The sequence below is a fragment of the Aedes aegypti genome, chromosome 3 (genome assembly GCF_002204515.2).
Source record: "Aedes aegypti strain LVP_AGWG chromosome 3, AaegL5.0 Primary Assembly, whole genome shotgun sequence".
NCBI lineage: Eukaryota > Metazoa > Arthropoda > Insecta > Diptera > Culicidae > Aedes > Aedes aegypti.
In genome coordinates this window covers 299,435,845-299,580,023 of record NC_035109.1, presented here as the reverse complement: position 1 = coordinate 299,580,023, position 144,179 = coordinate 299,435,845, and positions in this window count along the sequence as shown.

Genomic DNA, 144,179 nt, shown 5'->3' with positions numbered 1-144,179 from the left:
AAATTCCCGGATAAATTCTGTGAAAATATGCCCGAAGGAATTTCTGGAGAAAATGCCTGGAAGAATTTCATAATTAAATCCCCGGAGGAATTACTGGTGAAAATCTCCAAAAAAATTCCTGGAAAAAATCCCCGGAGGAATACATGGAAAACACCGAACAAAATCTTGGAGCAAATCCCCAAAGGAATTACTGGACGAAAACGACGAAGAAATTTGTGATGGAAATACCAGCAGGGTTTCCGGGAGGGATTCCTGGAGAAAATATCATCGGAACAATTTCTGCAGCAAATCCCAGGATGAATTCCTGCAAGAAATCCTCGGAGGAATTCCTGGAGGAAATCCAAGCAGCAATTGTTGGTGGAAATCATGTTAGACACACCTGGAAAACTTTTGAACCCTTACTTCCGAGACTACCAAGCTCAGGGAGAAAAATCCGAATTGGTAAACAAACAAAGCTCAAATCTTGTTCCAAATCCGACCAAAAATGGACCAGGCAGTTAGCTCGTTCCAAAAGAAAGGTTTATGGACAAAAGATCGAAAGACAAAAAGTCGAAAGGACAAAAGGTCGAAAGACAAATGTCGAAAATGATTTGCTTGGTGGGAATTTTTCCCTTCTCTGAAAAAAGATATTCGACCTTTTGTCCCTCCTTTGGGGCTGTCCATTAATTATGTAAGGGTTTATGGGGGAGGGGGGTTTGAGATTTCTTACGCGCCATACAATTTATTTTTTATTTTCATACAAAAAATCTTACCATGGGGGGAGGGGGGGTTGAAAAACCCCGAAAATTATCTAACGTAATTAATGGATCGCCCCTTTTTTGTTCTTCGACCTTTTGTCCTTTCGACCTTTTGTTCTTTCGACCTTTTGTCTTTCGACCCTTTGCCATAGATTCAACATAGTCCAACAATTTAAAACCAACCAGTGCATTGGGCCACCGGTGAATTTGCCCTTATACAGTCATCTCTCCATAACTCGATATTGAAGGGACCATCGAGTTAGGGAGGTATTGAGATACAGAACACAAATTTTTCAATTTTGGGAATTTTGATTATTTCGACAAAGTACATTCAAAATAGTAAATTAAATGTGAAAAATAGTAAATTTGTAGTACATTTAAAAACGTGGCAGTTTTTGCATAGTCTTCAAAAATTCAATTTTTTGTCACCCTGAAATGACTTGTCAACCTTCATTTAACTATCACTATAATCATAATTATCAAATTTATGAAATTTATTAACATTTGAAGAATATTTGAAAATTTTCATGGAAATATCGAGTTAGAGAGATAAACTTGCATAGGAAACTGAAACAAATCGCATCGAGTTAGAGAGGTATCGACTTACAGAGGGATCAAAGAATGCTAGATTGAAGGGACCGCGCATTCCATCGAGTTAGGGGAAATATTATGATAAAGAATATCGAGTAAGGGAGAGTTAACTGTATTGTAAAAGTGTAGTTCAGCATATGAAGTGTAGGAGTGTATTTACAATGTGTTGTGTATCAAGAAATTTCATTTTTAATTTGCGTAGTTTTGAACAGCTCTTTTAACTCAAAAAAGTTCGTCGATTAAAAGTTCGGCCTGCTAAAAAAATTAATCTTTCGGGAAACAAATTCGGTGCAGAGATGCTTGAGATGCATGGATTTCAGCCACCAAGCAATAAACTACAACTTGGCAGGGACTGTCTGAAGACACCTAGGTGCATGCTGTGTAAAGCGGAGGATGGTAAGGTGTGGTCCATTAATTACGTAAGACAATTTTGGCGGTTTTTCGAACCCCCCTCCCTCCATGGTAAGATTTTTTATATGAAAATTACAAATAATTTGTATGGCGCGTAAGAAATCTCAAATCCCCCCTCCCCCTATAACCACTTACGTAATTAATGGACCGCCCCTAACGCCCTTACGATGGAAGCCTTCAAATGCCCCAAATGTCAGAAGGCGAAGGCAGGGCGGTAATGATGATGGAGATAACGCAGGTGAACCTCAATTTTTGCGCGGCGCACAACAACTGATGTGGCAGTCAAAAACTGAAACAAAGTGTGACGTTGCGATCATTGCAGAATCGTATCGGGAAGAAACAAGAGCAGAGACGACGACAATCCAAGTAATGGGCCGATTCCCTATCCAAGAAGTAGTCGAATGCTCATACGAGGGTTTCGTGATGGTTAAAATTAATGTAATCTCCGTGTGCAGCTGTTACGCTGATATGAACACCAATATGAACTGAAGAGTTAACGAAGAATACACCCACAGTGACCATCACAGGATCCACTACAGCCTTGGCCAGAGAAGTTGTGCAGTATAGCAGAGGAGCGATGGAGAACGTAGGAGGAAGACGAAGAATTTCGACAAGGATCTTTTCGTCGAAGCACTCCGAGCAGTAAGCGACGCTCCAAGTATGGATGCAGGAGAGCTGACAGAAGCGTTTGAGAGAGCATGTGACGCAACTATGCCGAGAAAATTGGCGGCGTCCTGCACACTGGTGGAACGACAGATTCAGCACCCTCCGTGCAGTCTGCTCTCTTGAGCCAGAAGACGCGTGCAGAAAGCTAAATCGGAAGCCAGCATAGAAGAGCGTAAGTTGACTTACCAGCTGGCCAGAGCCGCGTTCACCGGGAGATAGCGATGAGTAAATCAAACTGCTACAAGGAGTTGTGCCGGGAAGCTGACGCAAGTCCCTGGGGCAACGCCTATCGAGTTATGATTGCGAAGGCTAAGGGCCTTGTAACACCAGCTGAAATGTGCTCCGACAAACTGAAGTTGATAGTGAACGGTCTCTTCCCTAGACATGCCCCCACAGCGTGGCCATTCACACCGTAGACAGACGTAGATGAATAAAATGCCGGTTTATAAGTTTCTAGCGCCGAGCTGATATCGGATGCTATAAAGATTGAAGCTGAACAAAGGTCCCGGTCCAGATGGTATCCCCAACGTAGCGCTAAAGGCAGCAATCTTGGCGTTCCCGAATATGTTTAGGACAGCGTTGCAGAAGTGTTTAGCAGAAGGCTGCTTCCCAGACAGATGGAAGTAGCAGAGGCTGGTGTTGCTGCCAAAACCGAGAAAACCACCAGGAGATCCTGCTTCATGTAGACCAATATGCTTGCTGGATACTCTTGGTAAACTTCTGGAGAAGGTCATCCGCGGCAGGCTGACGATCTACATGGAAGGCGAGAACGGTTTGTCAAAAAGGCAGTTTGGATTCCGTAAAAAGACTTCTACGGTGGATGCTATTCGGACAGTCATCGCGTGCGCGGAGAAAGCGCCTAAGCTGAAGAGGAGAGGCAATCGATACTGCGCAGTGGTAACGATAGACGATAAGAACGCGTTCAACAGTGCCAGTTGGAAGGCTATCGCCGCAGCGCTACACAGAATGTGGGTCCCCGAATATCTGTGTAAAGTTCTGCAAAGCTACTTTCAAAACCGAATACTGGTTTACGACACAAACTAGGGACGGATGCCAACCGAAGTAACGGCGGGAGTTCCACAGGGATCCATACTTGGTCCAACACTGTGGAATATGATGTACGATGCTACCTTGACACTGCCGAATGGTGTCGAGATCGTCGGGTTCGCAGATGATGTCGTTCTTGCGATAACTGGCGATACTGCGGAGGAGGTGGAGGTGCTGACGGCAAAATCGCTAGACACCATTGAATCGTGGATGACTGAAGTCAAGCTGCAGTTGACGCATCATAAAACGGAGGTGGTGCTGGGCAGCAACTGCAAGGCGATTCAGCAGTTCGAGAACAACTTCTGAGGACACGCAATCTCAACGAAGCGCTCTCTAAAGTACCTTGGAGTAATGTTCGACGACAGGTTAAACTTAAACAGCCACGTAGACTATGCCTGCGAAAAGGCAGCGAAAGTAGCTAGGATCATGCCCTACATTGGAGGAACAAGAAGCAGTACGAGGCGTTTTCTGGCAATTGTTCACACTAAGAAACGGATTCCCGGCTTGGGCTGCAGCGTTGACAACCAAACGCAATCGTAGCGTTGACAACCAAATGGGCGTAGCGTAGTATAGGTAATAAGTAGCCGGGGTGCCTGCATACCGGAAGTCATCCTCCAACCGGAATCGTAGAACTGACCCTGGTACTTGGCCGAACAATGTCGAATCGGAGTAGGCTGAGTCCACCGCCAACGGTCTAGCTGAGTAATTCGCGAAACAGCACCGGCAAATGGTCGTCGGGGCGCCTGTGAACCAGAAGTTTCCCTCCACCGGAATCGCAGGACCGACCTTGGCATCAGCTCGAATAGCATCGGTTCGGAATATCTACCGCCGCCGGGGAAATCTTCGTCGGAGTAGGATAGATCCACCGCAGGGAAGTACGTAGCGTATCATCGGTTTGAGTCGTCGAAGCGCCATCCTCCAATCGGAATTGCTGGACCGACTTCGGTACTTCACCGGCCAGCATCGAAGCAAGAAGAAGTGCGTAGCCGGAGTAGGCTAGCTCCACCGTCGGAGAATAGGCCGAGTGGCATCGATTGTCATAAACCAATTTTGACTCGTTGGGGCGCCAGTGAACCGGAAGTCATCCTTCAACCGGAATCGCTAGACCGACCTCGGCATCCAACTGGTCAACCAGGACAGGAGAGCTCGAAAAGCATCAGCAGAGAACGAATCGTAGTAAAGCAACGAAATGTACTTGAGCGTCCAATAGAAGTTCAACAGGGCTCTGACGCGAGACCAGCCCAAGGGAAGTATGCGTCGTCGCACAGAAAGCTGTCCAAAGCCCCGGTGAAATTTTCGTTTCCTTTCAATTTCCTCCTTTCTGATGTTCTGTCCTTTCAACGTTTTGGTTTTGGTAATTGAAGTTTTGGAATTTGACATTTTCTTTTTCGACCCAACAGTAGTGAGGAATCCAAGATACTTACAATATATGCATTGTCCAGTGCACTGATGCCAGTGAAATTACATTAAAAAACATGTGCCAGTCTACTCCGCATCGCTTACACACACGTGTGCACGCCAGAATGAACAGTTTTTCTCCAACTCCCAACAAGCTCAAACCTCAGTCAAGTAATTCTCGGATTACGTCCCAAAGCTTTGCTCCGTCGTCGAATGGAGATCACTATGCTATGATGCCGCACTCTCAAGAGAGTCAATTGAAACTAATTTCCCCAAGCTGGCCCCGGATCGTTTCTGGCTTTGCTCGGTTTGGGTGGGAACGACCTGAGTTATCGGAAAAGAGCTAGGAGAAGCACAACTCCTGGCACATGAGACGGTGGTCGGCATAAATCTAAGCATCCTAAAACCCAATTTCTGTCCATATCCATTTGCCGGTAGAAGTTGGTAGTTGCTTGGTTACAGCAGTGAGCCCGAGCAAAGTGGAATAATAACCGCGTAACATATTGTTATTTTCGGTTATCAATGGGAAGACCTTGCAGAGAGGCCTTCGTCATCCATAAACCAAGAGTTTTGACACCAATTTTGATGAGTCGATGTCAATGCCCGAATCCGAACTGTTCATAGACAAAAAATTGAATTTTCGTTGTTGTGAACCATCATTCTGTTCAAAATGACTTATTCAAACAGTTTACTGATAGAGGAAAGCAAGCTGATTAGATGTCCCCCAGGAATATTCGAAAACGTTATCTTGATTGAGAATGCTTTCGAAATCCGGAGTTACTTGATTCTCAATTGAGCTAATTGAGTAGAACGTTTTGATTTTTTTTTTTGCAGATCCTGCCATATTTTTTTATAGCAGGATCGCGTTTTAAGACGAATCAAGACTTAATTCATCGTCTATAAGGCTGATACAAATATTAATTTTCTTTTATGTCCGAGACCACTTGGAAGGTACGAGGGGGGGGGGGGGATAAAAATAAATAAGGAACAAACAAATAGAATTGAAAAAAAAAGTTATTTATTCGAATTTTTATTTTTAACGATGATTGTTAAACTTTTTCCAATCGTCATTGGATCATTATTTTACCTGGTTTTTACTCTAAAAATTAAAAAAAAACTAACTGATGTCAAAAAATGATGAATCTTTTTTTTTTCTCCCATAAAAGACATAAAAGAAAATTAATATTTGTATCAGCCTAATCACAGATTCTAATTTTGCTTCGCATTTTGTATTGCAATGCTCCTTGCTTCAACAATGAAATTTGTTAATGTTTCGAGAGCATTGCCAATGTTGAGTTTTGTTTGTAAAAAATTGTTAACATAAAGCATTTTTTGTTACTTTTCCTGGTTGTTCAACCAAAATGAGTTATAAAATGCTTGTTATCGGATAACTTAATGTTTTTTTATTCAACTTCGCTCGGGAAGTCCAGGATCCGTGTTGAGAGTGTTTTCCACAGTTGCCGCTCGGGTGGACATGAATCGGCTCGAGGTCCAGGCTTCGGGCGCGGGTCGCCGAGAGGGGAAAACTGTGGAAATCTAAACACTGTGCACCCGGTGGCGACAAAAGTTTAATGAAAATGTAAATAGAAAATCTTGTTGTTTGCTCTGTGCTCGGTGTGGTGGAGAGTGATGCTGCTGTTGTTCTGTTGGTGAAGTTGTCTGCGTTATTCTGTACCCTCTCTGGGCTACTTCCCTACTTGGGTTCCCTGGTAAGCTGTGGACATAAACAACAAGCTCACTCGGTGCACTATTGTGCAATGGCTTTTGAACGGGTCATGGGGAGTAAGTTGGTGTAGTTCGTAGTCGTTGGGATGGTCAAATTTGAACTATTACTTCGAGATCTTACTGATTACAGAGCTTCGTTTTTATAAAAGTACACAGTAAAAAATCAAAACGTTCGATTCAATGTAGTGAACTCTTCAATTCAAAATACAATCATCATGTTTTGCCATTCAATTCGCTCTACTGGTTTTAACAAGATATGAAGATATGAAGATATGGAACTTGTACTCTCAAGAGAAGGTTCGAATCTGAGCCCAGGCGGCAACGTTTGTTTTGTTTTTTATTGTTATTATTATTATTATTATTATTACCAAATGCAACGTTGAACTCAAGAACTGTACCTTTCATATCATCAAGAATATACAGCAGTGCAAATCCAACGGCAGAACTATTGATATCAACGTTCTGGTTTTTACCGTGCAGAATATTTAACTACAATTCTTACAGATCATAATGTTCTCTATATTCGCATCTATGAGAAAAGAGTTTTCCCTTGTTTTATCTGTGCCCTTTGGTGCTTTTGACCTATCGCTATCATCTTTCGTTCTTCTGTCCTTTTAACGTTTCGTCTTCCGACCTAAATTAAAAGGAGGACAACTCATTAGGCAGCATCCATTTATTACGTAACGCTAAAATTGAGAACTTTCGACCCCCTCCCCATCTTAATGCTTTTTGTATGAAAAAAAAAAATATGTTTTTGCTTGAGCCTACTTCCCACTCTCCCTAGAGCGTTACGTAATTTATGGACAGCGCCATATATTAATATGAAAACGTATCACTTCTTCAGTATGAGATGAAAAGAACATCTTCAATAAAATTCATCTAAAATGTCACCATTCACTCGGCAACTGTGTCCTGAAATCAGAAAGCTTCTACACATTGCTGAGTTCGATTTTTTTCACAACGGTCAAACCTATTTGGCTAAAATGGAAAGTGTGCAATTGACAGAATAGATCGCGGAACACGCTTTGTACTTTGAGTTACATAGGAAATCGACATCCATAACAAAGAAACATAATTATGAAATCAATATATCTTGAAAGGATAGTACCGTAAAATGGGGTGAAGTTGATCACTTTCGTGCGATTCTGTTCTATAACTCCTAGTAGAATTCATGTATTATTATCCAAATATTTTTAAAACATGTACTGGTTGGATATCTATCGAATTATACAAACGAAATTTTGACGAAATGTTCAGTTAATTACAAAAACATTTATTTTAAATCAAAAAGTGAAGTTTTTGATTCCGGGGTGAAGTTGATCAATTATTGCGATAAGTTTCCTAAAATAAAGAGATATGCTATTCACTAAATTTGGGGTCACTGAATCTGGAACAAGTCCCAAAAATCTTACAACTTAATGATATATCGGTCAATTTAAATTTGAATGTTGGAAATTTCAGAGCACATCACAGCTCAAATCATCGACCAATACCGGGCCAGACGGAATTCCGTCTGTTTTTGTTAAAAAGTATATCGAAAATCTTTTAGTCCCTCTCCGTCACGTATTTAATCTGTCCATGTCAAGCGGAGACTTCCCATCCGTATGGAAAACCGCCGTCATGTTTCCTGTTTATAAGAAGGGTGAGCGGAGGGATGTGAACAACTACCGTGGAGTCACGTCTCTGGGCGCAATTTCCAAGTTGTTCGAACTCGTCGTTATGGACCCATTGCTCTCGCATTGCAAACAGTACCTTAGCGACGCCCAGCATGGGTTCATCTCCGGAAGATCGACCGCTTCGAATCTTCTTTGTCTGACGTCACATATCACCGAAAGTCTAGCGGAAAGAACCCAAACCGACGTCATATATACTGACTTGTCTGCGGCATTCGATAGAGTAAACCACGCAATAACGATTGCCAAACTGGAAAAGCTCGGAATCTGTGGCAGTGTATTAAGATGGCTTCATTCATATCTCACCGGCCGCAAGCTAACCGTAACTGTTGAAGACATTATCTCGGATGAGTTTTTAGCCACTTCCGGCATACCGCAGGGTAGTCATCTAGGCCCGTTGATTTTTCTGCTGTATTTTAACGACGTCAATTACGTACTCAAAGGCCCTCGTTTAATCTACGCAGACGACCTGAAGATCTATCGTAGGATTCGCTCCGAGTCCGATGCAAGAATCCTTCAGCAGGAGATCGACACCTTCACGAACTGGTGTACCTTGAATTGCATGACAGTGAATCCAAGCAAGTGCTCCACAATTACGTTTGCTCGGATTCGACAGCCAATTGTTTTCAACTATAACCTTCGAGGCAACGAAATTGAACGTGTAGACCATGTTAAAGATCTTGGCGTGATCCTTGACCCCCAGCTAACTTTCAAGCGACATGTGGCTTATACAGTGGAAAAGGCCTCCAGAACCTTGGGATTTATTTTTCGTATCGCCAAGGACTTCACCAATATGAATTGCCTCAAGTCGCTGTACTGTTCGCTCGTTCGTTCGACGCTAGAGTACTGCTCTGTCGTTTGGAATCCGTATTACCAAAATGGTACTGAAAGGATCGAATCCGTTCAGCGGCGTTTTATACGTTTTGCTCTTCGTCGACTTCCATGGCGAGACCCGTTCCGGTTACCGAGTTATGAAAGTAGGTGCCAGTTGATTCACATGGAAACTCTCCAGGTGCGCCGTAACATCGCCAGAGCAATGTTTGTAACCGACACGCTACAAGGAAGGATCGACTGTTCGACTATTTTGAGGACGATTGATCTAAACGTTCGTCCCAGAGCGCTACGTAACAACTCACTGCTGAGATTGCAATTTCGACGCACAAACTATGGCCGGCATAGCGCCCTAAATGGAGCGCTACGAGTCTTCAATAGATCAGCTTCTTGTTTCGATTTTAATTTGTCCCGTGCTACAATCCGTCGTAACCTTTCTGTATTCTTTTCAAGAAGAATGGACGAATAACGATTTAATTTTATTTTTGTGTTGCGCAGCATGACTTGTTAAATTTAAGATAGTTTAATCACCATTGGGACACAAATCGTCTGTTGGTGTAAGATAATAATAAATAATAAATAATAAACGCCTAAAGGTATGCAATTTTCCTTGAAATTAGCAACTCGCGCACAAAAAAATACATTTTAACTCAGAAAATGATTGTTTATCCACAATGCAAATTTAAAACTGGATTTACAAAACATATCTGCAATGTAAGAAATAGTTTATTTAAATAGTGTCTTTATATAGCCTTGTCAATAGTCGATTGTTTGGAGAAGAACCCTTCAACAGTTCATCAAACATTTCATAAATTAATCTGTTTTTCTATGGTATAATTATCTTGAATGTCAAACCGAACTTAGGAACATCAAGAGCAATCATCAGGTAATACGACGTCACAGGAATTGTGCTAATTGAAATCAAATCTTAACTCTATTGACAGTTTATACATGTGGGTACGTGAATGATCAACTTCTCCCCACTGATCAACTACACCCCGAATTACGGTATATGATTAAATGAAGGATAATTCTCATGAAATTAACAACATCTATAGGGTACTAGTATTCGCTACTCTATGGAAAAATATTGTTTATAAATCAATCAAAAGACATTTTTCAATTGTCTTTATGATAAACGAAAGTTTTCTATCCATGCTAAGCTGAAAAAATATGAAAACTGATCACACACTTTGTTTTGCTGTTGCAAATTTGGGTGACAAATATCGGATCACATGCTACATTTTTAATTTCAGTCCCTGAATTCGCAACCTATGTTTGTTTAGAAACACCGTGGCGAAATAGGGAGCAAAGGATCAACAATTTTAAAGAAATTTGTTTTTTTCCTAGGATATTTTCAGCAAATTTCGAAGTTTATGAGATGTTTGTTCCGTTATTATAATGTTATTCGATGATCAATAAAAAAGTTATACACATTTGTGTCGTCAAACGGTATATAATGCGGGATGGCGAATATCGGTACATCTACCCTACCGCAAATACTGATCATAATCATATTTATAAGTACTCTTGAGTATCATACAATATCTCATAATTCGGCCAAATGGTCGGACACCGAATGAAATATTGAATATGTTAATAATAACACGTTTTACTCAAAAACTGTACGTGCTACGAGATTTTAGCAAAAAACAGTTGGCCAAAATCTATTGAATCCATTGCAAATGGTCGTAAAGAGCGTTAAACATTGTTGTCTAGTGCTATGTCTATATGTCCTTTCTAACTGCATAAAGCTTATTGAACGAAAATCCCTTAATTCATAACCCAACTCCTCTACCCTTCATAATTAATTATTTGACGAACAAAGTTCCATAATTGATCAATTTGATTTTAAATATATAACATTTATAACTGCCTTTTTTTCGTTTCAGGTATGCTATGTTATCATTATGATGTCGAGCAGATAAGAACTCGAAGGTTTGGTAAGTTTTATAACTATTTTAGAGCTTGGGGACATACCATATTCCAAGGAAAAATAGATCAGTTCGGAATCGAGTTGCAATTCCTTTCATAGAACCAGGACCCCTAAAAAAATATAACTCTTATGCTAAGTTTGCATGTTGCTTAAGGGATTTTTTGATCGAATGTTTCAAGCCCCCCCTAGATTGAAGTTCAAGTTAAGCTAATATTGATTCAAAATAGTGCTACACTATCCGCTAGGGCAGAGTTTTTTTTTTGTGCAATATTGAAGTACAGTCACCTCATAATTATGGATCAACTTATGGTCAATTTTAATAATGAAATTCGATTAAAAATCCTGAAGACGCTGTACAAAAAAATACCTTCCTGGCACCGCAGAGTTTAGTTGTTTCGAGAATAGACCTCAATATTCTATCACATAGATGTGATTCAGTGGAAGAAGAGTGTCCTTATAATGGATCAAATCAACTCATATTATGTATCAGAAAACTATAACAGCAATTTGTCTGTGAGGTAAACGAATGGTGTGTTAATGAAAGGATACGTTTTGGTATTTCTTTCCGAATCATCTTTGAATCATAACTTTGCAATGGTTTTCAATGTCCCAAAGTTATCAATCAACGGTTCTAGGCATGTGGTTGACGTTTCATTTCCTACGGACGGAAAAAATGTGCTTAAGGCCGCACGGGACGTCATCATAATCTTCCTATACGTTTGAAGAAGCAAATCTCAAGAACCACTCTATATATCGATACGAAAAATTTATCACTATAATTCTATAACGTATTGTACAACCCATTAAATTTTCAGCTTCATCGGTTCATTGAAACCCGAGATTTGCTTCTGCAAAGTTTCGATGATAATTGTTAGAGTGAGACAAAAGATAGGGATAATAGCACGGTCTCCCGTGTCACCTTAAGGCTGTTATAATTGATTGTGCTGCTGTGTAGATTTATGGTTCACGTAGGTAAAATGTGTTCTGCACAGTTGCAACTCTATTTGATGAGATATTCTCCGTTCAATCCAACTCTGATCCATATCTGTGTGTTACTGTGTTATCTGTAACTGTGGGGTGGCTGTATTTGAAATATTGTGTAATCAAAGTGTGGACTAAGTGACTCATATTTAAATTCATACAGCATGTTTTACGATTATAAAATTTCTCACAATCCAATTTCATATTTCAACGAAAAATTGCCTACATCGCAATGAAATGGTTCGGTTTTGCTACATAGTTATAAGACAGAGGATTCCAAAGCACTTTTGTAAATTGAATTATTGCACACAGCATGCCCTTTTCCCGTTTGTTTTTTTAAACTTGGTTAAATGGATACTACCTAAGTAAAATCAATAAAGTTACAAACGACAAAATTGAAGTCTTTTATAGAGTTTAAGCGAGGGTTTGTGGCGAGGTATAGTACACACTTAAATTATTTTACGGATTCCTGTGAAATCTCAACAGCTGAACAGTTCGGTAAAATAAATTAACGGAGTACGGTAAATTTTTACAGTATTCCGTAAAAAATCACCGGATGTTTTATTTCACCGAACTGTTCAGCTGTTGAGATTACGGTGAAATTCACCGTAAGAGCTTAGTGTGTACTAAATTCGGTTTTTCATCTACTTATATTCCACTAAACAGAGTTCTGTTTGATACTTCGAACTTGACGCTTGCTCCTGTGCGGGCGGGCGGTGTGGTCAGGATCAAACCTTTTCGCGCGTCGTTCGCGTAGTACGGTGGAATAGTATCCGATCCCGTTAGTAGTGTTTAATCCTTTGATCTTGTCGCTTGCTCCTGTAGGGCAAGCGACAAACACTTGTTCGGCGTTCAATTCTTTTATCGAGTAATATCGCGAACCCGGTTAGGTGCATTAATTTGAAATTACATATTTATCGTTTGCCAAAACGAATCCTTTACCCAAACCTTTCCCATATCCAAACTCCCAGTGTCTATTTATGGAAGTGCAGAGGACTCCTCGGTTTCCATAAAGCAAGTAACACGTCAATATTTCCCTCCCATCCCTAAACTGACTTGCATTCGGATGCAGCCGGCGCCATTATTGTTTGTTATAATAATGAGAGCACATTGAGGATGCTACTGATCCCGAGTAGTGTCTGTTGGTTCCCTGTGTAAGTACACGCTCACGCTCTACTTATAGGTATTACTCCACTAAACAACTCGTAGATTTATTATCGAGATATTCCTTATTACCATTCGCATTAAAAATTGTGATTGTAAAAGTACGCATTTCTAATATATTTTCCACAAAAAAAAACAATTCATTCGAGAAATGATTGCACATAAGACACCAACGTAATCAACGGTATACGCGCTTTTCTTTAGACAAGAAGTCTACGTTTTTCTAGTTGTGACCAATCAATTACATTTTCATATCGCGAAGTATCTGCTAAGCTTTCGCGAGGCACCAAGTATACGATCTGAAAACCGCTGTAAGAGCTCCGACATTTTTTTAAGATCCAGGGTACTCAAATTTTGTGAATAGAACTTACTATATACCTATGTGTTATCACATGGTGATCAATTTCGCTCTAAAGTGCCAATTTGAATTTAACGTTTACAGTTTGTTATATGATATTAGACAAACCGATTTCAAACGATAGATAAAAAGAGCAGTAGTTTGGAGTGTATTAGATTATTGTATTAGATTATTGTATTGTATTGTATGTGTATTAGATTAGAAGTGTAATACAGAAGTGTTTGGATTTTGAAGGCTAATATATATATTGCGGGAAGAAAGCTGTAAATGGCGCGTAAGTAAGGTATAATCTGTAGACATTAATTTCATGAAATATATCTAATTTCAATTTAGGCTGGTCGACCGAAATATAACGTTTTTTTGCTGTTTAAATTAGTTCATTGATTAGATTATTGCAAGATTTCAGCATATTGGTGTAGAAAAGAAAATAGTTCTTGATTTAAAGAATAGCTCCTTCTCAACAACTGTGAAATCGTACTATATTTTATGTAAGTCATCATCACACAAGTTAGCATAATTTAAGGATTTTAATAAAATTATACTATTTACAATAAACATTGCGAAACTATTGACTTTACTATGACAGAATTTTAACTTAATAAGCAAATTATATAAAATCGTAGTTTGAACTAGAATAAGAGAAGAACGTTTGAAATTGTTTAATGTTAAGCTAACAATTGTAGCAAATAAAAAGTTTCTAAAATCAGGATTGTAGGAGTCATTTGTTATTTTTTATAAATACTTCTGATAACTGCACGATTATAAGGTATGCAAGATATGGCTGCCACAAATGTGCAACAGTTCGAACAGTTTTGCTTCGGAAGCAGGTTTGGATGTCCTGGAGAAAGTTACTATATAGAGTAATTTGGGGCAAAAGTTCGCACGGGGCAATAGTTCACAGTGGGTCATTTTCAGTACCAGAGACAGAAATCTAGCAACACTGCATGTGTTTGACACTTTATTAGGTCAGCTGTTCACAGATATTAATTTTAAAAAATGATCAAAGTATTACGAAGTTATAAATGAAGTTGTGTTTTGAGTCATTATGACCTAATATTTGAAAATTTGTGTGATGATAACTTTTGTATGTAGGAAAAAAAAAATCTAAAGTGCTATATTATGATTGATTGTAGGGTTGATTTGATGATAATTTAAAGTAATTTTAGTAGAAGACAGTTTTGTTGATTTCTCAGCTTTGGAAAAAAGTTCACAGCCCACGGTGGGGTAAAAAGTTTGCACTAGATTTTCAAAGTAAAACGTGTTCGTATAAAAATATAGTTTGAGAAAAAGTAGAAAAGCAATATACCAAGGAAAAGTATTTTTTTAAATTAAAAAGCTGTTTTTAGTAAGTATTCTGAACTCGCTCTCCTCTTTTTCATTATGGGACCTAGTTGATAAATAAGAGCCGAGGCTTAACCCGTATAGGCCCGAGTGAAAACAAAAATACTAAAACCCTCACTGCTCAGCGAATACATAACGGACTCACATATTTTTTTTGTCAGTATACTGGCACACATATCTAGTTTCCAGAAATGGTCGGAGCAACTCGAGAATCTCCTGTAGCCGGAGTTATTGCGGTGGGTCAAGTCGGGTAATAAAAGCGATTTTTTTGGGACCTGCCAAGTTATCTTTATTTATTTCCAATGGCAATCATTTTAATTTGCATAAATCATTGAGATCTGATATTCAAAATTTAAAATGAATAGTTTTGCGGATGCGGCCACTCGGCTACTAAACTGTTTTAATTCTTAAAAAGTAGAGATCGAACATATTAGTTCACTAAAATGCTTTTCCATAAGGTTGACACAGATGTTAAGATACAAATGGTCCACTTTATCATAAATTTGTGGCATTCCGGGGACCTGAAAATGGTCATTTGTTGGATCGATCTAATGCAGGAGACATGGTTATCCAATTTAATCGTTTATCAGAAGGTTTACGCAGATGCGTTTTTCTTAAAACTACTCGATATAGTGGCCACATTATAGCTGATTCTGGAAATTGGGTCCTACAATTTTTAATGAAATCTTGTTTTTATTTAATAACACGAAAGAGCAATTTTTTCCGCTCAAATAACGGCTATATTATGTTTAACCTTAAATTTAATAATTGGGTCAATAAATGAACCTTGACACTTTTGATCATTTTTACTCTATGCACATAATCCAAATCCTAACACATTAACTGTTGTTATACATTAGAATAATATCGCTACTCCATGTAAAATTGGCCTAAAATGACCCCAATGCGTTAGGAGAGAATTTTCGATAAATTGACAGATAGTGGACAAGTTTTTAGCCACGAAAGCTCTCATGATAACTCTGAGAGTTAGTATAATCAGACGCTGTAACGTAACACGGAAACGAAAAAAAAGTACAAGCAAAAGTTTCACTCAATTACTGTTATGAGTAGAATCTGTGACTGCTTGTCGCGTTCTTCTCCGAGGTTAGTTAATTTCTTGGAGTTCGCAACAAGAACAAAAAATGATCAACCCCAACGCGTCGTCGTCGGTCGTCGCGTCCTTGTGACACACAAGACAAATACAGGGCGCTTGGCGCCTCAGGGTTACCTCTTCTCATATGTGTCTTGTTGAACTTTCTTTCGTCCTCATGGCCCAATCGCACTCCTCTACCCGTCCGTAAACCAGTCATTTCGCTCGGTACCATAAACATTCCTTCACTACCATGGGACCGATGAGGACGGCGACGACGTTGGGTGAGATGTTTATGCTACTGAAAGCTAGAACACTGTTGGATGGCAGTTCAGAAGCACCATAAAACAGACACTCGCTAGGGTAGGTATACAGAATCTTTCTAGTCCGGGTACGGGGACAGGTCGTGATGCAAATTGCGCTTCGTCATCTCCAGCAGACTATTATTGTGCCCTGGAAATGGAGGACGCGTCTTTTGAGAATGGGTACCACACACCTCTCGCCGGTGCAATGGGTGAATGAAAAGCGACCAAACAGAGAAGCTGAGACGGAAAGAAAGGACGAAAACAATCGCTGCATCATTTCCTGGTTCCCAGAAAGTCGAAGGAGGGGAATTAAGAGCAAAGCACACTCTGAATTTTCCAACATATATTGTTAGAAAATCCAAAGTTATCTATTAATTCGTACACTTCAGATTAACTATCAGAACTCCAAGTCTGAAAGACTTTCTGTACCAGCTGGTGTTCCTCAAAGCAGTATTTTGGGACCCATATTGTACAATATGGGCACATCTGACTTACTTGGGTTACCTCAACGATGTCAAAAATATTTTTTTGCGGATGACACAGGCCTCTCCGCCTAAGGACGAAGCCTGCGTGTCATCTGTAGTTGATTGCATAAAAGCTTGGATATTGTTCACTGTCTTGCAAAAATGGAAGATTTCTTTTAATGCTTTCAAGACTTAACTCATAAAATTCCCACATATGCCGAAAACTCTTTATTTGATAGTTTCTTTTATAAGGATGTGAATGTAATTAACCTGTAAAAATTATGAATTGCTACGACAAAAGAAATGAAATATGTTTTTAACAAAATGGTAATAAAAGCCTAGACATAAGAAATGACTCCAAGTGGTGCATTTTGAACCACCTTCCCCCACTTGGCCGTCTGTGTCCCCACATTGGAAGTTATGGTTAACGTACGTTCAAGTCCCATATTCTAAGTCGTGCACCACTGGGAAACGGTTCGTTATTTCTAAGCTAAATCATATATCGGCGACGGTGGCTTCGTCGAGCTGGGTGGGGAAGCTGGGGACAACGAACAATCTCCGGAGAAAAGTGGCTTGCGGTGAAGCTGCAACTCTTGGGCTAGAGAGTGTGTGGGTAGGTGCATTTGATAGCATAAACCAGTGCACACTGAAAAACAGCTTGATTCTTCTCTGCTTTGGGTGCAAAAGGGGGTCTCTATATGTGTTCTTGATTCAACCGGTATTGCTTCATTTTTGTTCCAGCAGGAAAAGCACGATGATAACGATGACAACACAGGAACAGCTAAAAGAAAGCGGGAAAATGAACTCAAGAATTTGTTTCTACAAACAAGCTCTTTTGTTTTGCCAACATTGTTTCAAGAGCCATATTGGATGTACTAAAAGAAGATTTTTTTGCAACTCCTCAAGCGGGATGAGAGCTCTTTAAATTGCACGCGGAATATGTTTGCGATTCAGGGAACCGTTGCAGATGGAACTGAACAAGTCATAAAAATTGTTTAACGTAATGGTCATTAATCATCGTGCTGCTGGCCTCATCATCAAAACTCATCTGTTTGTACGTATTAAAAGAGGACGTAGACCAAAGTCAAAGTAATCATGATAACACTTGAATGAAGACAAAAAATCATGTAGATTGAAATCAGTTGCTTCTGTATTCAGCATTCGATAAACTGTATATGATGTTTCAGTATATTGTAATATTTGGAGGGATTGTTCCTTATTAGAAATAACGAAACAAGTATTTGTTTTGAATTCGCCATTAAAGTTTTTTTTCACGTCATAATAATTTGAATAGTATTGGATTCTGGATTCATCGAAAAATTAATTCAAATTTAATAAATTGTAATTATTTAAATTTGATTTCTTCTTCTTCTTTTTCTTCTTGGCATTACGTTTTCACTTGACATAGCCTGCTTCTCAGATTAGTGTTCAATGAGTACTTCCACAGTTATTAACTGATAGCTTTCTTTGCCAAATTTGCCTTTTTCTCATTCGTATATCGTGTAGAAAGTATGATGATATTCTATGCCCAGAGAAATCAATGAAATTTGCATTAAGAAAAGATCCTGGACCGACCGGGAATCGAACCCGTGTAGCCGTGGACTCTAATAACTAAGAAAGGCCTTCGATACCTTCAAAGACATTAATTTAGGAAAATCAGTGATTGAGATATATCATGATAGGAAATGATTTCGCTTACCTTCATAAATTCGTTTCTATTAGATATGAACATAACTGGTATTGAAAAATTGAAGAAATTTAGAACTGTGATGATAGACTCTTACTTAAATAAATCTCAATCATTGAGTTATCCCACGAGATCAATTATTGAAAATAATCTCGCATAATGAGTGACACAACATATCACCCAAACTCGATTGATATCTTCAATGGTGTGAAAATGGAAAAAAGTTAAGAAACAAAACGTCCAAGAGAAAAAAAAAGTTTGAAGCTAGAAAATGACGAAGGGTCAAAAGTCAGATGAACTGAGGGTTAAAAGTTCAAAAGGTCGAAAATACTTAAGATAAAAAACAAAAGTTTGATCTAACGGGTGTTCAATTGAAAATGAGAATTTTCGCAGTCATATGGTAGAAAAAAAAAAAACATTTTTTTTAACGAATTCAGTATTTTAAATCAAAAACATCATGTTTAATCTTCATAAAGAAAAACGTCAATGAATATTCGAGCAGGGGCCAGCTGTAAGCCGCAACTTAGTTGTGGTGTTCTCACAAGAGCGCTGGACGGCACTGACGTCCATCTTCCGGATACAATTCCGTATCCTCGTGGTTAAGTGCTTCGTATCCTTGGCCCGCCAATTATTTGTGCACTTTAGGATGCTGAGGGAGCCTAGGAGGATACATTGATACTAAAATCAATTGAATTGAAGGAGCATCGCAATCAAGCATTCCATGTTTTCAAATCATTGATAACTGTTGCGAAAAAAGTGAGTTGAAAGGTCTGGTGATTACCTATTTGGTTGTAGAGCTAAGTATGCTGTTTCGCTCAAGAAAAGTAAAGAAATTCCTTGACTAAATGGGTCAAGAAATTTCCTACAGAGAGCTTTGAAATACTTTGAAATGACATTTCTTCTCAACTGCGTACTACGATCAGAAAAATGTGATTTTGTGGACCATTTCTGGGAAGAAATTTTCCACGCATCGAGATAGGTGATTCCTTTTCTTGTCAGTAGCAAACCAGCCTTAAAAAAACTACTAAACTTTAATTGTGTAATCAACTTGTGATTAATAAAAACTCATAAACTTCTTTGAAATTGTGTAGGCTTCCAGATCTAAAGACTCGTAATGTTTCTGCATATAAGATAGATAATAATATTGAGTAAATCAAGCAAAAAGTCTTATAAACACTCAAAGAGGGATTCAACAGTCCAACTATTAGTTTACAGCACATAAACCGGAAGCAATCGCTTCAAATTAGTTAAAGATAATAAATTTGATTTTGAATAAATTTCCCGATAGTTTGTAAGGCGCTGTTCACACGTTCCGTAATGTTTGAAGGGAAAGAGGTAGACTCAAGCGTTACGACTCATACAACAATTTAACCCGTATAGGCCTGAGTAAAAGCAAAAATTCTGAAACCCTCACCGCTCAGCGAGTTCTTAACGGATTCAAATGATTTTTTGTCAGTTCACTGGCCCACATATTTAGTTTCTGGAAGTGACCAGGGGAACTCGGAAATATTCCTGTGGCCGGAGTTATTCCGGTGGGTCACTGGGTCAAGTCGAGTAAAAAAGGGCTATGTTTTGGGACATACCAAGTTACCTTTATTTATTTGCAATGACAATCATTTTATTTTGCATAAATCATTAAGATCTGATATTCAACATTATAAATGAAGAGTTTTGCACAGTTTAAAATATACCTGATGTGTCTATTCGGACGTAATGTCCGGAAGAAGCGGCTGTAGATTTGTTGGATACTAAACCGTTTCAATTCTCGAAAAGTAGAAACCAAACATAATTGTGCACTAAAATGCGTTCCCATAAGCTTGGCACAGGTGTTCAGATACAAATTTGCCACTTTATCATAAGTTTGAGGCGTCTCGGGACCCGAAAATGGTCATTTGCATGATTTATCAAATGCAAAACTCATAGTTATCCAACTCAATCGTTTCTCAAAAGGTTTACGCTGATGCAATTTTCTTAAAATTCCATCATGTAGTGGCCACATTATAGCCGACTCCGGAAATAATCTGTGACTTGAAATTTTCCTACCTTCAGGGGCACAAACGCACAGTACCCTTCTTACCCGACCTGACCCAGTGATCGACCGGAATAACTCCGGCCACAAGAATATTTCCGCGTTCCTCTGTCCACTTCTAGAAACTAGATATGTGTGCCAGTTTACTGACAAAAAAATATTTGAATCCATTAAAGATTCGCTGAGCGTTGAGGGTTTTAGAATTTTTGCTTTCACTCAGGCCTATACGGGTTAAAAATTATCATATATGTACAAAGCGTTACTGGGAGAGGTCAGAAGTTTTAAATTTTAGTGTAACCTTTTTTTTAAGACACCTTCACGTTAATGCTTCCAGTGGCCATTTTGCCCTTTGAAGGAAGCACCACACTAGACAACGGACTAGCATGCAACGCCCAGTGGTACAGTCGGAGAACATTCCTCACGAAAAGTTTTCCGGCCTGCAGCGGGAATCGAACCCACACACCTTAGCACGATGCGGCTAAATGCCTGGTGACACTAACCGCACGGCTACGAAGCCCACCTAATAAATGGATGCTGCCTAATGTACAGTGATACTGTAGCGACGCTTAATATTTTGTTTACGGTTTTAATTCTCACCGCAATTTTTTTTATTACCTTACTATTATCAGTATTAGCATTGATTAGATTGAACGGGTTCAAGTTTCTTGCTCTAATCTATTGTGCCAGAAGTGTCTCGTATACTTTTACCCTTTTTTTTCTCAATGAACTTACAAAATCATGCAGCAACCAATACTTAAGGTTAAGATGAGTCGAAGCCAAAGCTCAAATTTTCAAGAACACAAATCTAGAGAACCAAATATCCGTTTAAGCTGAAAACTTAATCGATTGGTCACTAGCTGGTGGTGACCAATCGATTAAGTTTTCCGCTCAAAAGGGTGTTCGGTTCTCCAGATTTGCGCTCTTGAAAATTTGAAGTTTGGCTTCGATTCATCTTCACCTTAAAGGCTCTCCAAGCGGTTCAACGTATATATTTGTTGAAAGAACCTTTGCATCATTTTTATCTGCATTCTGTTTTGCCAGCTAAAATGGAAGATTGGATTGACTAATTGACACATAATTCCTATTCAAAAAGAGACAAAAGAAACTTTCTGTTTCAGTAACAGATCCCGACACAAATACCCTAACGAGGTCGTTAATAAATAATGATAATAAAGTGACAGAGGCAAATTTCTGTGAAGTCATGCCATACTGCAACAAATTTGCATCGAGTTTTGGTCAGTATTAGCAACTTAATATTTATTAGGCCGTTTTAATAGGCGTATAAGGCAGTGTCTTGTCCCTAGAAGGGAGACTAAAAAAATCCACAATGGGGCTCTGCACAAAAATATTTCTGTTTTTCTCACTCTACCTTTAATTTGTAAACAACAAGGCCAGTAAATGTCAAAATCCCACACAACATCAGAATAGTGCAGTGGCCTTTAAGACGGCACTGAGGCAAGTCAGGTTGGGTGGAGGTGACATTTTGGTGGTAATTTTATGTGTTGTTTACGTCCAACAGTAAAAATAACATAATTCGTTGAAGATTGACTTCTTTTTTAGACTTCTATACTACTTTTTTTATAGAATTAAATACTGCCGCAAAAATTGCAAAGTCTATTTTCTCAAAACTAGGTTTTTGTCACTTACACCTTTTGCTTCAAATCTCAATTCAAATTCTTCCATTAGAAAATGCAATTAGTCCCACCAAACTTTTCAATATAATCGTTAGCACCTACATATTCAACAAAAATAAATCAGGCCATGCGATAATTGACAGCACTACACATTTAAATTATTTCATAGGAATCCGTGAATTTCATCGTGATCTTAGCAGCTGAAAAGTTTGGTAAAAAAAATTAACGGAGTATGGTAATTTTTTATAGTTTTCAGTAAAATTTCACCGGAATCCGTAAAATATATATTACCGAACTGTTCAGCTGTTGAGATTACGGTGAAATTCACGGATTCCGGTAAGATAATTTTTGTGTTTACACAGTCAGTTTTGTTTATCGAAATCGACTGTGAAAATTTTGGTTTTAGCTAACTTACGGAATTTTACATAGTTTCAGTTGCAAAAGGCTTAACATCGATACTTGATTTACTTATACGTGGCATATATTTACTGAAATCACATTAAATTTACTCGCCGATTACTACGCAGTGCAAATCTCGATTAAAATTAACTGAGATTTGGAATTCTGAGAGTGAGTACAGCATTTCAGGCCTCTAAATATAATCTACTGTGGAAATCGACCAATGTGTACTTTGTTCAATTGTGCACTGTATTTAAATATGTTTAACATATTATTCTCAATGTATTAGTGCGATTTTTTATTTCATGTTACAAGAGGAGGAAATGATTCTACTGAAACATAACAATCCATACAAAAATCATGATATGTCCTTACGGAAACATTACAATTTAGCATGAAAATAAGCAAGTACTGTGTGGTAACGTTATTCAAAAACTTTGCCCACTTATTCTCAAGTCAAATAAGCATTTGTTATTATAATTTATCTTTCCTTCTGTCACAACTGCAAGATACGTCCATATGACTTACACGCTAAAACATAATTGCACAGAATTTAGTATGACTCAATCAACAAAATCGAGGTCTTCTGAATCAAACCATACTAGGTGTATTTTTAACATATCAATCAACACTGCTCTTCTTCTTCTACTCACATTTAATAGCATGGGGAGATGATTGACAATATTGAGCACTCCAGTGTGTCGTAAAATTGAGGATGAGGAAACAGAAAAAAAATCTGTTCAAGAGTAAATTATGTAATGGTGCAGAAGAGCCTAATTTTGTGAAAGACGTTTTCAATTCCGTATAACATTGTCTAAGCGTGTTACGGTCCGACTGTATTTTTTATGAATGACCTGTCAGTTATTCATCTTTTCGTCGTTTCTCATACCAACTCTCTTTACCTTTACCCAGTTTGTTCCCTTGGCGTTTTGTTAATTTGTCCACTTCGATTTTTTTGTGGTTCGACATTAAGAGGCTACTAAAAGGCTAGAAAGAAAGGAAAATTCAGACAATGAACAAATTTCTAGGCTTATGAGCCTCGAAAAACATTCGAAAATGACCGAAAATTGAAAATTATATCATAATTTTGTATTAAAATCGCTGTATCTTTAAAACGGTAAAAGTTAGCCTGATTTTCCCGTATACCTTTTTTGTTGTAAATTTTGCGTACTTTCATAAAATCGAGTTGAAAAACATTTAAAAAGTTATGGTTATAAATTTTTTTCTTCTATTTTACAAAATCATAACTTTTTTGTCCATGATTTCTCCATCTTGACCCACTGTGCAAAATACTTCATTTTTTGTCTACTATAACATATAAAAAATAAAAAATATGATTTTTGAGAAAATTGATTTTTAAGCTTTATTTTCGAAATATAAAAAAATACAACATTTTTTTTTACAGTGTTTAGTTTTTCCAGATAGTCCCAACAATAACCTAAAACTTTGCGGAAGACACCAAACTGATCGGACAAACCGTTTCTAAGTTATAATTTTTTGAAAATTATTAAGGAATTTTTTCTTAGGCCCTTCTCAAAAGTAAGGCTAGAGTCAAAATGGCGAACCGATGATGCAAAAAGGCATTTTCGGGCATAAAGAAAGCATGAGCAAAATTTCATCCAAATCAAAAAAATATAAAAATGAAATTTGGGAAAAAAATTCGTAATTTTCTGTGGAACCGCTCAATAGAATTGTTTACTATGGAATGATGTACAAGGAAAACTTATCAGAACAAGGCATTTTCGGCAACCTGATCGCCCATAGTGCGATGGCAGGAAGATAATAAGATACACAGTTCGAACGAAACGTGTTAATTTCTGAGACATATAATGCACATAATTGGAGCGTGGAATATCATGGATATTTACATGATATGTCATGTAAACTTCAATTATATGTCATGTAATCTAGCTTGGTCCTATGTGGTTACATGACATATACCACTTTTTACATGATTTCAGAATTAAATTTACATGACGCCGTGTTTACATGGCATAAATGAGGTTTACATGACGTGTAATCTTCACTATTTTTAACTGTGTAGGATTACAAAATAATATGAGGGTCCTTCCTTAGCCTAGTGGTAAAGTCCGTGTCTACAAAGCAAATCTATGCTGAAAGTGTGCGGGTTTAATTACCAAAAAGTGGAAGTGGTGGAAGTGGTCATTGAACACGTCTGAAAAGCATTCTCTGTCCCAGTGGATACGCAATGCCGAGAAGAGGAAGAAGCATTAATAGAAGAAGAATGAGAATAAAGAAGATGAATAAGAAAAAAAAGAAGAGTAAGAAAATAAGAAGAGAAATAATAAGAAGACTAAGAAGAATAAGAAGAGGAAGAGCAGTAAGAGTACGAAAACAAGAATAAAAAGACGAAGAAAAAGATTATGAACCATAAAGACGATTTATTTCTTTTTATCTAGGGTAGGTGTACCAGTTATGGACATAGTGGTTCTCTTTTTCGCCATACGTGATTACTCTAATGTCTTCAAATTTTGAAAACTTTTGTGTGTTGTAGTAGTGAGATTTAAGAAATATCTTGATTTTAAAACATAAAAAAATAAAATGTGAAAGTTATCAAAATTTCACATATGGCCAAATAGAAAACCACTATGGCCATAACTGGTACACTTTCCCTACCTATCTTTACATTTTCTCATCTTCCTATCTTCTTGTAATCCTGTTTATTTAGTTACTTATTTTTCTACGTGAAGAAAATGAAAAGATAGGAAAATAAAAAGAGATAAGTGATGGAAGCCAAGAAGATATATACAGTGACGAACTCGTCAAGGGCGAAAATTCACTACGATAAAGTAACTACCGTCGTTGGGGGTGACAATGGGTCAAAAAGGAATGTGTACGAATTATTTATTGAATAACTATCGCAATTTAACTCCAATAAACTTCAAATTTGGTGTGTATGTACTTTAATGGTACATTAACAACTGTTCAAAACATATAAGAAAAATATTTATTCACAGCGGCACCACAAGTGAATGAAAAATGACCCAATCTCACCCCATAGAGGGGGTGACATTGGGTCACTGTAATTGAAATAACTTGTTTTTGATAATATGGTTGCAAAACCATTCACAGCAGAAGAATATTGATTAAATACGATGCAAACAAGATGAAAAGATATCTAAGATGTTTCACAAGTATGATAAACCCACTTAAAAGAACGATTATACCAAAAAATTGAAGAGCTTTGAGAAAAAATATGTGAACACAATATTCATCGTCAAGTTTACATAAATTTTCTATTTTTTTTTCCCTCAAATTGTCTTCAAAGTCTCATCCCCATTGCCATGAAGCCTATTCAGTTTCCCCAAAGGTGTACTGAAACAGTGATTATTTTAATTCTTCACAAATAGTTAAATTTCGGAGCGACATTCCACGATCAATACATTTCAGGCAGATGTTGACGTCGTAATCACGATATTTCAGTGTTCCAACTCATTTGTACTTCCAGGAGATGTTTCTATAATATGAAAACACTGATAAATAGGGTAGGTGTACCAATTATGGATGCAATATGTCAACAGTAGTGATAAAAATCAAGTTGTAACCGCGTTTCTAAAACACAAGCATGACTTGTTGGTGTCAATTACTAGTTCAAAGCCTTGCGAATCTGTTGATTTAAACAGTTTTAGTACTAAATTGACTTTAAGCTTCTAAAAATGGATTTTAAATAGCGTTGTCTTTGTACCAATTATGGCAATAACGTTCCTAGCATTCGACATAAAAGTGTACCAATTATGGACTATCGAATATTTGCACGAAATGAACTCAAACGCCATGAAGAGCGAATGATAATGCAACGCTAATATGTAATGAAGATATCGTTCATAAAATTTTCCAAACAATTTGGGTTAAATAGATGTTAAATCAATTTTTTGCAATGGGTTCATTAGAGAAAATTAATTTTCGAAAAAGAAGTCAAAATGTAGTGTAAATGCAAATTATGATACAAAACAGCATTAATGATCTCACATTACCTTTCCAGTGCCAATTTTTTACGAAAAAAGAGGGAAAATTCAAAAATCGAGTGTCGCTGAAAACCCCTCTCTAACATATGAAATTAGCATCTTCCGCTCGCGAACGTTTTCGAACGTGTGATTGAAAAATCTTAGTAATTGAGTACAAAACATGAAGATAATGCCTTACCGAACCGTCCCGTCGTGGAAGTCACCCGTAAAATAGCTTTACTTCTTTTATTTCACTGATCGAAAAATGTAAACAATCCGCCTCCAGAGTATTGCCATAATTGGGCTCTCATACACTCTTTGTACCAGTTATCGACATAGTGGAAATAACACGATTTCCAGCTTAAAACAGTAGAATTGATTGCATACCTGCTAAATTTATTCATTTGTTCTCACTAGGCAACATACATTCATCGGTTGAAACAGTTTATCCGGATCAAAACATACATTTCGTAACGGAGGTCCCTTAGCCAACTGCTAAGAAGGTGACATATATGTGAGGCAAAATTTTCAAATGTTCATTTTTCGAAGCTTATTGGACGAATGTTCTTTTCAAGGTTTAGTTACCATTAAAAACAAATAGTTTAAACATTCCTGTGAATGTAAGCCATTATAGTCTAGTGAAACAATAAGAAAAATCTCTTTTTGTTCCCACTATTGCCATGATTGGTACTTCTACCCTAATCAAATTAAAAAAAAAAAACAATCCATTTGATAAAATTTTACGATGTTGCTGCGCACGAAACACAGTTGCTGGATTGAGAAGTTGTCAAAATGCGTTGCATTGTTATTCAATGTACGGAATCCTCAAGTAGACTAGTTTGATGTTTCAGAGATGCTGTATTTAGAAAGAATAAACACATCTTAATGAAAAAGAGAACTACCGGCACCGTAAAATGTCAAAAATGTGGACTTGCAATTTCATTTACTGTCGTTCTTGCTTGACCCAATCTCACCCCCATTTTTGATATTTTTGACACCGTACCGAAAAAAAAATTTTGTTGAAAAATCAAATAGATTCCGGAAAATACGTGTGAAGTGTAATGAAAAGACTTTAAACCTTCTACTAATATAACGGTAGAGGTTAAAGTACATGCGTGATACTTTGCACAGGAGAAATTTAATGTTGTAAATTTTATATAATTTCAACATACAAGTTTATTGATATAGTAAACAAAAACTACTATTTATAAAAATGTATATTGTGATGAATTATGTGTAATAATATGCTCCCTGACATATGAATTATTAATTTTAGTAATATCACCGTTATTAGCTTAAATATTTCATAAATCATATTTTTCCGTTATGACCCAATCTCACCCCCCAGACCCATTGTCACCCCCATCGACGGTATTAATAGAATAGAATATATGAAGACAGATATACCGAAATAAGAATATGAGTACACAGAGTAGGAAAGTAAGAAGAAGACTAGGTATAAAGGTAGTTTGATGGAATGATAATAAGACAACTATTTAGGAATATAATAATAGGGCGATGTGTATGGAATGATAGGATGATAGGAAAATGGAAACAGAAAGATAGGAATATATGAAGAAATAGGGAATTCTTTTTCTTGTGAGACAAGCTTAAAGCTATTTTACTCGTGATTTGTTGATCACTGTTATAGAATGTACTTTGTATGCTACATTTCTAGGAGATTTTCCTTGGAAATATTGCCATGCATTCACATTCAAACGTGCAAAAGTGGCGACATGGACACCGATGCCGGAACTTCCATAGAAGTATTTCACACAGCGGGTGGGCTACCACCAAGTACCAGTATCTCTGCTGTGGTTTGGAACCGACATTGTCGAGTTGCTCCCGCTGCTGTTCAAGAGCTTCCTAAATGTTGCCGCATGTTGTACGTGACTCATCATATTGGGCAGAAATTATCGGTGTGATGTATGTATGCTGTTCCGAGAACCTGGAAGATACTATCTGTGGATACATGTAAAAGCAGAACCGCAGGTCGGAACGTCTGTAAGTACTGTGCCCGTCGCCAGAGGAGGAATAATGTGACCCAGTGAGCTACTCAGTGGGGTATAAAGAATCATTGGAACGTGATAAAGGATGCTTGAGGGAATTTTTTCATTATTTGAAGCTCAAATAAAATTTTATAATACAAAGTTACAGCTACGAAAGCGTTGATTTTTGTGCATTATCATGGCTGCCATGAGAGTGGAAGTAATTGCAGTAAAATTTCCTGAGCAGAGTTTTTTCCAGTCGCAGCCCTTGGTGATTGAGTATCCCCGAATGATACTCCAGAAAAAGACGGGAATACGTCTTGGTTTATTTACTGTTTGATTGGTAACGAGATTCCAGCTCGTTTAAGTTAGCATCATCAGTCCAGTTGTGCTGAAGGCTTTCTAGTTTTGTGGGAAACCATACCGGGTTTCCATCATCATATCTGTTCTCATGCATATTCCATTGGCCTCTGTCATTGAATTGAGTCGGTATCCTCGAGGTATCCATCCCGTACTTCTTCTGTAACTATACATACTACTGGATGTAGGGGATGCGTAGGACTGGCTCCAGCTATCATCCTTCCTTGCATCATTGCATAACCATGCAAAGCTTCGAGTTGAAATGGATGACGAGAAATAATTTATTCAATTTCCATCATGCGCTCAGTTGGTCGGAAGGAACTTTTCTGTACGTGGTTTTTGTGTGAGGTGGTTTTTTCGAGGTCACTGGTGGTAGAAATGCTCAAAAAGAGTGCTTTCGATTATTCCGCTTATATTCTGGAGTGCTATTGGGATCAAGTCCAGTGAAACATTTAATGCCTTATTGTATTTTTATTTGTTTTGTTTCGAAAGTTACATAAATATCTTATTCTGTGTTAGCATTCTTATTTGGTGGAATAGAATTTGAGGTTTATAGAATTTTATTATTAATTTCCTTTTTCAGGTCCTGCCATATGGTTTTCATAGTAGGATCGGGAATACGTAAAATTTGTCATCTCCTTACGTTCGTAAGACAGATTAAGTTCAAATTTAAGGTGATACATCAACTTTTCATCGGTTTTCAAACATATTTACTTTTTCAAAAAGTCGTTCAAATTTCAAAGATATGTTCTACGCAAACAGTGTTTTCATACTAGCTTCATTTTATTCTAATACACCATCTTGATAGGACCATGATTTCTCGATTTTTTTGACGATGTCCGTTATTGGGTGCTGTCCGGTACTGGGGGATTTCCCCCTATGTACAAGACTACCCTAACTTTCACTTATCCCTTCTTTTTATGTGCTGCATTGAAAAGTGACCTGCAAACTTCCGAAACAAGAACCTCAAACACCTATAGTTAGTGTTGAAATTTTACAGTTCATTCCCCACCGTCCCTAGCAACTTGATTGCAAACTCGGGGAAAAGTTTTTAAGCTCGCATTTTTACCGACAAATTTTATTTTTTTTTTCGGCATGAATAGTACGCAATAGAAAAGCAAACCCTCGAACGATTGCCACTTTGTTCACTGGCTGCCTGCTGCCAACCTATTCAACAGACGCAACTCGTTCAAAAGACCACTTCAAAATTTTTGTTCGGTATATTCCTCGCTGCCTTTGCGGGAGCTTTCATACTGTAAAACAAACAAAAGCCTACTGTTTTACCAGCTGAAGTGGCGTTTCTGCCACACATAGTGTGCCATGAACGTAAATTCTAACGCAAAATGATGGGTGATGTTGTGGATGTTGACTATGTGCGTAATAAGCGAAGTGAGACTCGTTTAAATACACTTAATAGTTGTAAGTTGCAACAAATGGGTGTCAGTTTGTTGATTAAAAAAAATTAAGTTTCAAACATTATTTTTTTTTTTCAATAATTTTCTATTTATTATTCATGTATGGACCCATTTTCGAAATTAAAGTCGTTACACGGATAAAAATCTGATCCCCACACCATGATTTACAAATCATGAAATTCATAAATTGGTTAGGTCATAATATCAGGATCACAAATCATGGTTCCTGGAGTCATAATCATGATTCCTCATAAGCGTAACATCGGCGCACTTTGCTTCATCTCATTCGTATCGATCACTCTCAATTCAAGATGACGAAGTGGTTGAGTGGTAGAGTACGTGACTCACAATCGGAAGGTTCTTGGCTCGAATCTCAATGTATGCTATTTTTACCTTTTTTATTTTGTCGATCATAAACGGATGCGCGACTCAGCATTTTTGGCATTTGAATCATGATTCCGAGCAATCAGCTAAAAAACCTAACGCGTGTGTTCCGTTACGGCAATCTGACTCATGATATCATGAGTCCAAATCATGGTGTATTTTCATAAGACGAAAACACGCTGGAATCATGATATCATGAGTCATAATCTTGTTTTTGGATTCTGATTTCTACCCGTGTATAGCCGTTACATTAAGAAAAAGTTGCTAAAGTAACACTGCGGAACACGTTTTTGTCTCCAGCATAAAAATACCTCTATTTACTTAATTACCGGTTGCTGAATCCATCGCTGTTTACAGAAATATCATAGCACTTCTAGTTTTTGAGATATTGATAGTTGAAAATGCAAAAATTTACTATTTCAGCCAACTTCCATGCAAGTATGGCAATTTATTTACTTAATTTGCCACAGAATTCAAACTTTATGTGTATAACAATACTTATCATCAAAGTTTATGGCATTTTTGATACGGAAAAGTTATTTTTTGATTGTTCAGAAAAGTATTGTATTTTGCCATATAAGAGAAACGAAGAAATTTGTATGAAGACTGCAAGCATGTTCAAAAAGATCGGTTTAATCTCAATTTAGTCGTGAAATTTCAACCAAAATATATCTAAAACGAAAGTTTAAGTCCTCTTGGTGTATAAGATCACAAGAAAGTTTGATAAAATATACTTCAAATTTTAGGTAAACATCAATAAGAACGGCATCAGATTCAGCAATCCCAAATCTACTAGAGACACATAATTTAATCCTTGAAACACGCAAAAATGTCATTTTTGTTGCGCTGTGTAGTTATAGTTTTATGGTTTCTCATGGTTTTAAATAGTCGGCGTTAAGTCAGAGCGGACCAAGTGACATTTTTCATATTTTGAGAAAAATAGACTTAAAGTCTAATGCTTTGCCATTTTTTAATAAGTGTAAAATTTTGGTTAAATTTTTGGACACATCATTGTAGATGGAGTACCGTGTACCTTTTAATTCCGCTCCTAAATGCTTATCTTTGACAGATAAGTACCTACACAATCAAACTACCTAGGAAAAATTTCGACAGGAGTATACCTGTCATGTCTTGGTTAAAAATTGAAAAGGGGGATAATAATAATTATACAAATCCCTACCTATGTATTCAAGCTCTTCATGAGTAAATTTAATATCTTTGTGGATACTGTTAATTGCTTCTAAAATTTTTGGCAAATAATAATATGTAGATGATGTGTTTAGCATTATCAAAAAGGACAAACAAAAGCCTTCACTACTTCTTAATAGGGATCAAGGAAACGGACAATCAAGGCTGTTTAAGTTTGTACCTAAGAAATATAAACGAGCTTGAATACATAGGTGGATAGTTAGGGATTTGTATAATTATTATTATCCCCCTTTTCAATTTTTGACCAAGACATGACAGGTATACTCCTGTCGAAATTTTTCCTAGGTAGTTTGATTGTGTAGGTACTTATCTGGTGTTAGTATTTAAGGTAGAGAGAGGCGACGATTTCTTCAGGGGATAAGTAACTGACACTGAAGAAGACTGCAAGTTTCTCTATTTGAGATTCTGCTCAGAGGATTCGAACATTCATTGAAGAGTCACATCATTTTGTTTCTACCAAACAATATGATGTGAAGTGGTAGTCATGGAAAAACATAATCCAAACTACTAACAGAACGATTTTTTGATGGACAAGGTATTCTTGGTCCACTTTCCCTGAGCTAAAGTACACCGTTCAATGATTTGGTTCACTCTGACTGAACAACTGCTTGGAAAATAACAAACATTTATGTGTTGTTTTTTCATAAGGTCTTATCTGCATTCATCGCTTTCACATCATTGTTGCTCTCTTTGCGTTATTGCAGAAAAGTAGTTTTCTTTTCGTAACATTTTTTTGTGCTGTAGGATGAAGAAATTCCTGTTTTGAAGTTGTTTTGAAAATGAAAGAAACTTATGAAGATGTTCTTTGAAATCAACAGAAGAAACACTAGAAGAATTTCTTAAAGAATACTGAAATATCCCCTGGAGGATAATCTGCAGAATTTATTTATTTATCCTGCAAGAACTTTCGAAGAAATTATTGAAGAGAAATTTCGGAGATTTTTTTAAGAATGGCTTGACAAATGTTCTGAAGGCTCTGAAAAATGTCTAGAAATAGCTTCTGGAAGGATTCAGAAAGATCTTTGACTAATCTTGAGAAATCCTTGCAGGAACATTCAACAAAATTTCACGCAATTCTGAAGAAATTCAAGGAGAACCAGTGAAAATAATCCAGAGAAATATATGGAAAAGTCCCATAAAGACTTCATTGGAAGAAATTTTGGAGAAATTCTTGTGAAAATCCATCCAAGAAGAAGTTCCATGTGAGCTTTACTGTATGATGTGCAGTGTACATATAACTGAAGGAGTTCTGGCATAAACCCTAAGGGAATTTTTTGCCGGCATCCCAGAAGATGTTTTAAATAATCTTTGGAAGAATGCATAGAAGAATCTCTTGCAGAATTCCTGAGAGAAATCTATTGAAAACTCCTGAAAAATCGTTGAAAACCCACTTGAGAAAATCCTGGAGTGACTCTTGAGTAAGTATCTAATTTATTGAGAAATCTCCTGGGGAATCCTTCAAGGAATACTAAGAAAACCTTTGGAGAAATACCTAGTTGTTTGAGGCTTCTTTGGAAGAGTGGAAAAATACGTTGTTGTCATTTTGGCAAATTTTATATGATTTAGAATATGCGATGTTTCTATTTTGAATAAGGAAGGTGAAGGGATCTCAAGAGAATTTCTTTAAGGAGTCTTGGAAACAATTCTGAAGGAGGAATTCTTGCAAGAATTCATAAATAAATTCTCTGAGGAGGAACCTCTGATGAAACTCCTTTAGAAATCTGTTGGCGGGTGCTGGAGAAAATCGTTGAAGAGTCAAGTAATTTATAAATCAATCTCTTGAGAAACTGCTGGATGAATCCATTGAAAATTTGTTCATGATTCCTAGAGGAATCCCTAAAAGATTTCACTTTATGGATTTTTAAGGAGGATTTTTCCTGGATGAAACCGAGGATAAATTGCTGACAGTAAATTTCTGAATGAATCAATGAAAAAATCTCTGAAAGAATTCTTAAATAAATGTGTAGAAAAAATCTTCCAAAAATTTTCAAAGAATTTACATTTGAAATTTAAGAAGGATATTTTTAGATTTTTGAGAGGATTCAATTTCAGCAATTTCGCTGGAGAAAGTCCTGACAAATCTCTTGAATTATTAATTATATTTGACAAAAAAATCTCGTGAAAATTCCGGCAAAACTCTGCCGGTAATCATGGAAGCAGTCATAGCAAAATATGTTCATTGTCCCGTAGGAAAACCTTAAAGGAATTCCTGACAAAAAACTCAAAGAAATTCGCAGAAATATCTTTGAAGCAATTCACAATAAATTCACTGGAGATAAAGGAAATCCCCGAAAAGAGTGTCTGAAAAAAAAATTGGTACACTTAATAGAAGTTTTTAAGTTTTTTTTTGCACGGAACACGTTATGTCTCAAGAACCAAAATAACGTTATTTACTTAATTAAAGGTTGCTGAAAACATTGCAGATTGCACAAATGAGATATGAGATACTGGCGGTTGAAAATGCAAATTTTGACTTTTTCAGCCAACTTACATGCAAGTTTGGCAGCTTGTTTTACAATTTATTTGCTTGATTTGCCACAGAATTCAATCTTCGTGTGTAAAAATCAATACTTATCAACAAAGTTTATAATACTTGCTATTAAAAGTTATATTTTGACGATTTAGAAGATTATTGTATTTTTTCCATATAAGATATGTTAAAAAATCAATTTAATCAAAATTTAATCGTACTATTTCAATCAAATTCTATCTTACTGTTACAGTCCTGTTTTGCCTACTTAGTGGATTTGATCACAAAAAAGTTGAATCATAGTTCAAATTTTATGCAAACATCAATAAAACAAATGATTTTTACAACTTTGGCGACCTGTAGCTAAACATTGTGACGTGCTGAAACATTTCTGAGAACGGCATCAGATTCGACAGCCCTAAGTTTACTAAAGACAAGCCAAAAAGTCATTTTTATCACGCTGTGTATTTGCTTTAATAAATCACTCCGAAAATTTATGTTACAATTCACTCAAGGCTTCCTCAACAGATTCCTTCTAGAATTAACGTAAGTAATTCGCAAAGCTTTTTTCCGGTATTGCTCCAATAATTTCTACCAATTATAACCAATTCTTATGAAATTGCTCTACAGATTCATCGAAACATTTCTCCTGAAGCTGAATTAGGAATCACTTCAGAAATGTCTTATTGAATAACTTCGCTGATTACTTCACGAATTCTTCAATATTCTCCACTGAAAATTCCTGCAAAATTATCTCAGGAAGTTAAATGTTATAAATTAATTCGGTTATCACTTTGTATTGGATTTTTGTAAGATTTCTTGCAGGATTTTTTTCAGTTGTTACTATTGACATTCCTCCAAGCATGCTTCGAAGGGTCTCAATAAAGCTAAAGATCTTTCTAATGGAAATTTGTAAATCCCTTTAAAATCTTCTATTGAAAATTACTTTCAGTTATACCTTTTAAATTTTACTATGAAATGATATTCCCCTAAAACGTGTTTCAGGTTTTTTAAGCTAAGGACTTTTCTAAAACTCCTTCAACAGAAACCTCCGCCGAGAATTTACCATGACCCCACAGTTATGGATCAAATAGTGTGGAGTCCAACCTATAAAATAACAAGGAAAACGTAAAATGGTAATTTAAAAGCACGAATTGAATCGTTTCAAATTGGAACTTCGGTTAGTAAACTATTTTGAGTATAATATTTACATAGGATTGCATAAAAAATAAAAATTGTTTCGGTTTCTGAAAACCATATTATGGATCAATGTTCATATTATGGATCAAATTGTGACATTTTACGGATCAGTGCGCAAAATCATGAGATTTCCAACTCAATGCATCTGTATTGCATGATTTGGCGAAAGTTAATAATGCGTCACATATTACTGCAAAAAAATAGAAGTGTTCGAGCTGGAAACAATGGTAAAATGCTCTTTTTTCGTGATGCTGCATTGTAGTAACTGAGACATGAACTGTTTTCGCTCCACATCAAGTTTTCCACCCATTTTTGTCGGCTAAAAAATGAAATTTACAAACTTTGATGTTTAATGAGTTTTATCCTTAGTGCTATTGTCTAAAAATGTCGAATCCAATGCTTAAAATATAAGAAACCTACATTCTTTGTGAGTGATCCATAACCGTGGTAAACAATAATTTCCTGGCCCATATTATGGATCACTAGTTAGAAGTGCTAATATTCGGTATTTAAAATCAACAATCAAGAAAAATGTTTTCCAAAGATGAATTCATACTAAATCGAAGCGAACAAGCATGTTTTATGCTATAACATTTGAATTTTACCACCTGTGGGAGCCTATGAATGCTGACGGCCCTTCTTACAGAAAACGACCATATAATGATAGCTGTGTGATACCAACTGAACATTTGTCAAATACACCGCTATTTAGCGGTTGAACGTTGTGCTAAATATTACAAATGGTAGAAGACAAATAGTATAACATGGGAAAAATATGTTTTACGGCAACTTTTATGTTTTATGCGAGTTATCCGATGTTGAACACCAAAGTGATCCGTCACTGTAGGTGATCCGTAACTGTGTGGGCATGGTATGTACATTTTTTTTTCGAGAATTTGTCAATGTTTTTCTTCCCACATCCCTTTGTCAGTTTTGAAGTTTATTTCTGCAAAATTTCCGGTAGGGAATAGGCAATCCAGAATTGTCTGAGGATTCCTCAAGGATTTCGTATCAAGATTTTGATAACATTTTTTTCAGATTTGTTTTGCTCATGAGTATTTGCAATGGTTTATTTTGGAATTTATTTACGATTCTTCCAGGAATTCCATCAAAAATCTGTAATTTTAATTCTTACAGGAGTTCTCTGGAACTCCACCTGTGATTGCCCCTTGGATTCTACCGGTATTCATTCAGGCAGTTATCCAGAAATTCTTCTAATAATTCTTCAATATAACCTTTCACAGATCCTTACATATATTCTTCCAGAACGTTGAAAATATGTTTTAGGCAATGCTACAAGAATTGAACTTCAAATTTCACTTTAGAGAGTTCTAAAGAAATTGTTGGTAAAATTTATCTTAGGTATTATTTCTAAATTTCTTCAACTAACTCTCCTATGAAATTGACCAGATGTTTATCCAGAAATATTTACACATACTCATCTAGAACTTCATTTGAGAACTATTCTGTGTTTATCTTGGAATTTCTTCAAACAATTTTCCAGGAATTTTTGAAGAAATTTCCTCAAAAATAGTTTTTTTTTAGTTTTTTCCTTTTCTAAGAATTACTTCAGCCTTTTTTCTTAAAATATCACATTCTTATTTCACACTTAAAATAAATCGCAGTATCCTGCGAAATAAATCGCCGAAATTGAACTGTAAACAACATAAATACATAATTTACAGTGAAATCTACTATTTTACCGACAAAATCCGTGTAATCAACTATTTCACCGGAGAAAATCCGTGAAATCTATGATTTTACCGGAAAAAATCCGCGAAACTAACAATTTTACAGTAACCCTGTGAAATACTAACGAACAGTTCGGTAACAGTATTATTTTCACCGAACTTCTGTGAAATCGTGTGACAGTCGCTCTAGCAGGCATGAACTTCCTTTTGTTTCAGTTTTGCACATGAAAGCTGGCTTAGTGGTAGCATGCCTACGTCCTGATCGGTAGGTCGGGAATTCGATCCCCGGTCTGAACCATTTTCTTATTTTTCTTTATGATTTTATTCTAAGATTTTACAAATAGTCCTTTGATTTTTCACCAAAGCATCAGCTGTTGAGATTACGGTGAAATTTTACCGTAATCCGTTTTTTTTTAAGTGTGTTGTTTCAAAAATTACTGCAAGAAATTATGCTTGGATTATTTTATCATTTTCTTAAAATATTTTTTAAGGATTCTAATAGGAATTTCTCATGGGATGCTTGTTAAGGCGCCGCATTGCCTGAAACAGGAATTTGTTTTCTCTCGAGAAAGAAAACACGGATAGGTTTAATTTTCACTAAACACACTTTATTTTACGTCACTTTGAGAGCTTTCGCCATCTCCTCAACTTCCCAGAAACTCTTCATGGTATCGGAAGCGTGCTAGCAGTTGTGATGCAACACTGTTGATCGCTGAGCTGCTCCTCGACGTCTCCAGCAACGACCCATCCGAAATGCGTTTCCTGTAGATCTGGCAAGTCCTCTCGCAGTTGAATCCTTTCTGTTTTGAGCAGCCGTAGAAAGTGTGATACGGCAAGCAGCATGTCAACATGACCAGGCGTATTGAACTCAGGATCAGTCAGGAACACGTTAACTGGGAGTGGCCACTTCGATACATCCAGCTTGGTCGTTGGTATGGCTCCTGTCACCTTAGGAATCACAAGGCACTTGACCATCGTAGCAAAATCGGAGTATCTGGATTCCATTGCTACGGTGATTTTCTCTCGAGCACATGTCTTTGTTGCACCAACTCCACTGACTGGAACAAGCGTTAGAACTCTATGCACGGACAATCGATCATCCATAGCCTTCGCCTGGAAACCAGAATCCAGCAGCAATCGGCAGGGAATCTTCCTGTTGCAAAGGTCCCTTAGGTTAACTACAGCTGTCATGTGCATCGCTGTTTTCTGCTCCAACGGTCTATTGTTCGGAACGGTTGTGTTCGACGACGACCGAGCAGATTCTTCTTCTTCTTCTTGGCATTAACGTCCCTACTGGGACAGAGCCGGCCACTCAGCGTAGTGTTCTAAGAGCACTTCCACAGTTATTAACTGAGAGCTTTCTTTGCAAAATTTGCCATTTTCGCATTCGTATAGCGTGTGGCAGGTACGATGATACTCTATGCCCAGGGAAGTCAAGGAAATTTCCATTACGAAAAGATCTTGGACCGACCGGGATTCGAACCCAGACACCTTCAGCATGGCTTTGCTTTGTAGCCGCGGACTCTAACTACTCGGCTAAGGAAGGCCCCGAGCAGATTCTCGTGCTTTCGAATCTGTTGGATTCACCGGAGTTCTTACCTGCTGCACTGGTTGAGCGGTTCTCTCCTGGTGGGTGCTTCGGTTCCTCATGCAGAAGCGTGTTGTGTCCTGAACCAAGGCAGTTGTAGCACAGATTCAACTCCTTAGTCTTCGCGATGCGTTGCAAAGTGGGACACTAGAAGTGGCGATGATCCCCACTGCATATTAGACAGGAGTGCGGTTTTGCCGCTGGAGTTGCAGCATGTGCCTTCTGGTTTGTAAATTATACTCTGGAAGAATTGGAATTTCCTTCCTTGACGGTAGGTGCTTGGTGCCGATTCTGGAACCTCTCCAACACTTGGCATTCGCTCTGCACGAACTTATCGTTTGCTCGAAGTCGGGCAACTTACCATGCTCCTGCGTTCGTTCCCACAGCTGAAGCGTCTGGTCATCCAGCCGTGCCGTTATTATCTGTGTCAGTAGAAGACCAGACATCGCGTCGACGTTGATGCCTTGATACTCCAGACTTTCAACGTGCCGATTGATTGTCTTCACCATATCCAACAGATCCTTGTAGGTCCTCTTTGGTAAGGGTTTGAGACCAGCCAGATATGTGTCAACAATGACACGAGGGTTCTCGAACTGATCTTTCAGCTGCTTCCAAGTCTGCTGAAAGTTGTTGTCCTGGATCATCTTGGCAGTTATCCATCCGGAGGCATCACCGACGAGAGCCTTATCTAGATGGTGCAGCTTCATGGCTCCCGATTCATTGCTGCGCACGACGAGGTCCTCGAACATCGTACGAAACTTTGGCCAATTCTCCACCTTCCCATCGAAGCTGGGAGTTGGAGCTCGCAGTGGTTCGAATCCAGAAATGTCGGGACTCTGGGTGCACTGCCACTCACGCTGTCCTATCCGTTGCACGCGATGACGGTGATGATGGTGATGAGGACTGTGAGCTCTCTCGTTGGTGGTTGCGTGCGTGCGCGTCACTCATGAGTGGTTGTTCATATCAGTGAGTGACCGCGCAATACTGCTGGCTTCGGGTAGATTAACTGCTGCTGATTGCTATAGGGGTCAGTGGGGCAATATTGCCACCAGAGCGTACTTGTCGGTAGCGAACAATGCTTGTGAGATTTTGTTTCTTGTATGCATCAAGGAATTCTTGGAGTAGTGTTCGGTCCATTGATTGTGTCGATTGTTCCAGAGGGAGTGAGTGATGGGACTAAAGCACACGTGTTTAACTTACAATGCGTTAATGAGATATACCGGGAATCTGGTTAGGCGTGAATATATCATGGATCGCATCACCAAACAAAGGTGACTCCCAGATCCTTACCTTTTCCTACTAACCCAATATCCTCAGTGGCGTAGCTAGGGTTTTTGGGGCCCGGTGCGGAGTTCGATTTTGGGGTCCTCAAAATTAAGGTGAACGCCGTATAAATGTAAGATGCTAATTTGAAACCGACTGTTAAAATAAACATTGAACGAAAAACTTATGTAGTAATATGACTAAAGCAGGCTTTACAATCTCATCTGATCAAAGAGATCATCCTCACATGGTGGAAAGATCAATCCAAGAGCGTGTTGGAAAGATTTAATTTTCGATCATCTTGAGATCATTGATAACTTGAGATTGAGTGATGATTTTCTAACGCAATTAGATATAAGCATTTTTTTCTGACTAACTTTACTAATGACGAAATGAAGATTCGTGAATGCTGGTGAATTTCAAAGCCAACAATAGTGAAAAAAGAGGTGAAGTTTCGCTTAATTACTTTAATATAAACTTCTCTATGGTGGCGATAATGACTGGTTCCTATAAAACAGGTCAAACGAAAACTCTTACTTCATGGGGTTTTTGTTAAGGCAATAATCTTGATCACGTAAGGCAGCGTTGTATCTTATGAGTATTGCAAATTGAGAAATTCAGCGGAATCTGTGAAATTTTGCGGATCAATGATAATTTGGACTACCAAACTGTTCATATGTTGAGATTGTAGTGAAAATTCATCGGAATTCGTAATATAAGCTTAGTGAGTAGAATTGCCAAAGGGTGCTTGAAATATTCCTCCACAATGCGTTCATCTCAATAAAAGCCTTTCCTAGAGTCTTACATGCTTACCGATACAAACAAATAATTCATTGCAGTTTTTGCTTAAAAATAAACATTTTATTGGGGCATGGTTAAAATCCATCTCAAATTAAACGTCCTGCATGTCCAAGGATGTGTGCCCATTTTTTTTAAATAAGATGAACACGTAACTTTTGGGTAGAACGCACATCGAACCATATTTTCTCTGCTGTAACGTGCTGGAACTCCTGTAAAAAAATGAAATGAAGGACTTCTTTTCTTATCAATCTATTCCGTTTACTTACTTCCGTTGATTGTTTTCCTATTAATGTTATCCTCTTTGTTAGATATTAGAATATTCCGACCTCCATGTTTGCACTTTAAATTCATTGACATTCAGTGACGTCATCCAAACTTCTTCCCATAACCATACTGATTACTGTGTTAGGATGATTTCAACTAGCATCAAATGAGTCAAAGATATTGATCATAGATCAATCGAATAGCTCTTAGATGGTATTATAGATCCTTATCTTTCTCAAATGATCAGAGTTTCACGTATGTAGGATTTTTGCTAAGAGTAATCATAGAAGTTTCCTCAGAGTTTCCACCATGAATTCTTTCAAAGATCCTTTCAGAATTTTTTCAAGATAATATTAAGTCATTAAGGAATATATCCAATGATTTTACAATCTTTTTCATAAAACTTCCATCAAGCTTTTCGTTTACAACATCTTTGAGATTTCAACTATTATTTTCTCCAGGAATTTTCTATAACTTCCTTCTAAATTATCGTTCAGATTTCAACTATAGGATTCCTTCAAGAATTACTCCAGTGATTGTCGTTAAGATTTTTTCAGGAATTAGTCTAGAAATTATAAAGAAATTTCTCAAAGATGTCTTCAAAGAATTTCCTCAGGAATATCTCCGGAAACAAATCAAGGATTGTTTTTCAGAAATTATTGGTAAAAATGGTGAAATCTCACAGTAACATCTGATGAAACTTGATTTAGTTTGAAAGTAACTCTTGATGAACTCCCACAAAGTTCTCTTAAAGAACTCTTGAGAACATCTCGAAGGATTTCGTAAGTGAATTGCTAAGATGATTGTAATTACTTGAATATTTACTGTAGTACTGGTCGAACTCGATTATCCGGGATTCAAATATCCATAATTTTGGGCTAGATTACCGAAGTATGTTTTTTGATATTCTTGTTTTTCAGTTTTTATGCATTAATAATTTAGTTAAGATAATTTAGTATTGCAATCTATAATTATATGAATGGTTTAACAGTTTTGGATGCAGGTGAGAAAGGAAGGGGGGTTGAAAAAGAGGTTTTTTGTGTATGCTGGTCAATTTTTTTCTTCTCGTGACACCTTATGCTCCTAGAAATAATTTCCAGCTACCGCATCATATAAATAAAACAACGAAAAAAGATAATATTTAAGTTCTTTTATCGCAATTTTTATTTTAGTGAATCGATTACCCGGAGTGAAAAAAATCGATACTCCGGATAATCCTGTCCGACTTGTGTTAGCTGTAGTGTGGAACCTCAGATGAACTTTTGAAGAAGCCGTGAAGATTTTACTTGAAAAAATACACGAGAAATTATCTGAAAGAACTGCAGGAGTAATTTTGCATGAAATATGGGAGAAATCTTTAGATATAAAATTTTTGAAGGAGCTTCATAAGGAATCCTAGGTAAAATTTGAACGGAAATTATGGAATGGTATGAATTATATATCCTCGGATAATCTCAGGAGTAATTTTAGAATCAACTCCTAGGGCAAATGTGGATGAATGCTTGAAGTAATCCATATAATACCTGAAAGGATAACTGGATGAACTGGCATAGGAATTCTCGTAGATCTTCCTGGAAAAATCCAAAATAAATTTCTTTAAGGACTGTAGAGTTTTTTTTTTCTTTCTTGAGATAACTCCTGTAGGAAACTTCTAAAGATCTGTTAATGGTTACAACTGGGGAAATCAAAATAGTCAAAAAAGCGTTGGATTTTCTGGAGCAAATTACGAAAAAAAATCCTTTCACCATCCCTTGAAACAACGCTGGAATATTTTTCTGAAGGCTAGTTGGTGGAATCAATAGAGACATTTTTGAAGGAGATCCCAGAAGTATACACGCAGAGATCTTTGAATTAATCTGAAGATTCACTGGAAGCAAGATAAAGAAAAAAGTTACTTAGAGTCAACTTTGCCTAAAAAGAGACTTTCAAGACCTTCCGTTAAATATAGAGACTTGCATTAAAATAGAGACTAAACTTCTAAAACGAGATCCACTGCCAGTCCTTACTGTGTGCAAACCATGTCCTAAAGATGGGAACTATTTTATTTTTCCAACAATAATTCAAATAAAAATCAGCTAGTTTAAGAACATGGTCTGTAACATACCTCCAAATCAGTTCCATATACAATTATGAGCCCCGTACTTTTTGGTAGATCCGTCAAAATTACAAAATTAAACCGAGTTATCGAGAATTAATTCTGAATAGGTATTTAGGCTAGTCTAATAACTAATAATATTGATCATGGGGCCCCTAGACATTGTCGATCAAGGTCACTTTCAAACTGAATTTGTATTTGCTTGTTTTCGTGTTAGTTCTCTGGGAATCAGTATCATAACGTTAAATGAAATTCTTGCCACAATTTGGGGGCCCCTATGAACTTGGGGCCCGGTGCGGAGCGCACCCACCGCACCCCCCTAGCTACGCTACTGAATATCCTTTAGGTATACTCGGTTTCTAGTAACGATGGTTGTCTGGCTAACATTCCTTCCCTTCTCACATTAAAGTAAGGACATGACCGGCCCCGTTATTCACTTTTAATTTTTGAGCTCTCGATTTGTGTACATTGAGAATGCTAAGCTATTCTCAAGCTCCATTCATTGAATCACTGTGCAACTTAGCTTGTTCTGGCAAATCATGGAAGAGCAACTCCGAATTGTACGGTCATCTATGCTGATGCTCATGTATGCTTCAAGGATTACATTTATATTGATTTCTCCAATAATTATTTAAGCACACATGTCAAAACGGCTCTGCCTCTGTTTAAACAATCCGTTTGCCGCTTATTTTGTTAAAAATTACAAACAATTGTAAAAAATGTTTTCATTAGCTGTTTGGAATTTTTGTTATTTTAATAATTTCATATAAATAAAACACATACTGTTATAATATTGCTGCTGTAACCACAAATTAGCACATTGACCTGGTTGCCACGATCGTAGCGAGAACCTATCATATGAACCACAAAAGGTTTAATTTGTCAGCAATTCGTTATTTGGAGTCCTGCTGATGTTGCAATCATATGAGGACTAGTAATGCACGTGCACAGATATGTACATAGATATATGTACAGACAAGCACATCGAGCTCATATTCCACAAAAATAACGACTTGGAAGCTCATTCAAGCAAATTGTATACTTTCCAGATAAGCTTCTTTCTCGGGTGCCTGCCGTTCAATGAGGGGAAAGTCGGTCGCGAAGGCACTTGCCAACATTTTGTAGGATAGCGCGGCGCCCATCATATCCAGCAGCAATCGGCTTCGAAGGCTTTTACCATTTTAATTTCCCCGGGGAGCATGTTTCAGACAAACAAGCGTCATCATCATCATCATCATTATGATTACATTCATCGAGCATTGGATCCCTGGTGCAATCATATTTTTTCTCTATACGACAAAGCCCAGAAGCTCGCATGATGACGCCATCGTCTATTTTTACAGACTGCTGCAGTTAGTTTCTCTCCGAATGAATCTTTTGATGGTTTCTTATTATTGTTTCCAATTGTTTGTATCGGAATTAATCGATAAGATAAAACAACTCCACTTTGGGGCCCAAATAGCCGTAGCGGTAAACGCGCAGCTATTCAGCAAGACCAAGCTGAGGGTCGTGGGTTCGAATCCCACCGGTCGAGGATCTTTTCGGGTTGGAAATTTTCTCGACTTCCCAGGGCATAGAGTATGTTCGTACCTGCCACACGATATACGCATGCAAAAATGGTCATTGGCATAGTAAGCTCTCAGTTAATAACTGTGGAAGTGCTCATAAGAACACTAAGCTGAGAAGCAGGCTCTGTCCCAGTGGGGACGTAACGCCAGAAAAAGAAGAAGAAAACAACTCCAGCGACTGATGGAACGAAAGGCAATAAACGTTGCGATGGTGAACATAAGCCGAATTCAATAATGAGGTTTAAAGGTATGATACAAACTCCCTTAAGAAAAAACGACACTATCGTAAAAGCAAATGCATTAGTTCTATAGTTTTTACGCCAAGATATTGTTTATTTAGTTGGTCATTTTCTGAAGCAAATTCCTCTTCTGCTTCTATTTTTTTTTTGTTGCAAACAGTCTAAATCTTGACATTTCAAAACAACCTGGTTAATATGCTCCTCCATAAAGAAAATTCCACCACTGCTAAGTTAAACAATATTCATTAGCAATCGTATTCTGGTATTTTTGTAATAAGTACAGTAATTTATCGAAAACATCTCTTTTATGATGCATCTCTAGAGTACTGTAGGCCTATAAAAACAACGATCTGCTTTTAGTGTACAACATTTGATAGGCTGACACGTTGTGTAAACAACTGCAGCTAAACATACAATTTCTAAATCATTCACTTTCTATTCGTCACATTCCAGATAACAAATTTTTACAAATACTGCTTCCCTTTTTGTAAAATTATAATGAACGACCATCGTTTCGCATCCAGTTAGCAGTAATGATTAATCAACATCATTTATCCGTCCCGACATTCCCCCGATGGGTGTTCACTTCAGCAACACTTCTCGCTAAACGAACAGCCAACTGTACCTAATTAGCCCCTTCTTCTCTTGGTCCTTTACAAAGGAAACGAGCGAAATTAAATTATTCGCTCATTACTCCTCCCAGAAGTCTGCTCCACTTGGTCTGATGAACGGAAGCACTTCACCAGAAAGCATTGCACCTTAATTTTTCATTTCCCAGCAAGGATTATAGCACGTTCCGGGAAGTACCCATACACTCGCAACACATGCTTGATCGTATCACATTCGCTTCGTAGAACACCCATCGAATTGCGCTTCAATCGGCATCGTTTTCAATTGTTTCGCGAAATATTGTTAACGAATTTTCTCCACCACTTGGGAAGTCCTCGAGTCGACACACATCCACGACAAGTTCAACGAGGTGGAAAAGAGCTTTTCACTTTTTCCCCTGCATATTGGCATTTGATTCCACACCTTTCGAGGTAAATCCCCCGTGAGTCTCAGATCACACGATAAAATCCCCTTCCATAATTAATTATAATACCATCTTGGGGGCAATTTGATCTCGATTACGAACCGTTTACTACCAGGCATGTTCTTATGGTGCAGGGATGCTTGACAGACGCGACATTGCGATTCGTGTGCTTTTCCTGGCATCATCACCGGCGCCGTTTGTTGATTGCACGATAAGCCGAACGATTACTCAAAACTCAATTGCTTTTCGCATGACCAACCATGGGCGTAGCCAGAGGCGGGCAGTGGCCCTTATCGAGGGAGACAATTATTAGAACCAACTGGTTGAACCATTCTACAATTGATTTTATCTTAACCGACTTGAGCTTGAGCTTGAGCTTGATTGGCCGCCTGTGGTTGCTACTCCAGTATCGCCAGATCAGCTGCACTTACACAAGGAACCAACCAGATGACGGCTTGGGACTAACAGACACCCTCAGTGTATAAGTCCTGGTGATCTTTAGGCGATTATGGCGCCTGCCACGTCAGAATGCAGACCAATGAGGGGAAGGGGGAGGAATTGATGATGCATTAAACTGGCTCCCACGGTAGTCCGTATATACCACTGCGTCTACGCCAGTTTATGCGGGAAGGGTGAAAGGGTGGGGTAATTTTTAAGGCAGAGAGGCTTGCTGGTTTGGTTAGTAGACTGCCTATGTATCAGGCGTAAGGAAAGGCATGCTATAATGATGAAGGAATGGAAGCGTAGGGAAACGGTTTATTTCTGTCTGTCTCGGGTTCCAGCAAATGCTATGAACTGTGATAGATATATTAAGAGTGGTAGATAGAAGCAAGTTAAAGATACAACTACAAAGTACGAGGAAAGGGACGGGCCTGGGATTGAACCCATGACCTTCTGATTATGAAGCAGAAGCGGTAGCCGTTAGACCACCAGCCCCGTCCTTATCTTAACCGACTCTAGTCAATTTTGTACCCAACTGGTTAAGTACTCACGCTTCAATTCTGATCGTGTCCCTATAGCATTTCAAATACATATCTCATGAAAAGCTTCTCTATCATATAAGCCTCACTTTCAATTATCTGAGAGCCGAGTGGAATATTAACTCGAAATTTTAATAAATTCCGTTGTAATTTTGTATGGTCCTGCTATGAAAATTATATTTCAATACCTGCAAAAAGAAATTAAAAAACGTTTTTCTCAATTAGAAAATAACAATTTTTAAAATAAAATTTCTCAATTGAACCCTGGTTCTAAGCCCTTTTGGAAATTATCTAAAATTTTGAATAAACCTCAGTAGCCAATTCTAGCATTGAAAGAGGAAAACAAGTCATTACTAACTAATTGCGAAAAAGCTCAAATACTTGCTATGCAGTTTGAAAGCGTACACAATTTTGATTCAGGACTCACTAGTCCAATACAAAATCAAGTTACTCAAGATTTCGAAAGTGTTCTCAATTAAGAGAACGTTTTCGAAAATTCCTGGGGGATTCATTTGAAGTGAGAACTATTATTAAAAAATTAAGAAATATGAAAACCTCTGACTATGATGGAATTTTTGACATTCTCATCAAGAAACTTCCGAGAGTAGCTTATCATTCTTGGATGATATATATAACAAATGTTTTCAATTAGCATACTTTTCTGACAAATGGAAAAATGCCAAGGTTAGAACCAGACAAAAATCCTGCAGAAGCTTCTAGCTATTGTCCAATCAGTTTGCTTTCCTCCACCAGTAAAAAGGTCATTTTGAACAGAATGATGGTCAACACTAACGAAAATTCAATTTTTGCCAATGACTAGTTCGGATTCCGCCATGGACATTTGACCACTCACCAACTTTTACGTGTGACAAATATCAATATGGACTATCTGTTGTAATACCAGGAAGAAAGCTCTGCAGTGAATTCAAAATTAAATTTTAAAACTGCTACGGCATATGAATTGTTGAACGAAATGTCAATAAAACCCTAATTTGGTTTTACCAAATTAGCACGATAGTGTTTTCTTACACAGAGCATCTATATATAAGAAATGAACGTAATGTTTGAAATGATAATAAAATAATAAAAAAAAGTTTATTCCAGAAGTAACCGACTATTCATTGTTTGTTGAACATATATACAAACTTAATATCCCCTTTGCTGTCTCGATAATAATTTGATTCGTCATATATTACTCATTATAAACAAAAGCATGAAACGAGCTCACCATTCGATATTCCATTCTCGAATGTGCAACAAGAGACTGCCCAGTAAAACGCGAATAAAGAACCAAACTTTCACTTTGGCAATGCCCGGCAAAACGAAGCACACTGCGGGCAGAACGCGAAGACGAAAAAAAACCTTCTAAACCGCCGACGCAAAAAAAACGATTCCGCTTGCTTGGAATTTACGAAGCGCACTCAGTCATTGACAAAATGTTAACTAAGCTTAACTTGATGACTTTGTCAGGTATTTTCCACGATTCACTCTATGCATATTTCCAGATCATCTTTATTGAAATTCTTAGAGAAATTTCAAATTTGTTTGCCCTAATTTCTCAAAAAAAAAAAAAAAAAATGTCATGAGATTCCTCTGTAAATTCAGCCTTACATTTACAGCTGAGTTTGAAAAACAGCAAAAAATATTTTGCATGAATCGTTGCAGAAAGATTTTAAAATTTTTGCAAAGATTTGTTCCAATTAAATTAAGTCTTTTTTTATGTTTTTTTGCAAGTATACGTATAGGAAATTTCCTGAAAGCATCTCTTACCATTTAAAAATTTTAATATTTTTTAAGGTTTTCAAATGTTTAAAATAAAAAAAAATCAAAATAGTTCAAGCACAGGAACGATCATTAAAAATTTGGGTTCGTGATGATTTTTAACAACGAATATCAATATGTCAAACATACAACAAATATTAAAATGTATTACATACCGTCGAGGAAGTTTATATTGGCATCCCTTCACGAAAACGTCAAGGATTTATAGTCAGAATTCTTGAACCAACTTTTTTTGGTAATCATTTTTATAAATTTTCCTCAATTTCTAGAAGTAATAATCGCTTTTTATTACACTTTCAATAATTCCTTGAGATATTGTTTTTGAATTGCTCATGATAATTATTTTGAAATTGTTCCCTGAATTAATTCCTTGTGGACCCTCTCCAAAGAATCTTTTTTCGAAAAATCCTTTAAAATATTTATGAAATTAAGCCTATAATATATAAAAAAGTCGGATGTCGGACAGCAATGTTCGGATAATAAATAAATAAATAAATAAATAAATAAATAAATAAATAAAAAATATATGGATAAACTTACAATTTTAGTTTGTTTTCCTTAATTAGGCTTTCCTTCCTTCCAAGCAACTTTGTTCATAAAGGTTCCTAACAAGTATGCAATTATGTGTATGCTACTCAATTATGTTTACTTTTCCTAAATTCCTACAACTTACGGTTTTCCTGGCGAACCGGTTGGCTACCTAAATCTAAAATAACTGGATTCCACAAAATCTACATTTTACCTGTGCTCCGTCTGGTCTACGTATTGCCTGTCCCGTCGTAACCGTGTTGTCCGAATTGTCCGGTTTATTTTCGTCGAACCGCTTATTTCGTCCCAAATGCTACCGACACAGAATGGATTCTGTTCTTGAAATTCTGTCTTGAATGTGAATGAATGACTTACTATGCGGGTTTGGTTAATTTCTCGATAAACACAGCGCTACTAGGCCTTTGCGCACTATTATGTACCTCAAATAAACAGCTAATTATTGACACTCAATTAAAATAATCTAAACTACTTTGCGCACATTTTCTATCTTCTTGTTTTTGTTTTTATTTATTGCTATCGAGTCCTACCATCCGTCATCTCTCCTTCTCATAGTATCTCACTTCTGGCTATCATCTATCACTCACGGCTCACGTCTCACCAGGGCACCAGACCAGGGCTGCCAGACAAGCAACTACTCGAAATTATTCGAAGATTTTTTTAAAATTTAGTCTAGAAATTCTACTTGTTTTAAGTTTTCTCTAAAGCTTTCTGGTAATTTCACCACGAGACGTATTTATGCCAAATCGCTCATTAACAGAACTCGACCATCTTCGATTTACAATAAATTTGACACATGTTTTCGGAATATGTGTATCTATAGATAAATCGATAATTTTGACACAAGAACAACTTTTGAAAATGGCCTATGAGTTTTTGCATTCAATTTATTTGAAAAATTTCAGTTCCAGAACTGTTGATTTTACAGAAAAAGTAGTAAACCGTTTGGGCTACAAGAAAAAAAAAAACAAAAAAAAACAATATTCAATTTTTATTTTCACCGTAGAATTTTGATAGGCAATATATGTTTGGGATAAAGTTTAATGATGGAGATTTTTTTTTATAGAAAGGGTTTTTCTAAAAACAACTTTTGGTTGACTTTCAGAATTTTGCTTTTTCAAAAAAATAAGTTTTGATGGTGAAATAAAAATTTGAAACTATTCTGAAGCATAATGATTATCTTTATCACCTCTCTGGAAGAAGCCATTTCCGGGTTATTTCAAGTTTGATGGAAATATGTTTAGATTATACAATAAAATATGCCATTTTCATTAGTTATTGGCGATTCTCCATCAAACACAATAGGTTTTTGATGATGTATGCCATATTTCTCTCTATTGACCTACATTTCTTGATGGAGAACCGCGAATAACTAATGAAAATGACCTTTTAAATATTTTTTTTTTGCATAAGACTTGAAATAACTCGAAAATAAATACTTTTAGAGAAGTGATCGTAATAATCATCATGGTTGAGAATAATTTTAAGATCCTTTTTGTATCATCAAACCGTATTTATTTCGACAAAAAAATAAAAATCAATTAAAAGGTCTACTTAGAGAAACTTTGTATTAAACATGTTTCCATTATGAAACTTTGGCTCGAAGAAAAAAAAATAAAATCAATAGTTGAATTTTGTACTTTCAAAAACATTTATAATTTTTCAGTTTTTTTTTCTTCTTGTATTCCAGACGGTTCACTACGACTTCTCCATGAAACATCACAGTTTAAGAACTAGAATTTTTCAAAAAGACGCATGCTAAAACTTAGAGATGGTCGGGTCTCGGGTTTTCAAACCCGAAACCCGACCCGAACCCGAACCCGACGGGTTCGGGTCGGGTTCGGGTTTGAAAATTTTTATTTTTTCGGGTTCGGGTTCGGGTTCGGGTCGGGTTTGAAGGCTAAACAATTATCGGGTACGGGTCGGGTTCGGGCTTGAAAAAATACGGGTTTTCTCGGGTATGGGTCGGGTTTGGTGAGAATTGTTCATAAAGTAACAAACAGAAAGCTTCCCTATGCATCAGAAAAGATGAATTTATCATCTTTTCGAACTCGGGTTCCATTCGGGGTTTTCTTAGAAAACTTTATCGGGTTTCGGGTCGCGTTCGGATTTGAACAACGAAAATTTTTCGGGTTCGGGTCGGGTCCGGGTTTGCTTCTAAATTATTGTCTCGGGTTCGGGTCGGGTCCGGGTTCGAAGGAATAAAATAAGTCGGGTACGGGTCGGGTTCGGGTTTGAAAAATGTGAAACCCGACCATCTCTACTAAAACTCATAGGCCATTTTCAAAAGTTGTTCTTGAGTCAATCGATTTATCTATGGAAAACATTTTCTCTACCATGCTGAGAATATGTGTGTAATTCAATCCAGATCGAAGCACGATTCCTAAATGTTTCCACTGATTTTGGATGAAATTCGTCAGGAATTTTCACCAGGAATTGTTCAACGGCCTTGGCAAAAAAAAATCACAACATATAATAAAGTTAAATATTGGCTTATAGCAGTTAACTTTGAATCTGCTATGTTTCCCCGAATGCCAATTCCTCTAATAACCCGTTTTCCCGAAAGAGCCGTTTCCCCGAAAAAATATCAGGCGAATAAACACATGTATTGCCAAAAATGCCCAGATCGGTGAAACTCGAAAGAACCGCTAATCAAACAAAGAGGGGTGCTTTTCAGATGACCGATTTGCTCACCTCCTTGAAATATATTAAGTAATGACAATTATTAGTGCCAAAAACTTTTCGAGGAAATGGGTTATTCGGAGAGACTTCGCGGAAGAATGATTCTCTTCGGAAAGAATAAATAATTCATTATGAGCCAAACATTTTTCATAGCATATTTAATTGACCCCGATGTGAAAATAAAATAAGTCTGGCAAACAATGTTGAAAACTCGCCGCTTTCGACTTTTTGTCCTTTTGACGTTTTGGTGTTCGACGTTTTGGAATTCGACATTTTGGCTTTCGATGTTTTGTCTTTCGACATTTTGTCCCTAAACCATTTGGAGAAAAGTAGCACAACCGTTCGTTTTAGAACAACTCTTGAATTTGTCTAGGCAATTCCTTAAAAAAAAAACTATAGATATTCCAATTATGCAATAAAAAATCCATCAGGAATTCGATGACAGAATTTTCAAATGATTCAATAGTAATCTGCTATAGATTCGAATAGTCGCCAATGCGTACGCGCAGCATCTTGAGGCAGCGTTGCCGGATGAGGGCGAGCTCAATAGGGCCCCTCTTGAGGACTGCTGGAGGACAGTCAAAGCAGCCATTAACGACGCTGCCGAAAGCGTTGTCGGATATGTGGAACGGAGCTCAAGAAACGATTGGTTCGACGAGGAGTGCCAGGAGGTTTTAGAGGAGAAGAATGCAGCGCGGGCTGCAATGCTGCAGCATGGTACGCGGCAAAACGTGGAACGATACAGACTGAAGCGGAAACAGCAAACCCGCCTATTCCGGGACAAAAAGCGCCGCCTGGAAGAGGTGGAATGCCAAAAGATGGAGTTGCTGTACCGTTCTCAAGAAACGCGGAAGTTCTATCAGAAGCTCAACACATCCCGCAAAGGCTTCGTGCCGCGAGCTGAGATGTGCCGGGATAAGGATGGGAGCATCTTGACGGACGGACGCGAGGTGATCGAAAGGTGGAAGCAGCACTACGATGAACACCTGAATGGCGCAGAGAACACAGGCACAGAAGGTCAGGACAGCGAAGGCGATGGCTACGTCAGCACAGCGGACAGCGGAAATCAACCAGCTCCCACGATGGGGGAAGTTAAGGATGCCATTCAACAGCTCAAGAACAACAAAGCCGCTGGCAAGGATGGTATCGGAGCCGAACTCATCAAGATGGGCCCGGACAGGTTGGCCGCTTGTCTGCATCGGCTGATAGTCAGAATCTGGGAAACGGAACAGCTACCGGAGGAGTGGAAGCAAGGCGTTATATGCCCTATCTACAAAAAGGGCGACAAACTGGAGTGTGAAAATTATCGTGCAATCACCATCCTAAACGCCGCCTATAAAGTGCTATCCCAGATTCTCTTCCGTCGTCTATCACCTATAGCAAACGAGTTCGTGGGAAGTTATCAAGCAGGTTTCATCGACGGCCGCTCGACAACGGACCAGATCTTTTCCGTGCGGCAAATCCTCCAGAAATGCCGTGAGTACCAGGTCTCTACGCACCATTTGTTCATCGATTTCAAGGCGGCATACGATAGTATCGACCGCATAGAGCTATGGAAAATCATGGACGAGAACAGCTTTCCCGGGAAGCTCACAAGATTGATCAGAGCAACGATGGACGGTGTGCAAAACTGCGTGAAGATCTCGGGCGAACACTCCAGTTCGTTCGAGTCTCGGCGGGGACTACGACAGGGCGACGGACTTTCGTGCCTGTTGTTCAATATTGCGCTTGAAGGTGTCATGCGGAGAGCCGGACTTAACAGTCGAGGCACGATTTTCACGAGATCCGGACAATTTGTTTGCTTCGCGGACGACATGGATATTATTGGGAGAAAATTTGAAACGGTGGCAGATTTGTTCACCCGCCTGAAACGCGAAGCAACAAGAGTCGGGCTAATGGTGAATGCGTCGAAAACAAAGTACATGCTGGTTGGCGGAACTGAGCGCGACAGGGCCCGCCTAGGAAGCAGTGTTACGATAGACGGGGATACCTTCGAGGTGGTGGACGAGTTCGTCTACCTCGGATCCTTGTTGACGGCTGACAACAATGTTAGTCGGGAAATACGAAGGCGCATCATCAGCGGAAGTCGTGCCTACTATGGGCTCCAGAAGAAACTGCGGTCAAGAAAGATTCACCCCCGCACCAAATGCACGATGTACAAAACGCTCATAAGACCGGTAGTCCTCTATGGGCATGAGGCGTGGACTATGCTCGAGGAGGACTTGCAAGCTCTTGGGGTTTTCGAACGCCGAGTGCTAAGGACGATCTTCGGCGGCGTGCAGGAGAACGGCGTGTGGCGGCGAAGGATGAACCACGAGCTCGCTCAACTCTACGGCGAACCCAGTATCGTGAAGGTAGCTAAAGCTGGAAGGATACGCTGGGCAGGGCATGTTGCAAGAATGCCGGACAACAACCCTGTAAAGATGGTGCTCGCCACGAATCCGGTCGGAACAAGAAGGCGTGGGGCGCAGCGAGCTAGGTGGATTGACCAGGTACACCAGGACCTGGAGAGCGTGGGTCACAGTCGAGGATGGAGAGAAGCGGCCATGAACCGAGGGAATTGGCGAAATATTGTTGGCGAGGCTTTATCAAGATAATTGATGTAAAGCCAAATAAGTAAGTAAGTAGATTCGAATAGGAGTTTACTAAGGAAGCTTCTATGCATTGCTCTAGATAATTTCAAGAAATACCAACAGGGTTTTCTCTAGGAGGAACACCTTGATTTCCTTCATGAACTATTTCAAGGATTCTTCTAGTAATTTGTTTACAATAAGCAATTCTCGCTGAAACCAGGCCGCCATCGGCACCCATCATTAGAATTACAATTTTATGTCATTTTGCGTTAAATATTCGATAAAACTTAAGGGTGATCCTTTCGGTTTTCTCAAATTGGTGGCCCCCTCGTACGCTAGCTAGCTGAACAGTTTGCAAAAAAAGCCCATTTTTTTAATAAATCCTGGGTATTTCTTTACGTTATATGTATTATACTTCCCTTGGAACAAATAGCAAACTTAGTGGAACTTAGTTTGAAACTTAGACTTTTCTCCAATTCTTAAGAAATTAATTTTAGTCCTTTTATTTATTTTTCTAAAGTATTTCTTGAGAGTCTAGTTTAGTGCTACTGGAGTAAATGCTTAAATTGATTCTTGAAAAAATCTAAGTAGGATACCCTAATTGAACTAATAAAGGTTTTTTCAATATGGATCTTTTTGAGAAACCGTTAGGACAAAATAGCTAGTCAATGAGATCGCTTCCAAAAAAATATTCAGGCTTGTTCCGATCTGTTCAAAACCGTCAACTAGACTAGTTAACTATTCGAAAAAATAAATTACGATTTAGGTAGGTGTCAACAATTGACCTCTCTAGATGGAAATCCTACTGACGCCCATGTCGCCATCCGTCGTCACCATCCGAAAAAACAAACGACAAGCACCGACACGTGTTTCCACGTGTCGAGTTTTAGGCAATTCGAAAAAAAGCTACCCCATCATCAATAAGCTTCAGCAGAAGGGATCCCATTTCGTGATCCACCGTGTTACAAACTCGAGCGAAAATGACGGAAAATGAGAGCAAATTTAAAAGTTGATTCCGTACGCAATCTCATCAAATTGATTTGGTTTTCCGTGTCTCTACTCGTTTCTCGTTTCCCAGGAAAACAGGTCCCTCGTTTTTCATTGAAGTTACAGTTTGGTCCATAAAAATGCGATAATTGTACAAAATAGAATTTGGCATACACTAGCGTTATTTTTATTGTTTTCGAAGATGAATTGTACCTTCTGGTTACTGTAGTATATTTTGACATAACTTTGCCATATAATACAATGCTTTGACATATATGTTTTACTACCCTAGTAAATGTAGGTACTGAAGCAAAAAAGTTCGGAAGTTTTGATCTGAGGTCAATACGATTATTTTTTAAGAAAAGTATGAAGTTATATGAACACCGGTTCACCGGCAAGACGGAGCAATTTATAGTCCTTCAGAATGAGCAGATTAAGCTAAAAAAAGTTCAACCCTCCAGTGTCCCAGATATAAATCTTTCCTATCATTTGACATGGACAAATGTTTGAAACAAGGCTTGCGAAGAGTCTCACACCACCGTCGACGTTTTAGAAACTTTCATCACAAGGATTCAAAACATACATCGATTGTAATCTTGATGTTAACATTTCTTTGCAAACAAAACTTGATATTGACATTCGAAACTTTAACAAATTCCATTGTTGAAGCTAGGGCATTGCAATACCAAAATGTGAAGTGAAATTTGAATCCGTGATTTTAAACGATGATCTCAATCTCTTGATCCGTCGTAAAAACGGCAATTCCAACGCACTCGCGATTGTTCTATGAAGGTTATATGGCAGGATCTGTAAAGTAAATTTTTAAATTTTTAACATTTTTCTTGATTGAGAAACAAAAGCTTTGAAAATAAAATTTCTCAATTGTACCCTGGCTCTAAGCCTTTTTCAAAATGAACTAAAATGTTGAAAAAAATCTTAAGTGTCTAGCATTGAAAGAGGAAACAAATTATTACTAATTAATTGCGGAAAAGTTTGAAAGCGCGCAGAAAAAGTATTCGATAGTGTTCGGCATGGAGGAAGGATTGTGAAATTAGAAAAAAAAATTGTTTCATTTTCATTTTTAATATAAAAACTAAAAATATATAAAAACATAAAAATATATAAAAATATATAAAAAATATAATAACATAAAATATGCTACGATGATTTTCACAGTTTTTCTGGGCCATACAGTACACAATTCACTTCAGCAGAACACGTATCCCATATAACACTGAAGAGAATCACCTGGCTGTCTGCAATTCAGTCCACTGGCGAAAGTGTTTCAGTTTTGGCTGGCGGTCGGAAGTCCGTTGCAATTGATAATGTGGCAGAGTTCTGTACCGTGTTGGTTTCCCGGGAGTTTCGCTTCTCTGCCGAATGTACGGCTCTTCCGTTGTTGGCTGTTTTCATTATCTAATGAGTTTCTTAATCCGACGCCCGAGAGAAAGCCAGTGAGCAATCTTGCATTTCGGGCCGGTAGAACGAAGGAAACTATCGGGATGTTTGTTCAGCTTTCGATGGAACATTGGGGTGTATGGCGATATGTGTTGTATAGGCAAATGCCTAAATTTGACAAGCGAAATTGTACGAACAATCATAATGCATTGGGGAATACTTTAGATTTCGCGTTTTCAACAAGAGGATTTTTCTTGCTTATTTACCATAAACCATTTTACGAGACGTTCGAATGACGTTGTCTATTGTTAAACAAAAACCAAAAATATATGATTCGAAACGTTTCATAAAATGGCTTATTGGGGGTAGGTGTTTCCGAGCAGGTGAACAAAACATATTATTAGCAAATTTTGATATTGGCATCTAAAATTGATATTAACTTGGTAGATATATGAGTTAAAAGATCTGAAAATGATGTCTTAAATATACCCCTGGAATTTCATTAACATATCATATCTAGCTTTTGTAAGATTTAACCCATATTAGCGAGCAATTCATTAGATCTGCAAACATCAAATTTTGCTATGGCTCAGAAGTTTCAGCAATAAAAATTAGATATTGCCTTCAGATCTTTTATCACTTATGTCAATCAATTCAATGTCTAGACCTGCTCGGGGTTTACTTTACTGACATAATTAACCGTACCCGAACATTATATAGCAATAGTGCCCCCCAGGATTGGAGCTTGTTCAGATGGGTTTTATCATGCATTATTATCCCCGATATAATCATAGCTGTAGCAGTGGACGATAAACAGACTCTCATGATGTGCAGCGGATCATGATTGTTACCGAAAACAATTAGTGAGGGGTATTTTCGATTTTCTCAGAATTCAACCCCTGAACTGGAATACATCTGAGAAATTCATCAAAGATTTGTTCTACATTTACATCAGTGATTCATACTCAGAGTTTGTTGAGCGTGTTTCGGCTGTTGTTGAGAGGGACTTTAACCCGAAAGGTCGCTTAAAATAGTGTTTCGGCAATTCTGTTAGGATTCTTCTGAAAATTCAATACAGTTCCGAAAATTCTTCTGGGATTTATACGAGTTTTGTTTTCACATGTTCGTCTGGAAAATCCTTTACGGATTATTCCAAGCATTTCTCTAGGAAAAAATTTGGAAAGCCTTCAGCTGTTTCAGCTTCAGTAGTCTATGAATCACGAAATATATATAACAAATAAAGAATTCTATAAGAAACTTTTTAAAAACACATCCATGAATTCTTTTAAATTCGATTACTCATGTTTCCTTTTTTTCTAGAGATTTTTTCGGTTTAATTAGGCGAATGGTTTAGAAGTTACATCTGTGTTTATTCTAGAAATTTCCGTAAGGGCTATTCAGATAGTTCTCCTACTGATTTATTTGTTATCAATTGTAAAACAAACCTCTTTATTTCCTCTTGATAAATTCCAAATATCCTGGAAAAATGACAGCAAAATTCAAGGTGAAATCCCAGAAATAATTTCTAGTAGATTCGAAGAGCTATTCCACTAGTGAGTTCACCGAAGAAGCTTTGAGTAATTTTCACTTAAAATCCTTCGAGCGTTTCAGGAGGAACTCCCGAAGCAATTCCACAACGAAGTTCTCTGCTCCTGATGAGATTGTATGAGGAACTACTGGAGGACTGACAGAGTGTTCAGAAAAGAATCCAGAAAAACATATTTTCTTACAGTTATTCTTAGAGAGGCTCTTTCGATACCAGAAAGATCTCCTAAAGTAATTCCAGGAAGAAAATCTGGAGAACTTAAGAACAATGTTGAAAATTTCCAGGGAAAACTGCGGACAGAATTCAGGAAAAGCTGCTGAAGAAATGCGATACAATCTTAGACAATTTATTGAATGAACCCTTGGAAGGAAGAAGAGTTATTGTGAGAAAAATAATTCTGATATCATGTTTTCTGATGAATGCTAAGAGGAACTTCTGAAGGAAGAAATTATAAGACGAACTTCTGGAGAAAGAGGATATTCTGAAGTAGTTCAAGAAAACTACTGGAGGAATTCCAGAAATATATTCTGGACATATCTCTTCTAAAATAAATTTTTGGTTCACCAGATGAAAATAATTTTGTGAAAATTCTTTGATTTCTGCTAGAAAATGCTTTTAGAAGAATTATTAGATAAATCTCTGGTATTCAGTGTCGTGTACTAGACTCGACTTGAGCATTATGTTTTGACTGTTGAGTAGCGTGAGCTACAACTCAAGCATGAAAAATCTCAAGCTTGAGATATGAGAATTTGAAATTTCCCTACACTGTTTTCTGGAGAAAATCATATGAGAATATCGAGAGTAATGTTATTTTAACCAAGATTCAGCAAACAAGTTGTTAGGATAAATATTAACGCAGCACGAATCAGCACAATCCTAGCCTTTATTTCCTGAGATCCCATAAAATTTGTTTGCCGACTATCTCGCTGTGCAAGTCTCTATTTACCTACCATGGTACCATGATGGTTACTGCGTAGCGTTACGCCAATATCGGACGTTTTGTGAAGCTCCATCTTTGTCGGTCTTGGGAGATATTTGTCCAGTTGCCACAACGTTTAAGGGCGCCAGGTACAGCCAGCATATTCGTGGTCTTCCAAGAAGTCGCCGATCTCAACCTGGTTCTCTGTCGAACCATTCTTTCTTCCGACATTTGCACTATGTGACCAGCCCACTGAAATCTGCCGTATTTCATCCGCTGGGTAGTATTCGCATCTTAGTACACTTGGTACAACTCGTGATTCATGCGTCTGTGCCACACACCAGGTTTAAGTTTCCCATCGAGTATTGTCCGCAGCACATTACGCTCGAAAACTCCGAAGGCTTTTCGGTCTGCCTCTTTCAACGTCCACGCTTCGTGACGGTTACGTAATTTTAAAAGGCCCTATACGCAGTCGCAACACGTCTTTTCACTTCGCGGGAAACGTTGTTTTCACATTTCAACTTCAAACACATCTCCATCAAACATTATCGCAGCTACACAACCAAGCCTGCCTCTATCTCTACCAGCAATCATGTACTTCGTTTTGGTAGAATCCATGGTCAGTCCTGTTATCCTCGCTGTCTTCCTCTTCAGAGGCACGAAGGCCTCCTCCACAGACCGGTAATCGATTCCAATAAGTTCGATATCGTCCGAAAAAGCCAAGGAGCATGTGCGACCGTGTGATAATAGTGCTGTTTCCCGTAACGACAGATTTTCTAATAGCACCATCGAGTAAATTAAACAGTAAATTCGAAAGTGCGTCTCCCTGATTTCCGTTTAACCTTACGAACGAGGAATTGTTCATTATGACTCAGGTATAACTTTTGAAAATGGCCTATAATTTTTTGCATGCAACTTATTTGAAAAATTCTAACTCTGGAACTGTTGATTTTAGAGAAAAATGTTCTATGAAGAAGTTGTAGTGAACCGTTTGGACTATAAGAAAAAAATATACACTTAATTTTTTTTTTCATTTTCATAGAAAATTTCACAATAAAACTTGAAGTTTAAATTACACAAAAACACCATTTTTAATATTTTTTAAATTCTTACCATAGAATCTGGATAGTAAAATGATGTTAGGGACAAAGTTTCACGATGGAGAAATTTTTAATAAAAAAGTTTTTCTAAGAAAAATTCTTGGTCGATTTTCAAAATTTTGATTTTTTGTCCAAATAAGTTCGTTCTGATGATACAGTAAGCATTTTGAAATGATTCTAAGCCATAATGATTATATAAAGAATTTATCTAGAAGTAGCCATTTTCGAATTATATCGAGTTTTATGCAAAAAAAATATCAAAATACCCAAGTAACCAGTAAGCACGACAATGCGGCACGGTAACAGCATTATATGCGCATATAGGGTCATCATTTGATGCATGTCAGTTTTATATACGCATATAATGCTGTTATAATGCCAGAAAAGGCGAAATAGCGTGCCATTATAATGCACAGATATAACCGTGCTTCTCTGCACCACTAATGCTAATATAAGACCACGTGAGAAAAGTCAGTTGTTTTCGCCAGGTTTTTAGGGCGAATATCTTGTACTTTCGCGTACGCAGCCAGAGAGCTTTCGCGTATGCGGCCAAGTACCAGCTACGAGGTAAATAAATGAATGAATGAAAATGGATACCTCGAGTAGTATGCAAAAATATAATAATATGATTCAGATAGTATTTCTATGTATCAGACTTATTCATTTTGGTGGTTTTTATCCTTTTGAGGGTTTGCCATTGCCACATTTTGATCCTTGTTTTATGATGATGAAAATTGCATCTCGAACCTGCGACACCCGTATTGTTGAGTTGTTGAAGTCCTGCTACTTTGCTCATTCGGCCACATAAGATGAATATTATTTGGAAGAAAAGTGACCAATTTAAACCATCACTTTTCCCCGCCATAAAACCTGCGATTGTAGTAGTGAGAAGTTTTATTTTTGGCTCAATTTTACCGCTATATGCAAACACAAAGCACGTGGTATATCTGTCGAAACACTGGAGGACATTTAAACATGCCCTATATGCGAATATAGAGTCAATATACTGCTTATTAAATGCCTGTATGCATCAGGATTAGAAGCAGTAATGATGCAGTAATTTGTAGTGCTATTATAATGCATGTATGCATCTATGATGCTAATTAAGGGCTTATTATTAGTGCTTATGGTTACTTGGGTAGGCCATTTTCATAAGTTATTCGCGTTTCTCCATTAATAATAATACGTTTTCGAGAGTAAAAACCATATTTCTTTCCACTTACTTATCTTCCTTGATGGAGAATCGCGAATAACTAATGAAAATGGCCTAATTTAATATTTAAATAATATTTTTTGCATTAAACTCAATATAATTCGAAAATGGCTACGTCTAGAGAAATTGTTAGTACAGTCATCATGGCTTAGAATCATTTCAAGATGCTTTCTGTAACATCAGAACGTATTTATTTTGACAAAAAAAAACAAATTTTTGAAAATCGACCAAAAGTAGTTCTTAGAAAAAAAATTTATCAAAAATTTCTCCATCATGAAACTTTGTCTCAAACATCTGTTTACGATCAAGATTCTATTTTGAAAATTTAAAAAAATATTAAAAATGGTGTTTTTGTGTAATTTAAAATTGAAGTTTTATTATTTATTTTTTTTATGAAAATAAATAAAATATTTTTTTAGTGTATATTTTTTTTCTTATAGTCCAAATGGTTTACTACAACTTCTTCATAGAACATTATTCTCTAAAATCAACAGTTTCAGAGTTAGAATTTTTAAAATAAGTTGCATGCAAAAATTTATAGGCCATTTTCAAAAGTTACACTTCAGTCAAAACGATCAATTTTTCTACGGAAAAAACTTTTTCTACCATACCAAAAACATGTGCAAAATTTAATCCAAATCGAAGACTGTCGAGCACGATTTTTATTTTTTTCGACTCATTCTGGATGGAATTCGTTACAAGTCAAAGTACAAAAATGAAACCAATTGTCTGTCAAAAAAAAAACACTTCTTATTGGCCATTTTGGTAAAGGCCTACTTTTACATCGTTGAGTTGGATTGCAACCGGGCACTTTGTTGCTAGCCCGACCGTGTTGCTAGTTCGTACATCAGAATTTTTATCAAAAGTTTGGAAATTTGTCATGGCATCTTTTAAATCTATTTATATGCAATGTTAAGTATACCCCAAGTGCTGAAATGGTAAAATGTGACATGTGAGCTTAGATGTTTGAATTTGTTCACAAGATTTGCTTAAAAAAGATCCTGGTGGCACTGGCTTTTCGTCAAGGTCATCGACTGAAAAACAACGAGGCAGTCTTAGATGAGCAGTCACGTCCTGTCCTAGCACTAACTGACATCTAAATCTATCAGAATCGTAAAATTTTTTTTATTATAAATCAGTACAGATTTCATTTTATTGTTCATCATTAGTTTCTTAATGGGAACAATAAGTAGAATATTCAAGTAGGGGTAGTCGGGGCGGTTTTGCCAATGGGGTGCTCATTCCCCTTGAAAACTGCATACATTCGTGAAATTTCATCTGAAATAACAGAGTATACCCCATTAGGCATAAAGTCGTTAAGCATAAGGACATCAGACATAAGTATGTTAGGCATAAATACATTAGGCATAATGAATTTTAGGCTTGAAATACGTTAGGCATAATGGACGTTTGGCATAACATAACTTGGGTGTGCTTAAGATGTAACAGCTCATAAAAAATAGTGGAAAATTCATACAAAAAGCATTACGAGGGGGTGGGTTAATTGGTAGGTTATAAATAACTACTTTTTGTGTTATGAAATGACAATGAATCCATTATCGCAAGTTCCATATCTTGATTGTCCATGATTGTTATCATGATTATTGTTATCATTCTAAATTCTAAATTCAATCCAGCAATCCAGCAAGAATCCACAGAACAACATATTATTGGAAGAAGGTTTTTCTTACAGTCATTAAAATTACCGTATAAGTATTAAGAATAGCCTATGATACAAAGAAGGTAAAATGTTTGATAACAGTATTAATAGCAATAGTGACCTTAATTTTTGAATAATTATGTCTTGAATGAACAGTTTAATTATAAAAGAAGAATTTTTTTTTATTAAAACATCAGCATCACTAACTCCAACAATTTTTTGACAGTATAACTATAAAGAACAGCCTTCAAATTAAAGAAGGGATAACCTTTTATGAAAAAAAAAAAATGCCAATAATATGTGTACAACTCTGGGGCCCAGATAGCCGTAGCGGTAAACTCGCAGCTATTCAGCAAGACCAAGCTGAGGGTCGTGGGTTCGAATCCCACCGGTCGAGGATCTTTTCGGGTTGGAAATTTTCTCGACTTCCCAGGGCATAGAGTAACTTCGTACCTGCCACACGACATTACGCATGCAAAAATGGTCATTGGCATAGAAAGCTCTCAGTTAATAACTGTGGAAGTGCTCATAAGAACACTAAGCTGAGAAGCAGGCTCTGTCCCAGTGGGGACGTAACGCCAGAAAAGAAGAAGAAAGAAGAAGAAGATGTGTACAACTCAAAAGATGAGCAGCAGTTACAGCTACGTTCATATTCTTGGCACCAACTGCAAAGCAATCGTATTTCAAAGGTCACGCTTCTGATCTTTGAAGCCCTACACAATTACCAAATCAATCAGCTCACTTTTCACACAAACAATTTATTTTTTTATTTGGGGTATTATGCCTATCGTCCATTATGCCTCATGTCCATTATGCCTATCGTATTTATGCCTATCGTACTTGTGCCTAACGTCCTTATGCCTAACGTCGTGCACCCTAAATAACATTCAACCCCAAACGGAAAAAACATTTTACCTAATTTTTTAGTTGACTTTACCCAAAATTAAGTATATCGATTATTCTCTCAACATAAAATCTCTCGGTATTTTCTCTCTTCCCCACCAATGTTGTCAAAAACAGAGAGCTGCTCCTACCCAATGGGAGTAGTTTGGCCCATTAAGCCAAATTTGGATAAATACATTATTCTCAAGCTTGGGTTGAATGAACTCAATTTTGCGTTGAATCAAACCAAATTTAAGTATTTTTTTCTTATGGTTTTAAAGGCAAAGTACCTAATGGAGGCCTTGGAAACTTAGCCAAATTTGGGTTATTGGACTCAACTACGGTTTTGCATTGGAACAACTCAGTTTTGAATAGACCAGCGTTGCCGTGCCAAGGTAACAAGGAAATGTAGCAATAAACACGCTACAAGTCAGTGTTCTAAACTCAAAGAAAAAGAAATAAATGAAATGACTGTTAGAATGATTTTCAAAATTCACACTTTTTGTTCGGAGTGTTTATAAATACTAATAACTTCCAAGTGTAGTAATAAAAATAATTGATTTTTTAGATTGTATGAGATAATTTTACAACCAAAAACAGGGTGTTCATTTCACCCCATCGGTATAAAATCGAATCAAAAGATTACAAATTTTGAAAAATCTCACACTCATTCGGGAATTTTATAAGACAATGGAAATAATACAGATCTAGTGTATTGATCTAAATATTATTATGAAAACTCATTGGCTTTTTTTCGGTGAATGCAATACCTATACTCAGGGTGAAAGGGAGTAACGAAAGTAATGAAATGACAAGGTGAATCGCAAGCGAGCGATGAGAGAAATGAATAGAAGTTGAAAACTTACAGAGGGCCATATATGAACAACACAATCGAAACGACAAATCGTTGCCTAACGTCCTGGTCTTGAACGGCTAGATGTTGTAGTGTCGGTCACTACTAACACTAGACAGACAAATATTTGTCGCCTCGACCTATTAACTAATAGTAATAGTCATACTCATTCATGAACCAATGAGGTAAAAACATAGCATAGAAGTAAAAAAAAAACGCATTGAATGGTAGTTACCTGATTCGTTCCTTCAAAGTAAAAGAATATCAATTCTTGACTTTCAATTGGATTAAATAATCCACAAGGAAGACGTATGTCAGCAAACGCATAGCAGATATTAAAATATATACATATTCCAATAATACCGAGGTCAAACTGATTTTTTTGTACCAGAATGATATCAAGGTGGATTACAGTTTATTAATGTTCTGCTCTCAATCAACATTGTGTCAGAAAAAAACGCATCATACTTTGTCTGATGCCGAATGTGCTTGCATGATACAGAACAAAAAAAAACAGTCGGCTGGCGATGACAGTTTGCACAAAGTTTTCATTTGCATCAGCATCATTTTATATATTTACCATGCGAACATTTGCAGCGTGACCCTTCCCATTTGGCCGGCTGTGGAAGGAGTCCCGATCCGATCAGAAGAAAATAGCAACACTCTAACTATCACATACCAGAAAGAGTTGTAATATCTCTACTTATTTTTAATTCACTAATTACCTACTCAATATCTTAAGGACTGTTCATTTTATAAAGTGGACACCTTGTGCATGCTGTATCTTTCTTATTAATCAATGAAATTTCAATCGTTTTTTTGCACATCGTTCGACTAGTATTGTACAATGTTGTGATAATTAAAATTTTCCAAAATAATTAAATTTCACACGAATATGGAACAACGATTAGATCGGTCGATTTTTTGAGGTTATCAAAATCAATGATTGTAAGAAATTGGCTGGAAAATTCGATAATTTATATTTTCTATTTTCAAAAAAGGCTTGTTCTTCGAAAGCATCATCAATCAGAAGCCTGATGGAAAAAATCAAGTTATTTTTGGAGCAACAATTTTACAGATATAATAAAATCAATTTTCCCGTATATTTTTAAAGATTTTTTTTATTTGATGGGAATTGATATTAGTAGAATTTTTTGTGTAAAAGTACGTCCTGACGGAAGTCCTAATATAGTATTAATATGAAAAATAACTTACGCCTTCATAGAGTTACTTAGTAAGTCCCCACGTCACATTCAAAGCACAACAGAAACACAATTGTTTTATTCTTAGAAGACCTATCAAAGTACATTGACAATCATCAAAATTGGCAACACTGCTGTAATAAAATCGATTTTATTTTCCACATATTATTTTCATAATATGTTATTCTGAGATTACCAATTGAAAAATTCGGAGAAAACTGTTTACAATTTGCTGTAGATCGATAAATATGCGTACATGATTTTAAAAGCATGAGACTTTTTAGTAAAACTACCATAAACAGTAAAATTTATACTTAAGACTGTAGTTTAATCTTACGATTTAGCTTTCGTTTATACTAATATAGTTTCTTTAGTAATCCAAACTAGTTTTGAACATGCTTTTTACTTTTCTCTTTTGCTGGGAGTGATAGGATAGTGTATCAGCAAATTTGGCCATAAATGGGTAAATCACTAAAGTTACCTAATGTCATAGAATGGTGAAATATAATTGATATTTTTAAAGCTTTATCTTTAGTAGAATAGTAAAGGATACAAACATACAATTTGTTCATAAAAATAAGGATTTTTGTTTTGCGAAAAATAATGTTAAACTTTGACGGACAGCTTTTTTTAAGAGTTTTTGGAAAAACTATTTAGCTCTTCAACCAAAAGCATTTTCAAAGATTTTATATTTTCATAACATTTTAGAATAATAGGTCAACGATACATAAAAAACCGATTACGATTTTATCAATAAATAAAAAAGATATAGCATAAACAAAGTGTCCACTTTATAAAATGAACAGTCCTTATTTTGCTCTTGAAAACGTTTTACAAACACAAAATATTTAAAAAAAAATGGGTTTGTTATTTAGCAGGTGTTAATCATGAAAGTTTATGGTATTGTTTTTGCAATTTAGTTTTTTATCCCAGCCAATGCAGAGCTTGCTATGTATGCTGGTATTCAATTTACTGCTATTTACGTAGAAAGGCAGTTTAAATCTCAAGGTATGGTATTCGTATGCCATGTCTTTCTGCTCGGGCCGAACGATAGATGGGATGAATGGGATGGATGGATGGATGCTGCTGACAGAGATGTGACAAATCCAGACGGCAGAGTCGTCATCGCCGTGTCGTCCGTGTGTCAGCCAGCCAGTGCATGAAAAATGCAACATTAAAACAAAGTTAATTAATTATAACGCTGATGGGGTTTGCCATTTTTTGTTGTTGTTGTTTCATTTTTCAATGTACCCTTTTGTAATCGCTGTCGAAGAAAAAAGCAACTTTGTGTTCGGTTTTATGGCAAGTCATGGCGGGTAAAATGTAGACACATAAAAAGTGTGGTCGGAAATGTAATGGTTGGAGGCTGGATGATGTAATCTAGAAATTGGTTTTTATCTACTGCACATTTTCTTGCTTCTTGAATGCTGTTTTATCCCCGAGTCGATTATTCTACATAATAATAAAGTATAAGCTATACTTTCAAAACTTGATAGTTTTGTATCCTATATTTGAGAAATCTGTAAATACTGGTAATCAGTAAACTACCAATCTTTTTTAGAGTAATCTATCAAGATTTTGCCAGAAATACAATTCTCCATCAATTCATACCAGTTGGTCTAGGATGTTGCTTGGGCTATGAAAATGATATTTCGCTTTGAATTTAACCAATATCTTGAAAAAGAATAAGTCTTCAATAACACCATAGATCCACAAAACACCTTCCCAAAATACTTACTAACAATAACTCATTCAAATATTTCAGGATTTCCTTCGAAATTTTCATTAAAGAATTTCAAAAATTATTCTAATGATTTGATTGAAGTTTTGGTTGACAAAAAAAGGTTATACAGTAAATACTCCACAATTCGATATTGAAGGAACCATCAAGTTAGGAAGGAACCAGTGCAAATGCGATTCAAGGGACCTCCTACACACAAATTTGAATCACTAAAACGTCTTCATCTAGACACACATCCACGGGACTTCATGAATCTGAATAAAATATTCACGAGAAGTTGTTTGTTCAGCAAAAGTGTATATACTCTCTCTACTCTAACTTCTTGCATGAACGGTTTGCACCCTGATAGACGAGCAAACATTTCCCCAATCCGAGCGGGTGTGACTCCATTCAAAATTCGATCATCTCGTCCTCGTCCTCGTTCTTTTCGTCGTCGTCCTCGCCGCCCTATAGTAAGACTGTGTTCTAAATTTATGGGATCCAATCAAACGGTTCGTGTTCGTATTCCTCCCCCTTTTGTGTATATGATTGAATCTCGTTACCGTTGCGTCTTTCTTTGTGATCCATCGATTTCACGCCCGGCACGAACTGAGTCCATATGGTGCCGCAGCTAGGGTAAAGTGGTCCATTTCTGATTATGTTTCTGTTACATTGAAATATGCCATGAAGCGATTCTTAATCCTATCAGCTTCACTTTCAATTATTTACGAGTCGACTGGATTTCATATGATGTATCTGATAGTAATCTTCATGTTAACATTTCTTTGCAAACAAAACTTGATATTGATAATGCTCTCGAAACTCTAATTAATTCCATTGTTGGAGCAAGGGACATTGCAATACCAAAATGTGAAGTATAATTCGAATCCAGGATTAAAGACGATGATCTTAAACTTAAAAACGTAAGGAATAGGCATTTTCAGCTCACTCGTAATCCTGCTATGAAAATTATATGGCTGAATCCGCAAAAAGAAATTAAAATACGTTTTGCTCAATGAGGACACAAAAATTTTGAAAACAAAACTTTTCAATTGGGCCCTAGAGCCTTTTTGAAACATTCTCAATCAAGAGAACGTTTTCGAAAATTCCTGGGGGACTGATTTGGAAGAATTGGGAAATATTGAAAACTTTAAAACATACGAAAATCTTTGGTGATGATGAGATTTAATACATCCTCATCAAGAAACTTCCTGAGAGTAGCTTATCATTATTGGTTGATATATTTCACAAATGTTTTCATGTTTTGTGTTAATTTGAGGCGGTCATGAGAGTTTAGAAATCAACCTGGCCATTATAAAATTTCCACCCTAGATTTCAGTAGGATTGGGGGGGAGGAATTGTATCCTGGTGACAATCGTTAGAATTCAGTGATGAGCCCCTGCTAATACTCGGTATTTTTACTGAATCTTTTTGAATATTCTTTAATATTCGAAAGAATCACATAGAAATATGGAACACTCCTTCCGGCATTCAAAATATTCTTACCAGAATAACAGATTTCTCTCCAAATCCCAAAGATTAACAAACGACATACCAATGATAGCGATTGGAGTTTTAAAAATTTCCACAGGATTACAAATGATTCATAACCAGAAGCCAGAACATTCCCACCCGTATCAAAAGGCATTCCTCCGGAGTTCCAGAATGTTTACCGTACTCTGAAATTCCAACAAAAATCCTTAAAGAACTACAAAAACGCCATTTTTTTCTGCCAAAATATAAAATTTTAAAGAATATCTCAAAATTTCCCATGGGATTCCTCACTTGAACTTCGAAGTTTATACGGATGTCCCAGAATTCTAACCGTCGTTGCAGGATGCCTTCGAAAATCACAAAATTATTATTATTATGCCAGAAATTACTATTTATTAAATTACTTATTACTACGGATGTTGCGTACAATAGCGCATTTTAAATTATAGCATTTATCGCAATACGCATATTGACAGTTAGCATTCATCAGGAATAAATACACAACATAGATAATATTTAGAAGTGAATTGCTGTGCAAAGATGGAGGTGCTTGCTAAAAGGAATCAATTGCTTTCCTGCAGTTTGTCACCGAATTTGTGAGTAAAACTTAATGTTAATAGATATATTTTATAATAAATGTTATATATAGCTTTGTAGCTGACTGAAGACAAATATTCTGGTCTTAATTTCTGCTGAAAGAGTCGATGTCAGATGCACCTCCCGCAATCGCAACAACGGATATTCTTATATTCTCTCCGGAAGTTGAGAGTTCTTTACGGAAATCTCAGGATGGGTTCAATTCTCGCCCCAGTTGGAGAAAACAATTTCGTCAAACCAAAAATTCTTCACTGGTCCACTAGTCGTTCCGTGTGTCCGTTGCCTAATGTTAGTTATGTTCAGTATGTGCCGCCTATGGCTGAAGACGGTGTAAGTTAAAAATCTCAAAACCCAATGCAGCAGCACAACGTGATATACCAGATACCATGCAGCGATTGTGAATACTTATACCATTCTGATTCAAATTCCGGACAGCTTTAAATTCCGGATACTTAACTTTGTATGGGAAAGGTTTCAATTGAAATGTTTCAAAATTTGCCATTCAAAAGTTCCCAATTAGGAGGCTCGTTTTAATATGATTTATCCATAGCAATCCATGAACATTTACAATGCTCAACTAGTTTTGACGTTTTTCTAATGGCTGGTAGTGTTTATTTTACAATTCAATTTTTCCAACTTTGCTTTGCACGACCTGTCCGGAATTTGAATCAAAGCGTCCGGAATAGAAAGTAAAAGTGAGGTGGTGTCCGGAATAAGAATCATGCAGAGGGCACACATTTCTATTTATTGAAATTAATTGAAGTTGTGGAATTCAAATCTTCACCTACCATTCGAAAGGTGAGTGTCCTGATAGCATGATAACGCTAAGGAATCGTAAAGATTGATTTAATTTATATACTTTTAGGTGGCATACACTTCAAAGAGGCCTTAAGTGTCCGTAATATGAATCAAAACGGTACATTGGTATGACAACCAACAAATTAAAAAACCCAACTCAATCGTCTGCGTGACCTGGGAAACAACAACAACGACCAAACCATGATCCAGTAGAGTACAAAAACCGCTCTAACCGAGCACTGCGTAAGAGAAGTACACCGATTTTCTCTGTAGAGAACCAAAATAATAAACCGGACATACAACAAAACCACTTTACCCCTATTAGAATGCTTCCACATATACAACACTCCCCGCACAGTCAATCATCGCACGGACGTAGAAGGCCTAAGCGCAATATAGAGCGGACTCCTGAAGACAATAGCAGCAAAACAAAATCCGCAAACCCAAAAGAACCCCTTGTTGACTGCCCCAACCAATCCTCACAACCACCAACCACCCGAAAATCATTAACAAACAGCCTGAACAGATACAACCGTAAAATGTATACACAAACATGCAGAGTAAGAACTACGCACACTGACACAAGTAGAGAGAGGAAAAAATCACCAGTCTCTACACAAACTCCAAAATTATTACCACACAAATATTAGTATATAATATTACAGTGTCTAGACGCCATGTTAGTAGTTGGTGCAGTGGTAATACCTAAAATTATAAAGTTCACCCTCAATTTCTACCCACTATCATCCAACAGAACTACACTACACATAATAGAAATGAACTGTACACACAAAAAACATGCAACAAAACTTCTAGGCCAAATCATTCCCACTCCGTGACAAATCCACGCCTAGCAATAGGCTATGAACAAATCAGGGTGGGTGTACGGCTGTCAACTACAAACAAAGCTCGCCTAACAATCATCTCTCGGGCGGGCCGTCCCAAACAGCATCATCTCTCACACGGGGCGACCCAAACAGCACATGTCGAACGCGGGCCATGCCAGACAGCAAATGCTGATGCATTTCAACACTCAAACAGCGGGATGCCTAGCAACGTTGTGAGCCAAATGAATACACCCACAAAACATGTACGGTATGCGAACCTCGTTGCGTATACCCCCCCTGGAACAAATAGCGGTACACATATAGTGAGTATTTCTTGTAAAAAACACGTAACACAAATTTGTACAAAACTGATCGAACATTAAAAATTATAGACCACCCTGAGGAAGGCTCCAAGCAAGCAAATAACTATCCCGCTTTCACTACGTTTGACCAAAAAAGCCACAAAAGAGGGTTTTACCCACATCGTAGGCATTTCCATAATTTTTACTCAAATGTAAATTATTCCACACGACTCCGCAATCCAAAAGCATGCGCAGAATGCTCTGAAGCTTACTAACAAAAGCTTATAGTAAAAGCTATTTTTATTCATTCCAACTCGTTGTTTGTAATATGTTTTGGAGATGTAGCACAGTGAAATGCCATTAACATTTTTCACATGTAGGATTTACTACCAATAAAATAATAAACTTAGCTTCACTATGTTTTATTCATATATCTAGCCCAATATTTGCTAGCTTACCACCATACTTTTTTTTATTAAATTTGGGCTTTTTATGGTTTCAAATAGTTTCCAAAAGTTGGTTGAAAAATTGGATTGGTTATGACTAGGAACAATGGAAATTCGCGGATTTTTTTGAAATTTCGCGGGTGATCAAGGCGATAAAACCAAAATTTCATGGTTTTGTAGCGCTCCCGTAGTTTTGACATCAATTAGCATAAAAGTGCAGATTTACAGTGGATGTACCCTTTATATGTATGTGTAAATTTAACAAACTTCCATTAAACATATTTGTTTATTTTACAAATGAAGGTGATAAGTTCAATATCACATTGCCAAAGCAATTTTTTTACAAAAAAGCGAGCCAGAAAGGCGTCCAACTTGAAACTAAACAATAAGATTTTTTTTTAATGGTATCTCGACTCAAAGATGAATAAACCATTTTTATAAGCAAAAATCACGGCATTTCGCTTTTTTTTTTAATTTCGCGCTGGAGGCAAAATGTCGCGAATTTCCATTATCCTTAGGTATGACCAAATGCGTGGGGTAGAATGTCATTTAGGTAGTATGGAGAACATAGAGTTTTTTTTCTGTGCGGAACATAAACCACTGCGACCAATATTTGATCTATTGTAGTATATCCCGTGTCCTTTGTTTAGTGCATGCCGTGTTACCTTATCACTATTGAGAAGTGATAAAGTATTCGGTTTTCTTACAGTTGTAATTCCTAACTTGATCGCAGGAAAGTATTCTAATTGAAAAGTTCCGCTATTTATACCCTTTGAAGAATGTGGTGGGTACACTCTCGCCTCTTTATCAGTCAACACAGAGTTAGCAATCAAGCTTCCTCATGAGTTTGCTCTATTGCATGGAAACGCTTATACGTTGAAGTTCATGTCCAACGCTTCCCAAGCATGAACGAATAACTTGCACCTTTCTTTGTATACTGGATTTTGGTATCATACCATAATTAGGTACACTGTAAGCTGAATTTACGAACTACATCGCACAACCGTAAATTGAATTGATACGTCAATTGAATCAGTGCGTAAAACGAGGTTTTGGCTTTTGCAAGAAATTAATTTTTATTATTTAGATAATTATGCTCTTTTAGTATCATTAACATATCATTGATATATATGGTTCTCAATCAGGCTAGAATGTATGGGCAAGTTAAGATTTCCAAGAACTCTTTGGAGTTTGGGCATATGATTCTACATGAGTTATTTTTATTCTCTATGTTTGTATAAAAAGCACTCTGTGCTCATGGCCGCCACTGTGCCGGAATCATAATTCTTTCTTTCTGATACAAATTCAATTTTCATCTTATAGATTAGTTTTATCATCACTCTCTTCTACTTTTTTATACTATCACACCGAGCAGGTAGGAGAGTGCTCTGTCGTTACTCCAATCAAAATCCATATAAGCCATAGTCCATTGCTCTTGCGGTGGTTCATTTTGCCGTGTTCCTGAGACGTTTGAGGCAAGCTGCCTTCGAAGAGGGTCAGTTTTTCTCAATCACCATCTGATACTGACGGATGGTGGAACTGCTCTCCGAAGCACGGTCCTCCGTGCGGCGTCTTCTGGTTGCTGGAGGGGCTGGGAATCGAACCCATGACCATCTGCTTTTGAAGCGAATGCGTAACCTCAAGGCTACGGACCCCCAATTCTACATGAGTTAATGAACAGTCTGTTAACCATTTATTTAAGTCATAGGAAAATTTTATTGGTTTTTATGGATGTATTTGGTCCTCCAAGGACTCCATCGAATATAGGCCTTGGGATCTAGGACCGTAATAAGTGATTTAAGGTTAACAACTAACGAAAAGCTAAACATTACATATACTTTGCAATTGGATTAAATGGACAAATTGATGTGAAGTTTTGCGAAAAAGTTACACGTCTTCTCAGTGAGAATCAAACTCACGACTCCCTGAGTTCGATTCTCACTGAGAAGACGTGTAACTTTTTCGCAAAACTTCACATCAATTTGTCCATTTAATCCAATTGCAAAGTATATGTAATGTTTAGCTTTTCGGTAGTTGTTAAACTTCCACTCGGCTTATTAGCCGTAAACCACGATTCATAATTAAAAACAAGAATTTAAGGTTAGTTTTCAAATATTCCAAGGGTCTCTAATCATTCAATATACCGTTTATTCATATTGTATTTTGTTAATTTATGCGGATGTTCTTGGTTCTACAAAATCTCTATCCAATATAGGCCTTAGGCACTACCAGCGTAACCAATTATAAATAGGTAGTTCTTAAATACTGCAAAGGCCCATAACTATGCATATTAATAAACGTTGTATTGTACAGTTGACAGCCTTCACTCGAAGACTTCGGATGCGTGTAGAAAATCTCTCGTGCTTCGTATCGGTAAAATGAGTGGCGTTCGCAAAAACACTCTGGTAGTTACTTGTTTAATTATGATTCGTGGTGTTACGGCTAACCAGCCGAGTGAACGTTTAACAACTAACAAAAAATTAATCATTACATATACTTTGCAATTGGATTAAATGGACAAATTGGAGTGAAATTTGCAAAAAAAAATCATGTCTTCTCGGTGAGAATCGAACTCACGACTCTCTGTTCACGAGATAGGGCGCGTTACCCCTATACCACGAGATAACTCATGGACGCAGAAGTTTACCTGGATTTGATTTTAGTTCAATAATCTCGTGGTCCTCTTTCGCAAAGCGCACCTCTTTCGGAAGAATTAGATGCCCATCCAAACACAACGCTTTCTATTTTGTATGTGCATTGCCTAGCCCTGGTATGCAATGCCTGGTCTGTGGTAGTTGATTTTAGCGTTGTTCCAGTCGAACATTTCATAGAACAGGAAATTAAACTTAATCTCGCGGAAGAGAAAAGTATCCAGTTGCGCAATACATGTAATTTTGTTTACGTTAAGATGGTGGACCATGATACAGAGCTGCGCAATAAAAAAACGCATAACATCAAGCGAGCTTTTGTGTGGAAAGACAAACACTTCAAATTCCCTGTATGTGTGGATAGCAAGGCAGTGAAAGTCAACGTACACGATCTATCTCCTTCCGTACCACATACAATTGTTGGTAACTTTATGATAAAGTACGGAGATGTGTTGTCTATATAAACCGAACGACGTGAGAGTGCAAAAAAGGCGAGGATTTTTTCAGGTACTCTCTCTCTCTCTCTCTTGTTGCGATGTTCACCTCTACTCACACTTTAAAAGAACTCTTGAGTTTGCCGTCCGACCAAAACAGACCTCGGGGGGTTGTGAGAGCACCCTTTTTTGATGGAATTTTACTCGGTTGTGTTTTGTGCTGCATCTTCCTCGCTTATTTTCCATTGCCTCTCTGCTTAGCATTTTTTTTGCTCCCTCGCAAAGAGGCAAAGGCAGCACGCTGCTCTAGAGTATGTCACCGAACTCTAATGATGTTGAGGAGTATTATCAAGCCTGCCTCCAGCAAACCAACCAAAAGAGAAATAAACCCGATTCTGTTTTTGCACGGATTTTTTTTACACGGCAGTGCAAAAAAAGTTTCCATACATTTTTTTTCGCCAAAACCTTATTTTTGCATGAAACGTCGAGAAATGTTACTTTTTTTGCACGGTTTTTGAAATTTTTAACTGAAAACTTTTTTTGCACGGTACGCATCCCCCGTGCAAAAACAGAATCGAGTGTAATACCAAAAACCTCATTAAAACCTTGCTTTCTATACCTTAGGTCATTAACCGGTATAACAAATTTAAATTATTTCACTCAATGCTTTAGAAAACTTCAATTTAGTTACATGTCGTTGTGTTGCAAATTTTACCTCTGTTGCAAGTTACGGTATTGTTCAGTAGTTCAGGTATTATTATGGTTTTGAAAATGTTGTTGAAAGAATTAAACACACCTCTTTGGGGTATTCGAAACTACTATTGAAAGAAAAATAAACACTTTTATTATTAGGGTATTGCAAAAACTGATTTGATTATCAGTTTAATGTTTGTAGAATATGCATGAGATATTATTTGAGGTATTCACCTCCTATTCAGGGCTCTTCCATACCTCATTCAGGTTGAGCGTATTGGAAATTATCTGGTATGCAATGCCTTAGTCTTGTATTCATCAGCAATTTTCTTCTCCTCGGATAGTAGCAACAATTCTGAGATAAATGTAGTTTTACATCGTTTGGCAAAGAATACAAATTGAATGCTTCTAGGGATGACTCAATGAGTCTGGCCATTTCACCCCATCATATTGAGTGTCATATTAGGCCATGTTCCCCTACTTCACCCTCCTGGACCACAGTCAACGAGAAAGGTCTGTGGAAAGTGGTGCTCCCGTCTCCTGTGTTATGGCTGGGATTTGTTGTTTTGTTTCGATTCATTTCGGCAATCACGTTCGTTGTGAGAAAAATCGAAGGAAATTACACATATAAATGGATTACCCCAGTTGGCGCCATCACTTTCGGTCGGACGGTTTTCCGAGTCTTCTATCATTTCGGCCATAGGTTTTTGATGATACGGGTGTTCCGGCACAATTCATTGGAACTTGCGGATTATTATTACACTTTATCAATCAATGTCTGCTGCGGCTTAAGTTGTTCTGGGTGTTTTATTACAGGCATTTCAGCGCTGGATCCACGTGTATGGAGTATGATTGAAATACGGCTGATGCCGGGAGGGGTATCAATACTTATAATACTGGATAAAAAAAAAACAAAATCCTGTTGAAACATAATCAATTTTCAATGAAATTCTATGATATTGACCATTTTTTGGTGCGAAGATACTTTTTGCCCTGGGGAGTCGAGAAAATTTCCATTACGAAAAGATCTGCGACCGGTGGGAATCGAACCCACGATGCTCAGCTTGGTCTTGCTGAATAGCTGCGCGTTTACAACTACGGCTTTCGGATTCCCATATTATATTTAGATCAAAAACAAAAAATGTTATTAGTTGGGAAAAATTTGTTATATAATAAACCAATATTATGACAGATTTTGTTAAAAATACAGTTTCAAATAAGGAACAACATCAGTTTCAATTTTGTTGTAATCCCTTAATGAGCAATTCTTAGAAATATATCGAATGGGGAACACTAGCGATACCCTGTACAATATGGGACGTTCGGTGTTGATTCTGACTTTGAATAGTAACCGATCAAATGGAGAGCATCGTGGTTAAGGTTATACGGGGAACGGTTCAATCGTCCACAAGCTCGAGAATCTCCGGGAGGAAATAAGATATCCTCCTATCCATACATGTAAGCTTCGGTGGCTTCTCGAAAACCTTTCTTTTAGTTTTAGCACACTTCCCGAAAGGAAGTTTTGCCCTCCTGCTTCGTTTCACTTTACAGCGAAAGGCGTCTATGCTTCTACTGCTATACGTTTGTGTGTACGCACATAGATACCGTAATTTCAGGCAAAATTGATCACTTTTTACAGTTTTTCATGTCTTTTTTCTGTAAAGCTGTTCCAGCTCTGATATCGAATATGCTTGTTAAATTGGTACATGCCATAGCCAAGCACAGACTGACTGTGGCACATTATTGATCAATAACGGCGCCGGCCAAGTCCTTGCAGTCAGTTGGGATGGGAAGGAATGTTAGTGTGTGATGATTGTTGCCTCTAGAGACCGATAATACCTCTGCATCTCCATAATCACCAAGGGAAGGATGCTTATTAGTGAGGGAGGAAAGGATCTTGGAGTCACCTTTGGTCGGTGATACTATGAATAAGGGTAAAATGCGACTCTTACTTGAAATTAGTTTTGGCATTTTTGTCTCGCTGTGAAAATAAATTGGTCGAAGATTGAAAAAAGTACGTCAACAATCATAATGTTGAATTATTCAAAGGATAGTTTTAGTGATGACGAAAAAAGGTATGTGTATATATGTGCCGAAATTTGTAGTGACGGAATAGTTTGAAAATTACATGAACGTAACGTTACCACGATAAAAATGTGTTATTTTAAGCATGAAACGAGCTCACCAGTTCATAATCCATCCTCGACTGAACACGAATATCTTTTTGCACTCGCACAACACGAACCGAACACGATTGAGCGAGCATGCAACAGATTCAGAAGACCACACTACTGACACACTTCTAAATTGCTGTCATTGTGATCCATTTCACCCGAATTTACGGTACTGTTGTAGTAACGTAGCCGGGGCGATAGTGTGACGCCCGACAAACCGACGACGATGATAGCGCTCTGTTCCTAAATCTATTTCCTTCAGTTGTTGGGCACATATGTAAGCATGTATAGGAACCAACTTTGGGACGTCTTGCGGAAATCTTTAGAAAACTGGAATTCCTCAACGAATTGCACATACCGGTACTATTACTCCGTACAGCTGGGTATTGCCGAATACTTTTACTGCTACCACTGTAAGGGATAGCAGTTCGGGGTGAAACACGTTCCACTCATGGGTTGCCATGGAGGAAAAACACTTCCAACGAAGAGTTTGATCCATGGCTACAATTTTCCCCTACATGGTTGCCAACGACGGTACAAGAACTAACAAAAGATTGGAAGAAGCAGAAGCACATTCCAGCCACATCAAGCGCTATTTCTTCCAGCAGCACAATGAATGGCAATAAGAAAGGATCAAAGTGGGAATTGATGCTGGGGCTGCTGCAGCTGCAGAGTATTGAACTTTTCTTTTACCCGATAAACGACGTTTCGGTTTCGGGAAAAACGGGAGGTGTCCACTAGGGTAGATGAAAAAACGAAAAAGTTTGATAGTCCTATCCCCATATCTTCTTTGCATTTTTTCTTACAGAATTTTTCTGGCTTATATACCCTAAACAGCGCACATATTTATAAATACCTTTCCTCGTATCCGAAGGATTGTTTTACTCTCTTCAGCGACTTTCTTATCTATGGTTTGTTGGATACTAATTTTAGATTAAGAGATGATAAGTTTGTTCTTACATGCAATAACTTTAGAATGTTTCTCTAAATTTCTTCATATTAGTTTTCATATTAACCTACATCAACTTGTGGTTAAAATTTCGACAGAATTTTATTTTCATCAAAAAAATTGTAAGTTAGACATGGGAGCTGTGATTTCCAAACCTTTTTGTAAATTCAACCGCCCTAGTGACCACACTGGGAGGGCGGATATAGATTGCGGATTGGATTAAGTGTGAAGACAAGTTTTGCTGCTGGGAAAGTGATGCTGGGGAATGCAGGAATAAATAATGCCCGAAGACGATGGAGTGATTATTCGGTGGGGATTAGGATGGCTCGGAGGAGTTCGGATCGAAGCTGTTCACTGCAGTGCATCGTAATTGACGATAATGTGAGGGTGGAATAAATTTGGTATTGACATATCCCGCTGGATGGCCAAGTGAGTGCATGTACACTACATTCGTTTGGAGTAGAAGCATTTCGTGAAGAATGAAATTGGTAAACTTACTATCTTCGCAGCATATGTTTCTGTTTTCAACAGATTATTTTGCTTTATAGTTTTCTTCAACTAAACATTAAAATGATTTGTATCTATATTATCGTAAGAATTGCCTATATTGTCACTATCTTTCTCAAGCTTCATCTATTCGAAGTTTTAGAGTTATCATTCAATTATAAAAATTATAATGCAGCACATATAACGTTTAGCAGATATTAATTATGTTTCTTTTTCTTCTCTTTTCAGGTATTGAAAAAACATCAACATCAATATGGAATGTTAGTTGAAAATCATCAGTTGAGGTTTGGATGTTATGTTTTGTTTGATGTTTTATTAGAGCATTGAGATGTTTATTTTCCAAAATATGAGATTCCTAAAGGGTCGACCTTGACGAGGGTTTCACATTTGACGTTTAAAGACAAAAGATTGAAAGGTTAAACGTTTATTTTGTTTTATTAAGAAAGTTATATTATATTTTATTAACACTAATAGATTCCAATGCACTTGTGAAAAAGTGTCTGGTAAATCTACAATTTTTTGAAAGTACTTTTGAACGGCACCTTCTTCAGACAACGGCGATGATAAGTCCGCATGCTTCTTGATCATCACCAGATTGAACTCTTCCGATGTCCTCGTCATTGTTTCTTGAACTCTTGGATTTTTTTTAATTATTTGTAGTATGCAAACGTTTGAGAAATATGAAAAAATGTTAGATTATACCTGAATTATTTAGGAATGGTTTGAATATATGGGTGAAAGTAATGGACAATTTTGAGATTATTTCTGCAATTTGATAAATACCGTTTTGATTCATATTACGGACACTTAAGGCCTCAGTGTAGTATAACTCACCAAAAAGCATGTAAAATAAATCACTCCGTATGATTCCTCCGCGTTATCGAACCTTTAAACCCCTTAACTTTCGAATGGAGAGTGAAGATTTCGATTCCGAAACATGATTAATTTTAAACAAATAGAAATGTGTGGACTTTTCATGATTCTTATTCCGGACGCCGCCTTACTTTTGCTTCATATTCCGGACACTTTGATTCAAATTCCGGACAGTTCAAACAAATCATGAAAAGCAAAGTCAAATCATCAAATGAAATCGTCAAACCACTAGAGAGACGCATAAGGTAGTTGGGCATTATAAATTTTCACAGATATTTATGGAAAATGCTTAGTAAAACGAGCCTTGAAAGTGAGAACTTTTGACTGGCAATAATTGAAACATTTCGTGTGAAATGTTTCCCATACAAACTAGAATGTCCGGAATTTGAAGCTGTCCGTAATATGAATCAAAACGGTAATACTTGAAGGTTCACGATTCATATTTTGAACTTGTTGAGATGATGGCAGTACTAGAGATGGTCGGGTCTCGGGTTTTCAAACCCGAAACCCGACCCGAACCCGAACCCGACGGGTTCGGGTCGGGTTCGGGTTTGAATTTTTTTATTTTTTCGGGTTCGGGTTCGGGTCGGGTTTGAAGGTTAAAAAAATATCGGGTACGGGTCGGGTTCGGGCTTGAAAAAAGTCGGGTTTAGCCGGGTTTGGGTCGGGTTTAGGGATTATTGTTCACAAAGTAACAACCGGAAAGCTTCCCTATGCATCAGAAACGATGAATTTATTATCTTTTAGAACTCGGGTTCTATTCGGGTTTTTCTTAGAAAACTTTCTCGGGTTTCGGGTCGGGTTCGGGTTTGAACAGCGAAAATTTTTCGGGTTCGGGTCGGGTCCGGGTGTGAAGGAATAAAATAAGTCGGGTACGGGTCTGGTTCGGGTTTGAAAAATGTGAAACCCGACCATCTCTAGGCAGTACCTTTTTGATGATGGCAGTACCTGAAATATTTCCTGTAGAGAATATGGAATGATTTAATCTTAAAATCATTTTGAAAACTTCTTCAGAGATGTCATAGTACAATGTATTTCAATGATAAATTCTTTCATTAATGAAATTGTCTACCGAAAAGTACCAAATAAACCGAGTTTACGAGCTCCAATGTTTTTTTTTAAGTTTTTAAGGATTACGCTGAAAGCTCAACAAATATGCCTCTTTGAATTTTACAAGGGTTTTGCTAGAAATTATTCAAGAAGAAGTTTTGAGAAATTTTAACGGAGTGTTTTATAGAATCTTTGAAGCACTTTCTCCAAGCATTTTGATTTATTCTTCGTGATATCGAAATATCTTAATTATTCCTTTAGCCAAAAATGTGGGAAGATTGTATTTTGTTTTCTATCGTGATTTTTATTTGAACTTAAACGAAGTAAATTCTTCCTAATTTTTGAAAAACAAATCGTCTGAGATTTGAATAAAAAATCGAAGTTTACTTCAATAAATAACCAAGACATCATAAACAGCCTTCCAAAGTATGATAATAAATCTTCGAGCTGTTTAGTAGAATACCTATCAGTAGATGAAAAAAAAAAAAACGAATTTAGTACTATACCATTTAATTCCACAAACTCTAGAGGAATTAAATGGTGTAGTACTAAATTCGGTTTTTTCATCTACTTCTAAAGTATGTTGAGCTGATACACGAACACGCATTGAAGAAATTTTTGGACATTAGTTACAATTAAAAGATGGATGCAGGTTCAAAAATTAACATATTGTGTTCTAATAATAGAGCTAAGTCAGAGAAACTTGCATCCAAATCAAATTCAACTTGAATGTTGTAGGAAAAACCGATGTTTCAACTAGCAATTCTCATAACGATATGAATGGTTTCTGAAACACACGTTCTGATTTTCTTTTCTAATCACGAAGATATTATATATATATATATATATATATATATATATATATATATATATATATATATATATATATATATATATATATATATATATATATATATATATATATATATATATATATATATATATATATATATATATATATATATATATATATATATATATATATATATATATATATATATATATATATATATATATATATATATATATATATATATATATATAATATCTTCGTGATTAGAAAAGAAAATCAGAACGTGTGTTTCAGAAACCATTCATATCGTTATGAGAATTGCTAGTTGAAACATCGGTTATATATATATATATATATATATATATATATATATATATATATATATATATATATATATATATTATAAAACGGCAGAGCTAAGAAATTGGTGATTCTCGGTTTGATTCTCGCGAGTCTTGATTTGCAAGAAACTAGTGGTCCAAATACCACAGTGATCTTACATGAACGTGCAAGTTAATCGAAATCTCCGTGTATCAAATTTACCTGACAACCCGAATAATCTTGAAGAAACAAGAAAGTCTCTAAGTCGCACTGACTTAGTTTATTTTGTTTGTAACCAATAGAAATGTTCATTTTTTTCCAAGTTTCCCATACAAAACCGAATATTTAATTTATTCGGTTAAAATGTACTGTTACAAAATGAGTAAATATGATAAAATTTTTGGGAAAGGGGTTTGGTATAATCTTTATTTTGTTGGCTGATACCGCTAAGCATGTTCAAATGTTTTCAATAACACATTGCACTTACATGCCATCAAAGTCATTCACAATTTACTGAACTTTTATAGGTTCAAGTGATATAAAGCACTACGGAGCCAGTTTCGTATTGTTATTATTTTTCGTAAAATATTGTAATAGCCCAACTAGCTGCCCTCTGACTGTTCCGGATAACTTTGTACTGTCCCAGAACATAAACTTTAATTGCTAAGTAATGCACTATTGGCCAAACTATGGCACTCTAGACAACTATCAATACTTTTGTGATCATTTGTAGCATAAATTACTACATTTAGTTTTTTTTTACAAGTCTACAATTTCACCTGTGTGGTTCCCGGTCTTTTCGATCTCATAAACACGTAAGAGTCGTGAATAAATACAATAGTGAAAGAATTGTATAAACCAATCAACCCATTCTCAAGCCAATTCACGAAAAGTCAACCTCGATATTTCAAATACGTAAGAAATATCTGTTGTTATATGGATTTAATTATTTTAAAATCGCAACACTCGCAGATTTTAATTTCACATGTTTTTTCTTCAAAATCAATATTCAAATCAAACTTTTGTTGGAGAGATCTACCACATAACCCCGAATTTTAAATCCCCGAATGTCATTAACCCGAGTGTCATCACTCTGAACGCATCATTACGCTGAAGGTTTCGGGTCATTTGGCCGAATGCCGTTTGGCCAAAAGGGTAATTTGGCCGAATGGCATTTGACCGAATCAAAAACAACAGTGGTCTATAGCATGCACTTTTAATGATTTTCAAAGCTAGTTTTCAAAGAACTTATTCAGCTTATTCTTAATGAAGGATAAATCATCTTTGTTCTATAAATAATTCGCTATTTGGGGTCTGTCTCAATTGCGTTGTTAAAACGAGTCCGAACTTAAATTTGACAGTTCGGAAATTATTTCCCCTCTGATTTCGATCTGTCAAAAATAAGTCTGCTTCAGAGTAGACTTATTTTTGACAGATCACGAATTATTTCGCTAGTTCGTGTTTGTTATTATGGATGCCGTTTACGTTTATGTTCCTGCTTCGATTACCGATGTGGGCGGTTTAATCTTTCAGCTGCACCGAGGAACGCTTGTAAGTTATAAAATGCAATTCGCCGGATTTTTTTCAGTATCCGTGCAAGATACCCTGCTTCGGAAGTAGGACGCATTAGAGCGCATCCGGATGATCCGGATGCGAATCGAATGCACCTCTTCCGAAGTCTAGCATAGATTCCGAGAAAAATCCAACGTCGGAGAGGAACCGTTTCTAGCTTTTTACCGAGCTATAAAGCTTCCTTGGTGGGATAAGTTGTTCAATCCGGATGGTCAAACAAAAAAAAATCTGGGTTGGATGAAACGGATAGATGCAGGGCTGTTAGCGAGTTACTTTTTACCTGGTAACTAAAAAGTCTCTATTTCAGATAAAATTGACTTTTGCAGGTAAAGGGTTATTTAATGGGCCCATTCATACATTTCATAACGCTGGAAGGGGTGGTTGCCCTTGGAATGTTTCAGCTCATAGAAAATTTGTATAATATTCACACAAAATGCGTTACGAGGGGGTGGGTTTCAAAAAAGGCCATTTTCAGCGTTATAAAATTTGTGAATTAACCCTAAATCACTATGATAAAGAAAGTATGAGTTGCGCTAACTCCCCAAACTCAAACAATATTCTTAGCGATAATGTTTCAAAGATTTTAAAGAGATATTTTAAAGACATCAACTGTTTTAATATGGGAATTAAAAGGTTTAAAAGGTAGAGATTTTTGGCTTTTTCTGGAATGTTTCAAGTGATTATTTTTCAGAGATTCCTTATGAAAAACCATTATGGATACGTACAGATTTTCTTTTATTCTGACGAGACATTCATAACATATCTGTCCATTACGCATCCTGTAAATCAGTAATGATTATTAACCATCAGTAGAGGAACAGCAGCCACAAACTTGAAAAGTTGAAAATAAATTTAAGTAAATGCAAGAATTATAAGCTCTACTTCAAATAACGTTTTTGATGATGTTATGAATCAGGCATAAAAAAGGGAAAACACATTTTCTCAATTATTTTTTTTAATCTTTGTCCGAGCATCGCAGATAACATGTGATAAGTGCGTTTTGTTCATAAAAAAACGTAAGAATGAAGCGCCACCCTTGAAAAATGATTTCGAAGTGCGGCGAGTTGCGGGTGAGTTGTTCGCTGTCCGGTTTGGTGGCGGTGCGACAATATTTTGTGGTAACCTGCTTGTACTTGGGGTTGAAATTTCCTGAAAAGGCAACGATTGCGAAATGGACCAGACAAAACTTAAATTTGACGGTTCATTGATTAATTGGAGGGGAACTAATTTCCGAAGTGTCAAATTTAAGTTCGGACTAATTTTAATTACGCAATTGAGACAGACCCTTAGTATTAGTTTAACAAACAGTCATTGCTGACAGAAGAAAATCCTAAATGTTAGCAATTTTTCACTCATCTGCTAGCGGTACTACCAGCATTGCGTTTGTTGTTATGTTTTGACAGTTTGCTTCGATCCTTAGAATCGTACTAAGTAAATTATTTTATAGGCCTAGCAACTACATATTTTGGCTTCTTGTTTTCACAAATCAGAAACAGTGAGTTTCTTTGACGTAAGTATTCACCGAGTCGTTCGGTTTACTGCTACACGCAAGTGATGGTGTTGAGTTAAGTTCACACGATGCAATCTTTATCTTGGATGAGAATAACATCTTGCCTAAGTAAGCCCTTGAGCTTAAAAAATGTTTTTAGTAAGACTCTTAATGAACGTATCATAAGCTTCAATTCTATTAACTTTTAAAAATACTTCTCTCTTGAAAGAACAGCCTATAATCAAAATAAAGAAAAATCTCATATAAAAATTTGAGCAAGTGGAATGCAAAAAAATCGTTATATCAGCAAAACTACTAAGGGCTGCCGTTGATTCAAAGAAGGACAGCATAACTTGAAAGAATAGCCTTTGTTTAAAAGAAGGAAAAAAATCTGATGACTTGAAACCCTAGCACATCGTTGATAACCAACAAATCAACCATCAGCTTATAGTCTTGACATGATATGGGGAGCTCACAAATTCGTCCTGAATTAACTAGTCGATTTTTATAGACAAACATGACGTCCCATTACATAAAAAAAATCTTCTTATTAATTAGCTGATCAGTTATTGGGGCACACTTATGAATCCCACACATCAGCGTTGTAGCAATTTGATTGGCATTTTGTTCGAAATTCGGCCAAACGACCCGTTCGGCCAAATGGCCGGACACCACACTAAATGTTATTGTCCCGAATGATATTGCCCTGCAATATGGGGGTCAAAACCACCCCCCCCCAGAGCCGGAAAAAATATAATAATTACCAAGCATACTTTTTAAGTTCATCACTACTCATTCTACAACTGCGGCCTATGGAATAGTAGTTTAGTTTATTTCATATTACCACTGAGAGTTTCAATAGTTTTCACAATTATATTCTCCTAAAGTGTTTTTTTTTAATTTGTTGACGCCTGTAGAATTTCAAAATTACATGCGAATTTAATGAAATTTTCAGATCAAACATTCAGATATATAGAGAACAGAACAGAAAATTTACACAGTAGCATCGACAATCTTCCAGTTAGCTCAGCATTTAGCCAATTTTTTTTCAGGGCATATGACGTAGAAGCTATTTGTTGGTGTTTCAAGATTCAAAAATCGGAGAATGCATTTAGCATCCGATTAAAGTATCTCTGTCTTATTGAGCATTCTGACAATTTCGATGTTTTGTACATGAATTAATGTAATGAATTAAATTTCCCTTTTTGAGAAGCGAATGTATGAAAAATGAGTATTCTTGAAATTGTAGGAAATGTGATCACAACTTGTCCCAGAGCAATGGACAAATGAGCGTCCCACTACAGTAGTTGTTTAAAGTTGGTCGCATTGAAAATGTTACATATGTTACATATTTACAATAAAAGCAAAACACGTTTCTGGATTTTCAAGTCAAGCTTTAAATCAATGATTTCTATTGCAAATTTCTGCGGTTAAAGGTCATTGAAACCATATTAAAGCAACAACACCGATGAAAAGCGATTGAATCGTATCATGCAAGTATATTGTTATTTTGTTCATTCTTTTTTCTTGATATATGTGAAAAACGTGTGATATACTTTTTAACATAAAAACTACGTTCTCAAAACACAGTACCTCAAAGCTTACAAAAGCCCCCTAGAACCAAACACTGATTGCGCTACTGTTGCCCCTGATAATGGGATTTGAAGTAATGCCATTCCAGTTTTTGTTACCGAAAAATCGTCACACACTTAAAACTAAGCTCTGTAATGGCTACGATTTTTAAATCCATTAAACAAAATAAAAAACGGATGTTCTACACATTGCAACATGTATAACCTTCCAAATTGTATTGTTGCTTTCTACATCGTTAATTTCATTTTATTTCATACGCTGCTCCCCATAAACAAAAACACAAATCGGAAAGTAATTTTTGACGTCTACTTGCGCTTCGATATACAACATGAGTTGCATATTAAATAATCTAAATCGTGTATACATCGGTTCACTAAATTATCCATTAAATTGTGGTGAAGAACTAATTTTGTTACATGTTGAAATTGGCTCCGTAATGCCTTATAGCACTGGAGCCTTTGAAACATCAGTTGATTGTGAAAGACTTTTACGGCATGTAAGTGCAATGTGCCATTGAAAATATTTGAACATGCTTAAAGATAAAGATATTCTGACTAGTTAACAATTTGGTTTTATTAGAATAACTCGAATGCGTTAGCAGTAAAATGTCATAAGGTCGTACTATGAACATTTTTTAACCTTCGGTAAAATCAACAAATGTACATATGCGGTTCGAGTTGACCACAGTTTGAAATCGGTATACCTCAAAATCCAGATAATTTAGAAACTTGGAGTCTTGAGTAAAGTTGTTCTGGAGATGAAACGTTCTCTGACGGTACCTCATTTCAGTCGGAATTCGACCGTTAGGTGGCACTAGTGGGCATGGAAATTTTACTTTTGTTTTGCAGATACTTCAGGACCCTGACCATTTAGAAGGATGGCGTCTTCGGCAAAGTTGTTCAGTAAATTAAGGACTATCATTGTTCGAGCGAGTCGATTCAAAATTTTCCACTAGCGCCACAGTGAGCATGAAACTTTTGTTTTGTAGATATGCTCAGGAGCCTGAGCACTTAGAAAGATATCGTCTTCGGCAAAATAATTCAGTAGCACAAGGGCTATCATAGTTTGAGCCAAAAAAATAGGATATTTTGCCACCAGGCGGCGCTAGTGAGCATGAAAATTATGTTTTGCGGATACTGTAGGATCTTGACTTTTTAGGCAGACTTCTCCGGCAAAGCTGTTCAGAAACTCAGGGACTACTATTGTTTTACCAAGTCCAGATGCACTTCGATGATTAAACAAGGAATGCATTTGAGCTACTGAACAACTCTACCGAAGCCGTCATCTTTCTAAGTGGTCAGACTCCTGGGATATTCGCAAAACCAAGGGTGTTATACAAAGCACAACGCGACTACTCGCGTTACAAAAATTCGCGCGACAACCGAAAGGTTAAATTTGTTTTGTATTTGTAGATGTAGTCCCTTTATTTAAGAAAACCAAACCGATTAAGTTAATCGAAGAAATAGTTGAAAGCTGTCAAAAGTTTAACTCTATATGGAGTTTCAATATTTTTTCTCAGAATGTTCAAATTTCAAGCATATTCTACAAACACCAAACTGATATGTAAATCAGGTACAGTAGTTTCTCGATTTTATCACTGCTCGTTTTAATATCGCTTCATTATATCATTCTCGATTTAAGCACGGTTTTCTGTTCGATTTTTCCTACCACAATACATGTATGAATTACCGTTTTGATTCATATTACGGACAGCTTCAAATTTCGGACACTCTACATTGTATGGGAAACATTTCACACGAAAGTTTTCAATTTTTGCCGTTCAAAAGTTCTCAATTTCAAGGCTCCTTTTAGTAAGCTTTTTCCATAAATATCTTTGAAAATGTATAATGCCCAACTACCTTAGATGTCTCTTAAGTGGATTGACGATTTCAATTGATGATTAGACTGTTCCATTAATTATTATCATGAGCTGTTTGGAATTCGAATCAAAGTGTTCGGAATATGAGGCAAAAGTGAGGAAGCGTCCCGAATAAGAATCATGAAAAGGCTACACATTTTGATTTATTTCAAATTATTCAAGTTGCGGAATCTTATTTTTTACCCACCATTCGAAAGTTAAGGGCTTCCGACGTTTGATAACGCTAAAGAATCATACAGAACGATTTATTTTGTATGCTCTATGTTGGGTCATACTTCACTGAAGCCTTAAGTGTCCGAAATATGAATGAAAAGGGTACATTGTTAAATACCTAAACAATCATCATACATAACCTATTTGACCCATCATGCTTTTCATTTCATTCGATCTATTTCTGCAATAAAAAGCTCAAATTTTTAAAGAAAAATACCTATATTGCACAAAAAAAAAACATTTTCATTTTATCACGCTTTGGTATATAATGCCAATTTTTTTTTTGATCTGTGATATAATCGAGAAATTACTGTAAATCTCAATAATACATGATGGGTTTTTAAATAAAAGTGAATAATTTCAATAGCAGTTCAAATTCTCTAGCAGTTCTCAATGGCTGTCGAATACCTAAATGAATTATTTGAGAGTTGTACATTTATCAGTATCAGGGTATCAAAAACCATCTGGTCTGGATGAATTCAACAATATTTTTGAATGTAGTTGTGTAATGATTCGTTACGTAAATCAAAACAATTGCGAAATGAAAAAGCATTGCATGATTGCCGTTCCAAAACTGATGATTTTGAAGTTTACATGTACACGATGATACACGTGTCAAATGTACAAATTAAAATTGAAACTGCGAAAAGGAACCACGTGCTCCGGTGGGGATCGAGCCCACGACTCCCTATTCGCTAGATGGGCGTTTCAACCTACAAGCTGCGGAGCCTCTTGAGAGACCCCGACGCTCGAAGGCGAACTGAACTCGATTACCCCAATGCACATGGGATCACAATTTCGCAGTCTAAACTTCATTCGGATAAATGAGTTGTACATTTGACACATACATCATCGTGTACATGTATACATCAAAGCGAGCGAGAGTTATATTTAGACGTCGGCTTCGTGACCAAATCGCTACCTACCTATCACTTATAGGTCAGGAAATTACACGACCTTTTCTTACAAATTTAAGTTTAGGGCTGGCTTAACGTATATATCGATCGATATTTTGTGTTATAGTCAGTGAACACAGGTAGGGCAAAAGCTCGTTTAAGAGAATCAATTTTTGAACTGTTGTAGTTTCACACAAGTTTGTTCAGCAAAATTGTAGCCAATATGTTGAAGGTTCACTGCATGTTATTGCAAAGTGATTCGTAGAAGTGCTCAAGTAACTCTGCACTAGGCCGTCCCTTATTTTTCGAAAATGCGAAATGTTATAAGTTCGTCATTGTAAAGTGCTCGTTTTGGTAAGAAAAAAATCGGGTAAAAATTTGAAGTCCGAACGTGGACGCTAAGTGGACCCCCAACGGCCCTACTCTGCACCCTATGGTGTTTTTGGATGAAACCTAAAAAAATGGCGCATCGGGTTACCAGAAAATTTAGTTCGGAATCCCGCCTTAGGTGCCGCTGTAAATTTAAACTATTAAAACCATGAACATTTTTTCCTGCATACGATTTAGAACTCTAACTCTTCTGTGTTCAGAACAATAGTAGTGAAAGCCGATTTTCATACAAAATGCACAACTTTGCCATGCTGTAACTTTGTTTCCCTTTGAGCCATCGGCTTGAAATTTTGACAGCGAACTACAAAATCCTCAATCTCATTATCACAAAATATGAATATTTTTACAGTAGGGGATTTTTTTTGTTACCGTACGGGTTTGAGCCGAAGGGTCTCAGATTTTCATGAAACTTTTTCCACAGGCAGGGCTCATGGATATATGAATAAAAAAAAATTGAGAAAAATTCAGGGTCGCCTATTTTTCCGGAAAACTCAGGTGGAAATTTTTTGTTTTCCCTTGACACTACTTACTTTGAAACATCATAACTCAAGAACGAAGCAACAAAGAAACAAATGAAAATTTAAGCAAATTTTCTAAAAAATCAAAAAAAAAATATGGCCGAAGGCCAATTTGTACAATAATAGAAAAAAATCCCCAGTACCAGCTAAAAATTTAAGCACCAGGTGAAATCGCTCAAAATAACAGCAGTTATTTGTAATTTTTTGTGCAACAACAATTTTGTAAAAAAAAAAATTATAGCTTGAGTAAAAATTGTTAAAACGATAAGTAAAGAAACATAAAAAAACTCAAATTACAGATATTGAAAAAATTAAACGCCACATGTGGTGGGATACGAACAAAAACACGTTTTAACACGCTACTGAAAAATATTCTGGTCAGAGTTGATAGATTCAGACTCAAATCTCAAACAATACGCTCTCCCGTGAGAGCAAACTCATTAGAGATCTGCTGCGCAAATCTCCCGCTTGAAATTTTGATGCAAAATCACTCAATCAACTCAAACCGTAAAAATGATACAGTCGCAAACCCCGTCAAAACTTAATGAAACCCGAATATTGTTGTTTGCGTTAGAAAGGATTACTATAATTTTATCAGACTTACAAGAAATTATTGCCGTGTGTGAGTAAACTGTAGAAATACGAGACAATGAGGCAAAAAGGCGAGCCAACTAATCCATGATTTTTAGTTGAATGAGCCGGCCAGTGCTAACTGTATTAAATATTTATTTCTTCAATATTTATGCATCATGCTTGCCATGTCACCGAATCTCGTCAATTTATGCAGTGATTTTGCTGACTCTCTTTAGAACGCTCAAAGCGCCGCACAATGCTCTTGATCTAGGTTTTTTTTGTTGTTGTTGTGCAGAGCCCCACCAAACTTGTCACGTGTTCGTGCTCCGCTGTGGGATACATTTGACTTGGTAATGTACCAACATATCGAAATATGCAGATCAATCATCATATCCATCCGTCTCTGTCGTCCGGAGAGCGAACGAAAACCCACACAAAGAAAGCTAAAGAACTTTCCCGGAAGCTGCCGAACGCAAACTTTTTGAATGATTCGAATGCAGCGTTTGACTATATTTATTCAGTACCGTAACACGGGATATCATTGATCATTTTTGGTTTAAACATTTCGAAAACCTTTATGCTGCTTTTCAATCAGTTTTTTTTTAACTTATTAGTATAACAAATATTGCTCAAAAAGTTGTTTTGATCACGTATAAATTTTTGAAGTTATCCAAACACTGATTTCCATGATTATGATTGTCCTTTATGAAGATTTTACATGAAATGTATATTATATAGCTTCCGGTGTCAGTTCTTCATTCAAAAATATAACACTTGTGAAAGAAAATTTGTATAAAAAAATGATCCATGTTACCCCGGATTACGGTAGGTGGAAAATTCATGCGCATATCATGAATCTTACGATTTGCATAAAACCTCTTTAATTTTTCGCTTCAGCCAGCTTTCGCTACCAGCTCTACCGGAGGGAATGCATTCTTCGAAAGCCACATACACGGGGGAGGTGATTCCGAGAGGTAAATACCTGTTCGATGATGCCATCATTGATTTTAACGAGCTTTTCCATTTGGGTCCGCTTGGGAGTGTTTTAAATTCGATAGAGACTTTTTATCTGGCTGTCGTTTGTTGGACGAGGGGTGGTTTTTTTCCCTGGTGGAAGCGCAGGATGATTGTGATCCTATCATTAACGTTTGGAGGCTTATATTTGTTTTTATGCATAAATTGGTTTTCACAATTACTTCATGGTTCGTTGAATTTGCGGAAGTTGTTGCATAACGTTTTTGTATTGTTGCATGTTGCTCGTTAGTTCTGGTTTCGAATTGCAGGTAGATATTTATTTCATCACATGAAGTCATTAAAAAATAATTAATGTGCAATCAAAAAAAATATCCTAAATGTTATTTGGGAAATTTCAGCGAAAGGTTTTGGAAGAATTTAGGGTGAAATTTCTGTAGTTCTGTGGAAAATTTTTCAATACAATTGCTTTTAAATGAACAATACTACAGTCTATCGTACATGAAAATTGACGTGTGCTGCTACAATCCAAACTAAACTCTACGTATGATCATATTTCTGAAGGTGACAAAATGGATTTTCATTCCATAAATTCCACCTTTTTTACCGGATAACAAAAGCCTACGACATCACCTTAATTGCGAAGCACCTACTTAACACCTGACATTCATTACCGAGAATAATTTAATAAGTTCTCCCCCCTGCTTCACCGCGTAGGCCTTCGGCTCCGCTTACAACGATACCATCTTCCAAATTGCTTAATTTTCCGTAATGACGCTACACCATTAAAGTGTACACACTTTGACCATGGATGTCACCATGGCATGCAAAACAGAGAAATTCCCAGCAAAAAGTTATCCGCTTTAACGGAAGCTCATCGGAGGTCGTCCTCCAGATGATAATAAATGCCGAACATATTTTGCTCGTAAAGTCACTGCTAAATCCGACTCGGATGACTTCTCGAGGGCGACAATTGGAAGGTGGTGGTCGTACTTTTTTCCTACTTGTCTGCATGTAGAAAACGATCCGATGAAGCGTAAGTTCGTAAATATCGGAATGGTGATGATTTTTCTGATCTTCTTTCCTTCGGAAGCACGAGGAATAGGGTGTCCCAGAAAAACATCAAAGATCAAAATGTAATGCTCAACCCTAGCATGAAAGGGTTTTTGTGAAACAAATCAACTTTCCAAAAAATATTAGGCGCTCCGATAGATTTATTTATAAGATTAAAAAATAGTAAAATTGACATTTTAAATAAAATTTGTCATATTTTGCCTTTTTTGCGGATGTTCTTAAAGCCTACTGTTTTTATTATATTTTCTTATTTTTCCTTAATTATATGTACTTCTTTAATTCAAAAATTTGAGCTTTAGAAGCAAAATTTTTAACGAACATCTCAATATAAAATGATTATTTTTCTGGTTCACCCGAATGCGGAAGCATATTGATGACGATCCGGGGAAAGCTCTTCGCACGTCGCGTCGATGGGGCTCAGTATTAAAGTAGATGAACCGTGAATAATTGATTATGCATTAAAGGCTGCCGGGCTTTGCTGGTACAGGCGCTCTAAGCGTTTGTTCAATTTGTTGGGTACTTTGGCGAGAAGCAATGAGATGCTAAGATGTTCCTCTTTCGGAAAAAGGACGAAGGAATGGTATAATTCCTGGGAACGGTACTTCTTCTTGCTGCTTCGATGTGATAGATGATTCTCTGAACAACGTTCAGATAGCCTTGTTCATGCTACGTAGGGCGAATTTAAGCTTGTGTCTAGCGTTTGAGTCATCGTTGTTTTTTTAAGTCGCCGTGGAATGGCAATATGACTTGGCACACAGGAACGGCGAAGTAATCAAATTACAAAGCGCCAAATGTGTCGATTGTCATTATCGAGTTTAAGTGCTGTGTCAGGCAAGAAATTGACAGTGCATTTCTTGTGTTCGTTTTATGGTTTATGGTGTTTGTCATTCTTCCGATAATTTACCATTTGTTTTAGCTATATTATGACTATGGTCTGAAATCACTAAGCTAAAAGTAAACCTATTTTGATAATAAGTCTTCGAGCAGTTTAATGGTATAAAGATTGGACTCGGAAAAAATGCGATACCTTGTTTTGGGAGTAACTTTTTATCGCGTGGATAAAAATAATGAAATTTTGGGTAATTCTAGTATAGAGTGTTATGCTTACATATGTGTGCAAAATTTATCGCAATCTGTCAAGATGCATTCGAAACAAGAAGAGCTATGCCAGCAAATCTTGGGCGCGGTGATCGATAATCCTGGTCAGTCGCACAGATTGATCGGCAAAAGGTTTAGAATCCACCATTTCACCGTGTCCCGCGTTGTGATGATGTTCCAGGAGACGAAGACCATCGAGCGGCGTACTGGAAGCGGCCGAAATCCTAAAACGGAATACCCTGAGAAGACGTGGAAGATAAGGCAGTACTTTAAGAATAACCCGAATCTTTCCACCCGAGACGCGGCCAAAAAGGTCAATTCGTCGAAGTGGTTCGTCCAGCAGACCATGAAGCGAGCTGGGCTAAGATCAGGAAAGCGCCAAACCGGATTGACAAGCAAAACACGGTGGCCAGATTGCGTGCGCGGAAGTTGTACCGTGAGTGGCTGTTCAAGCCAGGCTGTCTCGTCATGGACGACGAGACATACATCAAGGCGGACACCAAACAAATCTCCGGCCTCGAGTTTTTTTTTGCGATACGTCCCGCATAGAGGTTCCGGAAAGGTTCCGAAACAAAAAGATGGACAAATTCGCTAAGCAGTATCTGTTGTGGTAGGCGATCTGCGAGTGCGGACGGTACAACAAGTCGTTCGTTACAACCGGCAACATAAACCGGCAGAATTATCGAAAGGAATGCTTGCAGAAGTGCTAGCTCACCTTCCTCCGCTCTCACCGTGGTCCCACGCTGTTCTGGCCGGATCTCGCTTTGTGCCATTACGCCAAGCCTGTAATGGAATAGTACGACGCGAAGGGCGTTAATGTGGTTCCGAAAGAGGCGAACCCGCCAGAACTTAGTCCGATCGAAAAGTTTTGGACGAGAATGAAAAAGAAATTGAAGAAAAGCGGAAAAAGCCTCGCCCATGATCTTATGAGCAGTGTTAAGAGAAATGTACGAGCATTCAGCTTTGGAAGGAAATTTAATAAATAAATTATGCCAAAACATAGCAAATATATAGTTATTTAATCCCTAAAAAATTGAGAAGTATCCGATTGAAAATTATTTTTTTGTTAACATCCAGTCTTTATCTATAAATAAATGAAAACCGAATTCAGAGTCGTGTAGGTACTAGACTAGTCAACTCAAACTCTAGTGGAATTAAATGGTATAGTGCCAAGCTCTGATTTCATTTATTTATACCCATATATTTAATAACAAAATTCCTAATAACAAAATTCTTCTCTCTTGACGTTTCGTTCCCGTTGAGACTGAGGATGATTCTGAGTTTAGTTTTTAATGTACACTTACACAGTTGTAAACTGAGAGCTTTGATTGTCAATATTAAAACTCTATTTCCTGGAATGTCTGGTATTTTTTTAAATATGAGATCCAGATCTTAACTTTAATTAATAGCCGCAGATACAGACTATACACTAAGTTGGTGTTTGCTGATTACAGCAATATTCTTTGTTCATTTCTGTCGAACAAACTAAACAAAGATCACAATATTTGATGGATTTTCTTGAGAAATCCTAGAGGGAATTATTTTTGAATGTTCAGCGAAATACTAGTTAGAATTTACATCTAGTAGTTTGCGGAATTAGTAACAGAATTGCTAGTTAATTTCATGGAAAAAATCTGGTTAAAATGTTTGATTTAATGACTAAAAACCAGGTAAACATTTAAATGGGCTTTCAACATATGAACGCTACGATACGAATTATTACTACTATACTGCATCGGAATACCTTAGAGGAATTCGCGAGTAATTAATTCACGGTGAAAATTTCGCAGAAATGTAGTAGACAACTTTCTCAAATATTCGACCATAAGTTTGCCATACTTTTTATTCATAAACTTGCAAAAAATATTGCAGCTATTTCATCAAAAATTACTGTTCTGAAAAAATTGTCGAATTAAAGCCTATAAAATATGCAAGCGGTCCAAAAAAATTTTCGACTACCCAGGGTATAGAGTATCTTTGTACCTGCCACACGATATACGAATGCAAAAATGATCAATCGATTGTAAAATTCTTTAGAGAACAAATCTATGGAAATCGTGTGAAAAACTTTTCCAGACATTCTCGTTAGATTTTTATTTTGAATTGAAACTAGCAACAACTTGCTTGTATGTGTGTATTGTAAATTCCGTCTAATGGTTTCTGGGCGATTATACTAGAAGTTTTATGAAGAAAATTGTTATTGATTCCCTACGCGATTTTTAGGCAAAATCTTTAGCATTTTTAGTTCAAAAGAACCATGAATATTCAAAGTTTTTTTTAAGGGTATTTTCTATTAAGCCCTTCAGAAATAGAGTTTCCATCCCATGAAATGAGATTTCCTGGGATTCCCGTATCGTGGGAAATGATTTCAAGCTTCCTCACATTTCCGTATTTCCCGGGAAGTTCTATTAAAAAAAAAAAGATTTGACCTTCTATTTTCACATGTAACACAATTTAGTTTTCATATCATACTATCCGATGCCCTCCATTGGACGGGGTTGGTGGTCCAATGGCTTCCGTTTCTGCTTCATAAGCAGAAGGTCATGGGTTCAATCCTAGGCCCGTCCCTTTCCTCGTACTTTGTAGTTGTATCTGTAACTTGCTTCTATGTTCCACTCATAATATATCACAGTTGATCCATCACAGTTCATAGCATTTGCTAGAACCCAAGACGGTTAAACGAAACCGTTTCCCTACGCTTCAATTCTTCCATCATTGTAGCACGCCTTTTCTTATGCCTGATACATAGATAGTCTGCTTATCCAACAGCAAGCCTCTCTGCCATAAAAATTACCACCCCTACACATTTCCCGCATGAACTGGCGTAGACGCAGTGGTATATACGGTTTATCGTTGGATCCATTTTAATGCATCATCAATTTTCCTCTCCATCCCCTCATTGGTCTACATTCTGATGTGGCAGGCGCCATTGTTGCCTAAAAATAGAAGATCACCAGCACTTATACACTGAGGGTATCTGTTAATCCCAAGCAGTCATTTGGTTGGTTGCTTGTGTAAGTGCATCTGATCTGGTGATACTGGAGTAGCAACCACTGGCGGCTAAGCAAGCTCAAGCTCATACTAACCGATGCCTGCAATTGATTTCTAGTTATATCTTGATGTTAATATGTTGTTTTCCATAATCCAATAGTTGTTGATAATATGCATATATTTTGACGATATAATTTTCCCAGAAAAAATATTTTCTGTATTAAATGAAAGATCTTTCAGGGGATTAAGGGAATTTTAATGAATTGAGTAGGCTTATAAAGTTTTTTGTGGTTGTAACAGTCACAATTTTCCACGTAAGACTCTAGTAGGTTTTTTTTTCTTTTTTTTTAAAGACACTCACACGTTAATGCTTCCAGTGGGCATTTATGCCCTTTGAAAGAAGCAACACTAGACAACGGACTAGCATGCAACGCCCAGTGGCACAGTCGGAAAAAAATTTCTCATGAAAAGTTTACCAGCCTGAGGCGGGAATCGAACCCACACTTCCTAGCACGATGCGGTTAAATGCCTGGTGACACTAACCGCACGGCTACAAAGCCCCAAATCACATGAAATGAGAAACCACAAATTTTGAGCCAAAAATATTAAGATTTAGAGGTGACGCAAGCGACTTGAAGGTGAGGTTTCATGTTATGAAATATGACCTTCAGTGAAGTCTTCACATATTTGTTATTTTCTAAGCAATTTTGAAGCTCTTAGCATCATTCTCTTCAAAATTAGATTTATAAAAAAGTGATGAATACCAAATTTGCCTAAAATAAATTCTAGTCTTAGTTGAAAGTATTTTTCTCCAAATTTTTCGTCTTGTTACTAAAAAATCACCTTTTTACCATAATTTCATTAATACTTAATCGGTTCCAAATATTTTTACATGCTTTTTACTCAAATTTAGTTGTTTGTTACTGTGGGTACAACAAACTAATTAAACATTAGTTATGATTCCGTTATTTATTAAAAACTGTCCAAAAACATAAATTCTCAACGAAAAATACTATATTTTTTTTGAATTTTTGTCAGTTAATGCTTGAGCTGAAACTTGTTTTTCTGATTTGTTTAACAAAAGGTCTTAGAAGCAATTTTCCTTAAATTTTATAACAATATATTTTTCAATTTTTTCAAAACCATATAATTATATGGTATAGGTTATACAACTGGTAGTTAAAACAAGATGCTTTGCAATTTTCAATTAAACAATAAAAATGTAATTTATTGCGAAAAACAAAATCAACAATTCGAAGAAATTTGATTTTTACAATAAAAATCAAACTACTTTTTTACATTAAAATCAAACTACTCAATTTTTGTTGAATAACTAAGACAAAACAATTTTTAATTAAATGTGTTGTATACGCAGTTTGAAAACAAAGAGATCAGCTTATTTAATTAAATTAGAGGTATTTAAAAACATCTGGGATCGGATGAGGGCTCATGAAGTTATAGTCAAATGGAAATGATTTTTTTAGTAAAAAGAAACAAAAATAGAGAAAACTACATTTTACTTTGACTAGTTTTCAATTTATGCAAATTTCATATTCTACAAATTTTTAATAAATTCAATTTTGAAGCGAATGATGCTAAGAGTTAGAATTAGTTAGAAAATAACAAAGTTATGAAGGCTTCACTGATGGTCATATTTCATAACTTGAAAATTCATTTTCAAATCACATCTTCTGCGCCCCTTCTGAATCTTAATATTTTTGGCTCAAAATTTGAGGTTCATGAATTCAAATCACATAAAAAGGGAAACCCCAAATTTGACTACTTTCGAATAATAAGCCACACCTACAACTAGTTACTGTTATAGAATGAATTTTCATGAAAGGCGCACTTTATTTCTTGTTAACCGGGAAGTCAAAAGCCGGGAAAATTGGAAACTCTATTCGGAAAACACCCCTGGATTTTTTTTTCAAGAAAACAAGAAAGTATCTTAAAACGCAGTTATACTTGCAATTTTTCGACTATTTTTTTTATTTAGCGCACCATTTTACATTGAAATGAAGGCCGAATATTGGTATTAGGCCGAAGTTGTTCTAGAATGGTGTTTCTTTCGAAATTCTTCAAGAAAATGAACAAATATTACTTCTGTGATTTTTCCAAGAGTTCGTACACAGTTTTTTTTTTTCATATATGTGATATTAGAAATGCCGACACGGATTTCTTGGAGAATTTTTGAAGTTTGATACTTTCGATTGTTATAAGCTGCATCTGGGAATTTCATATATGCGAATAACTTAGACAATTCACCTAGGAACAAAATTTATAAGGCTCTCTACATAAATTATTCTTTACCTTTCTGTTTGGATTTTCTACGATTTACTCTAGCAATAGCTCCAAAAATTCTTGCATGTCTTTATTTCACGAATTCTTAAGGATTGAACTAGGGATGCTTTCTGCAGTTGTACTAAAATTTCAGTGTGCTCTTTTTGTTCTTCTCTAACTCTCTACAAATTTTGATGGATTTTCGAAAAAAAAACCTGGAATTTTGAGACCCATCTTTATTTTTTTTTGTTTTGGTATGGGTATTCCTCAGAAATTTACTATAGATACTCTTGTTAAATAAATATATTTGTATACTCCAAAAACTAGAAATTTACCCAATAAATTTCTCAGAGTTTTCTCCCATACATTTACTCAAAGATTTATTTTTTCTGGGATTTCTACAAGAATTTAAACAAATCCATCGAAGAAAGGCTTTAGAAGTTATACTAGGAATTCCTCAGGGAAATCATGGAAGAATTTCTGGATGAACTTCTGAAGTACTTTCTGATCCTTTTGGTGAACTCATGCAAGGAACTTTGGATGAACACTGGACCCTTGGAGGTTTCCCAAGAGTTATCACTGCATCACATCGAGGCATCCTTAAAAAAAACTACTGAAGTTATCTCTAAATGCTTAATACAGTTATTTTTGGGATTCAGTGGAAAAAAACGATAAATTATGCATCCTGTAATGGTGAAAATATCTTGAGCAATTTGTAGGAACTTCCTGTGCAATCCTTGGTGAGTCTTTTAGAGGAATCCGTTTATGGATAAATCATAGGTGATTTTCAGAAATATTTTCGGAACAGCTTTTGGAGGAATTTCTTGGGGAACTTCTCTTGGAAATGTTGGTAGAATTCTTGAAGAAATTTCAGGATAACTCCAGGAATCCTGAAATTCTTGAATAAATTACCAGATAAGCCATTGAATGAATTCCTGGAAGAATCCTTGGATAAACTCTAAAAGAACTCGTGGAGATTTTTATTGAAAAAATAAAAATGTGGATAATTTTCTGGTACAGTTGCAGAAGAGAGTTCTGAATGATTCATCGAAAGAATCATAATGAGATTGAATGAATAAATTCCTGGAAAATTTCTGGATAAACTTCTGAAGAAATCACTGGAAGGAAGTATTAAAATTTTATGTGGATGAATTTCCATGGACTCCTGAAGAAAATAAATTAAGTATTAGCCTGCCACTCTCAGGTAATTTTATAACATTTTTCAGCGAAACATTTCAACAAAACTGCCATACAAAACCGAGTGTTCGGATTATGAGTCTGTTCGGAATTTGAGACAAAATGGCATCTTTTATTTGTCCCATTCATTATGAATCGTATTTTTAAGGAATCGTCTAATCGTCTAAAAATTTCGTAAGGATACTTACATTAATTTTGGCTAATGTCCTATCATGAACCTCAATCGGACAAACGGACAAAAATCCACGTGAGGGGGTCAACGTGGCGTAGTTGGCTGCACTCTCGCTTCATAAGCGCAAGGTCATGGGTTTGATTCCCAGTCTCCCCACCAAAACCTTTCGTCAAGTCGCTGAAAGGTTCTATGCGGAAGACGGTGCTATGAAGGGGAGCACCTGTCAATCTCGGCGATCAAAAAGCGACTGGACTACGTATTTCTTGGATGGCAAATCATCTAACATTTCACTGGAATAACGAGAACCGATCAACAATGCAAACACAACCGGATGGACTCGTTGGATACAACACATTGGCAACAATGTAGAAGCAGCAGGGATGTCCCTTCTGTCGGTAAAGCAGAAAAGGATTGATCACACAAAAAAATACAAATAGAATAGTTGAAGATACCACATTGCGAAGAAAGTTGACTATGTGCTAAATGAGGGAGTTAGTACATCAGTCAAATGTCAAATCAGCTCCGATAGTGCCCATGTAGACAATACAGCTTAACCAAATAGATAAAAAAAATTAAAAAAATAAAAATCCGCGTGCAGAAGTCTTCATGGCAGACTTCAAATTCGTATAGTCTCTTCCCAGACAACCAAAATGAACGTATAACGAAATCACCTGAAGGCTTTGTAAGTGCAAAATTTCACTTATAAGATGTCGCGAAAAGGCCTTCTACGTACAAAAGTGGAGGCGATATGCGTGCATATATTATGTGATGAATAATAACATACAATGCGAGTGTAAAAATTTGCTACCGAATTAACTACTGATCTTATGCGACTTAACTTATGATAACAAACGTTGATTTGACAGCTGCTGCGGATTAATTCGACTTACCTTGTACGAGTGTACGAGACGAAACAAAATGTACAAATGAATTCAGAAAAGAAGTGTTTTATGCGAGGAAACTCATCAATCTGACGAGTTTATCCACAATGTTTTGCGGGTTTGATGTAATTAGTATGAATAAACGAGTTGTAACGTGAACTTTCATGCGATTTCTGGTTGTCTGGGTTGGTCTGGTCTGTTCAAAGATTCATGCAAATTGTGGAAAATAATCACACAATTTCAATTGATCTTAGACTTGTGTTGAAAACATATCTTAGATATTGTTCATTACCCATAGATACACCATCTGATACTAATTACGTACTTGTTTACATGCCCATCGATGAACACTTACAAAGCATACATCGTGATTTTCCTGACCTACCTCACCGCTAGCCTCACGGCATAAGGGCGTGTTACTTAATGAGCTATCCATGCCTTCCAGCGGCGGCGGGTCAACGGTCGATGCAAGTCAAAGTGTGTAAATTGATATCCATCGTGTGTTGTTTTGCTGCTGCAGCATGCTAACTAAGTAACCAATAACTGCTTACTGACTTCCTCTTCTAGACGATATGGAAGGGCAGTTGGCGTATGGTCGACGAAAGCAACTGTTGAGGGGGAAATGGTTCAATATGCAACAATGGCTGGTAAAATCATTCCTAGAAGTGTTCATCTAGGAATCACTGCCAAACTATTCTGAAAATGTCTAGGAGTTGATACTATAAGCCTGGAAGATACAGCTTTTGATTTTCCAATGATGGTCAATTTCATTTCAATTTCATTTCATTTTCTGGTTTTCCACCCAAGTCATAAGCTTTATCGAACATGCATTTCCATGCCATGAAACGAACTCATGGAGACGCATAGTTGCTTACTTTTCGTTCTGCATACCAAATAGCATTCCATCCCATCTCATGAGTCGTTACACGTCAGACTCATTTTTCAACCATCTCTTGAGTTTAGGTTACGATAAAAATCACCAAAAAAACTTTAGCATACAAAACTTTTCCATGGTGGCAGCTAGTAAATATTTTAAAATTTAAAGATTGAATGTCTTGAAATCTTCAAAATGACATTTTGATCCATTTTCCCCTACTTGCTTGCTTGCTGGGGGGAATCGGCTGTGATTTGTCGGACCAGAGAACGGTGTTTGCACATATGTAGGGTTTCTTGTTTGCAAATTTCCATCACCATCGATTGGTAGGTACCTATATTGAAATTATGTGCGCTTTGAACTTTGGCTCGGAAACAGATCCGGGCCGGCATGTGGTCGAGGATTGGGTTACTTTCCACAGTTTGTTGTTGGCTGTGATATGTTTGTATCTGTTCGTTTCTTTCAAACACTAGCTTAGGGGGGGGGGGCGGATGTTTTGGGTTATGTATGGGTTTGCAGTAATTTTTTCAATAAATTACCATTTTCATTTTCGATCTTGTTTTTGGCTAACCTTCAGTACTTGCTGATTATTTCTCTAGGAATTGCGTCCAGTAAATGTTCTAGAATCAATTGGCATTCATAATAATCAAACTCAAGTTACAACCCCCTCCCCCCATAAATTTGTCGCCCCTCCACCATAAATCATTTAGATCCACAGGTGCTACCGTGAAAGTTTGAGTCTAATCCGTCAACTCTAAGGGAGCTATTAACACGTAAAGGAATAAAAATAACAACAAAATCGGGCAAAATTTTCAAATAGTCTTAGACTATGCTTAATAACTTTTTTCACTAGAATCGGATTGCTTTGCGGTCTTCGGCAATGTTGTTCCTCGTAGAAATACCTAGAGGACAATGCACATTCGTCCCAAAGCCATATCTAGGAAGACAAAAATGATTGTGCCTAAACCGTCAATTTTAGATATATGGTGTCTTCGGCAAATTTTCTCCATATTTCTCAAACATTTTTTTCAGAGATGTGAAATTAGGGTGGCCCACATGGTGTACGAGATCAGCACATAAACTTTTTTGCAGACGCATTTAGGACTACACAATGCTCTACAATGTTTTAGAACAACCGATTTTGAGCAACTTTGCCGAAGAATCCAAATTTCTATCTCCTATGGTTCGCGAGTTATGATTTTTTTTATCAAAAAAGTTAGGGTGGTACTGAAAAATGAGTTTTTTCTTGACAACTATTTATACGATAATTTCTCGCAAAAACTTTGTTCCGAGCACTTTTAGAACTTTTGATTTCGCAACTTTTTGCCAAAAAAAAATTACTGTTCTATCTTATGGTTACAGAGTTATCAGAAGTTTTCTTCGACAAAATGGTTGTTTTCAAATGCCGATATCTCCGAAAGGCGCAAACGGATTTTCAATATTTTGTCGGCATTAGAAAGATTATCTTTTTATGGTTACGGTTTATGGTGAAAAAACTGTGAGGACGTTTTTTGTTTGAAAAGATTGACAAAATTTTGAAAATAATATGTTTTTTAACCGAAAATTGTCCATAACTTGAAAAAAAAAATGCTTCATACAAAATATTCATAAAAAATCAACGCTTTAAGATATATTCACCATAAACCGAGTTTTATATGGTGAAGAAAGCGAAAAAAGATATATTTGCTGGAGCAATCGAAATAGCTGTATGTAAAGTCATTTAAAATTGAATTATCATGTATTGATATCAATCATAGTAAGCGGAATCTGAGGAGTTGAAAAAAGGAAAATTATTTGCTGAAGCAGTTTTCGAGTGATCAAGACCCATCTTCTGGTTCGTTACCTTAGACAAGTATTTGGGATTTATATCTGGTTTAAATTCAAGATTCATGCATTCTTCAACAGGCGAATGCTGCCTTGACTAATTCGTTGTTGCAGATTTATTGGATTTGATTGAATTGAATGGGATAAGTTGGATGCCCAGATAGAACAATTGCAGATACTTCTATTGTGCTTATTCTGCGCGGCGTGTGAGTCGAGACGAGTCGTTCTCACCGCGAGTGACGTGAGACGACTAATGTTAATCAAATGGGAGCGAGTCGACAATTGTCACCTCATTCGACTCGTGTCACCTCACACGCCGCGCAGAATAGGCACGTATATTTCTATGGGAGGATATCACGTAAAGGAATAAAAATAACAACAAAATCGGGCAAAATTTTCAAATAGTCTTAGACTATGCTTAATAACTTTTTTCACTAGAATCGGATTGCTTTGCGGTCTTCGGCAATGTTGTTCCTCGTAGAAATACCTAGAGGACAATGCACATTCGTCCCAAAGCCATATCTAGGAAGACAAAAATGATTGTGCCTAAACCGTCAATTTTAGATATATGGTGTCTTCGGCAAATTTTCTCCATATTTCTCAAACATTTTTTTCAGAGATGTGAAATTAGGGTGGCCCACATGGTGTACGAGATCAGCACATAAACTTTTTTGCAGACGCATTTAGGACTACACAATGCTCTACAATGTTTTAGAACAACCGATTTTGAGCAACTTTGCCGAAGAATCCAAATTTCTATCTCCTATGGTTCGCGAGTTATGATTTTTTTTATCAAAAAAGTTAGGGTGGTACTGAAAAATGAGTTTTTTCTTGACAACTATTTATACGATAATTTCTCGCAAAAACTTTGTTCCGAGCACTTTTAGAACTTTTGATTTCGCAACTTTTTGCCAAAAAAAAATTACTGTTCTATCTTATGGTTACAGAGTTATCAGAAGTTTTCTTCGACAAAATGGTTGTTTTCAAATGCCGATATCTCCGAAAGGCGCAAACGGATTTTCAATATTTTGTCGGCATTAGAAAGATTATCTTTTTATGGTTACGGTTTATGGTGAAAAAACTGTGAGGACGTTTTTTGTTTGAAAAGATTGACAAAATTTTGAAAATAATATGTTTTTTTAACCGAAAATTGTCCATAACTTGAAAAAAAAATGCTTCATACAAAATATTCATAAAAAATCAACGCTTTAAGATATATTCACCATAAACCGAGTTTTATATGGTGAAGAAAGCGAAAAAAGATATATTTGCTGGAGCAATCGAAATAGCTGTATGTAAAGTCATTTAAAATTGAATTATCATGTATTGATATCAATCATAGTAAGCGGAATCTGAGGAGTTGAAAAAAGGAAAATTATTTGCTGAAGCAGTTTTCGAGTGATCAAGACCCATCTTCTGGTTCGTTACCTTAGACAAGTATTTGGGATTTATATCTGGTTTAAATTCAAGATTCATGCATTCTTCAACAGGCGAATGCTGCCTTGACTAATTCGTTGTTGCAGATTTATTGGATTTGATTGAATTGAATGGGATAAGTTGGATGCCCAGATAGAACAATTGCAGATACTTCTATTGTGCTTATTCTGCGCGGCGTGTGAGTCGAGACGAGTCGTTCTCACCGCGAGTGACGTGAGACGACTAATGTTAATCAAATGGGAGCGAGTCGACAATTGTCACCTCATTCGACTCGTGTCACCTCACACGCCGCGCAGAATAGGCACGTATATTTCTATGGGAGGATATCACGTAAAGGAATAAAAATAACAACAAAATCGGGCAAAATTTTCAAATAGTCTTAGACTATGCTTAATAACTTTTTTCACTAGAATCGGATTGCTTTGCGGTCTTCGGCAATGTTGTTCCTCGTAGAAATACCTAGAGGACAATGCACATTCGTCCCAAAGCCATATCTAGGAAGACAAAAATGATTGTGCCTAAACCGTCAATTTTAGATATATGGTGTCTTCGGCAAATTTTCTCCATATTTCTCAAACATTTTTTTCAGAGATGTGAAATTAGGGTGGCCCACATGGTGTACGAGATCAGCACATAAACTTTTTTGCAGACGCATTTAGGACTACACAATGCTCTACAATGTTTTAGAACAACCGATTTTGAGCAACTTTGCCGAAGAATCCAAATTTCTATCTCCTATGGTTCGCGAGTTATGATTTTTTTTATCAAAAAAGTTAGGGTGGTACTGAAAAATGAGTTTTTTCTTGACAACTATTTATACGATAATTTCTCGCAAAAACTTTGTTCCGAGCACTTTTAGAACTTTTGATTTCGCAACTTTTTGCCAAAAAAAATTACTGTTCTATCTTATGGTTACAGAGTTATCAGAAGTTTTCTTCGACAAAATGGTTGTTTTCAAATGCCGATATCTCCGAAAGGCGCAAACGGATTTTCAATATTTTGTCGGCATTAGAAAGATTATCTTTTTATGGTTACGGTTTATGGTGAAAAAACTGTGAGGACGTTTTTTGTTTGAAAAGATTGACAAAATTTTGAAAATAATATGTTTTTTAACCGAAAATTGTCCATAACTTGAAAAAAAAAATGCTTCATACAAAATATTCATAAAAAATCAACGCTTTAAGATATATTCACCATAAACCGAGTTTTATATGGTGAAGAAAACGAAAAAAGAGATATTTGCTGGAGCAATCGAAATAGCTGTATGTAAAGTCATTTAAAATTGAATTATCATGTATTGATATCGATCATAGTAAGCGGAATCTGAGGAGTTGAAAAAAGGAAAATTATTTGCTGAAGCAGTTTTCGAGTGATCAAGACCCATCTTCTGGTTCGTTACCTTAGACAAGTATTTGGGATTTATATCTGGTTTAAATTCAAGATTCATGCATTCTTCAACAGGCGAATGCTGCCTTGACTAATTCGTTGTTGCAGATTTATTGGATTTGATTGAATTGAATGGGATAAGTTGGATGCCCAGATAGAACAATTGCAGATACTTCTATTGTGCTTATTCTGCGCGGCGTGTGAGTCGAGACGAGTCGTTCTCACCGCGAGTGACGTGAGACGACTAATGTTAATCAAATGGGAGCGAGTCGACAATTGTCACCTCATTCGACTCGTGTCACCTCACACGCCGCGCAGAATAGGCACGTATATTTCTATGGGAGGATATCACGGGAAGTAAGGTTTTGGTAATTTGAAGGAATTCATCAAAGTATACGTTTTGTTATCGTTTAGGGTTGATAATATAATAAACGGGACCGGTATTGAACGCATGACCTTCTACTTAGTAAGCAGAAGCGGTAGCAATTTATAACCAACCACGGCATCACTGTTAACGTTCAACGCGCCGTCATTATAATCATCGTCATCATTGAAACTTCAAAAGCAGTTTTTCTGTTCGAAAACAAAAATTAATCGATGAAAATGTGTTCACTGTGTTTCGATTGGAGAATAGAATACAGTGAACACATTTTCCTATAAATTTTCTTGATTTTGAACGAAAAAACTGCTTTTGAAAATTCTGAAATCAATGACGGATCCTGCCCCCTTAAAACTGCTTCAGCAACTAACTTTCCCTAACTCCTAAGATTTCGCTTACTGTGATCGATCTTATTTCATTACATACTAGTGGTCCCGGCAAACTTCGTCTTGCCATCAAGTAGGCTGTTGAAAAATGCTATGAATCGTCCCATACAAAATAACAGTTCCGTTCACTCTCGTTTTTTCAACTTTCCTGGTTAATATTCTGGGATTTTTATGCACACAAACACGTTGGAACCCTTGACGTACAAAACGGAGAAAGAATCATCCAGATCCGCACACCCGTTCGCAAGCCATTTCGTGACGTACAAACATCATTCCATTTTTATTTATATAGATATTTTCAATTTTAAATGATTTTACATACAGTTGTTCCGGTTGTTCCAGCAGGTATCTCTTTTTTCGCTTTCTTTATCATATAAAATTCGGTTTATGGTGAATATATCTTGAAGCGTTGATCAGTTGGCTCTAAGACGTGTTGAGGAACGGAAGTGTCGAGTGAGACTTGCGTTTGATTCGTTTTTCGTTTTGTCGATTGCCGGTTTTGAGTGGTTTTATCAGTCTCCCGGAGTATATAGACGGTTGATCAAAATTATTTTCAGTTGTTTGAAGCTGGGGAGCTTCGAAAAGTGAAAATTTTGCGTCCGAAAGTTCTGTTGGGAAGATCCGGCTCAAGAGGAGGAAAAGAAAAAATATATAAAAGTGGCAGTTGATGTTGAAGTGGTAGGGAAGAGAAAATAGAGAGAATTGTGTTGCTTGGTTTGAGTGAGAACGAGGTAGGTGAAGTGAGAACATTGGAGCAGTCAAACACGTAGGGTGTATATTGAGAACGAAGAGAGGAAAAAGGGGGCGATCAATCGACTGCCTGGACGGCAGTGGTGGTGCCGGTTTGCTGGTTGGGATTTCTAGTGTTGGATGAAGCGCGGTGTGTGGTTTTGTCGGGGTGTGTTGACGATAACACTTGGGTAAGTTGCATATTTATATTTTATTCGTATACTCAAATACATTTGGTCATCCAACGGATGATGAATCTAAATACGAAGCCAACGAACATGGGTACAAAGAGGTAAGATACTTTAATAACACTATATATGATATATTACTATATATTGGGTATTGGGGAGGGGTAGCCTAAGGGAGTTAATTGAACTGTTGACTGGATGAAAGTGCGTGGGGTCGCCAGCCTTTTGTCATGAGAAAACAGCCTTAGTGTTGTCTTCCAAAGGTCTTCAAAGATATTAACTAGCCCTGCTACAACAAACCATCAGGTAGATCATTCCATCCCGGTATGATTCTGCAGCCATAGGTAATCCTTGCGCTGATGGTGGCTAAATAACCATCATCAATCCGTCAACTCTAAGGGAGCTAAACAAGCAAAAAGTTTACATGCGAAAATCGACTAAATATATGGGAACAACTGTAATATACTATATTTTTGTCTATATGGTGCGCAGCAGTTGACAATTTTATCGTAAGTGACTTGCATACTCTCCCTATTGAGAAAAGACTGCAACAAACCGGGTGTCTGACGTTAAGAAAAAAAAAACAACGGAAGCTGAAACTTGGTTTTCTCCCGTACGGAACATTTTTTTTCACGAAAGAAAATGGGCCACCTTATTATCCAGGGATTCATCCAAAAACTAGTTCAGCAATACCACTGAGAACACCTTCAGTAATATTTCTAAGCTTCCTTGAGATTGTTTTAGGTTTTCGTATTGGAATGATTACATTTCTACTCACGAACTCATCCAGCTATTCCTAATGGAATCTCTTCAGAGATTTCTATATAGTACAACCAGATATTTTTCCAAGGATAACTGTACAAAATTTCCCTGAAATACGGCAAGAATATTTGATGGCTTTGATCATGAATTTCACTAAGTACACGAGAAAGCGTTTCTCCAAGAATATTTTGAAAAACTCTCAGGCTTTGGAAAATTTAACGATCATTTACACACGAGCCATAATTTTATCCCTCGTATGCGCATGTATGAGTGAGTGAATATCAACGTTCATAGGGCTCTCCGAATGCGACATGCAACGAACTGGTATGGATCAAGAACTGTTTCACTCTTTGAATATGGTTCGACCGGCTTATTCTGATCCAATTTCAAACTCTGAAGATCGTTGTAGGTATTCGCACAGAATTTTTTTTCATGTATTGATTTCTCCATATTTTTTTTAAGAATGTTTTTTTTTCAAAAAGCCGACTAGAGATTTTTGGATGATGTACCCTAGAGCGTTCGAAAATTGTCAAAGGAAAACCAGGGTTATTCAACGTGTTCTCTCAGAAATTGCCTAAGCATTTTTAAGGGTTTCTAATAAGATTCCAAGACTATTTTCAAGGAGTTTTCCAGAAGTACCCATTAAGGGTTCAGAGGTTTCAAAAGGTTATTGAGGGCTTCATAAATATTTCCAATAATTTTCTAAGTCTCAGTTATTCCTAGATGTTCTAATCTCGATTCGTAAATTTCCCAATTAGCAGTGTTTAATCTATTGATCGCATCGTTTGTTCTTGCGGGGGCGAATGATGAACACTTGTTCGGTGTACAATGCGATTGTCAAATAATATCGTGAATCCGATTAGGCGTAAATATATCGCATCATCAACCATTGGTAACTACCAGATCTTTACCTTATCCCACTGACCCAATATCCTTTCCATGACAACTGTGGAGATGCAGAAGATTCTTCGGTCCTAGTAACAATGGTTGTCTAACTAACATTCCTTACCTTACCCGATGACCGTTAAAACTTATTGGCTTTTAAATTGTTGTGCTCTTGATTTGTGCACATTGAGAATGGTAAACTAATCCCAAGCTCCATTCATTAAATCTCTGTGCTGTCAACCACGGAGTAGCAACTACGAATTGTTCGGTCATCTATGCTCATGCTCATGCTCAATAAGTATAAAAAGAAGACCTTGTACTTTTACATTTCGCATGCATTCAAATAGTTAATATCTTCTGTACTACTTCATGTTAAATTAGTCAAAATGACCACAATGCACTAGGGCGATTAAACTTCAATCAATATTTTGTCCATTCGCCCTTGTGTCCATTCAACTCTTTGTTCATTCGATCTTTTGTCCACTCGAGCTTTTGTCCGTTCGACGTTTTATCCCTCGACATTTTATCGTTCGACAAGCTGTCATTAGATATTTTGTTCTACAACTTGCCTTAACAAAACACACTTGTTATCTTTTCTTGAAACCATTAATCAAATGCATGAAATCATGACTCGCGCTTTCATCGATGATCCATTAAAAATTCTGTTCAAATAGTGAAAAAAATCCAGGAAGGGATTCGTTCCAAGAACCTTCTGATTGATAGCCACATATTCTACTTCGGCGTGTTGGATTTTGGATGACGAACGAGTTGACCAGTGGTGTCACTCTGGATGTAACGCTTATTAAGAATCATGAGTATTAGCATGAAATCATGACCTAACCTATTCATGTATTTCATGACTTGTAAATCAAAAGTTGCAAGTCATATTCTTATCCGTCTATTCCGTGTAGCACCATTCAAAACAAACGGTGTTAACAAAAACAAAAAAAAAACGCTGTGAAAAGGGTGAGAAATTAGTATTAGCTGGCATAATCAAATGACTATTTCATATGTTCCGAAAGCAGCATATATCCAGTAGTATAAGGTATCAGATATGAGAAGGCCGGCTCCAGAGGCACGTTTCCCGCCAATTCGGAGATTTGTACCATCTACTAATGAAACATCTCAAGCATCAGAAATGCGAACTTGCACTTTCGCAACGCTGTACTGAAATCAGTTACACTTACTGCAATAAGTACTACATGTATGACGACATAACTTCAAACTATTCCAATATTGCTTGTGCTGAGTAGCAGCCCAAGAATTGATCTGAAACACAGTACACACAGTACTTCGAAATTGGAAAAACTGAATCAAAGGAATTCAGGACGAATGAAGTCATGCGATGCTCCATTGCGATCTAACTCATCAGCCAATTCAGAAGAATGATCAGGTACAGACTGGAACTTCTTTAATTTATAGCTGAGCTGATTCAGATGATGTGTTGAGCATTAGCATCACTGTCCACAATCAGAAGAGGACCTTTTGTTAGGCAGTGTCACGCTAAATTAAAAGTTTTTCGACCCCCTCCCCTTTTTGTTACGTTTTTTGTATGAGACCTCCAAACATTTTGTAAGGGTTGTTACGCTTGGCTTGACCACCTCCCTTCTTAAAGCGTGACGTAATTTGTGCAGTACCCCTAATGAGTATAGCAATAATTGTGCTTGTTGCGGATCGTTCAGGTTTCAAAGCAGTTCAAACACTTCTTGTAGCAGTTCGTTATAGAAGCAGCTTAAAAGCTATAATTTTATTGAACAATACATTAGTTTGTAAATTAATTTCATCAGTACAAAACTCGTGACTTACATTCAGTATTTTACTGCAGGATTTAAGAAACCTCTACTCACAACAGATCTTGGCTCAGCTCAATATCTTGCTTGCCTAGTAAAAGTATATTTTTAGTACAGTTAATTCTCCCTAACTCTATATTGATGGGACCATCGAGTTTGGGAGGTTTCGTGTTACAGAACACAAAACCAGTGCAACTGCGATCCTAGGGACCATCGAGGTAGCCATGAAACCCAACTTTTACTATGGTTTTCTAACTCAATATCGAGATACGAAATATCGTGTATGGGAGAGTTAACTGTATTAGCATAAGAACAATTTCATGTATATGGAATTAAGCTAAGTTTTAACTAGAATTTTTAAATTAGGTAGCAATAGTAAATTTATAATTTAAGATATCAAACTACCGAATGAATTAATAACTTATAGATTAGAGTTACAGCTATAAACTTCAGCGTCGATACCTCCCGTTTGGATTTCCAGTCGACTATAGCTTCTAACTGATGGTAACCCGTACAACTCCTGGAGAGTACACTTTGTGGATAATGTATGTTGTTCAATTTCGGGAATCACATGACGGCTTAGATACTAATGCAGGTCCTTTAGTTGGAGAACCAATTAACTATGCGAATACTTTTGCCAAATAACACTCTATGCCGTAATGGAGCGAATAACATCGACCACGTCAATATGGATCTATTGTTTGCTCACACTGACGTCCGCCCTCACTGTTATGGAAAGTGAAGAGGGACTTCCGGAATTCACTCCAATATGAACAGTGTTGGCAGGTTGGCAGTTCTCCACAGTGCTATTGACGAGAACGCATGTACAAGGCATGAGCTATCCTAACTGTAGCCACTATCTAAACTAGAGAGGATTAAACTTTTTGCAATGTCAACACGAAAAAGATCAGCAGAAAATAAACTGATCAGTTTCTCTTAATACTCGCAGAATACACCTACCGTTTTGATTCATATTACGGACACTTAAGGCCTAAGTGAAGTATAACTCACGAAAAAGCATGTAAAATAAATCACTCCGTATGATTCCTCCGCGTTATCGAACCTTCAAGCCCCTTAATCTTCAAATGGTGAGTGAAGATTTCGATTCCGAAACATGAATAATTTTAAATAAATAGAAATGTGTGGAATTTACATGATTCTTATTCCGGACGCTTCCTTACTTTTGCCTCATACTCCGGACACTTCGATTCGAATTCCGGACAGGTCAAACAAATCATAGATAAAAATGTCAAATCATCAAATGAAATCGTTAATCCACTAGAGAGACGCCTAAGAAAGTTGGGTATTATAAATTTTCATGGATATCTATGGAAATGCTTGTTAAAACGAGCCTTGTAAGTGAAAACTTTTGAACAGCGAAAATTGAAACATTTCGTGTAAAATGTTTCCCATACAAAGTAGAGTGTCCGGAATTTGAAGCTGTTCGTAATATGAATCAAAACGGTATATGTTTTTTTGAAAATTTAAACAAAATTGCAACATCTTTGTAACTCCACTCTTATTTAGCCACAGGCTTGAGACTTAAGAAAGGCAGCCAATTATCTTAGAGAAACACAAGGTCAATTGCACCATTGCTCTGGGTAGCGCAGGAAGGCCACAATACTGTGGGGGGCGCCCTGGTACTCCACAGGCTCTGTTTTCGGTTAGGTTTTATGCAGACTCCCTTAAACATTCATTCCTAAGTACGATACGCGACCGTTATTTAGGGGTCACCTGTGAGGTGGGCTTTTACTACCGGAACAGTTCCGCCTGTATTGTTAATTCTTAGCCTATTGAAACAACCGTTACCGACACTACTTGGCTATCTAGGCTGATCGGGAATGATAAATAAAACCAAGTTATTAAAAGACTTTATTTAATATCCACCATTCTCCTGGACATATAACAGTTCATGTTCATCGTGATACGTGGAAGTGAATTACAGAGAATAAAGAATTGGAGTGGAGATCAGATATCTGTGAAACAAGCTTTTGATTTTTTTTGAAGACCTCTGTGGAGACTTCTGTGAATCTAATGTGGAATCCCCTGTGTCCTCTATGATGAACTTTGAGACCTCTGTGGAGGCTGATGGGAGGACCTATGTGGAAATCGCTAAGGAGATCTTTGTGGAGATTTCCTTCTTCTTCTTCCTGGCGTTACGTCCCAACTGGGACAAAGTCTGCTTCTCAGATTAGTGTTCTTATGAGCACTTCCACAGTTATTAACTGAGAGCTTTCTTTGCCGATTGACCATTTTTGCATGTGTATATCGTGTGGCAGGTACGAAGATACTCTATGCCCTGGGAATCGAGAAAATTTCCTTTACGAAAAGATCCTCGACCAGTGGGATTCGAACCCACGACCCTCAGCATGGTCATGCTGAATAGCTGCGCGTTTACCGCTACGGCTATCTGGGCCCCATAAATTTCTTTAAAGACCTTTATTGAAAACTTCGTGTAGTACTTTGTTGATACCTCAGTGCGGACATCTCTGCAGAGATCTCCGTGGTGATCTTTGTAAAGACCCTAGAGGAAATCTCTATGTAGACCAAATGATTGATTGATTGACTGAATTGATTGAAGGTCTGCGCTCTGTTTGAAAACTATCAGCAAGTCACTTATCGCGCTTGAAGATCCTAGAGCCTGAGACTGCGTGGTAAAGTCCGCGACTATAAATGAAAGTCATGCTAAAGGTGTTTGGATTCGATTCCGGCTCGGTCCAGGATCTTTTCTGAATGAAAATTTCCTTGATTTCCCTGAGCATTAGCCTGGGACACGGTTATATGAAAAATTTAGATTCTCGCTCCAGTCCACTTTTTTAAATTGAATTCAGGTCCCATAACAACTGTGTAAAATTTCAGCTTGATTGGAGAAACTATATTTTTGCAACTACCGAGAAGCTAAACATTACATATGATTTGCAATTGGACTAGATGGACAAATTGATGTGAAGATTTGCGAAAAAGTTACTGTCTTCTCAGTGAGAATCGAACTCACGACTCCCCGATCTCTAGTTGGGGCGCGTTACCACTACGCCATGAGAGGACTCATGAACGCAGAAGTTAACCTTTATTCGATTTCAGCTCAATAATCACGTGGTCCATCTAATTCAATTGCAAATTATATGTAATGTTTAGCTTCTTGGTAGTTGTTAAACTTCCACTCGGCTGGTTAGCCGTGAACCACGATTCATAATTGAAAACAAGTATATTTTAGCGCCAGCCAGTCAAAGTTTGTTCTTGATTTTGACATACAGTGGCCGAAATTCCTATAAGCGCACACGCATTTTTCAACATTTGCGACTAGTTATTACATAAAACATTGACGATCTGTTACTAAAATGATATTTACTATATTTCCACTTGGTTGTATGAAAGACAGTCAAAATTAATAATTTTTCGATTTTGTGAAATAAAAATATCATTTTTTGGCCAGGAAATTCCTATAAGCGCACAGTGTCCAAGCTAACGCCATTTGTGTTTGCTTCACTCACACTACAAAAACTTGTCATTTTCTTTTGCTGCCGATGTAAACGGATGCGTGCGGAAAGTTTTGCGATTCGTGCACAGTGTTGTTTGTTGACAGTTTTCAAGATGCCGAAAGGAAAGTTCTTGGACGAAACGGAGCGAAGATTGATCCTTGAATTGAAGGATGTTGGCCAAAGTAACCGTGCAATCGCCAAGAGGATCGGTAGAGGAGAGACGGTCGTGCGAAATTTCCTGAAGAAAGGTGAGAATTACGGCATCCGGAAGAAAAACAAGGGCAACTCCAAGATCACCAACCGTGAGAGGAACCGAATTATCCAGCTTGGTGAAGCCGGGGAGCTGGATTCATCCGGTATTAAGAAGGAATTGGGTCTTTCCATCACAACAAGGCGAGTATCTCAAATACTACGTGGATCTGGACACATGGTGTACACGAAAAAGGCCAAAAAACCCAACCTTACTCCGAGGCATGTTCAGGCAAGACTGGATTTTGCCAGAAACCATATGTCTTGGAAGCGGGAATGGAACAACGTGATTTTTTCCGACGAGAAGAAGTTTAATCTTGATGGTCCTGACTGCTGCGCGTATTATTGGCACGATCTTCGGAAGGATCCGCAAGTGAAGCTGAGCAGAAATTTCGGTGGAGGAAGTTTGATGGTCTGGGCTGCATTTTCACGTAGAGGTAAAACCCCGATTGAAACAATTACTACCAGAATGAAGTCCGAAAACTATGTTGAGCTTCTGGACAGTGTTTTGATCCCATTTACGGAGGATGTGATGGAAAACGAATTTGTTTTTCAACAAGATAACGCTGCGATCCATGTCAGCAAGGCCTCCAAACAATGGTTTTTGGAGCGGGACATCCCAGTTATGGATTGGCCAGCGCGGAGTCCGGACCTAAACCCAATCGAAAATCTTTGGGGAATCCTCGCAAGACGGGTTTACAGTGGAGGACGGCAGTTCGGATCAGTTCGAGAGCTGGAAGCAGCTGTTAGAGAGGAGTGGCGTAAAATTCCTTTGATAATGCTGCAGAACCTCGTCGATTCAATGCCGAAACGAATTTATGAAACAATTCTGAAAAATGGTAAACAAACCAAGTACTAAAGTTGTTGTGTTCTTGTGATATGATTTTTTATGATCTGAAAATAAAGGTGCGCTTATAAGAATTTCCATACTCAAATCCCGTTTTTTCCTCTTCATTCCAAACTGTTTGAAAGAAAAGTCTTAGTAGTTGGTAGAAATATCATATTATCCGAATACCTAAAAGCAGAGATGATTTATTGAAGTATTGGACTTTCATACTACATGTGCCGGTGAAAAATGGTCATGCGCTTATAGGAATTTCGGGCACTGTATGAATTAAATTGCTTAGGCGGGCGGTCTTACCCCGTCTTCCCTTATGCGAAAACTTACTTTTGCAAAGAAAAATCGCCAGAGGACGCCCATTAACATCTATAAAAATTGTGAACACAGATCTCAATAGGTATGTCTACGATGAACAACATTGTCGAAGACCGCAAAGCAATCCGATGCTTGTGACAAAATTTATTAAGCATAGACTATTCGGAAATTTTACGCAATTATTTTATTATTGTTATTCATATACGTATTAATCAACGTCGCCTTGCCAATAGGTTTTCATTGAATGACTTTTTTCACAAGTATCGGATTGTTTTGCGGGCTTCGGCAATATTCTTCATCATAAAGGTTTGTGTTCACAATTTTTATAGACCTCTGGCGATTTTTCTTTGCAAAAGTAAGTTTTCGCATAGTAAATCCCATACACATTTTTAACAGCTGGCGCTAACATATAGTTTCACCGATCCATCTGAAATTTTGCACGGTTGTTATGGGTCCTAAATGCAATCCAAAAAGTGAACTGGAGCGAGAATCTGAATTTTGTTCCACACTACTGAGCATAGAGGTATTCATCATATCTGATACATGATAAACGAATGCGAAAATTACAAACTTTGCAAAGAAAGCCAAAACAAAGCAAAGAAGGCTCTCAGTTTAACAATTGTGAAAGTTTTCATAAGAATACTACGCTGTTTCCTAGAGATGATCCTTGCATGATCTAGATCTAGAATATTCGAACTACTTTATACAATATTCCGTTTACTTGAACAATCACTTGTTACGCCTTTAGATTGAGTGTTAATATTGTTGGAACTCCTAGGATGGCTTGAAACAACCTAAACCTACAAGTGATACATAAAAAAACTTATTTCCCTCGTGCTGCGAACTGATTCAATTTATAAACTCCCGATCTATTTCGTAAAGTGAGATTCCAGTGCATGAGTGATAAAATAATGTTCACTTACGGATATTATTAATTTTTCATCCAGTCCGTCGTCATGTGGCCAACTCTAAGCTAGGGACGTTCCGATATTGCGAAGTATCGATATTTGATTCGATACGATTATCGAATCAAAGTATCGATACCACCGATTCAAAATATCGATATATCGGAATATCATATGATATATTTAAATGGAGAAAATTCAAGATTATTACTATTTTGAATACAAAACAAATAATAATATGTAGAGAAAATCCTACCATTGTTTTCCACTTATGAGATGATGTAACAATCAGGCGACTTGTTGGTAGGTGTAAACAAGTGTTCAGTCAATGGATCATTAAAATAACCAAAACGGCCGCTATGGTAAGTATAGATAGCGCCACCGTAGCCTTGTGTGTTTGACAGAACAGCAATGCTGTCACAATGTTAAATCTCATATACAGTGGCGCCTTTGTTTTGATGCGGTGAGCACTGGCTACAACTATCTTCAATGATCCATTATTATCTTCTATCCCTTAGCTTTCGCAAGGCCACGACAATTTTTGACTGCCAGAAGTTGCGTCAATTTCGTCTAAGAGGCAGATTTGTCCCAAATCTTTGTTTATGGTAACGGACGGCATCCCTCATACACCCGTCTAGGACTGTACCACAATTGTTTACCATATAAACTTAGTGACAGTGTTGCAATGGATCTTCTTCGTGAACGATGATCGACGTATCTTCGCGATCCAATATGGACCGGTGCCGTGTTATTTTTGTGGCCATAGCCACGAATGAATTTGGCACCGCTCAAACGTCAAATTAGTGAACCCGTGCATTGGTCCATTCGCCAAAATTCATTTTTCATTTTTGCGTCACGAAGAGCATCGCAAAAAGCGAACGGATGCAACGCCGAAGAAGCAAAATGAACACACCGATAAGTGGCACGCAAAGCCTTTCCACTCGTAGGATTCATTTATCCACGCGCTGTTCATTCTCGTGATTCATTGCAAGGTTGCTTCTTCTCGCAAAGTCAAGCAAACACTCTGCTGGTTGCACGGTGTACTGAGTACATGCAACCCAACAAAAGTACGCTTGAAGTGCACAGCACGAGCGTGGCTGGGTGTTGCTGGCTATGGCTTGGAGCGCGACCGCTATTGAGCTAATTGCGCAACAATTTTCTGGTAATGTTTAGGTACAATTGCAAACACAAAAATGTACTGATTTTGACAATTATTATTAGTAAGATGTAAAAGTATAGCATCAAACTATAAAAACAAAAAATGCTTTTGCTATTTTGTTGTTTAGTTTAACTAAATTTATTGTTGTTGAAGATTTCAATTGCAGGTTTTCTACCATTTAAATAAACCAAAGTAGATACCTGCAAATCAATTTTCTTTTTCAAATTTATAAACCAATAAACGACGCGCATGGCATACTGACATTCATGGCGCACCATCTTGTTGTAAGCCTGCATGAAGATGATCGAAGTGAATATTTTCCTACTCTTCGCGAAGAGTAGGCTGCGTGGATTGTACCGTTCACATTACCGAGCGATGGAATATCACCCGATGATTGACTGTTTAACGATAAACTTGCGACGATCGACGCGCCATCACATTTCGTATAACGGAGGGCGTTAGAACTAACTTGGAGGTGATGATTCGGAGGTTATTTGCAGGGATTGAATCCTGAGAAAATTGAGAGAATCGCTTACATATCGCTCTCTGTAACTATCATAACATGCTGCACATTATGAGAGACTGTTTATCGTATACTGCTACAAGTTTGATCAGATTGGGGGGATAGTAGTGCATGATAAAACCCCTCTAAACATGCTCCAAGCCTGGGGGACACTGTTGTTATTGGAAGTTCGTGGATTGTTTATCGTGCCAGTAAAGAAAAACACCTATCCCCAACGGTAAACAAGCGAGAAAAATGGATTTTATCATCGCTCTCTCGTTGGGGCTCTCGCTCGCTGCTTCCATTTATCAGACTTGTTACACCTTGCGATACAATGACGATCGTGGACCGCAACAGATGGGATGTTTTTCTTTGCTTGCTTTGATCGTGCTTCATTCTCAAATGAGAGCGAATTCTGCAACGCCTGGTTATTTGGCAATTTGGAGGTTAAAATCCCCTCCAAACACTAGCGATTTTGCGGTGGGATGTTGACGTTTGATGACGAATAGCGTCGGGAGAAACAGCGATCCGAAAATGAAACACGAATGAATGAAGCGCCCGAACGGTTGTTCGTGTTTATTCGCAGATTCTGTTCTGATGCCTACAAAAAATCATCGTGCCTCGCGTTTCCGATCGCTGTTCAGCAACATTGCTTAGTGACATAAGTTAGTAAACAAATACTATTTTTCCATAGCCCAAATTAGGAGATCTGTATCTCAGCTTTTGGTAGTCCGAATTGGATAAAATTTGGATGACGAACTACAAATAATCTCAAATTTTGTACATCTGAGATCATTCAATTTCAGACCTTTTCCAAAGAGTTTCTGAGGGTTGTTCAAACATAAGAGTAATCAAGAGATTTTTCGACTTAATCGACAAGCTGTAAGTTGGTTGGTGTGGTGTTCTGTAAGTTTATGTAACTTTTGAAACTGAACAACTTTGCCAAACAAGCCAACCAACCTACCATTTTTGAATTAAATTAAAAAATCTCTTGATTACTAACTTTTTCCTTTGAACAACCCTCTGAAACTTTTTGGAAAATGTCCAAAATTTGATAATATCAGTATACACAATACCTCAGGTTATTTGTAGTTCGCCATCCAAATTTTACCCAATTCGGACTACCAGAAGCTGAGATACAGATACAGATCTCTTAACTTGGACATTTTGTATGGGAAAACAGCCTTCAGTTCCTAACTTTTGTCACTGTTTTAATGTACGATATATCGGAAGGAAATATCGATATTACCGATATATCGAATAGAAAATATCGATACCAAAATATCGAATATCGAAAGCAAAATATCGATATTCCGATATATTGGAAGTATCGGAACGTCCCTACTCTAAGCAGATATATAATCGTTTAAATCTGATATGCTCCCGAAGTGCATGCTTCCGCACTAGTGCGCGCTCGAATCTATGACATTTGGTCGAAAGACATTTGGTCGAATGACATTTAGTCGAATGACATTTGGTCGAAAGTACATTTGGTCGAACGGACATTTCGTCGAATGGACATTTGGTCGAAAATGTTTAGTTGAACAGGAAACATATGATATTTGGCCGAACCGACATATCGTGGAAAAGATAGTGGTCGAATCTAAATAGTATTAAAACGAAGGTTTACGTTTAGTCTGACTATCGTCGATAGTAGCATTTTGTCCTTAATACAAAAGAGATTGAATAAATTGAAAAAGTAATGATCATTTTACCAATAATCCATATGCGCAATCCAACTCCAACGCAACCCTTTCCTGATACATAGAATTAGCACAATTTAAATTTTTAATAATTCAAAATTCAGCAAAGCCATATATTTGCGTGAGGAATATTTTAAAGCTGAAAGTCATAATCAGCCAATGGGTTACATGCATGCCTTGATTCGCTACTCGTCACATAGTAACGCACTTGCGCTGGTGTCCATGCACAAAAAATCGCTAAAAGGTAACGCGAGAAATATTTGCGGCGAAATGCATCTAACGAATTATTTCTCAAAATTGGGAACTATTTTCGAAAAAATATTTGGTACCGGTTGTAAGTAATGATAATGACTATCACACATACCAAATATTTTTTTGATTAATGCGAGGAATTTGAAATTAGATGCCTTTCCCCATACAAAATGAAACAAGAAAACTTCTGCTGATCAACTGTGGGCAAGAGCAAAGCAGGTAATCCATTAACCATAAGTAAAGTTACCGACACCTAACAATCACTTCGCTATAAAGGGTTTCCTAAAAGCAAATTTTTCCTACCGTTATATTCCTAATTTCCGCATTAAAAAATCTTACCCACGTCCGTAAGCTGCAAGACACGGAATTCAAAGAAAGATACCGAGTACTCTCCGAAAGCTTCCATCAGATGAAGATCAGCAGTTCATTACGAAGAACGATGAAATTTAAAAAGAATAATAAATAATAAAAACATAATGTTCGCATCGTTGAGCAACAAAATAACTTGTTTTTCAAAGAATGGTAAAATTTTCAAAGAATAAAAAAATACTAGAGAGAAATAATTCAGGCAATATACAAAATACCTACATCTTGAACTAAACGTCATTCGACCAAAATAAATATAATTCGACCAAAATAAAGGCAATTCGACCAAATGTCCATTCGACCAAATGTCCTTTCGACCAAATGTACTTTCGACCAAATGTTATTCGACCAAACGTCATTCGACCAAATGTCATTCGACGAAATGTCGTAAAGCCTGCGCGCTCACATCGATCCCATCTTAGGCTGCAACATGCTCCACAAACAGCCATAATCCTTGCGAAAACTAATGTCGTACACACCACATCCTGGTGACACGTTTCCGTTTGTATTATAAAATCATGTTCGTCCTCAAAGGAAAGATCTAAGTTGCAAACGAAACGAGCCACCAACCAGCACCCGGCCCCCGGAAGCATGGTTCAGCCTTTCAAGCACAACCAGAGCGGCACCATTATCGTTATTAATAATATTCTCGGAGAGCCTTTGGCTTGGGTTTTTCCTTTGGCTCCGTGCACGACTCTTGCTGGAACTCTTTCGGCTCTTCGGTAGGGGAAGATAGTTTAAAATGCCAACTTGAGCTCAATCGCATTTTACAGAAACATACAGAGAGCGACAATTAAAGTTCATTCTCGAATTTTACACAAAAACGATAAATATACACCATTTTTGCACCCTTTTTATGAAACGATAAACTTCACGATAAAAAATCATCAAAAACTATGAATTTCTGTAATAATTTTATGTTGAGCTAGAATAGTAAGATTTTAAATCTAGCTAATGGAATAATTTTAAATATTTGAAATGCAAGTGGGCCATTTCATCCCAGCTTGGACCACTTTGCCCTAATTCAGATTCCCTGCACTTGGCACCGAGACGGCCCTGCCATCATCATATCCCTCTGTCCGTCCAGCACACGTGTCATCGTACCATCAGGCCACAGCAAGGCGACTCCATCGAAAATTGCATTCTTTTCGCATGAATAAGTCCAGAGGTCTACATAGGAAAATATCCATTTTTCATTCCACACACCGGGCGGAAACTGGACCAAAATATGTATGCATAACTAAAGCCAGGCTTATGTAGGTTGTTAAATGGCAATGACATACAGGACCTCGAAACATACTTTATTTGCCTTCTCCCCATAGCCGGTGCCATTTTGTCAGTAGCATAATATCGGTGTGACATTGGGTGTGATGGTGATCATCATCATCGTCGACGTCGACGTCGGTTTCTTTGGTTTCATACTCTACCGAAGAAGGAAAGATTTGTTCTAGATTGTGAATATTACACCCCGAGAACAAGCTATTTGCACCTACTTTCTCTGTAAGTTCTAAGTGTTGGTTAGGGTGTCTCAAAGTTTCTATTAGTCACCCTTAAAGGATTTGCAAAAAATAAGAAATTTTGCTGTAGTAGAAAAAGGCTTTCGATGTTAGTCACAAAAATGGTTCTTTTCTAAAAAATCTAAACGAGGCAAATTTTTCAACCCCATTTCTTAGAGTTCCACTCTTAGAAAAGTTTGTTCGTAACATTCTCAACTATTGAAAGTTGAGCCCCGCAGTTATCTGACAATGTGAACTATTGAGATACCCTAGTGTTGATGCAAATATGAGTCATGAGCTACTTCCATGGAGACGAAATGAATACCCACTGAAATTTTGCTTGTTCGTACGGCCGTCATTCATACTCTGTGTACTGGTTTTTATTTTCGCAAAATTAGTAACATTCAGACACTCATGTATGATGCTCATTTTCATCATCCGGGGAAGCTCACAGCAGTGAAGCAAATTAATGAGATGCGTCTGCAACAACGGTCTCCATGACATGACGCGCATCACAATGGAGGGTGGCGGTGGCGGTTTATGCGCTCGTACCCATTGTTTTATTTTGCGGATGGTGTAAGTATTCATTTCAAAAAAAGTAGGTGACAAGCTGTAATGGTGGTGCTTGGGAGTTTCACAGTATGCACAAAACCATACTTTTGCCTAGGAAGCAGCCTTTGGTTTTGAGCACATCCCTGTTACTTTTCAAATTCTTCATGAATCAATCGTCAATTCCATCACTTCTACAATTCATCACAGATTTCCTAAGAAACTTCTGGATTCTTTAAAGTAACTCGTTTGTTTGACTGAAAAGAATGAGAAGTGAGAATTCTGGTGACAAATCTGAGAGAATTCTGGTGAGAATCATGTAAGGATTATGGTGAAAATCCTGTGTGGATTCATATAACCCTGTGAGGATTCCAGTGAGAACTCTGTGAAGATTCCGGTGAGAGTCCTGTGAGGATTCTGACAAAAATCCTGAAAGTATTCAGATGAGAATCCTGTCTAGATTCTGATGAGAATCCTGTCTGGGTTCTGATGAGAATCTTGTGAGGATTCTTATGAGAATACTGTGAGAAGTCTGATGAGAATCCTGTGAGGTTTCTGAGAAGAATCCACTAAGGATTTTGATGGGAATCCTATGAGGATTCCGGTGAGAAGTATGTGCGAATTCCGTTGAGAATCCTGTGAGGATTTTGTTGTGAATCCTATGAGGAATCCGGTGAGACTTATGTAAGGATTTTGGTGAGAATCCTGTAAGGATTTTGGTGAGAATCCTGTAAGGGTTCTGACGAGAATCCTGAGAGGGTTATGTTGAAAATCCTGTTTGTGTTTTGATGAGAATCCTGTCTGAATTCTGATGCGAATCGTGTGTGGATTCTGATGAGAATCCTGTGAGGTTTTTGGTGAGAATCTTGTGTGGATTCTGACGAAAACCCTGAGAGGATTATGATAAGAATACTGTCTGAATTCTGATGAGAATCCTGTGAGGATTCCAGTGAGAATTTTGTGAGGATTCCGATGAGAATTCTCCAAGAATTCTGTAAGGATTCCGGTGAGAATCCTGTGAATATTCTGACAAGAATCCTGTGAGGATTCTGACGAAAATCCTGATGATGAGAATCCTTTCTGGATTCTGATGAGACTCCTGTCTGAATTTTGACGAGAATCCTGTGTGGAATTTGATGAGAATTCTGTGAGGATTCCGATGAGAATCCTACAAGGATTGACAAGGGAAGGTCACGATGGTGTTACACGGGGTTTTCAACCGGACTATTTTTGTTAGATTGTTCAAGCCGAAATATGGAAAATCTCAAAGCCTTTCGAGTGATGGACCAGTGGTGTAGCCAGGAGGGGCTATGAAAGGGACAATTTTGTACGTATACAGCAGTGGTTCTCAACCTTTTTACAGATGCGACCCCCTTAGAAGTTTTACAAACATGCCGCGGACCCCAAAAAATGTATGTTCTTCAAATCAATGTTTTTTTGCAAATGTTTTTACCAGATATACTTGCCACTAGGTAGGCACACTTAAAATAACGTTTTTATTCAACCCTAAAATTAAACAATAATTCTCTATCTATGTTTTTGTTTGGGCTTTATATCAAGAGTAATATCTTTCCAATAATCCGAAAAACAACTTTTTTGAAAGGATCGTGTTCAAATCCTACAAAAAGTGATGCAGAAGTGGGCGTAGAAAGAAGCACTGACATTGGGGTTTTGCTCGGTAAAATTATCGTAAAGCCTTCCTTAAAATGCACAGAAAATTGTGTTGCAAAACATAAGTCAAGTAACTTTCAGAAATCCTCCCGCTGAAGTAAGTTTTAAGTGCTGGGAATAAAATACATCTCTCTGATTGGAAACACTCCAACAAAAAATCGCACCACAAATAAGACAAACATATTTGTAAGGAATAATCAACGATTTCCTGGAGAATCTTACATACAAATTTTCACAAGATTTGGAAGTATCCCCGAAGAATGTGAAATCCACGAAAAATTTGCAAAAAAAATATATTGTAAGGAATTTAGATGCTGCTATGGATATTTTAATAGACTTGCTATCCGCTTCTTAGGAATCAATTGGGTTTTTAGGAACCAGCTTTCGGTCTTGGGAAAAATTCTTTTGAAATTTTTCCAGGAACTCTCAGAAAACTTTATCATATATCCGTCAAGAATTTTTGCAGAAATTTATCGAAGATTACTGTTATCCAAATTAGTAGAAAGCCTCATCAAAATCCTAGAGATAGTTTGCAGAAAATTCCGCCAGTGGTTTTGATGGGAACACTGATGCGAATTTCAAATTTCTCTAATCCTGCTGATAACTGACAGGGTTACGAAGCATTTTTTTTGAAGATTTTGTAAGAAACCTGGCAAGAATTCAACCGCAAATGACAGTTTGTGAAAATAGTGTCTATTACGGAAATGTAACGATTTATTCTGCACGCGCTCTGCTGGGCAGTGTTTCGCAAAGCCCACGCATAAGATGAAGATGCATAGAAGCCGGAACTCAAGTTTTCAGGAGCACAGGTCTGGAGAGCCGAACAGCGGATCGGGCTGAGGGCTTGATCGAATGGTCACTCGCTGGTGGTAACCAATCTATCAGATTTTCAGCTTGAACCGCTGACAACCAGACGTTTGTGCTTTTGAGGGTTTGAGTTTTGGCTTCGTCTCATCTTCACTAGAAAAATCGTATTTCTTTTCGCGTTGTCGCGTCGCCAGAATTTTTTTTCGTTTTAGTTTGCACGTGTTCTGAGTGTAATCGAGTTCAGGTTTTCGCGTCGCCGGAGTGATATTTTAATTTCGTGAAAAGAGCATGCTGATAAAAGTAGCTACAGCAGCTCAATCAAGAATGGATGATGATCAATTTGGTGAGCTCGTTTTATGCTTTTATTTTAAAAGAACAACATATTATGAAACGTGGTTTTATCATGACAACGGTGGGAATGTTACTTAAATTGATTGATTTAACAAAATATGAACAGTTCGTCATCATAGGAGATTTAAACGCTCAGGTTGGCCAGGAGGAGGAGTTCAGACCGACGATTGGAAAGTTCAGCGCCCACTGGGTGACGAACGAGAACGGCCTACGACTGATAGATTTTGCCGCCTCCAAGAACATGGCCATTCGTAGCACCTATTTCCAGCACAGCCTCCCGTATCGGTACACCTGGAGATCACCTCAGCAGACAGAATCGCAAATCGACCACGTTTTGATCGATGGACGGCACTTCTCCGACATAACCGACGTCAGAACATTGACTCCGACCACTACCTGGTGATGGTGAAACTGCGCCCAAAACTATCCGTCATCAATGATGTACGGTACCGACGCCCGCCCCGGTACGATCTCGAGCGGCTGAAACAACCGGATGTCGCCAATGCGTACGCGCAGCATCTTAAGGCAGCGTTGCCGGATGAGGGCGAGCTCGATAGGGCCCCTCTTGAGGACTGCTGGAGGACAGTCAAAGCAGCCATTAACAACGCTGCCGAAAGCGTTGTCGGATATGTGGAACGGAGCTCAAGAAACGATTGGTTCGACGAGGAGTGCCAGGAGGTTTTAGAGGAGAAGAATGCAGCGCGGGCTGCAATGCTGCAGCATGGTACGCGGCAAAACGTGGAACGATACAGACTGAAGCGGAAACAGCAAAACCGCCTATTCCGGAACAAAAAGCGCCGCCTGGAAGAGGTGGAATGCCAAGAGATGGAGTTGCTGTACCGTTCTCAAGAAACGCGGAAGTTCTATCAGAAGCTCAACACATCCCGCAAAGGCTTCGTGCCGCGAGCTGAGATGTGCCGGGATAAGGATGGGAGCATCTTGACGGACGGACGCGAGGTGATCGAAAGGTGGAAGCAGCACTACGATGAACACCTGAATGGCGCAGAGAACACAGGCACAGAAGGTCAGGACAGCGAAGGCGATGGCTACGTCAGCACAGCGGACAGCGGAAATCAACCAGCTCCCATGATGGGGGAAGTTAAGGATGCCATTCAACAGCTCAAGAACAACAAGGCCGCTGGCAAGGATGGTATCGGAGCCGAACTCATCATGATGGGCCCGGACAGGTTGGCCGCTTGTCTGCATCGGCTGATAGTCAGAATCTGGGAAACGAAACAGCTACCGGAGGAGTGGAAGCAAGGCGTTATATGCCCTATCTACAAAAAGGGCGACAAATTGGAGTGTGAAAATTATCGTGCAATCACCATCCTAAACGCCGCCTATAAAGTGCTATCCCAGATTCTCTTCCGTCGTCTATCACCTATGGCAAACGAGTTCGTGGGAAGTTATCAAGCAGGTTTCATCGACGGCCGCTCGACAACGGACCAGATCTTTTCCGTGCGGCAAATCCTCCAGCAATGCCGTGAGTACCAGGTCCCTACGCACCATTTGTTCATCGATTCCAAGGCGGCATACGATAGTATCGACCGCATAGAGCTATGGAAAATCATGGACGAGAACAGTTTTCCCGGGAAGCTCACAAGATTGATCAGAGCAACGATGGACGGTGTGCAAAACTGCGTGAAGATCTCGGGCGAACACTCCAGTTCGTTCGAGTCTCGGCGGGGACTACGACAAGGCGACGGACTTTCGTGCCTGTTGTTCAATATTGCGCTTGAAGGTGTCATGCGGAGAGCCGGACTTAACAGTCGAGGCACGATTTTAACGAGATCTGGACAATTTGTTTGCTTCGCGGACGACAAATATCCATTGGGAGAAAATTTGAAACGGTGGCAGATTTGTCCACCCGCCTGAAACGCGAAGCAATAAGAGTCGGGCTAATGGTGAATGCGTCGAAAACAAAGTACATGCTGGTTGGCGGAACTGAGCGTGACAGGGCCCGCTTAGGAAGCAGTGTTACGATAGACGGGGATACCTTCGAGGTGGTGGACGAGTTCGTTTACCTCGGATCCTTGTTGACGGCTGACAACAATGTTAGTCGGGAAATACGAAGGCGCATCATCAGCGGAAGTCGTGCCTACTATGGGCTCCAGAAGAAATTGCGGTCAAGAAAGATTCGCCCCCGCACCAAATGCACGATGTACAAAACGCTCATAAGACCGGTAGTCCTCTACGGGCATGAGGCGTGGACTATGCTCGAGGAGGACTTGCAAGCCCTTGGGGTTTTCGAACGCCGAGTGCTAAGGACGATCTTCGGTGGCGTGCAGGAGAACGGCGTGTGGCGGCGAAGGATGAACCACGAGCTCGCTCAACTCTACGGCGAACCCAGTATCGTGAAGGTAGCTAAAGCTGGAAGGATACGCTGGGCAGGGCATGTTGTAAGAATGCCGGACAACAACCCTGTAAAGCTGGTGTTTGCCACGAATCCGGTCGGAATAAGAAGGCGTGGGGCGCAGCGAGCTAGGTGGATTGACCACCCAAGTAACAATTTAGATTCTAACTGGCTTTATATATTTTTATCATAGTTTTATTGTAATTTGCATATTCTTCAAGATTTTATAGTGATTTTCACCCAGTAGAAATGATCTTGAACCGTTTTTGGTTTTAAATACTTCTTCAAGAATACTTCGGATGTATCACATAAAACTTCATTTTCAATGAGAACAAGTGACCTTGGCAACAGTTTTATGAAACTCTCGTACTTATCTGCAAGAACGCGCTCGAGTGAGTTTTAGAACTCTTGCCCGGAATTATCATAAATTTCTCCCCCATCAATCAACGCACTAATATGTACATTACTGATTGTAAGATTATAAATCCTATCGGTTACGGGAGCGCCTTGCGATGATTTTCGATCTGTTCTTCACGGATGTCGTTGTTGAACTCACGGCGCACAACTTACTAATAACGTAAACAACCAGTTCCAGTGGTCTTCCTCCCCTTGGCCATGATATAGGAGCGGAACTGGACCACTGGACACGTCCTTGCAAGGTGGACTTCTGGATGTTGTTTAATGTCCAATTGCTTTCCCTGCTCAACATCAGGGCCTCATTAAGAAGTTCCACAGCTGGAAATACTTACCTATAGTCATTTTGTAGCTTTAAATTTCATGCCGTAACAAAATCTAGCATGAACGCTTTTCTCCGAAAACGAAAAGTGTAAATAAACAAACGTCAAAATGTGCTTCTCTTGAATAAAACGTACGAATCTTATCGCGTTCTTCAAGAAGATCAGTTTGTCTTCATCAAGATCGCCTTAAGCCTAAAAACTCTCAAGCGATATTTGTTACACTTTCCCGAGTTCAGCAAAATTTATCATGGTTCTATGTTGGTGTTGAGTAAAATTACCGCCATGATTGTTATTATAGATGCTTTGGCAAGGGAGCCATGATGGGAGAATCCATGTATGCTGGATTGTTCAACATTTTCGGGCATCAAATTGATGAAATTGTTTTTCTGAAAATGCAATATTGTCGAGGCGCATTGTGCGTTTCGGATGTTTCATGCATGATATTCACGATGTAATAAGCGTGACAACCGAAAACACGGATAGGTATCGAAACAACCGAAAGTTATCATTACAGATGTTTTAACTTGCATTTTGTTTTATAATTGATTGACAATTTTATGAAGAAGTATTTATAAATTCGTTAACCAAACCAACATGATAAACATATTGTGAGTTTAACTTGTCTTGAGATCTACTTGTGAAAGGTTTACTGAAGTGTTGAGGATAGTCATAAGTGATGATTACAATATTTAAGAGATACTTGACAGTTGCTCTCCAACACCGTCTCTAGTTGGGCCACTTTAGTCTTATGAGAGGTTTATCATTGGGTTAGTGTAGGATTGTAGAATTACTGGTTTTATTTCTAGTTTTATAGAATTGGTGTAAGAGAATACTTCAAGAATAGCATAAAATCAACTTTGCTACTTGGGCAGGTACACCAGGACCTGGAGAGCGTGGGTCACAGTCGAGGATGGAGAGAAGCGGCCATGAACCGAGGGAATTGGCGAGGCTTTATCAAGATAATTGATGTAAAGCCAAATAAGTAAGTAAGAACAGTTCGTCACTGTAAGTGTAGACATACACTTTTGCACATTAACATTGAAAATCCCATACCTTACCCTTTACCTGGTTTTTATCATTTAAAAAAAAAATTGAATGGTTCAACACTAAAAGTGTCGACTTACCGACTACTATGATCCGTCCCACTAACAATACACCTTCTCATGACAACCATGGAGATGCAGAGGTGATCTCGGTCGCTAGTAACAATGGATGTCATACTAACATTCCTTCCCTGCCCCGGTGACCATAAGGACGTGGCCAGCGCCGTTATTGAATTTTTAACTTTTGGAGTTCTCGAAAGTGTACATTGAAGATTGAAAGCTACTCCCAAGCTACATCTCTTAGTTCCTTATGCCACTTCGATTAAGGACTGTTCATTTAAGAAAGTGGACACCTAAATATTAGCATTTTGGTGTAAAAAATCCATAAAAACAAATAAAATTTTGTTTCAGTGTGATCTCAAGTGTTTATTTTGACAGCAGACAAAAGTTGACATAAAAAAATTATAAATTCTAAACGATGGGTCGAATTGACATTCTACTTCTACTTCTTCTTGGCATTGACGCCCCCACTAGGACAGAGCCGGCTACCCAGCTTAGTGTTCTTTATGAGCACTTCCACAGTTATTAACTGAGAGCTTTTTTTGCCTAAGTTACTATTTTCGCATTCGGTGACTCTCAACTTTTTTCTGCACAAATGGTGTACAGAAAAACTGCCGTTCCGAGATTTGGCTTAAATCGCGAAGTGTCCAAATTGAATTTTTCCAACGCTGTGGCCAAAACAGATATTCCTGACGACGTACGATACATCCCAACAGAAAAATTTGGGAAAAATGATTTGGTATGGCAAGCAATTTGCTCCTGCGGTATGAAAGTACTATATATTTCACGACGGGTTCAATCAACGGCGAAAATTACAGAACTGAAAGCATTAAAAAATGGCTTCTGCCCATCTACTGAAAGCATACCATGCCTCCATTGTTTTTGCCAGACCTAGCATCGGCTCACTATGCTTCAGCTACTTTGGAGATGCTCAAGAAGGAATAAGTCGAATTTGTAGAAAAATGAACTACGCCTCATTGAAACATATTGGGCAATAATCAAACGGCATCTTAAGAAGGATGGAAGAGAAGCAAGCTCCATCGATTTTTTCAAGAAAATGTGGTCAGCAGTTCAAAAAGCAGTTCGAAAAGTTCCGAAAAAAGTTGTGCAGAATTTTATGGGAGGTATCAAAAGAAAAGTAAGAGCATTCTCCAGCAATGCTCAATAAATGTTCAAATTTATGTGAATTTGATCGAAATTACGTTGATTTCCATGTATTTTAGGTAAACTCATGAATTTGTTTGAAAATAAACAGTTTACTGTAAAAAACACGTGTCTACTTTCTTAAATGAACAGTCCTTATTCTGGTCAATCACGGAGTAGCAACTACGAATTGTACGGTCATCAGTACTTATACTACTTATGAAAGCTGGCAAGAATTCAATCGCAAAAGTTTGCAATGGTTGAATAATGCTCTCTTGTAACAAACTAGCTAAGAGATTCCTCACATTCATTTATTATCCAGAAAAAACTTTAGTTCTCAATGGCTTCGCGGACCCTCTAGAGAGTGGCCCCTGCCCCCCAGGGGTCCGTGGACCATCGGTTGAGAAACCCTGGTATAGAGCATAATTGAATATTTGACAAAAATAATTTTTAATTTTTTATTGTGATGGTAGAGAACAGAATTGACATTAATGTGTGTTTGAAATGTGCAACCAGGATGGGTTATTCTTGGCATACTATTCAAATAAAAACAAATTTGTTTTAGTGTCCATATTCCCTGCACTTATGGTTTTCTTATTTCGTTCGTCAAGACGAGCAATTTTGTCAATAGTGCAGTCAGAAAGGTATTGTATAGGGACTAGTTGAAAAACGGAGATATGAACCGTACTGACAAGAAATGCCGCATAGAAAATTTCCGAACTTAATTATGGGGCTCCTCTTCAAGATTGCTTATGGAAACATATGAAGAATTGACTAAACTGCAGGGATAAGAAGCAGTAGTGTTGTCAGTAAGGGCATCAATGTAGAACCATTTTGGCATTTACCTACTTTTACATTTTTTCTGTTTTTTTTTCGCACGTTTAATGAAATTAATGTAAACAGTTTGTATGCTAAATTCTAAAAATCGAATTTGAAGTAAAACAAAGTAAGAAATAGTTGTGCAGCCAGAAGAGTGCCAAACAAACGTCAAATTGTTATACTCAATCATTAAATTATGTAACTCTTTTGGAAGAAACAGTTGATATGTTCGGGTGTTAAGATCGGTAAAAATATATATTGCAGTAACAAAACACAAAAAATAACAAAATTTTCGCACTTTTGCAACACTTTTTATGTAGAGTTTCCCAAGTAGATTATTGAACAAATAATTTCGACAAAATCTCGGAGATTATCCTTATTTATTTTCCTGTTTATATAATATAAACTTAGCCCAACACTCGGTAACTTTGTACGAGACATAATTTAAGGATAGTACGTCTTTCCACGAGGGTACTAAGCATTTCACGTGCAATACATCCTTAGCTCCTATGGATTCGCTGACCATTTTCCTCACTTCATTCGCGGTTACGTCAGGAGCGATGTTGGAAATATACAACTGTACAATAGATTCATCGGGAGCAGGCACTAGACTATTTGGTTCAATTTTCGTAGAAGATAACGGGGAACTTCTTGTATCGGCTAAACGGTCGCATAGGTGAGAATCGTTGTTTGATTTTGGTGTCGATGACGATGGTTGACTTGTTACTGCGGTGCAATTATTCATTATTCGAGACATCATTTCGCTTATCCGGTTCACTTCGAACTTCAAACCGTTTACTTCATCTTTCGTCGCAAATTCGTGTTCCCTTTTCTTCTTCTTTTCGCGGAAAGCCATTGGAAAACGTGCACGTTCAATTGAATCGCTGCAGGAGTCGCACATCCAGAAAATATTTCGATGCAAACATGCACACCCTTCGTCGTAAGACAACCCTACGCATCTAGCGTGGAAACAACGCTGATCCTCGCATATTCCGTCACATGAAACAACCACATCTTCGGGAACAATTTCCGCTTTGCATGTATCGCAATATGTGAGCATTTTGTTTCGGTCAACCCTAACCGTGCGCTTCAAATTACACTGCTTAAAAGACAGATGGCAAAGCGATACGATAAAATAGTAGGTAGTTATGTATGTCATGCAAAGATAACAATACAGGATGGCGATTGGTTTGCTCGATGTGGTGATCGATGATGAATGTTCTTCTGAATGATCACTGTACGAGGAAATAATCAATGCTGTTACTGTTGGATCATTTGCTTCGCAACAAACATTTAGTTCGAGGAATAGAGCATCACTCCGTACGATAAATCACGACAGAATTGAATATTACGAGAACGCTCTTTCGCGGAAAATACAGTTTAAAAACAGTTATTGATATGTTATGAAAAAACAAAATTTGATATCATTTTGACAAAATTTTGAAACCAGATTTTGCTCGGGTGCCTCTCCAGAAGGACGATGATGGCGTCCCGATGTGAAGTGGTCGTCGACGTCGTCCTTCAGAGAGATAGGATGCTGCCTTTTAATTCTGCATTGTACGGCCCCAGATGGACTGACAAGGACAAACGGATCATTTTAATTTTCTCACGTTACTGAACTGCTTCTGGTGAAAAGTTATGATTTCGTGTGGTCTATCTGGTGCAACTTTTCTGTGAGATTATGAATCAACTTACCAAAGATTCATGTCTCACTTAAGATTTGCAAATGATGTTATCAAGGACATCACTATATCATTTATTTATATCACATACATTATTACATTTTTTTTATTTGTTTGACTAACTTAAGAGTTATTTTAAAGAAAACAGAATTCATTTCGTGAATTACCTACCTTTGGGCGTAATATGCGTAATCACGTAAATTATAAGAGGCGTTGCATACCTTCAGGCGTTTGACGTTATATGGATATTTCGGACTTTGATCACAAAAATGGCCCCAATTTGTTGATATGCTTTTTGATAAGAGATTTTAGACCTAATCCAAGTTCTACTATAACAAGGTTGTCAGTTAAGGCTGGAAATTGAAAACTTCTTCAAATTGTGATCGTACAACAGTTGGTTGCCATTTTCTAGAAATCAAAAAATATATTATTCTCGCGTTCAGTATCATAAGGGCGTAACTTGAGTGATCGACTTTCTCTTTCACTTTGATACTCAAGCGAGAATTGTAACCCTGGATTACGGTACTTTGGTTACTCCGAGAAAGGCTTCTTTGCCCACATATGGATTATTCGTCCGTTTTTTTTTGCATGGAAAATAGAAAGCCGATGCATCCGTGGCAAAAAAATGAAAACGATGACGGACAATGATAGTAGACATCGACCGATGGAGTAGATGGAGGATGTTTGCTTTTTTTTCTGAGTGGAGGATAAATGCTTTGCGAATCGATAGCTCATTTAGGTTTTGAAGGATTTGAAACATTTACCGTGGCAAATTGAAACGAATGTGAGTTTTTGCTTGTGAGGAAAAATTCATTTTCAAAAGTTTTCTTTTCGTCACTGTTTGTAGAAAGTGCGAGGAGCTGTCCAGAAACCACGTACCGTAATTCGGGGTAACATTGATCAGTTTTTTTTGTGATATTTCTTAAATTTTTCATTTGAAAATGCAAATGTCGCTAGATATATATTTTTAATACAAGTACTGGCACCCACCGCTCGTGCTCATATACCCATATACCATATTTTGGTTTTCATAAGATTTAAGTATATTTAAATAAATGTTTTAGGTGATTTTTTGATATAGCCAATATGGGGTAACATTGATCACCCATGTAAACAACGTTCGGAAATATTGAAAATGTTGTTACTTACTTAAATGATAGCTCCTGAAGTCGAATATGAAGACCAAACTCTTACAAGTCATTTACTTTTTGATTTATTCAAACAATAAAAACAATGGTAGTGCCATCATTATGGTATAAATTATTGATTCAAAAATGAACAAATTTGAGCATGAACAAAATGCAATTTTTGCACAAATCTAAATTTTTATTAGCTAATGAATGTAAGAAAGAGTGACACCATTCATGATTTGAAAATGTTCTATTAATAAATGATGATTCGAACTTTTTATGATAAGGTTCATACCGGATTAGTTACGGTAGTATTTTTTTTTTGTATTTTCAGAGCCCAAAAAATGTACAATTTAAAAAAAAATATAAAAAAAAATGTACGAAACGCAACAGCATACTAAGCTTAACTCATGTTGCCTCGAAGACCTCGAAGAGTTCGTCCATGATTTTGTATAGAAATTTCTTTGAAAAGCTTCACATTAATTGGAAAGATTCAAACCACCTTCCTGGGAAATATTATATCCATATTCATAAAAAAGTTTGATTTCTTAAAAACTAGTTGGTTGTTTTTTTTTAAATTCTTACAATTTTGCCTTGTAAATATTATTTGAAACACTCTTTCAAGTGTACCTATTTGTGAGAAGAAACGACTCGAATAAGAATTATAGGATTTTTACGTTATTCTTCGACATAAAATTAATGAATCTTAAGATGACTTTATACAATTTCTGCAGACGACTATTGATCGCTCGAAGGGGAAAGAAATCACACTGTAGTTTTTGATCCCAGTATCTCACTCTCTCGCCAAGAACATTTCAAGAACACGACATTATAGAGGGATTCACAAAGAAGGAAACTTGTATCTGCAGAATAGTTTCTATTCATAAGTGTGGTGTTGACAGCCTTACCCTTCGTACACAGTGTTCATAGGCATACATGTACCAGCACGGTGGCGCGACCGCCAGCATACACGCTGCATCGCGATAGCACAGTCGACAGTCTCTAGTGCACACTTGATTTTGCAACACGTGTCTACCACAATAAGCATTTATTGAGATGTTGTTACAGTAATCGTTGCGTGAATTTTGCTAGAATTTTGCAGAATGAATTAAAAAAAACTTTCAAGAATCATTTACTTTTGAAAATTTTCCTGTAGTGCTTAAGGATGGAATCGCTGGATGAATTTTGAGTGATTACTGACTATGTCCTTTCAGTAACTCGTAGTTTTACTTTTGGAGGAAACCTACAAAAAATAAGATATTTTTTCGGAGGGTGCTGCAAATACTGGAAGAATGACTACATTTTGTAAGGAACACAGAGTAGTAAAACACCAAAAATTATTCCTAGACAAATCCCTTGAAAACATGTGGCAACTCCTGAACCATTGGAGATGTTCTCAAAGAACTTAAGGAAAAAATCCTTCAGAAATTTATTTAAAGAGTTGTATCATTGCTCTTAGACTGATTGATTTCGCCGCCTCCAAGAACAGGGTCATACGAAGCACATTCTCCCAGCACAGTCTTCCGTATCGGTACACCTGGAGTTCACACCAACAGACTGAATTGCAAATCGACCACGTTTTGATTGATGGAAGAGACTTCTCAGACATTATCGACGTCAGAATCTATCGTGGTGCACACATCGATTCGTTCCACTACCTTGCGGCGGTTAGAGTGCGCCAAAGACTTTCCGTTATGAACAACATTCGGTACCGACGCCCGCCACGGTACAATCTGGAACGACTCAAGCTACCCGACGTCGGAAATGACTACGCGCAAAGCCTTGAGGCAGCGTTGCCGGAAGAGGGAGAGCTCACCGAAGCCCCTTGAGGACTGCTGGAGTAGTGTCAAAGCAGCTATTAACAACATGAAGCAGAAAGTGCCATTGGGTTCGTGGAAGGAAATCGACGGAACTGTTGGTTCGACGAGGACTGTTAGATGGTTTTGTACGAGAGGAATGCAGTGCGGGCGATGATGCTGCAGCAAGGCACCCGCCAAAACGTGAAACGATACAAACAGAAGCGAAGACAGCAAACCAATCCATTCTGGGATAAAAAGCGCCGCCTGGAAGAGTTGGAGTGCGAAGAGACGTTCTACAAGGAACTCAATGCATCGCGCAAAGGCTTTGTGCCGCGAGCCGAAATGTGCCGGGATAAGAATGGAGGTAGCTTGATGGATGAACGTGAGATGATTGAAAGGTGGAAGCAGCACTACAATGAACACCTGAATGGTGCAGAGGAGATAGATCAAGGCAGCAGGAGGAATGGTTTCATCAGTACAGCAGATGAGGACGGTAATGCTCCCATCATCGAAGTCTTCCCAGGACCCGGCGATGTGGTCCGAGTAGTGAAAGTTCGAACTCCAAACGGTGCAGTCTACAAGCGGCAATCATCAAGAGTTTGTTTGTTACCCTTCGAGAAGACTCCTGTTGATCAGTCAACGTAATCCTTAATGAAATCTGTTCTGTAATATTTTTTTTAAGTTTTTTGCATTTCGCAAGTTTTGCATTGTTTAAATTCTTAGCAGAATTTAGTTCGCCGGTAATGTTAATGCTTAAACTTTATCATTGTTTTCTAGTGATACTCCTTCCGAGTGCCCCCCGTTATAGCATAAAGTCTCTGATCTTTATCATCTCTCTTATTCATTACACGGGGATGAGTAGTTGTACTCGTACGCTTTACGGTGTTATCTATGCCTAGGTAATGATCGTTTGGTTTGTTGCCATCAGTCTGTTCGCTACAATATACTCAGTAGTTAATAAAGCTTTGCCTAAGAAGGTTACCGGTTTTGTATCGCTCGATTGTATCTGCCTATTCGCTCCCAAAATTAATAAAGTAAGCTCGTTAAATGCCAAGTATTCGTACATTAAGAGAACCGAAACAGAACCAGAAAGAACCGGTGTTCAATGCTTAACACTTCGGTTAAGTGTCCAAAAAAATGTGATAAGGGTCTTTACATAAATGTGATAAGGGTCCTTAAAAGCCGTGGCGGTAAACGCGCAGCTATTCAGCATGACCATGCTGAGGGTCGTGGGTTCGAATCCCGCTGGTCGAGGATCTTTTCGTAAAGGATTTTTTTCGATTCCCAGGGCATAGCGTATCTTCGTACCTGCCATACGATAACACATGCAAAAATGGTCAATCGACAAAGAAAGCTCTCAGTTAATAACTGTGGAAGTGCTCATAAGCACACTAATCAGAGAAGCAGGCTTTGTCCCAGTTGGGACGTAACGCCAGAAAGAAGAAGAGATGAGGGAGACGTGTTAACTCCCAGAACAGGTGAAGTGTAGGAAGCTATTAAACAGCACAACAACAACAAAGTAGGTAATAATGGTATTGGTGTGGCCCGTGCAAGTATACTACTTGTCTGCATCGATTAATAACCAGGATCTGGGATACAGAACAACTACCGGAGGAGTGAGTAATATACCCAATACATAAAAAGGGTGACAAGTGAGAATATGAGGACTATCGAGCAATCACAATTCTTTACCAAAATTTTTGATATATTTTTAAGTTTGTCTTCGTCTCTGTAAAAAATTGTTTTTGTTTTTAAGCGCTTCATTTATATTCTTGACTCTGAGATATTCTTGACAGAATTCTTGGAGATATTCTTATAGAGATTCCTCAAAAATACGTTTGCTCTCTGATTAGTGTTGAGATAACTAGCAAAATTCTTGGTAGAAAACTTGGCAGATTCTTTTCAAGATCAGTTTGAGATGGATTTTTGAAGAAAGTTAAGCTTCAATCTCACCGCTTTTTTTTGCTGGATGCTATTTGGCATTCGACAGCATGAAACTACGTGATTAAATACTCTTCTATGGGTCATTGAAAATGTTCACTGATTATCGTTCCATTCAAACGGCATTTTTCGACAATCAGGAAAGCTTCCGATTCGATTTGAAATCCACGAATTTGGCAAGAAAATTGAATGCTTAAAACCAAACCCATTGCACGTCGCTATGGCGCAATCAGCCCAGAGCACACACACAATTGGTCGAACTGATTGCAATCAGAGAGCGAGAGAGGTGTCGGGGAACAACAAATAACAATCAAGACCAGAGCATGCCCGGGCCTGGTCTCATCCCAAATCGCACAGGGCCAACACCAAGAACTGAGGGTCTGCGATATTTCGAATGATTCTGTCTAATACCACTCGAAACTAAATACTGCGAAATTCCACGGAATCTTTTGAGGAGACATTTTTGCTTCAGGTTTCGTTTCGTTTAGTCAAATGAAAACATAAAAATTTCGCCTAAGTTTGTTGGTGACTAACGAAATAATATGGAATTTCGCCAAATGTGGAGTCCACAAAATAAACTCAAAAAAATCCTGCAATTTATGAAATAAATCTCTCGTTATCTCAAATTTGCTAATGTAGACTCTTCATAATATAGAAATGTTCTATTCTCTATGATAGTCGAGAAAGTTTACAATTCGAAAAGATCTCCAAACCGGTGGGAATCGAACCCACGAACCCCAGTTTAGTCTTGCTGAGAGCTGCGCTTAACATTATAATGAAGATTAATATAGGTTAAGTTAGGTAATTTAGGTTAAGTTATGATAAGTAAATTGAAAACGTGTTTTTTTTCTCTTATAAGCAGATGAAATCAACTCACCTGTAAAAAATCTGAACTGCTACGGCAAATGAAATGTAATATGTTGTTAACAAAATGTTAATAAAATCTTAAATTTGTTTTACCAAATTAGGATGGTAGTGTTGTCTAATATCAAAGAACACCTAGATATAAGCAATGAAAGTAATGTTTGGAATGATACCAATAAAGAAATTAAAAATATAAAAAAGTATGAATTCGTATTAATATATCATTTTCTTTTTGGCGCCAAATGAAAGAATCCTTTTTTAAAATGAGGTGACATTCGAAGTATTGCTTTTCCCCTATAGTATTTTTCTATCAAAGACACCATTCTGCTGTGTTATCTGACTTAACATTAAGGGGCTGTTTATAAACAACGGGTCCAGATTTTGGGATATGGACTTTTGTCACAATCTAAAATGTCGTTTTTTCGAAGTGTAACGTATTAAAGTAAATGTTATAACTTTATGTTAAATAGTTTTCAAGTAGACGTCCATGAAATTCGTGGATAACTGAACGTCCCCTCCTGCCATAATTATAATCGCGGTCCTGTAAGGATATTTTACATTCCACCATCACAATCAAAGCTATACATGTGTGAACAAGGTTTTGAGTAATAGTGGGAGATCCCCCAGAACCGGATAGCACTCAATACCGGAAAAAGTCGAAACATTGCAAAATCATGGTCCAATCTAGATGGTGTATTAGATGAAAAGAAATCTATTATGGAGAGTAATGTTTGTGTAGAGGTATTTTGAAAGGCATAAGCAAGACGGTTTGTTTTCGGGACGCCAAGAAGTTTTGCTGTCAGTGTCAGTTTTGTGTTCAGTCGAGGATGGATTACCAACTGGTGAGTTCGTTTCATGCTTGTGATAACACATTTTTTCTTGAAAACGTAACTTTTAAGTAATATTAAAACAAACTTTGTATGGTTCGTCACTATAAGTATCGGCATTATGTTTTTTTTTCCTATACAATTTCATTATACATATATTTTTCTCTTTTTGACATTATTAAAAATTATCTTTTGAATTGTTGGACATTTTGAATGTTGACGTATTTTTTAAAACTTCTAACATATCGAGACAAAATGCACAGTAATACTCATATGTAATTTTCAAACAAACTATGTATAGTTCGTCCCTACAAGTGTCGGCATTATTCCTGTTTCATATAATTTAAAATATATACATGTAATTTTCAATTTTCGTCATTAATAAAAACATCTTTTGAATTGTTCGACATTATAGATGTTGAAGTATTTTTTAAAGCTTCTACCAAAACTTCTCGAGACAAAAATACAAAACTAGCTTTAAATATAAGTCGTATATTTCCCCATTGTCCATGGATCGCATCATCGACCAGAGGTGACTCCCAGATCTTTTCCTCCCTCACTAATAAACACCTTTCCCGTGGTGATTGTGGAGATGCAGAGGTAATCCCGGTCTCTAGAAGCAACAATCATTACACCCTAACATTCCTTTCCCATCCCAACTGACTGTAAGGACTTGGCCGGCGCCGTTATTGATCAATAACATTAGATCTGCTAAAATTGCACTTCGAGAGTAAGCGGAAACTCCCATCCCTTATTCATTTGGATCGTAGTGCAATTCTTACCAGTTCCGATCAATCACGGAGTAGCAACCATTGACATGTACAGTAGGGCGGTCCAAAATTTAAAAATGTTTGAGAATCCAATCTCCCATATGTTCCTTACCATGCTTACTATTAAAATAGTGTTCTGTGAAATTTTCAGCTTTCTAGGTGGTGATTTAAAAATGGCCCAAAGACAATGAAGGTTTATATGGAAATTACTATGGAGAAATTTTGAAATATGTTCCAAACACGCTAGTACTGTAATGTAAGTACAAACTTATTACCCCATAGTAAAAGCTCATACTTCAAACCATGATAAAGAAATTTGCTGAAGAAATAAATTCAATCCGACGGATAGCAGAACAGATATTCATGAGTTTGATTGCTATAATTTAGCCTAATATGGGATTGTAGGCCTGCAAAGATTGTGTCCAGTATTGGGTTTCTAAGCAATTCCTAGAGGTTATTAGCTGTCTTCAAAGGGTATTAAAAAGATTTTCAGGGCGTGTCAAAAGTATCCCCTGCAGTTCCTCAAATGTTCAAAGAAGTTCTCCCAATATATCTCCAGAAATTTTTGAGATCAGCTTTGATAGGGCTTCAGGAATACCTTCAGCAATACCTCCAAGGTATCTACCTGGAGTTTCTACAGGGATTTCCTCAAGGATTATTGCAAGAAATTCTACAGGAAAATCTCTGCAGGGAAATTTCTAGAAATTTCTAAAGAAGTTTCCGCAGGAATGCCTCCAGTGAATCCTTCATAGGTTCATAGGTTTTACTGGAACTCCTCCAGAAATTTCACCAAGGGTTTTTCCAGATATTCTCTCAGATATTCCTCCAGGAAACCTTTTTGCGATATATTCTGATATTCTTCCAGAGATTCCTCCAGAGACTCCTTCAAGGATTCGTCCAGGAAAAACTCTATAGGGCTTCTTACAGATATGTATTCAAGTCTCTCTCCAGGTGCTACACTAGAACAATCTATTCAAGGATTACTCCAG